Source organism: Lolium perenne, chromosome 4 (genome assembly GCF_019359855.2).
Source record: "Lolium perenne isolate Kyuss_39 chromosome 4, Kyuss_2.0, whole genome shotgun sequence".
Lineage (NCBI taxonomy): Eukaryota > Viridiplantae > Streptophyta > Magnoliopsida > Poales > Poaceae > Lolium > Lolium perenne.
Window position 1 is genome coordinate 145,470,707 of NC_067247.2, and position 121,896 is coordinate 145,592,602.

Here is a 121,896-nt window from a genome sequence, read left to right on the forward strand (position 1 = left end):
AATTTGCTCCCACTACAACTAATGAAATTGATTATGCTTATGTGGAGAGTAATGATACTTTTATGCATGTGAATAAGAATGCTTTATGTGATACTTATATTGTTGAGTTTGTTCATGATGCCACTGAAAGTTATTATGAGAGAGGGAAACATGGTTATATGCATCTTAATAATATTAAGTTTCCCCTCTTTATGTTGAGAATTTTGAAGTTACTCGTGTTTTATCTTCCTACGCTTGTCACTTTGTTCTTCATGAATTTATTTGTGTACAAGATTCCTTTTCATAGGAAGTGGGTTAGGCTTAAATTTGTTTTGAATTTGCTTCTTGATGCTCTCTTTTGCTTCAACTCTTATTTCTTGCGAGTGCATCATTAAAATTGCTGAGCCCATCTTAATTACTTCTATAAATGTTCCTAGACTACCCGCCCAGCCAGATGGTCCTGAGGGGGCACTCTTCGTTGGCCGTTCGATCCTCCCGAACAGTAGAAAAATAGATCCCACTTTCACCCACAGCCATCCGATCCGGTTATTACTTTTGTTACCTGCTGCTTGCTGCTGGGTACATGACCGCTGGGCCATCTTGCGCGTGGGGCCTCCTGCCAGAGACACGGAACGGGGCTGGCTCAGGTCGCCTTCTTTCACCTTGTTTTCGACCGGGAGGGCAGCCAGAGGCAGCAGCGGGCGCTCCCTCGCGTCGCTCGTTTCATTGGTTGTTCGGTGGAGCGGTGAAAACCCTAGATCGGGATTGGCCTCTCCTCCAATCCCCGCCTCCTCTCCCCTCCCCAATCAGACCCTTCTCACTTTCCGCGGGAGCCCGACGGTGGTGGCGGCTGGAATGAAACGGGGCGGACCTCACCGCTCCTCTTCCTGCGCTGAGAAGCAGCGTGTGCGGCTCCGCCTCGTGCCTTGCATCAGGAGACGGCACGGACAAGGGCGCCGCCGCTGGTATAGCGCCAGGAGGTCACAGTCGCTGCCGGTCGTGGACGCCGCCGTGCCAAAAGCAGGAGAGCGCACGAAGGCGGGCGGCGGCGCGGAGAGTGGTGGCGGCGCGTGGCCTTGAGAAGCTCATCCACAGCCGGTGGGGCTTGCGATCTCCGGTCAAGGACGCCTCCCCCGCCTCGTCCTCCCCTGCCTCCGCACCCGGCGAGGACGACCCAACCACGATGTAAGCCTTCGACCCTTCTTCCATGGAGGCACCTCGATCTAACGGCGCTAGATCCACCCAGCCGCGGCTCAGGCTATATATGATTCGGTCGGGAAGGCCAGCCTATCGCCGGTTCTGCCGCCGCTGATGCCCAGGCCGCCTCGTGTATTTTTCTTCTCCGGCGGTGGTTCCTCATCTTGCTTCTCCCTCCTCTCTTTCTCTTCCTATTCCTCTCTGTCTATCTCACTCTTATCTCCCACTCTCGTTGATTTTAGGTACGGTTCTACTGTTAGAATTTGTTATCTTTCATCTTCGAGAGAGATTGGAGCCACCTCTTGCTCATGTGCTCTAGATCTCATATATATTTTGATTCTGAATCGATTTGGCATGTCTGTTGATGCCGATGATGATTTGATGCTCGTTTTGCATATCTGACATGGATTTGAGCTCTCGCTGCAAACTATGTCAGCTGGTCGGTGGCTGTTACTTGCCATTGAGGTGTAAGAAATGCTTACTGATATCATCTCCCTTTGCATGATTAAGTGACCTAATTTTGTCATGCCCTGGAGTAATTTCTCCTTTTCCTTATAGCCACATGATAGTGGAGTGAGAAGCAAGGTATTATGTGGAACCGTTGCTTAATGAAAATGGTAAAGATTGGAGTTTGCTGCATCTGTTTTGGTAAGTTCTTTAGCACTTTCTTGTCCTCATTGTATTTATTTTATCCATCTCATGAAATCATTAATAAATCGTACACTTGTTTATATTGGTGATACAATGATGTGTCAACCAGTTGGTTACATAATATGTTGGTTACACATATAAAGTATAAATGAACTACTCAGGTTTAGAATTGAATCCATGTAGTTGTTTTTCACGTGAGAGAATCAGACAACACATTGAAATTCAGATAGTTCCGTTGCAAAAAAGGAAATTCAGATAGCTCAGCCAATTATTGGTAGGGTATTCTAAGAGGAATTTGCTAATATGAAATTCTTATGAATTTTGTATGTTGGGTTTGTGGATGAGTTTCTTATCAAGTTCTGATTTGAACTTTTATGGCGGAGTACTAAAGCCTGATGATATTTAAAATGTTAAATCAATATTTTTGATTGCCTGACTTACTTTATATATCGAGGATAAACTAAAGTTTATCTTCCTCATATGCGGTTAAAAGTTGTTCTTTTGGAAATGGACTCTGCAAATCAGTTAGATCTCAGGGAGGTGGAAGATATAGGAGAGGAGGTCTGACCAGACAAATTATTTGAGGTTGAAGAGATGTTCAGTACCATTATATGGGGTGAATAAGTTGACTCAATCATCTCAGAACCATTTAGTTCGTGGACCGCTGCTCCAGGTATGTTTATCCTCTTCCTTCCCCTTGCATATTTCCCTAACTCCATATGCAGATTGCCCTATTTCTCAAATCAATATAGGAAGAAAAATAGTCTGATGTGACAGTAACTTAACTGTATGTGATAAGGAAGCCGTTTTACAAAATTAGCATTGCTTTTTTACATTCTTGGATTCTATGAATGAGATAGTGAACTTGATGTTCCATTATCCATCACATATCTAAAAGTAGGCTTTGCCACGCCTTCAGTTGGTATTGTATGTTACAGATCGTGAAATATCACTTTATTTATGTTTGTCTAATGTCTGACGGGTCAGGAATTGTGTATATATGTTTATGCTTACTTGGTGTGGTTTTATTGTGCAGCATTGAGTTAACAAAATCCATGGTGTGTGCACCTATCTTGTGATGTTGTCAGCGGCAGGGGTTGGTGTCTCCAGGCAAGAATGGTTCATTTTCTCCGACTCACGAAGAATGTGACAATGCTATCAACAATATTCTTCTGTTATACACTCATAGTCTCTTGTTACCTACTGCATTTCCAGTGAGCCATGCTGCTGAAGCTTTATGGACATGCAAGCCTTCAGCTTTGTGCTATTGATCATAAGCCACTGCATTTCCATTGGGCCATGCTGCTGAAGCTTTAGCCTTCCAAAGAAGAATTAAAGAGGCTGCGCATGTTCAGTGTCAGGTATACATATCTCAAATCTTCACTATAGTTTCTACACTTCTATGCTTTGAATATGCCATTGGCTTAATGTTTCTGGTCGAGCGTCAAGCGATAGAAACAACCAGTTTCTGGGAGAGACAACATACCAATGGATGGGTTGCAATACTTTTCAGGTGAATCTGCGGTAGAACCATAATCCTTTTTTTAGATTGTGAATCATGGTTATTCATGGCTTCCTAATCAATGGAATAGCCATTTCATGTTCCTTACAGAATGAATCTATGGGCGTTTTCATATTCTGAATCTAGGGAATGTAAAAATCCTATCACTTGCTATCATTGTCTTAGTTGAGGATATTGTGTCTGACTATTTTTGTTGACTGATTCGTGGTTGGCTATTTCTGCGTACAGTGCCATGAGGTGGGATCTCAAGATGAAGAGAGACAAGGAGCGTCAGCTCAGGGCGGCTGAAGCCACAGCCTGTGGAGCGGCCGATGGCGAGGACGTGGATCCCACTTTATGTATGACATCTCTTTCCTTTGTTATTATCTGAATGATGTGTTGGACACAATTAATGTAGAGGTTATGTATGCTCAACTACAATTTAGGCTCTGATTTCTCTTATGTGACCATAGTAATAGGTGCTCCTCTGTTTAAAATCATTTGACTTGGTTGTTTGCCATTACATTTGTTTTGAGAAGTTCTTCAATCTCTATTATTGCAGTGATAAATAACCGGAGGGCATACATTGTCAGTCTATCATTGACTAGGCTTATGCATTGTTTCTTTGTATGGATCGTGTGTTCGTTTTGTTTACATATAATCAACATCATATGTATGACACATAGTAGAAAAATAAATATTTTACATTGTGAACTTAACTGAGATAGATCTGCTCATTGTTTCGTGATGTATGTGTTCGCGATCCCTGCATCCGTTTTCGGTACATGGCGTAGTTGCTTCTTTTTGATTTACTCTAGCAATGTATAAGTAGTCGAGACAAGTTAATAATTTCAATGTTGGGCTGTGTCTTTCGGTGGAGCTTCAGTTGCTACATCAAGTGGTATTCTATTAAAAAAATACAACCTACAAATCTTTAATGAATGGTAGAAGTGATTTTGCAGAATAGCTTAGGTATCCAAATAATAAGACTTGCTACTTAGTTATTACTAATGGAAAGTTGCATAACAAAAAATATAGCTTAGTTGCAGTTTTATGCGATTCATTGCATCGCTGCATATTCCCGGTCCTAGACCCGTACTATGTCTTAAAGAGGATAATATAGATAATGTTAGAAGAAATTGAGTTGTTTCATCTTAACCTTGGACTGTCTGAACTAAATGGGTATGATAAAAAGATAGAAAGTTTGGCCCTTCTGTTGTTTGAATATTCTAAGCACTTCGCATAAATGCGTTGTCTATTTTCTGACGTGCTGGCTATTAAACTAAGCAACAATATATCTACTACACATGTTGATGGCAAAGTGTGATGTCGTATTTTTTTGAAAGAATAGTCCTGCTACTTTTTATGAATTGTAAGCATTGGGGCATGCTGAGATAATTTCCTGCGTGTTTTGTGTTTTGCTGACCTATTCTTGAATCCAAACAAGTTGTCTATTGTTCTGACCTTTGCACATTATTTTCTATTATTATTGAATGAATGTTCTGACGGTGTCGTCTCCCTGCGTGTCCACATTAAACTTCAGCAGTGATTAAATGTGATGCTTGGGATGTATATTATGCAGCTTTTGTATTTATCAAAAAAGAAGAACAATGTATTAGTTTCTATGCATGAAGGGACTCCCAATCAACTACTTTTTTGCTTGCTATAACAGGAATCATCCCTACATCTCCAAAGAGTGGCCATAATCACTACCAGGAAGGATATGCAGTATTGGAGAATTAAACCTATACAACTGAGAAACTAAATAATTGGGTCTCGGATTCTGGAGACGAACAAATGTTCTACCATGCATCATAAAGTGGAATTCAGAGTTTCAAGTGACCGAGAGTCGGAGTTTCAGAAGCTTGAAAACCTTATTAGCGTGCCATGCCTACTCTAATCAATCATAAGAGTTACATATATGCTTACTGAGTTATTTATATGTGTTCATAAAATCGATTGCTTAGGCTTCTTATGCATTGAAAAAAATAGTGAACTTCTTGCTGCATGATACTGCCATCCAGAGTTTCTTTGTAATGTTATCTATTGGTATGCACTGGCAGTGATATGTTCATTGGCTATTCTGTTCTGATGGTGAAATCCTATGAGTGGATATTGCTGGTTTCCCAAAATAAATTTGGCTTAGGAAGGAACATCATGGAGACCGCTTGCCGCATAAGAAGCTGGAGCGGCAAGTTTGGTGTGGCTGCTCCTCCATGCAAAGGTCTTCAGTTCATAAATTATTGCTCCTTACTTTTATCCCTTAAGGAGCAGCCACATGCTTTGTTTCGGTTGTCCTATAATGTGTATTTAGGCTTTCGCCACATCACCAATTCTTGATTTTTCTATCTTCCACTTTTAGCAAACGAAAGTAGAGAATAAATCAATGAATGTTTTATTTAAAAAATTATTATACCATTTCATCGGATGTAATAAACTTAAAATAGTTATTTGTGGATTTAGTTTGCTGCTTAAATTTCATTTTCTATTGTGCAGATGTTTGCTAGGTTTAGGTTCAGATTTAGGTTTAAATCTGATTAGGAATAATGTAGTAGACACCTTTTAGCTTTAGATTTTGTTATGCCTACTTCAGTATGAACAATATGAGGGTTAGGATGAAAAAAATATGCCTAGCAAAAAAACACTGCTTTATTTTCATGTTCTCCTCGGTAAGAAGAATATAATATGATGTGAGTCCAATATCGCAGGCTGAGGTCCAACACTGACCGCATGCAAGCCCCATGGCATTCACCGCTTCTCTACGTGTTGCTGGAGGATGGCTCACAGCATGCGAAGCATTTAGCTTAGGTGAGATCTTCTCTTTTCCACTTAGGTTCTTTTTTCTTATGTCTCTATATTTATGAATTTCTATCGCTGTTTTGCACATTTCTTACTGGGAATAAACAGAGGGGGAAGCTTGAAGGCATTTTATCTAGGAAAATGTGCATGCTCCAATGTATGATCAGAGTTTTTAATTAATTATGTTTGCTTCATCTGATCCTATGTGAGAGTTCCTCTCTCTGTTTTTAGTTGATCTTCTTGCATCCTTTTTTTAGAGTTTGCTTGCTCAAACGAAACTAATAGATGACTTCTTTGTTTAACATTAATATTGTTTGCATTTATGTTCTTTCACTTTGATATATATTAGCATTCAGGTTACCGCCTGGTGGACCTCGGTATTTTATTTCAGTTAACAGTGTTGCAGATCTCTTGTTTATTTCTTTTTAATTGTATGTTTTATTAGAATTGGCCTTTTAAAGGATGTGTTCTGCCAATGGTATTACTGATGGTTTAAAATGCATCCTTCATAGTTATGGTTCAACAATTATTTTAGGTCACCTCTAAAAAATAAACAGGAAGCAGACCATCGCAACATTCAGTTCGACCATTCAAAATCACGTCCTGAAAGTATCCCTAAGCACTTCTCTGTTTCATGTATATATTGATAACTTTTTAGTTCGTGCACTTTCAGTTTTAAACCATTGTATACATTAAAGCACCGAAATATATTTTAAATTATTATCTTGTTTATACTACGTAGCTTCCAGTACAACTTCTTGCAAGGCTTCCACACTGTAATGTATGCAAGCTATCAATCTATAACTTGAAAATGGAAAAGCTTTTCATTAATATAGCATGCAACATTCACGAAAGTCTTCATGTATTTTATCAAATGTTGCTTTCTTACCCGGTGGCCTGTGGTCTTTCTTCTTCAGTTTGAATGTAAAGAAAAGATCTACTAATATGGTTTGCATATATATAATTTATAATGTTTTTTCAGTCTCATTTCATAAGGCAACATGGTAAGATCTCTAGCGAATTTACTCTCAGCGTCTATTGCAATATTTTAATTCAGTACTAGAGTTATCTTTCACTGTGAAAATTTATTATGTTACCTTTTATATTTTAAATATCCCTCTTATCATGTTTATAGGAACATAAATAACTCGATTGCCGTTGCTGGTTGGGTAAATTGCGGACAACTGTCATATCAGACAACAGGGAGATTGTTCCGCTTTTCAGCATTCTACCGGGAACATTTTTACCGCGTGAGGTTACATCGAAGTTACAGGTTCCATTCTTCATTATCTCTTCTCTTTTTATTCTGGATGCTCCATATTTCTACAATGTGTTCTCACATTGTGATTTATTTTTTGTTTGAACTAAATTTTCTCTTAAACGAGAAGAACTATTCTATCAGACTGAAAAATAATTAGATTGCCTCTTCGTTATACAATCTAAGATTTACTAACAAGTCTTATTTGAACGGTCCACACACTAATTGAGATGTCATTATTTTAACTGGTTGTTTTGATGGATCTGTTTCGTTGCATTTCCAGTAGTGTTTGTGAAGGGAGTTAGCATACATATGGTCTAACCCAAAAGGTTTCTTTGTAGTCTGGTGCCCCATCAGCCTAGGTTACCAGCTGGCAGTCAGTTAAATTGTGTTCCTTTGCCAGGTAATTTTACTATAGATAAATGCAGTATGCCAGATATATCTTTACTATGTATTGTTGTTTCATATTCATCGTTTTCGGTTCCTAATTCACCAGTACTTCTATCTTTGTTACTATGATTGGCAAATTCATACATTCCATATATTTAGTATTTCTTTTCTGCAATGTTGAATAATTGTGTCCTTGAATGAATCTGATATCCTTTTGTTTACTATGGTTATATTTTTGCAGGTCCAGATAACCCAATGATATTTAATATCACACTTGATAGTTCCAGATTTTGGAAGATCAACTGGGTTCATATGCCTCCTCAATGTTTTCGATTAACAAACATATTTTTACAAGTACAGTAACTGTTGAGGTAGTGATTACGGATGATTTGCATGATCATGCTATCAATTAACACTGTAAGATTGTACATAACAAAAGCCAAACACTACTTTATATATGTGATAATTTTTTGTTCCTATCATGCACTTAAAACGCTTTCCACAATTATTGATAACTCTGGTTAAGCATCGACAGCATGAGATCTTTGGAGACTGTTGTTCTGGTGTAGAGAAAAATAGTTAAGTTGTACGAGGCCAAAGTTGCTGGCTATCTGATACATTATAGGCACACAAGCTGCTATTATTTGTTGATTCAATTCCATTATTATTTTTTGCCTTTTGTAGAAATTGGAGTTTATATGCAGCAGCTCCGAATGAATCAAAATAATATCTCTGCTATGCTTTTTGCAAGGATTAGGATTTCTATTCCTCATGTGCATTATTACTCCATAAACAATCTCACTAACAAACGAACTGAATCTGAGCCATCCTACTATTCATTCTTAGTGTTTCATTTCGTTGGTGAACTACCTTAGTTCCTCCAAGTATCAGTACTAATTATTTTCCTAACTCCATTTGGTGTTTCATATTTCATTTACTTATCACACATTATCTTACAGAGAAGGGTGGGACAATATTGCGTAATTAACACAAGCAGTTATTTTCACTAAGTCTAAATAACTCAATAGCCATAATGTAATCACATGCCTTGAGTAATGTCTTGCTTTTGCCATTTGCGCCGGCACACAACCGGTCATTTATGGCATGTATGTTCACTTTTTTTAGTCAGTATGTATGTTCTATTTTCTCAAAGACATAGTGAATTCTTGGAGAACTAAACATGCATTAGCTGAGTAAAACTTATATTATTTTAAAAAAGATTGCCTATATAGGTTTATGGCTCTCAAAGACCTACTGAACTTTTGGACAACTAAATAGACATTAGCAGCATGAAATATATGGTTATAGTATTGTCTTGTTTGCCTGTGCGCCGGGGCGCACCGGGTCATCTAGTGGCTATAAAGAAAGCACTTCTTGGGAGATAACCCATGTGTTTATTTTACTACAGCAATTTTTGTTTTATATTTGAGTCTTGGAAGTTTTTACTACTGTAGCAACCTCTCCTTATCTTTATTTTATTTCATTGTTGTGCCAAGTAAAGTCTTTGCTAGCAAGGTTGATAGTAGATTTGGATTACTGCGTAGAAACAGATTTCTGTCTGTCATGAATTTGGGCAGGGTTCTCTGTAGGTAACTCAGAAAAATCTGCAAATTTACGTGCGTGATCCTCAGATATGTACGCAACTTTCATTCAATTTGAGTATTTTCATCTGAGCAAGTTAAGTGCCTCTGTAAAATTCGTCTTTACGGACTGTTCTGTTTTGACAGATTATGCCTTTTATTTCGCATTGCCTCTTTTGCTATGTTGAATGGATTTCTTTGTTCCATTAACTTTCAGAAGCTTTGGGCAATGTCCAGAAGTGTTAAGAATGATTGTGTCACCTCTGAACATGTGAAATTTTCATTATGCACTAACCCTCTAATGAGTTTGTTTCGAGTTTGGTGTGGAGGAAGTTTTTCAAGGGTCAAGAGAGGAGGATGATATACTATGATCAAGAAGAGTGCAGAGTCTAAGCTTGGGGATGCCCCTGTGGTTCATCCCTGCATATTTCAAGAAGACTCAAGCATCTAAGCTTGGGGATGCCCAAGGCATCCCCTTCTTCATCAACAATTTATCAGGTTTCTTCTCTTGAAACTATATTTTTATTCGGTCACATCTTATGTACTTTACTTGGAGCGTCTGTTTATTTTTGTTTTGTTTGAATAAGTTCATCCTTGTGTGGGAGAGAGACACGCTCCGCTGGTTCATATGAACACATGTGTTCTTAGCTTTTAATGTTCATAGCGAAGGTTGAAACTTCTTCGTTAATTGTTATATGGTTGGAAACAGAAAATGCTTCATGTGGTAAATGGTATAATGTCTTGAATAATTTGATAGTTGGCAATTGTTGTGCTTATATAGATCATGTTTAAGCTCTTGCATCATGTACCTTGCACCTATTAATGAAGAACTACAAAGAGCTTGTTAAAATTTGGTTTGCATGATTGGTCTCTCTAAGTCTAGATATTTTCTGGTTGAGGTGTTTGAACAACAAGGAGACGATGTAAAGTCTTAATGCTTACAATACGTTCATATGTGAGTCTTGCTGTACCATTTTATACTTGAGTTTGCTTCAAACAACCTTGCTAGCCTAGCCTTGTATTGAGAGGAATTCTTCTCGTGCATCCAAATCGTTGAGCCAAAATCCATGCCATTTGTGTCCACCATACCTACCTACCACATGGTATTTCTCAGCCATTCCAAAGTACATTACTTGAGTGCTACCTTTAAACTTCCATTCTTTGCCTTTACAATATATAGCTCATGGGAAAATAGCCTTAAAAACTATTGTGGTGAAGAATATGTACTTATGTATCTTATTTCTTAATAAGTTGCTTGTTGAGCGGTAACCATGTTTCTGGGGACGCCATCAACTTTTACCTTTGTTGAATATCATGTGAGTTGCTATGCATGTTCGTCTTGTCTGAAGTAAGGGAGATTTTCATGATCAAATGGTTTGAGTATGCATATTGTTAGAGAAGAACATTGGGCCGCTAACTAAAGCCATGAATCATGGTGGAAGTTTCAGTTTGAACATAAAACCCCAATCTCTTATGAGAATATTATCTGTTGTTGAATGCTTAAGCATTAAAAGAGGAGTCCATTATCTGTTGTCTATGTTGTCCCGGTTGTAGGATAACGTTGCATAGAAAACAAAAATTTTCCTACCGCGAACACGCAATCCAAGCCAAGATGCAATCTAGAAGACGGTAGCAACGAGGGGGTATCGAGTCTCACCCTTGAAGAGATTCCAAAGCCTACAAGATGAGGCTCTTGTTGCTGCGGTAGACGATCACTTGCCGCTTGCAAAAGCGCGTAGAAGATCTTGATCACGATCGGTTCCGGCGCCACGAACGGGCAGCACCTCCGTACTCGGTCACACGTTCGGTTGTTGATGAAGACGACGTCCACCTCCCCGTTCCAGCGGGCAGCGGAAGTAGTAGCTCCTCTTGAATCCGACAGCACGACGGCGTGGTGTCGGTGGCGGTGTAGAAGTCCGGCGGAGCTTCGCTAAGCTACGCGGGAAATATGAAGTGGAGGAGCAAAGCTAGGGTTTGGGAGGGGGTGGCCGGCCACTCAAGGGGGGCGGCCAAGCTATGGTCTTGGGGTGGCCGGCCCCCTCCCTTGGCCCCTCATTATATAGGTGGATCCCAAGTGTTGGTGTCCAAGTCTTCGAATAAGACCCGAAACCAAAACCTTCCATAGGAGGGGGCAAACCTAGCCAAACTAGGACTCCCACCCAAAGGTGGGATTCCCACCTCCCATGTGGGGGGTGGCCGGCCCCCTATGGTGGAGTCCACTTGGGACTCCACCCCCACTAGGGCTGGCCGGCCATGGAGGTGGAGTCCCTTGTGGACTCCACCTTCCTTGGTGGTTTCTTCCGGACTTTTCTAGAACCTTCTAGAACCTTCCATAGAACCTTCCGCGACATTTTATTTCACATAAAATGACATCCTATATATGAATCTTATTCTCCGGACCATTCCGGAACTCCTCGTGATGTCCGGGATCTCATCCGGGACTCCGAACAAATATTCGAACTCCATTCCATAATTCAAGTGCTACCATTTCAACATCCAACTTTAAGTGTGTCACCCTACGGTTCGAGAACTATGCGGACATGGTTGAGTACTCACTCCGACCAATAACCAATAGCGGGATCTGGAGATCCATAATGGCTCCCACATATTCAACGATGACTTTAGTGATCGAATGAACCATACACATATATTACCAATTTCCTTTGTCTCGCGATATTTTACTTGTCCGAGGTTTGATCTTCGGTATCACTCTATACCTTGTTCAACCTCGTCTCCTGACAAGTACTCTTTACTCGTACCGTGGTATGTGGTCTCTTATGAACTCATTCATATGCTTGCAAGACATTAGACGACATTCCACCGAGAGGGCCCAGAGTATATCTATCCGTCATCGGGATGGACAAATCCCACTGTTGATCCATATGCCTCAACTCATACTTTCCGGATACTTAATCCCACCTTTATAGCCACCCATTTACGCAGTGGTGTTTGGTGTAATCAAAGTACCTTTCCGGTATAAGTGATTTACATGATCTCTGAAGGAGATATGCCCTAGAGGCAATAATAAAGTGGTTATTATTTATATCTTTATGTTTATGATAAATGTTTATATATCATGCTAGAATTGTATTAACCGAAACATTAGTACATGTGTGATATGTAGACAAACAAGAAGTCCCTAGTATGCCTCTTAAACTAGCTTGTTGATTAATGGATGATTAGTTTCATAATCATGAACATTGGATGTTATTAATAACAAGGTTATGTCATTGTGTGAATGATATAATGGACGCACCCAATTAAGCGTAGCATAAGATCTCGTCATTAAGTTATTTGCTATAAGCTTTCGATACATAGTTACCTAGTCCTTATGACCATGAGATCATGTAAATCACTTATACCGGAAAGGTACTTTGATTACACCAAACACCACTGCGTAAATGGGTGGCTATAAAGGTGGGATTAAGTATCCGGAAAGTATGAGTTGAGGCATATGGATCAACAGTGGGATTTGTCCATCCCGATGACGGATAGATATACTCTGGGCCCTCTCGGTGGAATGTCGTCTAATGTCTTGCAAGCATATGAATGAGTTCATAAGAGACCACATACCACGGTACGAGTAAAGAGTACTTGTCAGGAGACGAGGTTGAACAAGGTATAGAGTGATACCGAAGATCAAACCTCGGACAAGTAAAATATCGCGAGACAAAGGGAATTGGTAATGTATGTGAATGGTTCATTCGATCACTAAAGTCATCGTTGAATATGTGGGAGCCATTATGGATCTCCAGATCCCGCTATTGGTTATTGGTCGGAGTGAGTACTCAACCATGTCCGCATAGTTCTCGAACCGTAGGGTGACACACTTAAAGTTGGATGTTGAAATGGTAGCACTTGAATTATGGAATGGAGTTCGAATATTTGTTCGGAGTCCCGGATGAGATCCCGGACATCACGAGGAGTTCCGGAATGGTCCGGAGAATAAGATTCATATATAGGATGTCATTTTATGTGAAATAAAATGTCGCGGAAGGTTCTATGGAAGGTTCTAGAAGGTTCTAGAAAAGTCCGGAAGAAACCACCAAGGAAGGTGGAGTCCACAAGGGACTCCACCTCCATGGCCGGCCAGCCTAGTGGGGGTGGAGTCCCAAGTGGACTCCACCATAGGGGGCCGGCCACCCCCACATGGGAGGTGGGAATCCCACCTTTGGGTGGGAGTCCTAGTTGGGCTAGGTTTGCCCCTCCTATGGAAGGTTTTGGTTTCGGGTCTTATTCGAAGACTTGGACACCAACACTTGGGATCCACCTATATAATGAGGGGCCAAGGGAGGGGGCCGGCCACCCCAAGACCACAAGCTGGCCGCCCCCCATAGAGTGGCCGGCCACCCCTCCCAAACCCTAGCCGCCCCCCTCTCCTCCATATTGTCCGCGTAGCTTAGCGAAGCTCCGCCGGACTTCTACACCGCCACCGACACCACGCCGTCGTGCTGTCGGATTCAAGAGGAGCTACTACTTCCGCTGCCCGCTGGAACGGGGAGGTGGACGTCGTCTTCATCAACAACCGAACGTGTGACCGAGTACGGAGGTGCTGCCCGTTCGTGGCGCCGGAACCGATCGTGATCAAGATCTTCTACGCGCTTTTGCAAGCGGCAAGTGATCGTCTACCGCAGCAACAAGAGCCTCATCTTGTAGGCTTTGGAATCTCTTCAAGGGTGAGACTCGATACCCCCTCGTTGGTACCGTCTTCTAGATTGCATCTTGGCTTGGATTGCGTGTTCGCCGTAGGAAAATTTTTGTTTTCTATGCAACGTTATCCTGGTGGTATCGAGCCGTGTCTATGCATAGATGGTTGCACGAGTAGAACACAATGGTTTGTGGGCGTTGATGCTCTTGTTATCTTTAGTTTGAGTACTTTGCATCTTTATGGCATAGTGGGATGAAGCGGCTCGGACTAACTTTACATGACCGCGTTCATGAGACTTGTTCCTCGTTCGACATGCAACTTGTATTGCATAAGAGGCTTTGCGGGTGTCTGTCTCTCCTACTATAGTAAAGATTCAATTTACTCTTCTATTGAAAACATTAGTATCAACGTTGTGGTTCATGTTCGTAGGTAGATTAGATCTCTCTCGAAAACCCTAAACCACGTAAAATATGCAAACCAAATTAGAGACGTCTAACTTGTTTTTGCAGGGTTTGGTGATGTGATATGGCCATAATGTGATGATGAATATGTATGAGATGATCATTATTGTATTGTGGCAACCGGCAGGAGCCTTATGGTTGTCTTTAAATTTCATGTTGAGTAGTATTTCAAAGTAGTTGTAATAGTTGCTACATGGAGGACAATCATGAAGACGGCGCCATTGACCTTGACGCTACGCCGACGATGATGGAGATCATGCCCGAAGATGATGGAGATCATATCCGTGCTTTGGAGATGAAGATCAAAGGCGCAAGAACAAAAGGGCCATATCATATCACATATGAACTGCATGTGATGTTAATCCTTTTTATGCATCTTATTTTGCTTAGATCGCGACGGTAGCATTATAAGATGATCCCTCACTAAAATCTCAAGATAATAAAGTGTTCATCCTTAGTAGCACCGTTGCCAAGTCTTGTCGTTTGAAGCACCTCGTGATGATCGGGTGTGATAGATTCAATAAGTACATATAACGGGTGCAAGGCAGTTTTGCACATGCGGATACTAAGGTGGCCTTGACGAGCCTAGCATGTACGGACATGGTCTCGGAACACGTGATACCGAAAGGTAGAGCATGAATCATATGGTTGATATGATGAACACTTTGAGTGTTCGCCATTGAAATCACACCTTTTCTCGTGATGATCGGGTTTAGGTGCGGTGGATTTGGTTCGTGTGATCACTAAGACAATGCGAGGGATATTGTTTTGAGTGGGAGTTCACTTAGGTTTTTAATTATGTTGAATTAAAATTTGAACTCAATTTGTCATAAACTTAGTCTAAACTATTGCAAATATATGTTGTAGAGATGGCGTCCCCAATCAATTTTAATCAGTTCCTAGAGAAAGAGAAACTTAAGAGCAACGGTAGCAACTTCACCGACTGGTTCCGTCATGTGAGGATCTTCCTCTCTGGCGGAAATCTGCAATTTGTGCTTGATGCACCGCTAGGTGACCCTCCTGCAGAAGATGAATCCGATGAAGTAAAAGATGTTTACGCGACTCGGAAAACTCGGTACTCTCAAGTTCGGTGTGCCATCTGTGCGATCTGGAATCCGATCTTCAAAAACGTAGTGAGCACCACGATCCTCATGAGTTGATGTATGAGCTGACAGCTATATTCGAGACTCATGCGGCAGTGGAATGCTATGAAGCATCGAAACATTTCTTCGGCTGTATGATGGAAGAAGGCAGCTCCGTTAGTGAGCACATGCTCGCCATGACCGGGCATGCGAAGAAACTCAGTGACTTGGGAATAGTGATTCCTAACAGACTGGGGATTAATCGTGTCCTTCAATCACTGCCACCAAGTTACAAGAACTTTGTGATGAACTACAATATGCAGAACATGAACAAGGAGTTACCTGAACTTTTTGGCATGCTAAAAGCTGCTGAGATTGAGATCAAGAAAGAGCACCAAGTGTTGATGGTCAACAAGACCACCGGTTTCAAGAAACAGGGGCAAGTCTAAGGGAAAATTCAAGAAGGGTGGCAAGAAAGCTGCCACGCCTCCTATGAAACCTAAGAACGGCCCTAAGCACGATCTTGAGTGCTATGTGCAAGGAGAAGGGACACTTTGGAAGCGTAATTGCTCCAAGTATCGGCTGATCTGAAGAAGCGGCCTTGTCAAGAAGAAGAAAGAAGGTATATTTGATATACATGTTATAGATGTTCATTTCACTTGGTTCTCGTTCTAGTACCTGGGTATTTGATCTTGGTTCGGTTGCTCATATTTGTAACTCGAAAGCAGGAACTAAAGAATAAGCGACAAGCTGCTGAAAGATGAAGTGACGATGCGCGTTGGAAACGGATCCAAGGTCAATGTGATCGCGATCGGCACACTTCCTCTACATCTACCTTCGGGATTAGTTTTAAGCCTAAATAATTGCTATTATGTACCTGCGTTGAGCATGAACATTATATCTGGATCTTGTTTAATGCAAGACGGTTATTCATTCAAGTCTGAGAATAATGGTTGTTCTATTTTTATGAATAATATCTTTTATGGTCAAGCACCACAAAAGAATGGCTTATTTCTATTAGATCTCGATAGTAGTGATACGCATATACATAACATTGATGCTAAGCGAATTAAACTTAATGATAATTCTACTTATATGTGGCTTGTCGTCTTGGTCATATTGGAGTGAAACGCATGAAGAAACTCCATCTTGATGGATTACTTGAATCACTTGACTTTGAGTCACTTGATAGATGCGAAGCATGTCTAATGGGTAAAATGACAAAGACTCCATTTTACGGTATGATGGAGCGAGCTCTTGACTTATTGGAAATCATACATACGAGATGTATGTGGACCAATGAGCGTAGCATCGCGCGGTGGTTATCGTTATGTTCTAACCTTCACAGATGATCTGAGTAGATATGGGTATATCTATTTCATGAAACATAAATCCGAAACTTTCGAGAAGTTTAAGGAATTTCAAAGTGAAGTAGAAAATCAACGTAACAAGAAGATCAAATTTCTACGATCTGATCGTGGAGGTGAATATCTGAGTTATGAGTTTGGCATGCATTTAAAGAAATGCGGAATACTTTCACAATTGACACCGCCGGGAACACCTCAACGAAACGGTGTGTCGAACGTCGTAATCGAACTCTCTTAGATATGGTTCGTAGTATGATGTCTCTTCTTGATTTGCCGTTATCATTTTGGAGTTATGCATTAGAGACAGCCGCATTCACTTTAAATAGAGCACCATCAAAATCCGTAGAAACGACACCGTATGAATTATGGTTTAATAAGAAACCTAAGCTGTCGTTCTGAAAGTTTGGGGTTGCGAAGCCTATGTAAAGAAGTTACAACCGGACAAGCTAGAACCCAAAGCGGAGAAATGCGTCTTCATAGGATACCCTAAGGAAACTATAGGGTACACTTTCTATCACAAATCCGAAGGCAAAATCTTTGTTGCTAAGAACGGAACCTTTCTTGAGAAAGAATTTCTAACTAAAGAAGTGACTGGAAGAAAAGTAGAACTCGATGAGATTGATGAATCTATACTCGTTGATCAGAGTAGCGCGATACCGGAAGTTGTACCTGTACCGCCTACACCGGCAACGAGAGGAAGCTAATGATAATGATCATGAAACTTGAACGAGGAAACTGCGAACCTCGCAGATCGACAAGGGAACGTGCCACTCCTGATTGGTATGATCCTTGTCTAAATGTCATGATTGTAGATAACAATGATGAGGACCCTGCGACGTATGAAGAAGCGATGATGAGCCCAGATTCCAACAAATGGCAAGAAGCCATGAAATCCGAAATGGGATCCATGTATGATAACAAAGTATGGACTTTGGTAGACTTACACGATAGCCGAAAGGCTGTCGAGAATAAATGGATCTTCAAGAGAAAAACAGATGCTGATGGTAATATTACTGTCTATAAAGCTCGACTTGTCGCAAAGGGTTTCCGACAAATTCAAGGAGTTGACTACGATGAGACTTTCTCACCTGTAGCGAAGCTAAAATCTGTGAGGATTTTGTTAGCAATAGCTGCATTTTTCGATTATGAGATTTGGCGAGATGGATGTCAAAACGGCGTTCCTTAATGGAGATATTGAGGAAGAGTTGTATATGGTACAACCCAAAGGTTTTGTCGATCCTAAAAATGCTGACAAAGTATGCAAACTTCAGCGTTCAATCTATGGTGAAGCAAGCATCAAGAAGTTGGAACCGACGCTTTGATAAGGTGATCAAAGACTTCGGGTTTATACGGTGTCATGGAGAGGCCTGTATTTACAAGAAAGTGAGTGGGAGCTCGTAGCATTCCCGATATTATATGTAGTTGACATATTATTGATCGGGAATGATATAGAACTATTAAGCAGTGTTAAGGGTTATTTGAATAATAGTTTTTCAATGAAAGACCTTGGTGAAGCATCGTATATATTAGGCATCAAGATTTATAGAGATAGATCAAGACGCCTAATAGGGCTATCACAGAGTACATATCTGGACAAGATTCTAAAGAAGTTTAGAATGGACGAAAGTAAGAAAGGGTTCTTACCTATGTTACCGAGCAAGGTATTGAGTAAAACTCAAGGACCGGCTACAGCGAGAAGAAAGAGAAAGGATGTGTAACATCCCCTATGCCCTCGGCGATAGGATCTATCATGTATGCCATGCTATGTACTAGACCGGATATAGCACATGCTGTTAGTTTGACTAGCGAGATATCAAAGTGATCCGGGAATGGAACAACTTTGGACAGCGGTCAAGAATATCTGAAGTACTTGAAAAGAACTAAGGATATGTTTCTTTGTTATGGAGGTGACCAAGAGCTCGTTGTAAACGGTTACACCGATGCAAGTTGGAACAACGATCCCGATGACTCTAAGTCACAATGCAGGTACGTGTTTATATTGAATGGTGCTGCGATGGCTGGGCAAGCTCGAAGCGATTGCACGGTGGCGAAGTCTTCAACAGAATCAGAGTACATAGCGGCTTCAGAGGCTTCATCAGAAGCGGTATGGATGAAGAGGTTCATTGTAGAGCTCGGTGTGGTTCCTAGTGCATTGGACCCATTAATCATTTACTGTGATAACATGGGTGCCATCGCCAATGCACAAGAGCCAAGGTCACACAAGAGGCTGAAGCATATCAAGCTGCGTTACCACTCGATTCGCGAGTACATCGAAGATGGAGAAGTAAAGATTTGCAAAGTACACACTGATCTGAATGTAGCAGATCCGTTGACTAAAGCTCTCCCTAGGGCAAAGCATGACCAACACCAGAATGCCATGGGTGTTAGGTATATTACAATGTAATCTAGATTATTGACTCTAGTGCAAGTGGGAGACTGAAGGAGATATGCCCTAGAGGCAATAATAAAGTGGTTATTATTTATATCTTTATGTTTATGATAAATGTTTATATATCATGCTAGAATTGTATTAACCGAAACATTAGTACATGTGTGATATGTAGACAAACAAGAAGTCCCTAGTATGCCTCTTAAACTAGCTTGTTGATTAATGGATGATTAGTTTCATAATCATGAACATTGGATGTTATTAATAACAAGGTTATGTCATTGTGTGAATGATATAATGGACGCACCCAATTAAGCGTAGCATAAGATCTCGTCATTAAGTTATTTGCTATAAGCTTTCGATACATAGTTACCTAGTCCTTATGACCATGAGATTGTAGGATAACGTTGCATAGAAAACAAAAATTTTCCTACGGCGAACACGCAATCCAAGCCAAGATGCAATCTAGAAGACGGTAGCAACGAGGGGGTATCGAGTCTCACCCTTGAAGAGATTCCAAAGCCTACAAGATGAGGCTCTTGTTGCTGCGGTAGACGATCACTTGCCGCTTGCAAAGCGCGTAGAAGATCTTGATCACGATCGGTTCCGGCGCCACGAACGGGCGGCACCTCCGTGCTCGGTCACACGTTCGGTTGTTGATGAAGACGACGTCCACCTCCCCGTTCCAGCGGGCAGCGGAAGTAGTAGCTCCTCTTGAATCCGACGGCACGACGGCGTGGTGTCGGTGGCGGTGTAGAAGTCGGCGGAGCTTCGCTAAGCTACGCGGACAATATGGAGGAGAGGGGGCGGCTAGGGTTTGGGAGGGTGGCCGGCCACTCTATGGGGGCGGCCAGCTTGTGGTCTTGGGGTGGCCGGCCCCTCCCTTGGCCCCTCATTATATAGGTGGATCCCAAGTGTTGGTGTCCAAGTCTTCGAATAAGACCCGAAACCAAAACCTTCCATAGGATCGGGCAAACCTAGCACAACAAGGACAACAACCCAAATGTGGGAATCCCACCTCCCATGTGGGGGTGGCCGGCCCCTATGGTGGAGTCCACTTGGGACTCCACCCCCACTAGGGCTGGCCGGCCATGGAGGTGGAGTCCCTTGTGGACTCCACCTTCCTTGGTGGTTTCTTCCGGACTTTTCTAGAACCTTCTAGAACCTTCCATAGAACCTTCCGCGACATTTTATTTCACATAAAATGACATCCTATATATGAATCTTATTCTCCGGACCATTCCGGAACTCCTCGTGATGTCCGGGATCTCATCCGGGACTCCGAACAAATATTCGAACTCCATTCCATAATTCAAGTGCTACCATTTCAACATCCAACTTTAAGTGTGTCACCCTACGGTTCGAGAACTATGCGGACATGGTTGAGTACTCACTCCGACCAATAACCAATAGCGGGATCACGGAGATCCATAATGGCTCCCACATATTCAACGATGACTTTAGTGATCGAATGAACCATACACATATATTACCAATTTCCTTTGTCTCGCGATATTTTACTTGTCCGAGGTTTGATCTTCGGTATCACTCTATACCTTGTTCAACCTCGTCTCCTGACAAGTACTCTTTACTCGTACCGTGGTATGTGGTCTCTTATGAACTCATTCATATGCTTGCAAGACATTAGACGACATTCCACCGAGAGGGCCCAGAGTATATCTATCCGTCATCGGGATGGACAAATCCCACTGTTGATCCATATGCCTCAACTCATACTTTCCGGATACTTAATCCCACCTTTATAGCCACCCATTTACGCAGTGGTGTTTGGTGTAATCAAAGTACCTTTCCGGTATAAGTGATTTACATGATCTCTGAAGGAGATATGCCCTAGAGGCAATAATAAAGTGGTTATTATTTATATCTTTATGTTTATGATAAATGTTTATATATCATGCTAGAATTGTATTAACCGAAACATTAGTACATGTGTGATATGTAGACAAACAAGAAGTCCCTAGTATGCCTCTTAAACTAGCTTGTTGATTAATGGATGATTAGTTTCATAATCATGAACATTGGATGTTATTAATAACAAGGTTATGTCATTGTGTGAATGATATAATGGACGCACCCAATTAAGCGTAGCATAAGATCTCGTCATTAAGTTATTTGCTATAAGCTTTCGATACATAGTTACCTAGTCCTTATGACCATGAGATCATGTAAATCACTTATACCGGAAAGGTACTTTGATTACACCAAACACCACTGCGTAAATGGGTGGCTATAAAGGTGGGATTAAGTATCCGGAAAGTATGAGTTGAGGCATATGGATCAACAGTGGGATTTGTCCATCCCGATGACGGATAGATATACTCTGGGCCCTCTCGGTGGAATGTCGTCTAATGTCTTGCAAGCATATGAATGAGTTCATAAGAGACCACATACCACGGTACGAGTAAAGAGTACTTGTCAGGAGACGAGGTTGAACAAGGTATAGAGTGATACCGAAGATCAAACCTCGGACAAGTAAAATATCGCGAGACAAAGGGAATTGGTAATGTATGTGAATGGTTCATTCGATCACTAAAGTCATCGTTGAATATGTGGGAGCCATTATGGATCTCCAGATCCCGCTATTGGTTATTGGTCGGAGTGAGTACTCAACCATGTCCGCATAGTTCTCGAACCGTAGGGTGACACACTTAAAGTTGGATGTTGAAATGGTAGCACTTGAATTATGGAATGGAGTTCGAATATTTGTTCGGAGTCCCGGATGAGATCCCGGACATCACGAGGAGTTCCGGAATGGTCCGGAGAATAAGATTCATATATAGGATGTCATTTTATGTGAAATAAAATGTCGCGGAAGGTTCTATGGAAGGTTCTAGAAGGTTCTAGAAAAGTCCGGAAGAAACCACCAAGGAAGGTGGAGTCCACAAGGGACTCCACCTCCATGGCCGGCCAGCCCTAGTGGGGGTGGAGTCCCAAGTGGACTCCACCATAGGGGGCCGGCCACCCCCCACATGGGAGGTGGGAATCCCACCTTTGGGTGGGAGTCCTAGTTGGGCTAGGTTTGCCCCCTCCTATGGAAGGTTTTGGTTTCGGGTCTTATTCGAAGACTTGGACACCAACACTTGGGATCCACCTATATAATGAGGGGCCAAGGGAGGGGGCCGGCCACCCCAAGACCACAAGCTGGCCGCCCCCCATAGAGTGGCCGGCCACCCCTCCCAAACCCTAGCCGCCCCCCTCTCCTCCATATTGTCCGCGTAGCTTAGCGAAGCTCCGCCGGACTTCTACACCGCCACCGACACCACGCCGTCGTGCTGTCGGATTCAAGAGGAGCTACTACTTCCGCTGCCCGCTGGAACGGGGAGGTGGACGTCGTCTTCATCAACAACCGAACGTGTGACCGAGTACGGAGGTGCTGCCCGTTCGTGGCGCCGGAACCGATCGTGATCAAGATCTTCTACGCGCTTTTGCAAGCGGCAAGTGATCGTCTACCGCAGCAACAAGAGCCTCATCTTGTAGGCTTTGGAATCTCTTCAAGGGTGAGACTCGATACCCCCTCGTTGCTACCGTCTTCTAGATTGCATCTTGGCTTGGATTGCGTGTTCGCCGTAGGAAAATTTTTGTTTTCTATGCAACGTTATCCTACAATCTCATGGTCATAAGGACTAGGTAACTATGTATCGAAAGCTTATAGCAAATAACTTAATGACGAGATCTTATGCTACGCTTAATTGGGTGCGTCCATTATATCATTCACACAATGACATAACCTTGTTATTAATAACATCCAATGTTCATGATTATGAAACTAATCATCCATTAATCAACAAGCTAGTTTAAGAGGCATACTAGGGACTTCTTGTTTGTCTACATATCACACATGTACTAATGTTTCGGTTAATACAATTCTAGCATGATATATAAACATTTATCATAAACATAAAGATATAAATAATAACCACTTTATTATTGCCTCTAGGGCATATCTCCTTCAGTCTCCCACTTGCACTAGAGTCAATAATCTAGATTACATTGTAATATACCTAACACCCATGGCATTCTGGTGTTGGTCATGCTTTGCCCTAGGGAGAGCTTTAGTCAACGGATCTGCTACATTCAGATCAGTGTGTACTTTGCAAATCTTTACTTCTCCATCTTCGATGTACTCGCGAATCGAGTGGTAACGCAGCTTGATATGCTTCAGCCTCTTGTGTGACCTTGGCTCTTGTGCATTGGCGATGGCACCCATGTTATCACGATAAATGATTAATGGGTCAATGCACTAGGAACCACACCGAGCTCTACAATGAACCTCTTCATCCATACCGCTTTCCACGATGAAGCCTCAGAAGCCGCTATGTACTACGATTACGTTGAAGACTTCGCCACCGTGCTGCCGAGCTTGCCCAGCTTATCGCAGCACCATTCAATATAAACACGTACCCAGATTGTGACTTAGAGTCATCAGGATCAGTGTTCCAACTTGCATCGGTGTAACCGTTTACAACGAGCTCTTGGTCACCTCCATAACAAAGAAACATATCCTTAGTTCTTTTCAAGTACTTCAGGATATTCTTGACCGCTGTCCAGTGTTCCATTCCTGGATCACTTTGATATCTGCTAGTCAAACTAACAGCATGTGCTATATCCGGTCTAGTACATAGCATGGCATACATGATAGATCCTACTGCCGAGGCATAGGGGATGTTACACATCCTTTCTCTTTCTTCTGCCGTAGCCGGTCCTTGAGTTTTACTCAATACCTTGCACGGTAACATAGGTAAGAACCCTTTCTTACTTTCGTCCATTCTAAACTTCTTTAGAATCTTGTCCAGATATGTACTCTCTGTGATAGCCCTATTAGGCGTCTTGATCTATCTCTATAAATCTTGATGCCTAATATATACGATGCTTCACCAAGGTCTTTCATTGAAAAACTATTATTCAAATAACCCTTAACACTGCTTAATAGTTCTATATCATTCCCGATCAATAATATGTCATCTACATATAATATCAGGAATGCTCTGAGCTCCCACTCACTTTCTTGTAAATACAGGCCTCTCCATGACACCGTATAAACCCGAAGTCTTTGATCACCTTATCAAAGCGTCGGTTCCAACTTCTTGATGCTTCCTTCAGTCCATAGATTGAACGCTGAAGTTTGCATACTTTGTCGGCATTTTTAGGATCGACAAAACCTTTGGGTTGTACCATATACAACTCTTCCTCAATATCTCCATTAAGGAACGCCGTTTTGACATCCATCTGCCAAATCTCATAATCGAAAAATGCAGCTATTGCTAACAAAATCCTCACAGATTTTAGCTTCGCTGAGTGAGAAAGTCTCATCGTAGTCAACTCCTTGAATTTGTCGGAAACCCTTTGCGACACGTCGAGCTTTCTAGACAGTAATATTACCATCAGCATCTGTTTTCTCTTGAAGATCCATTTATTCTCGACAGCCTTTCGGCTATCAGGTAAGTCTACCAAAGTCCATACTTTGTTATCATACATGGATCCCATTTCGGATTTCATGGCTTCTTGCCATTTGTTGGAATCTGGGCTCATCATCGCTTCTTCATACGTCGCGGGGTCCTCATCATTGTTATCTACAATCATGACATTTAGACAAGGATCATACCAATCAGGAGTGGCACGTTCCTTGTCGATCTGCGAGGTTCAGTAGTTTCCTCGTTCGAAGTTTCATGATCATTATCATTAGCTTCCTCTGTTGCCGGTGTAGGCGATGCAGGTACAACTTCCGATCTTGCGCTACTCTGATCAACGAGTATAGATTCATCAATCTCATCGAGTTCTACTTTTCTTCCAGTCACTTCTTTAGTGAGAAATTCTTTCTCAAGAAAGGTTCCGTTCTTAGCAACAAAGATTTTGCCTTCGGATTTGTGATAGAAAGTGTACCCTATAGTTTCCTTAGGGTATCCTATGAAGACGCATTTCTCCGCTTTGGGTTCTAGCTTGTCCGGTTGTAACTTCTTTACATAGGCTTCGCACCCCCAAACTTTCAGAACGACGACAGGTTTCTTATTAAACCATAATTCATACGGTGTCATTTCTACGGATTTTGATGGTGCTCTATTTAAAGTGAATGCGGCTGTCTCTAATGCATAACTCCAAAATGATAACGGCAAATCAGTAAGAGACATCATACTACGAACCATATCTAAGAGAGTTCGATTACGACGTTCGGACACACCGTTTCGTTGAGGTGTTCCCGGCGTGTGTCAATTGTGAAAGTATTCCGCCTTTCTTTAAATGCATGCCAATCTCATTACTCAGATCTTCACCTCCACGATCAGTGCGTAGAAATTTGATCTTCTTGTTGCGTTGATTTTCTACTTCACTTTGAAATTCCTTAAACTTCTCGAAAGTTTCGGATTTATGTTTCATGAAATAGATATACCCATATCTACTCAGATCATCTGTGAAGGTTAGAACATAACGATAACCACCGCGCGATGCTACGCTCATTGGTCCACATACATCTGTATGTATGATTTCCAATAAGTCGATAGCTCGCTCCATCATACCAGAAAATGGAGTCTTTGTCATTTTACCCATTAGACATGCTTCGCATCTATCAAGTGACTCAAAGTCAAGTGATTCAAGTAATCCATCGATATGGAGTTTCTTCATGCGTTTCACTCCAATATGACCAAGACGACGATTGCCACATATAAGTAGAATTATCATTAAGTTTAATTCGCTTAGCATCAATGTTATGTATATGCGTATCACTACTATCGAGATCTAATAGAAATAAGCCATTCTTTTGTGGTGCTTGACCATAAAAGATATTATTCATAAAAATAGAACAACCATTATTCTCAGACTTGAATGAATAACCGTCTTGCATTAAACAAGATCCGGATATAATGTTCATGCTCAACGCAGTACATAATAGCAATTATTTAGGCTTAAAACTAATCCCGAAGGTAGATGTAGAGGAAGTGTGCCGACTGCGATCACATTGACCTTGGATCCGTTTCCAACGCGCATCGTCACTTCATCTTTCAGCAGTTGTCGTTTATTCTTTAGTTCCTGTTTCGAGTTACAAATATGAGCAACCGAACGATATCAAATACCAGGTACTAGAACGAGAACCCGATGAAATGAACATCTATAACATGTATATCAAATATACCTTCTTTCTTCTTCTTGACAAGGCCGCTCTTGAGATCAGCCGATACTTGGAGCAATTACGCTTCGATGTCCCTTCTCCTTGCGATAATAGCACTTCGATATCAGGCTTAGGGCCGTTCTTAGGTTTCATAGGAGGCGTGGCAGCTTTCTTGCCACCCTTCTTGAATTTTCCCTTAGACTTGCCCCTGTTTCTTGAAATCGGTGGTCTTGTTGACCATCAACACTTGGTGCTCTTTCTTGATCTCAATCTCAGCAGCTTTTAGCATGCCAAAAAGTTCAGGTAACTCCTTGTTCATGTTACGCATATTGTAGTTCATCACAAAGTTCTTGTAACTTGGTGGCGGTGATTGAAGGACACGATTAATCCCGATCTGTTAGGAATCACTATTCCCAAGTCATCGAGTTTCTTCGCATGCCCGGTCATGGCGAGCATGTGCTCACTAACGGAGCTGCCTTCTTCCATCATACAGCTGAAGAAATGTTTCGATGCTTCATAGCATTCCAGCTGCCGCATGAGTCTCGAATATAGCTTTCAGCTCATTCATCAACTCATGAGGATCATGGTGCTCAAAACGTTTTTGAAGATCGGATTCCGTACTGCACAGGATGGCACACCGAACTTGAGAGTACCGAGTTTTCCGAGTCGCGTAAACAGCTTTACTTCATCGGATTCATCTTCTGCAGGAGGGTCACCTAGCGGTGCATCAAGCACAAATTGCAGATTTCCGCCGAGAGGAAGATCCTCACATGACGGAACCGATCGGTGAAGTTGCTACCGTTGCTCTTAAGTTTCTCTTTCTCTAGGAACCGATTAAAATTGATTGGGGACGCCATCTCTACAACATATATTTGCAATAGTTTAGACTAAGTTTATGACAAATTGAGTTCAAATTTTAATTCAACATAATTAAAAACCTAAGTGAACTCCCACTCAAAACAATATCCCTCGCATTGTCTTAGTGATCACACGAACCAAATCCACCGCACCTAAACCCGATCATCACGAGAAAAGGTGTGATTTCAATGGCGAACACTCAAAGTGTTCATCATATCAACCATATGATTCATGCTCTACCTTTCGGTATCACGTGTTCCGAGACCATGTCTGTACATGCTAGGCTCGTCAAGGCCACCTTAGTATCCGCATGTGCAAAAGCTGTCTTGCACCCGTTATATGTACTTATTGAATCTATCACACCCGATCATCACGAGGTGCTTCGAAACGACAAGACTTGGCAACGGTGCTACTAAGGATGAACACTTTATTATCTTGAGATTTTAGTGAGGGATCATCTTATAATGCTACCGTCGCGATCTAAGCAAAATAAGATGCATAAAAAGGATTAACATCACATGCGGTTCATATGTGATATGATATGGCCCTTTTGTTCTTGCGCCTTTGATCTTCATCTCCAAAGCACGGATATGATCTCCATCATCTTCGGGCATGATCTCCATCATCGTCGGCGTAGCGTCAAGGTCAATGGCGCCGTCTTCATGATTGTCCTCCATGTAGCAACTATTACAACTACTTTGAAATACTACTCAACATGAAATTTAAAGACAACCATAAGGCTCTGCCGGTTGCCACAATACAATAATGATCATCTCATACATATTCATCATCACATTATGGCCATATCACATCACCAAACCCTGCAAAAACAAGTTAGACGTCTCTAATTTGGTTTGCATATTTTACGTGGTTTAGGGTTTTCGAGAGAGATCTAATCTACCTACGAACATGAACCACAACGTTGATACTAATGTTTTCAATAGAAGAGTAAATTGAATCTTTACTATAGTAGGAGAGACAGGACACCATAAAGCCTCTTATGCAATACAAGTAGCATGTCGAACGAGGAACAAGTCTCATGAACGCGGTCATGTAAAGTTAGTCCGAGCCGCTTCATCCCACTATGCCATAAAGATGCAAAGTACTCAAACTAAAGATAACAAGAGCATCAACGCCCACAAACCATTGTGTTCTACTCGTGAAACCATCTATTCATAGACACGGCTCTGATACCACTTTGTAGGATAACGTTGCATAGAAAACAAAAATTTTCCTACATGAACACGCAATCCAAGCCAAGATGCAATCTAGAAGACGGTAGCAACGAGGGGGTATCGAGTCTCACCCTTGAAGAGATTCCAAAGCCTACAAGATGAGGCTCTTGTTGCTGCGGTAGACGATCACTTGCCGCTTGCAAAAGCGCGTAGAAGATCTTGATCACGATCGGTTCCGGCGCCACGAACGGGCAGCACCTCCGTACTCGGTCACACGGTCGGTTGTTGATGAAGACGACGTCCTCCTCCCCGTTCCGGCGGGCTGCGGAAGTAGTAGCTCCTCTTGAATCCGACAGCACGACGGCGTGGTGTCGGTGGCGGTGTAGAAGTCCGGCGGAGCTTCGCTAAGCTACGCGGGAAATATGAAGTGGAGGAGCAAAGCTAGGGTTTGGGAGGGTGGCCGGCCACTCAAGGGGCGGCCAAGCTATGGTCTTGGGGTGGCCGGCCCCCTCCCTTGGCCCCTCATTATATAGGTGGATCCCAAGTGTTGGTGTCCAAGTCTTCGAATAAGACCCGAAACCAAAACCTTCCATAGGAGGGCAAACCTAGCCCAACTAGGACTCCCACCCAAAGGTGGGATTCCCACCTCCCATGTGGGGGTGGCCGGCCCCCTATGGTGGAGTCCACTTGGGACTCCACCCCCACTAGGGCTGGCCGGCCATGGAGGTGGAGTCCCTTGTGGACTCCACCTTCCTTGGTGGTTTCTTCCGGACTTTTCTAGAACCTTCTAGAACCTTCCATAGAACCTTCCGCGACATTTTATTTCACATAAAATGACATCCTATATATGAATCTTATTCTCCGGACCATTCCGGAACTCCTCGTGATGTCCGGGATCTCATCCGGGACTCCGAACAAAAAATCCAACAACATACCATAATTCAAGTGCTACCATTTCAACATCCAACTTTAAGTGTGTCACCCTACGGTTCGAGAACTATGCGGACATGGTTGAGTACTCACTCCGACCAATAACCAATAGCGGGATCTGGAGATCCATAATGGCTCCCACATATTCAACGATGACTTTAGTGATCGAATGAACCATACACATATATTACCAATTTCCTTTGTCTCGCGATATTTTACTTGTCCGAGGTTTGATCTTCGGTATCACTCTATACCTTGTTCAACCTCGTCTCCTGACAAGTACTCTTTACTCGTACCGTGGTATGTGGTCTCTTATGAACTCATTCATATGCTTGCAAGACATTAGACGACATTCCACCGAGAGGGCCCAGAGTATATCTATCCGTCATCGGGATGGACAAATCCCACTGTTGATCCATATGCCTCAACTCATACTTTCCGGATACTTAATCCCACCTTTATAGCCACCCATTTACGCAGTGGTGTTTGGTGTAATCAAAGTACCTTTCCGGTATAAGTGATTTACATGATCTCATGGTCATAAGGACTAGGTAACTATGTATCGAAAGCTTATAGCAAATAACTTAATGACGAGATCTTATGCTACGCTTAATTGGGTGCGTCCATTATATCATTCACACAATGACATAACCTTGTTATTAATAACATCCAATGTTCATGATTATGAAACTAATCATCCATTAATCAACAAGCTAGTTTAAGAGGCATACTAGGGACTTCTTGTTTGTCTACATATCACACATGTACTAATGTTTCGGTTAATACAATTCTAGCATGATATATAAACATTTATCATAAACATAAAGATATAAATAATAACCACTTTATTATTGCCTCTAGGGCATATCTCCTTCACCGGTATGGGTGTCTAAGTTGAGAATGATCAAAAGCGAGAAATCCAATGCGAACTTTCTCCTTGGACCCTTGTACAGGTGGCATAGAGGTACCCCTTTGTGACACTTGGTTGAAACAGATGTTATGCAATGATAATCCGTGTTAATCCAAGCTAATTAGGACAAGGTGCGGGCACTATTAGTATACTATGCATGAGGCTTGCAACTTATAAGATATCTTATACATAACTCATATGATTTATTACTACCGTTGACAAAATTGTTTCTTATTTTCAAAATGAAAAGCTCTAGGACAAAAATAGTAATCCATGCTTCCCTCTGCGAAGGGCCATTCTTTTACTTTATGTTGAGTCAGTTTACCTACTTCTTTCTATCTTAGAAGCAAACACTTGTGTCAACTGTGTGCATTGATTCTTACATGTTTACCTATTGCACTTGTTATATTACTTTATGTTGACAACTATCCATGAGATATACATGTTGAAGTTGAAAGCAACCGCTGAAACATATATCATCCTTTGTGTTGCTTCAATGCCTTCTACTAAGAATTTATTGCTTATGAGTTAACTGTTATGCAAGTCTTATTGATGTTTGTCTTGAAAGTACTATTCATGAAAAGTCTTTGCTATATGATTCAGTTGTTTACTCATTGTCTTCATCATTGCTTCGAATCGCTGCATTCATCTCATATGCTTTACAATAATGTTGATCAAGATTATGTTGGTAGCATGTCACTTAAGAAATTATCATTGTTATCGTTTACCTACTCGAGGGCGAGTAGGAACTAAGCTTGGGGATGCTTGATACGTCTCAAACGTATCTATAATTTCTTATGTTCCATGCTTGTTTTATGACAATACCTACATGTTTTGTTCACACTTTATATCGTTTTTATGCGTTTTCCGGAACTAACCTATTAACAAGATGCCAAAGTGCCAGTTCCTGTTTTCTGCTGTTTTTGGTTCCAGAAAGGCTGTTCGGGCAATATTCTCGGAATTCGACGAAACAAAGACCAAACATCTTAATTCACCGAGACGGACCAGAACACCGAAGGGGAGACGGAGAGGAGGCCCAGGGCCCCCACAGAACACGGCCGCGCGGGCAGGCCCCTGGCCACGCCAGCCTATGGGGAGGGTGCCCTGGTGCCCCTCTGACGCCGCCTCTTCGCCTATAAGACCCCTCGTGACCTAAAACTTCGATACCGATTGACGGAAAAGCCACAGTACAAGAAACCTTCCAGAGCCGCCGCCATCGCGAAGCCAAGATCTGGGGGACAGGAGTCTCTGTTCCGGCACGCCGCCGGGACGGGGAAGTGCCCCCGGAAGGCTCCTCCATCGACACCACCGCCATCTTCATCGCCGCTGCTGTCTCCCATGATGAGGAGGGAGTAGTTCTCCCCCGGGGCTGAGGGCTCTACCGGTAGCTATGTGGTTAATCTCTCTCTCTGTACCCCAATACAATGATCTCATGAATTCCTTTGCATGATTGAGATCCATATGATGAGCTTTGTATCACTATTAGTCTATGTGCTACTCTTGTGATGTTATTAAAGTAGTCTATTCCTCCTTCACGGTGTAATGGTGACAGTGTGTGCATCGTGTTGTTCTTGGCGTAGGTTATGATCATAATCTCTTGTAGGTTATGGAGTTAATTATTACTATGATAGTATTGATGTGATCTATTCCCCCTTCATAGTGTAAAGGTGACAGTGTGTATGCTATGTTAGTACTCGGTTTAGATTGCAAAGATCTATTATGCTCTAAGGTTACTTAAACATGAATATCGAATGTTGTGGAGCTTGTTAACTCCGGCATTGAGGTGCTCTTGTAGCCCTACGCAACGAATGGTGTTCATTATTAAACAAGAGTATATGTAGCACAAAGGAAGAGAACTTATTTATTTATGTGATCAATATTGAGAGTGTCCACTAGTGAAAGTATGATCCCTAGACCTTGTTTCCAAATACTGCAATCATCGCTTGTTTACTGTTCTACTGCATGTTTACTTCCTGTAATATTACTACCATCAACTGCAAGCTGGCAAGAACTTTTCTGGCGCCGTTACTACTGCTCATATTCATTCATACCACTTGTATTTCACTATCTCTTCGCCGAACTAGTGCACCTATACATCTGACAAGTGTATTAGGTGTGTTGGGGACACAAGAGACTTCTTGTATCGTGATTGCAGGGTTGCTTGAGAGGGATATCTTTGACCTCTTCCTCCCTGAGTTCGATAAACCTTGGGTGATCCACTTAAGGGAAACTTGCTGCTGTTCTACAAACATCTGCTCTTGGAGGCCCAACACTGTCTACAGGAATAGAAGCACACGTAGACATCATACCTCATTTAATAAAAGTTTTTATTGGTTCTCATTTTTGAAAAAAGGGAAATTCCTTTTCTCTTTGTTTTAAAATTTGGGATGTTACACACCATAGCCTCCTGCGTAGGCAACGGCCTGGCCGCAGTTGTCGCAGCCTGCCCTACGTTCTCCACCGCCGGCGTACCAGCTTCCATGGCCGACGCCGGAGTTCATCGACCTCGTCAGCGATGACGACCAGTAGACAGTACCTAGGTTTTTTATGGATTTTTTATGTTTTTTTAATGTAAACTATGACTTTATGAATGGAAAAAAAATTATGCGTCGTTCCGCTGGAGCCACTCCCGCCGCAAACGGACGCGCGGACGATTTCCACCATTTCAGCCGACGCGTCCGTTTGGCCATCCGAAATGCATCGCCCCGTTGGAGATGCCCTTAGAAAAAGTCAAGTTTGAAAATTAAATGGCCACCTGAATGTCCAAAGAGCTCAAATATTTTGTACAGACAATTGATTCCAGATATAATCTAGAAGTAGCATACTCCGTCTTTTCTAAAATAATTTGCTCAATTTTTTCTAGATACGAAGGTATCTACACACCAAAACATGCATGTAATCTAGACACTTGGGCAACTTATTTTTTAACCAGAGGAAGTATGAAACATGAAAAAAACGTGAAGAAGTACTCGGCAGCCAAATCTCGAGGAGTGGAGGCACCTGTCCACGGGAGCAGCTAACCATCACCCCTTAGGGATGGTTGGGGAAACCGTTAATGGGTCTGGCCCATTAGTTCGGTTGTTTCAAAATTTCTTTAGATTTGAAATTTGCTCAGAATTAAAATTTTCTCATATTCGAAAATTGCTTAGATTGAAAAATTGCCTAGATTCGAAATGTGCTCAGATTAAAAATTAGCTTACTTCGAAATTAGGTCAACTTCAAAATTTGTTAAAACATAAAAAAGAAAATCGAAAGAAAACCAAAAACCAAGAAAAACCAGAAAAACTCGACAAAAACAAAAAAAAAAACCAAGGCCTACTGGCTCCCTACCTGTTGATGGGCCGCGGCCGAAAACTCCCCGTTGGCTGAAACCACGCGGGCGATGGTTTGTACCCATCACCCGCGGGTGATGAATAGGATTCGCCCCTGTCCACTGCATGGGCTATGCCTGGATGGCAGCTTAATCTTAAACTGGCCCACGAATGGTGAATTTCAGCCCAGACTAATGCAGAAGGTAAAACAGCAGAAACCAGAAGTATTAACAAAGAGCCGAATCATCTTGTTGTATGTCAACTGGAGCTCTATAGAAAATGCTCCCTCCAACAAACCAGCTGCTAACTGAGATTATTTGTGTGACTTGTTCCTATGGCCGCCGTGAACTCCGACGCCATGTTGGTGAGTCGACTAGCCGATGGCCACAAAGGTGGCAATGTTGGAGTGCTAAGTGCGTTGGTTCACGTTGCCACAACTACTGGATATCAGGATTCTGGTTTAACGGCAGAGGATACGCTTGAACAGTTGAACATAACAACAGCCAACAGGAAGGAACGTAAATTTCAAAAAGGAAAGAACATAATCTCCCCGAAATCATACCGGATACCCCGCTCTTGACCGTTCCGATTTCGGATCGGTTTCCTTTCCAGCAGATCCTCCTGGCCTAGTGCTATACTTCATCGCAGCCTCCATCGCTCCACCAAGCCAGCATCCATCTGCAAGGCATGAGGGGCGCCGACCTCATCGGCACGCTGCCGGACGAGGTCCTCCAGCACGTCCTCTCCTTCCTTCCGTCGCGCGATGCCGTCCACTCCTCCTTGCTCTCCCGGCGCTGGCGCGACATCTGGAGATCCGCCCCCGCCGTGCGCGTCAGCGGCAAGGGAGACGCCTTCCGCCTCTTCGTGGACAGCCTGCTTCTCCACCGGAACGACGCCTCGCAGCTGCGCTCCTTCGAGATCGACGACTACGCCGCCACCACGTCACTCCTTGACGTCTACGAAGATGAAGACGACGACGACGAAGATGACGAAGATGGCTACCTCCAGCTCCCCCGAATGGAGATCGATCCCAGCGTCGACCGCTGGATCGCGCACGCCCTGTCGACCTGCCGCGCCGCCTCCCTCACGGCGCGCTTCGACGAGGAAATCGCCGTGCCGTGGCGGCCGCGGTCCCCCGACGCCTTCGCGTCCCAGCACCTGACCACGATGCACCTCGAGCTTGTGGAGCTCGCCGACGGCCTCCTCGACTTCTCTCCCTGCCCGGCGCTGCTGACCCTCACCCTCAGCGGCTGCCGCCTCAACGGCGACGCCCTCGTGTCGCCCTCGCTGGAGCGCCTCAGCATCATCCACTGCGACATCCCGATCGGTCGGTACACCAACGGTGGGACGACGACGATGAGGATCTCTACGCCGAGCCTCCGTCATCTGAATATAATCGATAGTTATGACGAGGAACAGACAGCTCCATCCCTCGACAGCATGCCTCGGTTGACGACGGCCAGCATCCGGCTTACCGGCGCCACCAAGTTGTACCCTGGCAATGGCAGCTTGCTCCTACATGGCTTGTCAGAGGCCACCACCTTGGAGCTTATAGCTTCCACTCCGGACGGAATGGTTTGTCAACTGAAACTTCATAAATTTTCGTTTTCATCATTCATTAGATAGTAATGGATAATTTAGAATGAGTAGGTGTAGATAAAATGCACTTTGTACTACACTTATGTAGATTGCTAGTCGTTTCGTTTTCTACTAAGTTTTGCAATTGTTTTCAGATTGACTTATCAAGGACTATATGATTGCACTTGTCAGTAGATAGTCCATGTATATTTAATATGCTCAAGCAAAAACTGATGCTTGATTAGGTTAAATATGCTAATAGTATTTCATATAATTTATTTATACGTACATTTTTATTGTATTTTTCATTCTTAAAACCCGTCTTATAACATATTCCGGGGTCTCTATCAAGGGTACGGAACTTGATCGCAAAAGAATACCATGAACTATATAGCTTTTAACTTGGAAAACAATGTGATTTATAAGGATGAGTAGGATAACACAAATTATTTGAATGATGCTAGTTGAGATTTTGCATACATATATATTGTTAGTATGCTATACATCACACGGTGTTCTCAACCTTTCATGTGCACTTTATCCAGGAAATCCTACAAAGGGACTTGACTTGGTGCCCTACGTTCACAAAATTAAAGACTTTGATACTTAACAATTGGTGTGTATGCGGCGACGTAACTGCGCTTGCGTGCCTTCTGAGGCACACGCCAACACTAGAGAGGCTAATCTTGCGACTTGATTTCGAGGTGCGTACTATATATATTCATGTATTCAGATGAATTACTTTGTGCTATTGTGTTCACCGTGCAAGTTTTTAAGTTATATAATATAATCCTCATATGCACTTGCATGAAAATAATTAATGTCTTCTTCTTTCTTGTTCTGCAGAACCATGGACTCGAGAAGAAAGCAGAAGGTAGTTGTATACCATCGCCACAATTACATCCTACACTTGAAAGCCTGAAAACAGTGGAGATCAAGAGTCGATGTCCATCTTCTGACACAAAGGATCAAGAGATTTTGAAGCTGTTCAGTGAGTGGGGCACATGCCCGGTAAAGTTAGAACGTATCAGCTGATTAACAACAACCCAGCTGAACTCTGAAGGTAAGCCATCCATATTTGTTTTTTTTTTTTTTGCATATATTTTAGGCATATATAAATTATACATAAAAGGAAGCCCATATTGAACAATATTGAAAAACGAATTGCTAGAGAAAAAATATGTAAATTAAGTACACATCGAAAACTTCATAATCATTCATCTATTGTGCTATTAACGAGTCACAGCCTCATTAGATGATTTTTTTGCATTGCTCATCAGCCCATTGTTGGTTAAGCTAGATGTATTTTTCCAAACCTTTTAGATATATATCTTAATTAATATGGGTGTTTTACCAGTACCGGTGCATCGGTGGTATAGAGTTGTATGTAGAATAGCAAATATATGTTGCTTGTTGCAACGGATTTTTCTACACTTGATTGATTGTGTGCTTGTTAATTTGCAGCAAGAAGAAACGTATACCAAGTGCTTCTGTTGGGTTCAATAGCTAAGTGAAGTAAATGTTGAGCGCAGGTGGAGCTTGTCGATGAGCAACAAGCCAAAATAATGCTATGGAGGAGATGTAAGTTGTTATCAACTGGGTGGTTTTTTTGTTAGTTTGTCCTTGAAATTTTCCTTTTCTATAAAGAGCTTTGTGGTGAGGATGTTCAATCACCGAGTGTCTGTGGTGTGTGTGCGCTTGCTTGCTGCATGATACTACTAAGCACATTTTATTGCTCAAATGCGTTATTACAAACCTCGTTGTTAAACGTGCTTGCCTGGAAGTAAGCACGAAGCTCGTTGAGAGAAAGGAATGTACCTATTTTATATATTACTAGATGGCACGCGCGCTTCGCCGCGCCGCCTGCTTGGCGTTGTCATATGTGGTGACTGGTACTGTATATCTCTGGTCTGGTCTAGTTTATGCATTCTCCAAGTTTTGCAGCAGTATTATCTCCCATACAAATTATTCTGACCAGCCACTCAAGGAGTACATTTACCCACAACAATATACCAGCTATAAAATAGGAAGTTCGTCTCAATGTTTTTGATAAGCGGGTGCAATGAATCACTCATATGACCTGACAATTTTAGAAGAAATGCCAACAGCCATCGGAGTCAGCCCCAGAGAGTAGTGCAATATATTATGAAATTCAGCTTATCTGATACAAGTTTTTCCACCAAGTGATTGGTCCAACATCAAAGAGTTGCTGCTAGCTTGACACTGCAGTGCAGAAGCTTGACACTGTCAGCCAAACCAGTCTTAGAACGTGTACCTGACTTTTTTAACCAACAAATTGTACATGAAATTAGTATCAGAGGCCCGAAAATGGAGCAATTATATAATTATGCTCATATGAAAAAATTTGACCTTATGTTTAAAAAACAGTTTGATATTTGTTAAAGATAGTAGCCTACATACATCTTTGGAAATCTTGTTGTAAGATCACGCTTTGATATAGTATCATAGACCCAAAAAAGAGAAGAAACGAAGTACTTCTAGAATTATGCTGATATGACCAATTTGACATTTATGTTAACAAAGCAGTTTAACATTCATGATGTGCAAGTGGATATTTGGAAAGCTTAATGTATGACACATTGTGATCCTAAAAAGAATTCAAAATTTGTCTCTCTCTAGCAAATCTAGACCAATTTCAAAATCTGGTGTAATTAGTAGTGACTTGGTATCAGTGCATCCTTCGATGCATACTGGGGAGACTAAAGATCAAAAAAATGAATTAGGACAAAAGATGGGTATGCAACTCATGTAACGATTTGGACCCTAAGGTCTGAAAGAGATAGACATCATTCTTCCCCAATTCTTCGGCATCCAACATTTTATTGAAATGCCTAGGAAAGATATTATCCTTTATGTGAGATCTGAGAGCAGAACAAAGAAGAGAACCTAGAAAGCGACACCCTTTGAGTGAAATATAAAGTTCAAACTACATTATCAGAATTGCAAAGAAGAACAGAAGGCATTCAGGGGTTATATAGGTTAATTCTTACCATGCAAATACACTCGATAACTCTAAATAACTAACCTAGCAATTCAAGTGTCCTAATTAACTGGCTATATTAAGCATCTTACATGTGGATGGCAGAAGAAAATCCCATTGGTAATGTTAATATTGTGTATAAAATTTAAATGGACTGCTATCATGAAGAAATTGCACTAACTACATACATGTGCACTATCGAAATGGAACTTGGCTGGGATAAGAATGTATAAGATGTCAGCAGCTACTACATGAATGATATTCTTTATCCTGTCAAATACATTCAGGAATATAAGATCATAATTTATGCCAGATACAAATACTCAATGACCCTATACACATAATCAAACCAATAAAATGGCATATTCTTGTTAACTTTAGTACAGTAAGCAAGATACATGCCGAAGTAACAAAAGATTTGATTACAACAGTGCAGCAAAGGTGCTACGTGCAGGAATATGAGAATTTAGACCGAAAGATGTGTCACCATGAACCTGAGCAGAACACATAGCTCTATACTCTTTATTTGCTCCTTTGCAATATGGATAGTCGAGACCCCGAGAACAAAAAGTAAGAGAGAAATCCTAGAGAGAGAAAAAAACTAAGATTCATGGAAAACCGTTCAGAACAATGGCTAACACCAAACATACATTCAAGTAAGAAATCTTCTCCAAGATATTCACTCACTCGCTGGACCAGTGTAAGAAAGAAACATTCATGGAAGGAAGAGAATGGACCTATTGCTGAATTTCTTGGAGAAGTCTAGACAACGAACATAATTTTTATAGAAAAAAGCGGAACAAAACAAATTATGTTGTTCCTTGGATAGAAAAATACCTGAACATATGCATCTGATAAAAAGGTAAAACATGTAGGTCGCATATATGTGTCAACAGTAAGAAAAAATAGCATCCTACTACCTAGCAACCATCTGAGTTTTTTACTTGTCCGCGTTGTCAACCTACACCATTTAAAAAAAACCTCACTATATTCAGTAACCAACCAAACAATATATATAATTATACACTAAAAGACTTGTTCACTTGGCAGGTAGCCAGGTACCTACATGATCAACTATGGCAATTGCATATGATGTGCTGTAAATCATGATTCTGAATTACAAAATGTGTACCACACTGTTAGCAATTGGTACTATTTCTATACAAATGACTTTGCAGTATTAATATTGACATGTCTCGAGGAAATGGTGGCACCTTGGAGGGTTCATCTTCTAGATAAATTTCTGGTACTCATTACACGAAGAAGAACTTGCCTCTCCATATGCTAATTCTGCTCCATCGAGAAATAAATATTCGAAATTCCTGAATTCCAACGCCATGAAAAGCGCCACATAAATCCAAATTAAACCAACATGTGAGGAAACAGTGTGTTGTACACATAATTAACGAACACAAAATCAGGTTCCTTTTCTGATTTCCACTCGCAAGCATCAGACTTAAAGTTGTGCCCGTGAAAAACCAAAAACTCAATGCAAAAAGAAGTCAGTTATGCAAGAACCGTCCACAAATTGTTATCTTTATTTCAAGAAAGATAGAAAAAATATAAAGAAGGCGCCATTATGAATTTTCTAGCTTAACAGAGCCTACTGCGAATCCAAAAAAATTGTTTTGTGAGGATAAGATCATAAGCAACATATTCGTAAACCCTATTCTAGTTTCCACCAAAATACATAGCTTTTAGAATTCACTCGCAACCTTTAATTCCTTTCCTAATTATGAGAGAGGATCTGAACGAACCAGGACATTGTTGCAAGACTCGAAATATTTGTTGTTGAAATACAATTGAATTTCTCAAACCCAGCAAAGAGAGGGTAACATGACTCAAAAATACTAAGTGGGCAGCATTTCTAAGTAGGGCTACATAATTTAAAATTGAATAGAACTATGTACTGAAAACTAACCGAATGATTAGAAACTCTCGTTACATGGAACAAAAATCGGTTAGGATGGTTAAAGTGATGCTGAAATTAGAAGGATCCCTCACATATACCTATGTCACTATGTGTGCAAAATTTATAAACTCAACAATTATTCTATAGATGTGAAATGAAGAAATTGCATACATTAGAACTTGGTTTCGTACAAAATGACTGATGTATGTATATACCAGCTCCACTCTCACCTTGGAGCGCCAGATCTGTTCTACCCGCGCAGCCCCATCGAGCCGCAGCCCGAGCCACGGCATGCTAGCCAGGGGCTCCCTGCTTAGACCCGGCAGTGGAGGAGCCGAAAATACCAGCCAGTCCACCATGGGAGAGGCTCGGCTCTCCGACTTCCCCACCTTCGTTGTCCCAAGGAGCAAACACCACCAGCACCTTCAAGCAGCAGTGGCGGCAGACAACAACACACCAAGACGCCCCGGTGGAATAGCGACCAGCCCCCGCTCAAAACGGGAGCGACCCAGGATGCCGCCGAAGAAAAAAGGAGCCAAAAGCAGGAAGAACCTCACCCCCCTACCTAAGATCAATTCACCCCGCGGTCACCCAGGGGCCGCAAGCCATCGGAGACACAGTTCTTTCAGGCGCTGCAACTAACCGGAGAGCTGCCACAAATAACCTGGCTTACAGTTTATCAGGCCTGATGAGAATGCAATGAACTTAAAACCAATTGTGCATCTTACAAATCATCCTAGACCAAGACAACCACACTGAATTTATCAGGTGTACTCCACATTAAGACACGCGCCAACTCTTCAAACAGAACGTAGAGGCTCATCAGCTCACGTTGCAATCTGCTGAATAGCAAACTAATGTACCTTGCGGAGATTTTGTGTAGCTCTAGACAAATGCTGTGCAAAAATACTGGGGCTAAATACAGAACAGGAACAACACCAGGAACCAAGAAATCGACACTGTATATTGATGTCTACGTGTGCTTCTATTCTTGTAGACAGTGTTGGACCTCCAAGAGCAGAGGTTTGTAGAATAGCAGCAAGTTTCCCTTAAGTGAATCACCCAAGATTTATCGAACTCAGGGAGGTAGAGGTCAAAGATATTCCTCTCAAGCAATCCTGCAATTAAAATACAAGAAGTCTCTTGTGTCCCCAACACACCTAATACACTTGTCAGATGTATAGGTGCACTAGTTCGGCGAAGAGATAGTGAAATACAAGTAATATGGATGATTGTAGGTAGTAATTGCAATCTGAAATAAAAATGGCAGCAAGCAAACATGTAGCAGAACTTGTTGGAAACGGTGTTTCAATGCTTAGAAACAAGGCCTAGGGATCATACTTTCACTAGTGGACACTCTCAACAATGATCACATAATTGAATAAATAAATGCTACTCTTAAACACTCTCGTTGGATAACAAACACCATTCATTGTGTAGGGCTACAAGAGCACCCTCAAGCCGGAGTAAACAAGCTCCACAACTTCATAAAGGAATCACACACGATGCGCACACTGTCACCGTCACACCGTGGAGAGTGAATCCGGAGTTCATATTAAAGTAACCTCTAGAGTGCATAATAGACCGTTGCAATTTAGACCGAGTACTAACATAGCATACACACTGTCAACGATAGCTATGAAAGGGGGAATAGATCGCATCAATACTATCATAGTAATAGTTAACTTCATAATCTACAAGAGATTACAATCATAACCTACGCCAAGTACTACATGATGCGCACACTATCAACTTTACATCATGGAGGAGGAATAGACTACTTTAATAACATCACTAGAGTAGCACATAGATTAATAGTGATACAAATCTCATGATCACATGAAGATCACACCATGGAAGAGAGAGATGAACCACAAAGCTACCGGTAGAGCCCTCAGCCTCGGGGGAGAACTACTCCCTCCTCATCATGGGAGACAGCAACGGCGATGAAGATGGCGGTGGTGTCGATGGAGATGACTCCGGGGGCAATTCCACGTCCCAGCGGCGTGCCGGAACAGAGATTCTGTCCCCCGAAACTTGTCTTCGCGATGGCGGTGGCTACGGAACTCTTCGTGGAATATGACTTGACTTTTTTAGGATTTTTGCGACGGGGAGAATATACAGGCGAAGGGGCGATGTCGGTGGAGTCCCGAGGTGGGGTCCCCACCTGGCGGCGCGGCCAGGGCTGGGCCCGCGCCCCCTAGGGTGTGGGCACCTCGTGGCCCCCCTTTGTCTCTCCTTCGGACTCCGTGAAGCCCCTGGAAAAATAAGAACGTGGCCTTTTGTTTCGTCCAATTCCGAGAATATTTCTGTAGGATAACGTTGCATAGAAAACAAAAAATTTCCTACCACGAGAACGCAATCCAAGCCAAGATGCAATCTAGAAGATGGGAGCAACGAGGGGATGAACGAGACTAACCCTTGAAGATTTCCAAAGCCTACAAGAGGAGGCTCTCGTTGCTGCGGTAGACGATCACTTGCCGCTTTCAAAAGCGCGTAGAAGATCTTGACGGTGCCACAATCGGGCAGCACCTCCGTACTCGGTCACACGTTCGGTTGTTGATGAAGACGACGTCCACCTCCCCGTTCCAGCGGGCAGCGGAAGTAGCTCCTCTTGAATCCGACAGCACGACGGCGTGGTGTCGGTGGCGGTGGAGAATCCCGGCGGAGCTTCGCTAAGCGTGCGGGGAAGAAGGAGGAGTGGGGCGGCTAGGGTTTGGGGAGAGGGGGGCGCCGGCCATCTAGGTGGTGCGGCCACCTTGTTGTGTTGGGGTGGCCGGCCCCCTCCCCTTGGTCCTCATTATATAGGTGGAACACCCAAGAGTTGGTCTACAAGTCTTCGAATAAGACCCCAAACCAAAACCTTCCATATGACATGAAACCTACCCAAGCTAGGACTCCCACTAGAGGTGGGATTCCCACCTTCCCTTGGGAGGGGGTGGCCGGCCACCTTAGGTGGAGTCCACCTGGGACTCCACCCCTTAGGGTTGGCCGGCCATGGTGGTGGAGTCCCTTCGGGACTCCGCCTTCCAAAGTGACTTTCTTCCGGAATATTCTAGAACCTTCCATAAATGCACCGGATCATTTTCAAACACATAAAATGACTTCCTATATATGAATCTTATTCTCCGGACCATTCCGGAACTCCTCGTGATGTCCGGGATCTCATCCGGGACTTCGAACAAATCTTCGAACTCCATTCCATATTCAAATACTACCATTTCAACATCAAACCTTAAGTGTGTCACCCTACGGTTCGTGAACTATGTGGACATGGTTGAGTACTCTATCCGACCAATAACCAATAGCGGGATCTGGAGATCCATAATGGCTCCCACATATTCAACGATGACTTAGTGATCGAATGAACCATTCACATACGATACCAATTCCCTTTGTCACGCGATATTTTACTTGTCCGAGGTTTGATCATCGGTATCACTCTATACCTTGTTCAACCTCGTCTCCTGACAAGTACTCTTTACTTGTACCGTGGTATGTCGTCTCTTATGAACTTATTCATATGCTTGCAAGACATTAGACGACATTCCACCGAGAGGGCCCAAAGTATATCTATCCGTCATCGGGATGGACAAATCCCACTGTTGATCCATATGCCTCAACTCATACTTTCCGGATACTTAATCCCACCTTTATAACCACCCATTTACGCAGTGGCGTTTGATGTAATCAAAGTACCTTTCCGGTATAAGTGATTTACATGATCTCATGGTCGAAAGGACTAGGTAACTATGTATCGAAAGCTTATAGCAAATAACTTAATGACGTGATCTTATGCTACGCTTAATTGGGTGTGTCCATTACATCATTCATATAATGATAAAATCTTGTTTATTAATAACATCCAATGTTCATGATTATGAAACTAATCATCTATTAATCAACAAGCTAGTTAAGAGGCTTACTAGGGACTCTTTGTTGTTTACATATCACACATGTATCAATGTTTCGGTTAATACAATTATAGCATGGTATATAAACATTTATCATAAACATAAAGATATATAATAACCACTTTTATTATTGCCTCTTGGGCATATCTCCAACAGTCTCCCACTTGCACTAGAGTCAATAATCTAGATTACATTGTAAGGTACCTAATACCCATGGCATTCTGGTGTTGGTCATACTTTGCCCTAGGGAGAGCTTTAGTCAACGGTTCTGACACACTCAGAAACGTATGTATTTTGCAATTCATTTGCGTCTTCACGCATCACTCATTTTCCAAATGAGTCGACATTAAATATGTTTGGTCTTATGGTGGAACCTTAATTCCGCGGTCTGAAATATGTCACTAATATTGTCATACACAATACAGCTTCAAAGTTCTGACACTATCAGAACTACACCAAGTTCTCAAAGAACCTCTTGACTTAACATCCTCAGTCATTGTCAAAACAATGACATATTCTGCCTTCGTTTGTAGAATCCGTCACAACATTTAGAACTCATCTAAATCTAGCATAGACAAATTCTAGCTCATTATGCTACCTTTTAAACAACACTTAGCCTAATTTGAGATTGAAATTTTATTTTTATATGTGACCAAACTAATATCGGTGCAACACCTTACAGCGATTTGTTTGTCATTACTCATACAAAACTATATATCCTTGGTTCTTCTAAAGTACTCAGGGATATTCTTACTGTTTATCCAATGAACATCACATGAATCATTCTGGTATATGCTCCTAACCATTTAGAGCATAGGACATCTGATATTGTACATATTATTCGTGATCTAAAATCACTCATGTGTTTTTACTCATTGAGTGTCAAATACACTCAAGTCTTGTAAAACCTTCACATGAAAAGAACACATTCTTTATATTGAACTACTTCAATATTCATTCTATGTACTTTTTAACTTAAACTTTTATGTGTTTCAATCCATCTTCATAGATCTTGACACTAAATATGTTTCAGTTCATATCCTTTCATTGAAGTTTAATTCTCAGTGAAACCTTTTTAATCAATTATATAATTACATTATTTATAATCAACGATATGTCACCTACATAAAGTATTACAAATATGTCTCAGCGCTCCCACTTAATTTCTTGCAAATGCAAGCCTCTTCATCGTCTCTGATGAAATCATAACTCTTTGATCATTTCATCCGGTGAAGATTCCAACTCCGCAATACTCACTTCATCCAATTGAAGTTTGTATTCCTATCTAGTATTCTATGGACTAGCAAAACTCTTGGTTGTATCTTGTATACACCTTTAATACACACTTCTGTTAAGTAATATATTTTGCCATCCTACTAACATATCTCATAAAAGAAATATGTAGTGATTACTAGAATAATCCACATAGACTATAAGCATTGCTACGGAAGATCTAATCTTATCGTAGTCAACTCTTTGAACTTTGTCGTAAACAACTTTTCAACAAGCTTAGCTTCTTTAAGGACATTTCATCCAAGTCTATCAATTTCATAGATTTATTTACTTTCAAAAAGTATTTATCTATCTTGGATTTCATGGCGTATAGCCATTTTAACGGAGTCAGGGCCCATCATAACTTCTTTGTTTGTAGTTGGTTTATCATTGTTCAAAAAACAATCATTTGTTTCACAAATCATTTATTTGATCACAAAGTAAACCATACCTACAAGGTTCAATATGTACTTCGATCTCCATGACTAAAACACTTTGAAGTCATGAGAGCTATGATCATCGTGGCCGCTTCCGGAACCAATTCCGATGTTGCGCTACTCTGATCATTATGCTCAGGTTCATAAACCTTATCAAGTTCTATTGTCCTCCCACTCAAATACTTCGCTAGAAAACAATTTCTTGGAAATAAGCAAGTAACATTAACAAACACTTTTGTATTTTACTTCATAGTGAAAAGAATTCCCAATTAATTCTTTGGGATAACCAACAAAGACATTCATCCGATTTTGGTTGTAAACTCTTAGACCAAAATATAAAGAAAGGACTATTATGGTTTTATACCCATGCCATAACTCGTATGGTGTCATTTCAACGGATCATGATGACGCTCTATTCAGTGTAAAAGCGGATAGTCACTAAAGCATAATCCACAAAATATAATGGCGTCATATTATTTTATCTCGTCTTTAATCCAACAAGGTTTGGATACATCTCTTGGATACTACATCATCACTATGATACTCCAAGAAATATGAGTTGTAGAACAATTTCATAACTCTCTTAGATGTTCGCTAACACTCGTAATTCAAATATTTCCACCATGATCCAATCATAGATATTTGATTTTTCTATTACGATGATTTCCACTTCATGCTGAAATTTATTTGAATCCATTCAAATGTTTCAAACTTCTTCCTTATCGAATATATCCACATATATATACTCAATTCATTGTTGGAAGTTTTCATGAAGTAGAAGAATCTCCCGCACACAACTATGCCTAGTGAACCACATATATCATCATGTATGTTTCCACTAAGTTAGTTGCCCGTTCAACTCTTGGCCTATAAACGGTACTTCAGTCATTCTTTTTAGAAGAGATTTGCAAGCGCCAAATGATTCAAAAATCAAATGACTCCAATAATCCATTTGCATGGAGTTTCTTCATGCGTTCCTTTCCAACATGACCTAAATGGCGGTTCCACAAATAAGTGGAATTCAAATCATTTGCCTTATGGCATTTTAGCGTCAGTATTATGTGTGTGTGTGTTTCACCATTAAGATTTATAATAACTTATCCATCGTACATGGAGTAATGCCATAATTTGAACAACTCATTGTTTTCATTTGACCAGAGCAAAATAACAATTATTAAGTTCTTTATTATAAATTCTAAGGGCTAGATAGAATGCCAACGATGAACATAATAACACTTTATTTTTGTTCCGGACGTGCATTTCATATTCCTTGTCAGTCACTTAGGCCATTGTATTCTTGTATTGTGTTGTTTTGTATGACACTTCATACCAATCAATATGGTACAAATACCCAAGAATTTCATTGTGTGACCAAACAAGGAATACATCCATAACATGTATATCATTTATATACACCTGAGCTAGACTTTCTAGACTTTTCTTTCTTTGTGCCAATAATCTTTTGTAGTTTCTCTTTTAGCTTTCCTCATTATTCAGAAAAACACTTCAACATCAATAACTTCTAGGTTTGTTGGTCAAATACCAATAACCTTGAGGTTCTTACTTTGAAGTTGATCATCATATGACAAGTGTTCCGGATTTCACTATTAGTAACCTTTTAATATGATGAACAATTTCACTCATAATTTTATCATATCATGAAGACTTTTCGAGACCATGTCTGTACATGCTAGGCTCGTAAAGTATAACCTCAGTATTCGCATGTGCAAATCTGGCTTGCACCCGTTGTATGCACACGTAGAATCTAAAACACCCGATCATCACGTGATGCTTCGAAACGATGAGTCTTAGCAACGGTGCATACTAAGGACGATCACTTCATGGATATGCGAATATTGTTAGTGCCCCAATAGTTGGAGGATTGGGACGTCTTGCGTCTTCAACTTTCGTACATTCCCATAAAACTTATGAGTTTATGTAGTCTCACCAAATTATATTCTATCATCTTGCAATAAGGTCTTAGATATCATATATATCTCATACCTTGATTATTTCTGAAAACTAAATTTTCAGCTCCTTACTTTTCAAAGTTTCACGGAGACAAGATAACTTTAGGTACTAATTGAAACCATAGCTCTCTGAATCAACAATGTGAGGTTTACTAAAAGTTTGCAATAGGACTTAATCATTTCTTGATTCTTTAACAATTCGGTACCAGTCCGTAAAGTTTCTTGTCAGATTTTAACAGTATTTCTATCTCAATTACAAGACTAGAGCTTGGTAGAAAAACGGACGCCAATACTACAAATTAATTCAAAATACTACTCAGACTATGTTTATGATAATTAGTTCATGTTTTAATCTAATTACTAATGAACTCCCACTTAATACAACATCCCTCATAGTTGTTAAGTGGTACACGATCCAGATCCACTACACCAAAACCGATCATCACGTGAGATGATGTAGCTTCAATGGTGAACATCGACATGTTGATCATATCATCCATATGACTCGTGTTCAACCTTTCGGTTTCCGTTGTCCCGAGGCCATGTCTGTACATGCTAGGCTCGTCAAGCAAACCCAAGTATTCCGCGTGTGCAACATGGCTTACACCCGTTGTATGTGAACGTTGAGTCTATCACATCCGATCATCACGAGATGCTTCGAAACAACGAACTATATCAACGGTGCATACGAGGGGAGAACACTTTATTATGTTGATATTAATGTGAGGGATCATCTTATAATGCTACCGTCACGTTCTAAGCAAAATAAGACGCATAAAGGATTAACATCACATGCAATTCATATGTGATATGATATGGCCCTTTAGTCTTTGCGCCTTCGATCTTCATCTCCAAAGCACGGACATGATCTCCATCATCAACGGGCATGATCTCCATCATCGTCGGCGTAGCGTTAAGGTCCATGGCGCCGTCTTCATGGTTGTTCACCTCATGTAGCAACTATTACAACTACTTTGAAATAATACTCAACATGAAATATAAAGACAACCATAAGGCTCCTGCCGGTTGCCACAATACAATAATGATCATCTCATACATAGTCATCATCACATTATGGCCATATCACATCACCAAACCCTGCAAAAACAAGTTAGACGTTCTCTAATTTGGTTTGCATATTTTACGTGGTTTAGGGTTTTCGAGTGAGATCCAATCTACCTACGAACATGAACCACAACGGTGATACAAGTGTTGTCAATAGAAGAGTAAATTGAATCTTCACTATAGTAGGAGAGACAGAAACCCGCAAAGCCACTTATGCAATACAAGTTGCATGTCGAGCGTGGAGCAAATCTCATGAACGCGGTCATGTAAAGTTAGCCCGAGCCGCTTCATCCCACTATGCCACAAAGATGCAAAGTACTCAAACTAAAGATAACAAAAGCATCAACGCCCACAAAACCATTGTGTTCTACTCGTGCAACCATCTATGCATAGACACGGCTCTGATACTACTGTAGGATAACGTTGCATAGAAAACAAAAATTTTACTACCGCGAGAACGCAATCCAAGCCAAGATGCAATCTAGAAGATGGGAGCAACGAGGGGATGAACGAGACTAACCCTTGAAGATTTCCAAAGCCTACAAGAGGAGGCTCTCGTTGCTGCGGTAGACGATCACTTGCCGCTTTCAAAAGCGCGTAGAAGATCTTGACGGTGCCACAATCGGGCAGCACCTCCATACTCGGTCACACGTTCGGTTGTTGATGAAGACAACGTCCACCTCCCCGTTCCAGCGGGCAGCGGAAGTAGTAGCTCCTCTTGAATCTGACAGCACGACGGCGTGGTGTCGGTGGCGGTGGAGAATCCCGGCGGAGCTTCGCTAAGCGTGTGGGGAAGAAGGAGGAGTGGGGCGGCTAGGGTTTGGGGAGAGGGGGGCGCCGGCCATCTAGGTGGTGCGGCGACCTTGTTGTGTTGGGGTGGCCGGCCCCCTCCCCTTGGTCCTCATTATATAGGTGGAACACCCAAGAGTTGGTCTACAAGTCTTCGAATAAGACCCCAAACCAAAATCTTCCATACGACATGAAACCTACCCAAGCTAGGACTCCCACTAGAGGTGGGATTCCCACCTTCCCTTGGGAGGGGGTGGCCGGCCACCTTAGGTGGAGTCCACTGATGGCGTGTATTTCACACGTTCGTTGGGCAACCCCAAGAGGAAGGTATGATGCGCACAGCAGCAAGTTTTCCCTCAGAAAGAAACCAAGGTTTATCGAACCAGGAGGAGCCAAGAAGCATGTTGAAGGTTGATAGCGGCGGGATGTAGTGCGGCGCAACACCAGGGATTCCGGCGCCAACGTGGAACCTGCACAACACAACCAAAGTACTTTGCCCCAACGAAACAGTGAGGTTGTCAATCTCACCGGCTTGCTGTAACAAAGGATTAACCGTATTGTGTGGAAGATGATTGTTTGCAGAAAACAGTAGAACAAGTATTGGCAAAAGAGATTGTATTTCAGTAAAGAGAATTGGACCGGGGTCCACAGTTCACTAGAGGTGTCTCTCCCATAAGACAAACAGCATGTTGGGTGAACAAATTACAGTTGGGCAATTGACAAATAAAGAGAGCATGACAATGCACATACATATCATGATGAGTATAGTGAGATTTAATTGGGCATTACGACAAAGTACATAGACCGCCATCCAACTGCATCTATGCCTAAAAAGTCCACCTTCAGGTTATCATCCGAACCCCCTCCAGTATTAAGTTGCTAACAACAGACAATTGCATTAAGTATGGTGCGTAATGTAACTAGTGACTACATCCTTGAACATAGCACTAATGTTTTATCCCTAGTGGCAACAGCACAACACAACCTTAGAACTTTCTGTCCTTGTCCCGGTGTCAATGCAGGCATGAACCCACTATCGAGCATAAGTACTCCCTCTTGGAGTTACAAGCATCTACTTGGCCAGAGCATCTACTAGTAACGGAGAGCATGCAAGATCATAAACAACACATAAGCATAACTTTGATAATCAACATAACAAGTATTCTCTATTCATCGGATCCCAACAAACGCAACATATAGAATTACAGATAGATGATCTTGATCATGTTAGGCAGCTCACAAGATCCGACAGTGAAGCACAATGGGGAGAAGACAACCATCTAGCTACTGCTATGGACCCATAGTCCAGGGGTAGACTACTCACACATCACACCGGAGGCGACCATGGCGGCGTAGAGTCCTCCGGGAGATGATTCCCCTCTCCGGCAGGGTGCCGGAGGCGATCTCCTGGATCCCCCGAGATGGGATCGGCGGCGGCGGCGTCTCTGGAAGGTTTTCCGTATCGTGGCTCTCGGTACTGGGGGTTTCGTCACGGAGGCTATTTGTAGGCGGAAGGGCAGGTCAAGAGGCGGCACGGGGTCCCCACACCACAGGGCCGCGCGGCCAAGGGGGGGGCCGCGCCGCCCTAGGGTTTGGCTCCCCTGTGGCCCCTCTTCGTCTCTCCTTCGGACTTCTGGAAGCTTCGTGGAAAAATAGGCCCCTGGGCGTTGATTTCATCCAATTCCGAGAATATTTCCTTACTAGGATTTCTGAAACCAAAAACAGCAGAAAACAGCAACTGGCACTTCGGCATCTTGTTAATAGGTTAGTTCCAGAAAATGCACAAATATGACATAAAGTGTGCATAAAACATGTAGATAACATCAATAATGTGGCATGGAACATAAGAAATTATCGATACGTCGGAGACGTATCAGCATCCCCAAGCTTAGTTCTGCTCGTCCCGAGCAGGTAAAACGATAACACAGATAATTTCTGGAGTGACATGCCATCATAATCTTGATCATACTATTTGTAAAGCATATGTAGTGAATGCAGCGATCAAAACAATGTATATGACATGAGTAAACAAGTGAATCATATAGCAAAGACTTTTCATGAATAGCACTTCAAGACAAGCATCAATAAGTCTTGCATAAGAGTTAACTCATAAAGCAATAATTCAAAGTAAAGGCATTGAAGCAACACAAAAGAAGATTAAGTTTCAGCGGTTGCTTTCAACTCGTAACATGTATATCTCATGGATATTGTCAACATAGAGTAATATAATAAGTGCAATAGGCAAGTATGTAGGAATCAATGCACAGTTCACACAAGTGTTTGCTTCTTGAGGTGGAGAGAAATAGGTGAACTGACTCAACATTGAAAGTAAAAGAATGGTCCTCCATAGAGGAAAAGCATCGATTGCTATATTTGTGCTAGAGCTTTGATTTTGAAAACATGAAACAATTTTGTCAACGGTAGTAATAAAGCATATGCATCATGTAAATTATATCTTATAAGTTGCAAGCCTCATGCATAGTGTACTAATAGTGCCCGCACCTTGTCCTAATTAGCTTGGACTACCGGATCATCACAATGCATTGTTTTTACCAAGTGTCACAAAGGGGTACCTCTATGCCGCCTGTACAAAGGTCTAAGGAGAAAGCTCGCATTGGATTTCTCGCTATTGATTATTCTTCAACTTAGACATCCATACCGGGACAACATAGACAACAGATAATGGACTCCTCTTTTATGCATAAGCATATAACAACAATTAATAATTTTCCCATTTGAGATTTGAGGATTGTTGTCCAAAACTGAAACTTCCACCATGGAGCATGGCTTTAGTTAGCGGCCCAATGTTCTTCTCTAACATATGCATGCTTAACCATAAGGTGGTAGATCTCTCTTACTTCAGACAAGACGGACATGCATAGCAACTCACATGAAATTCAACAATGAATAGTTGATGGCGTCCCCAGTGAACATGGTTATCGCACAACAAGCAACTTAATAAGAGATAAAGTGCATAATTACATATTCAATACCACAATAGTTTTTAAGTTATTTGTCCCATGAGCTATATATTGCAAAGGTGAATGATGGAATTTTAAAGGTAGCACTCAAGCAATTTACTTTGGAATGGCGGAAAATACCATGTAGTATAGGTAGGTATGGTGGACACAAATGGCATAGTGGTTGGCTCAAGTATTTTGGATGCATGAGAAGTATTCCCTCTCGATACAAGGTTTAGGCTAGCAAGGCTTATTTGAAACAAACACAAGGATGAACCGGTGCAGCAAAACTCACATAAAAGACATATTGAAAACATTATAAGACTCTACACCGTCTTCCTTGTTGTTCAAACTCAATACTAGAAATTATCTAGACCTTAGAGAAACCAAATATGCAAACCAAATTTTAGCATGCTCTATGCACTTCTTCATTAATGGGTACAAAGCATATGATGCAAGAGCTTAAACATGAGCACAACAATTGCCAAGTATCACATTACCCAAGACATTTATAGCAATTACTACATGTATCATTTTCCAATTCCAACCATATAACAATTTAACGAAGGAGAAACTTCGCCATGAATACTATGAGTAGAAACCAAGGACATACTTGTCCATATGCTACAGCGGAGCGTGTCTCTCTCCCATAAAGTGAATGCTAGGATCCATTTTATTCAAACAAAACAAAAAACAAAAACAAACCGACGCTCCAAGAAAAAGCACATAAGATGTGATGGAATAAAAATATAGTTTCAGGGGAGGAACCTGATAATGTTGTCGATGAAGAAGGGGATGCCTTGGGCATCCCCAAGCTTAGACGCTTGAGTCTTCTTGATATATGCAGGGGTGAACCACCGGGGCATCCCCAAGCTTAGAGCTTTCACTCTCCTTGATCATGTTGCATCATACTCCTCTCTTGATCCTTGAAAACTTCCTCCACACCAAACTCGAAACAACTCATTAGAGGGTTAGTGCACAATATAAATTGACATATTCAGAGGTGACACAATCATTCTTAACACTTCTGGACATTGCATAATGCTACTGGACATTAGTGGATCAAAGAAATTCATCCAACATAGCAAAAGAGGCAATGCGAAATAAAAGGCAGAATCTGTCAAAACAGAACAGTTCGTATTGACGAATTTTAAAATGGCACCAGACTTGCTCAAATGAAAATGCTCAAATTGAATGAAAGTTGCGTACATATCTGAGGATCATGCACGTAATTTGGCTTAATTTTCTGAGCTACCTACAGGGAGGTGGACCCAGATTCGTGACAGCAAAGAAATCTGGAACTGTGCAGTAATCCAAATCTAGTACTTACTTTTCTATCAACGGCTTAACTTGGCACAACAAAACACAAAACTAAGATAAGGAGAGGTTGCTACAGTAGTAAACAACTTCCAAGACACAAAATAAAAACAAAGTACTGTAGGTAAAAACATGGGTTGTCTCCCATAAGCGCTTTTCTTTAACGCCTTTCAGCTAGGCGCAGAAAGTGTGTATCAAGTATTATCAAGAGACGAAGTGTCAACATCATAATTTGTTCTCATAATAGAGTCAAAAGGTACCTTCATTCTCTTTCTAGGGAAGTGTTCCATACCTTTCTTGAGAGGAAATTGATATTTTATATTACCTTCCTTCATATCAATAAAAGCACCAACAGTTCGAAGAAAAGGTCTTCCCAATATAATGGGACAAGATGCATTGCATTCAATATCCAAGACAACAAAATCAACGGGGACAAGGTTATTGTTAACGGTAATGCGAACATTATCAACCTTACCCAAAGGTTTCTTTGTAGAATGATCAGCAAGATTAACATCCAAAAAACAATTTTTCAGTGGTGGCAAGTCAAGCATATTATAGATTTTCTTAGGCATAACAGAAATACTTGCACCAAGATCACATAAAGCATTACAATCAAAATCTTTAACCTTCATCTTAATGATGGGCTCCCAACCATCCTCAAGCTTTTTAGGAATAGAGGCTTCACGCTCTAGTTTCTCTTCTCTAGCTTTTATGAGAGCATTTGTAATATGATGCGTGAAAGCCAAATTTATAGCACTAGCATTAGGACTTTTAGCAAGTTTTTGCAAGAACTTTATAACTTCAGAGATGTGGCAATCATCAAAATTCAAACCATTATAATCTAAAGCAATGGGATCATCATCCCCAATGTTGGAAAAAATTTCAGCAGCTTTATCACAGGCAGTTTCAGCAGTTTTAGCAGTTTCAGGCAGTTTTTCGCGCTTTGCATTAGAAGTGGAAACATTGCTAACACCAATTCTTTTATTAGTATTAGTAGGGGGTGCAGCAACATGTGTAGCATTAACATTACTAGTGGTGGTAATAGTCCAAACTTTAGCTATATTCTTCTCTTTAGCTAGTTTTTCATTTTCTTCTCTATCCCACCTAGCACGCAGTTCAGCCATTAATCTTATATTCTCATTAATTCTAACTTGAATGGCATTTGCTGTAGTGGTAATTTTATTATGATGATTCTCATTAGGCAAAACTTTTGATTTCAAAAGATCAACATCAGCAACAAGACTATCGACTTTAGAAGCAAGTATATCAATTTTCCCAAGCTTTTCTTCAATAGATTTGTTAAAAGCAGTTTGTGTACTAATAAATTCCTTAAGCATGGCTTCAAGTCCAGGGGGTGAACTCCTATTATTGTTGTAAGAATTCCCATAAGAATTACCATAGCCGTTGCCATTATTATAAGGATATGGCCTATAGTTGTTACTAGAATTGTTCCGGTAAGCATTGTTGTTGAAATTATTATTTTTAATGAAGTTTACATCAACATGTTCTTCTTGTGCAACTAATGACGCTAACGGAACATTATTAGGATCAATATTAGTCCTATCATTCACAAGCATAGACATAATAGCATCAATCTTATCACTCAAGGAAGAGGTTTCTTCGACAGAATTTACCTTCTTACCTTGTGGAGCTCTTTCCGTGTGCCATTCAGAGTAATTGATCATCATATTATCAAGAAGCTTTGTTGCTTCACCAAGAGTGATGGACATAAAGGTACCTCCAGCAGCTGAATCCAATAAATTCCGTGAAGAAAAATTTAGTCCTGCATAGAAGGTTTGGATGATCATCCAAGTAGTCAGTCCATGGGTTGGGCAATTTTTAACCAAAGATTTCATTCTTTCCCAAGCTTGAGCAACATGTTCAGTACCTAATTGTTTAAAATTCATTATGCTACTCCTCAAAGATATAATTTTAGCAGGGGGATAATATCTACCAATAAAAGCATCCTTGCATTTAGTCCATGAATCAATACTATTCTTTGGCAGAGATAGCAACCAATCTTTAGCTCTTCCTCTTAATGAGAAAGGGAACAATTTTAGTTTAATAATATCACCATCTACATCTTTATATTTTTGCATTTCACATAATTCAACAAAATTATTAAGATGGGCAGCAGCATCATCAGAACTAACACCAGAAAATTGCTCTCGCATAACAAGATTCAGTAAAGCAGGTTTAATTTCAAAGAATTCTGCTGTAGTAGCAGGTGGAGCAATAGGTGTGCATAAGAAATCATTATTATTTGTGGTTGTGAAGTCACACAACTTAGTGTTTTCAGCGTTGGCCATTTTAGCAACAGTAAATAAAGCAAACTAGATAAAGTAAATGCAAGTAAACTAATTTTTTTGTGTTTTTGATATAGTAAACAAGATAGAAAGTAAAGTAAAACTAGCAACTAATTTTTTTGTATTTTGATTTAGTGCAGCAAACAAAGTAGTAAATAAAACTAAGCAAGACAAAAACAAAGTAAAGAGATTGAGAAGTGGAGACTCCCCTTGCAGCGTGTCTTGATCTCCCCGGCAACGGCGCCAGAAATTTGTGCTTGATGGCGTGTATTTCACACGTTCGTTGGGCAACCCCAAGAGGAAGGTATGATGCGCACAGCAGCAAGTTTTCCCTCAGAAAGAAACCAAGGTTTATCGAACCAGGAGGAGCCAAGAAGCACGTTGAAGGTTGATAGCGGCGGGATGTAGTGCGGCGCAACACCAGGGATTCCGGCGCCAACGTGGAACCTGCACAACACAACCAAAGTACTTTGCCCCAACGAAACAGTGAGGTTGTCAATCTCACCGGCTTGCTGTAACAAAGGATTAACCGTATTGTGTGGAAGATGATTGTTTGCAGAAAACAGTAGAACAAGTATTGCAGTAGATTGTATTTCAGTAAAGAGAATTGGACCGGGGTCCACAGTTCACTAGAGGTGTCTCTCCCATAAGACAAACAGCATGTTGGGTGAACAAATTACAGTTGGGCAATTGACAAATAAAGAGAGCATGACAATGCACATACATATCATGATGAGTATAGTGAGATTTAATTGGGCATTACGACAAAGTACATAGACCGCCATCCAACTGCATCTATGCCTAAAAAGTCCACCTTCAGGTTATCATCCGAACCCCCTCCAGTATTAAGTTGCTAACAACAGACAATTGCATTAAGTATGGTGCGTAATGTAACTAGTGACTACATCCTTGAACATAGCACTAATGTTTTATCCCTAGTGGCAACAGCACAACACAACCTTAGAACTTTCGTCATCTTTGTCCCAGTGTCAATGCAGGCATGAACCCACTATCGAGCATAAGTACTCCCTCTTGGAGTTACAAGCATCTACTTGGCCAGAGCATCTACTAGTAACGGAGAGCATGCAAGATCATAAACAACACATAAGCATAACTTTGATAATCAACATAACAAGTATTCTCTATTCATCGGATCCCAACAAACGCAACATATAGAATTACAGATAGATGATCTTGATCATGTTAGGCAGCTCACAAGATCCGACAATGAAGCACAATGGGGAGAAGACAACCATCTAGCTACTGCTATGGACCCATAGTCCAGGGGTAGACTACTCACACATCACACCGGAGGCGACCATGGCGGCGTAGAGTCCTCCGGGAGATGATTCCCCTCTCCGGCAGGGTGCCGGAGGCGATCTCCTGGATCCCCCGAGATGGGATCGGCGGCGGCGTCTCTGGAAGGTTTTCCGTATCGTGGCTCTCGGTACTGGGGGTTTTGTCACGGAGGCTATTTGTAGGCGGAAGGGCAGGTCAAGAGGCGGCACGGGGGCCCCACACCACAGGGCCGCGCGGCCAAGGGGGGGGCCGCGCCGCCTAGGGTTTGGCTCCCCGTGGCCCCTCTTCGTCTCTCCTTCGGACTTACGGAAGCTTCGTGGAAAAAAGGCCCCTGGGCTTTGATTTCGGCCAATTCCGGGAAATTTTCCTTACTCGGATTTCTGAAACCAAAAACAGCGAGAAAACAAAGAATCGGCACTTCGGCATCTTGTTAATAGGTTAGTTCTAGAAAATGCACAAATATGACATAAAGTGTGCATAAAACATGTAGATAACATCAATAATGTGGCATGGAACATAAGAAATTATCGATACGTCGGAGACGTATCATCCACCTGGGACTCCACCCCTTAGGGTTGGCCGGCCATGGTGGTGGAGTCCCTTCGGGACTCCGCCTTCCAAAGTGACTTTCTTCCGGAATATTCTAGAACCTTCTAGAATCTTCCATAAATGCACCGGATCATTTTCAAACACATAAAATGACTTCCTATATATGAATCTTATTCTCCGGACCATTCCGGAACTCCTCGTGATGTCCGGGATCTCATCCGGGACTTCGAACAAATCTTCGAACTCCATTCCATATTCAAATACTACTATTTCAACATCAAACCTTAAGTGTGTCACCCTACGGTTCGTGAACTATGTGGACATGGTTGAGTACTCTATCCGACCAATAACCAATAGCGGGATCTGGAGATCCATAATGGCTCCCACATATTCAGCGATGACTTAGTGATCGAATGAACCATTCACATACGATACCAATTCCCTTTGTCACGCGATATTTTACTTGTCCGAGGTTTGATCATCGGTATCACTCTATACCTTGTTCAACCTCGTCTCCTGACAAGTACTCTTTACTCGTACCGTGGTATGTGGTCTCTTATGAACTTATTCATATGCTTGCAAGACATTAGATGACATTCCACCGAGAGGGCCCAGAGTATATCTATCCGTCATCGGGATGGACAAATCCCACTGTTGATCCATATGCCTCAACTCATACTTTCCGGATACTTAATCCCACCTTTATAACCACCCATTTACGCAGTGGCATTTGATGTAATCAAAGTACCTTTCCGGTATAAGTGATTTACATGATCTCATGGTCGAAAGGACTAGGTAACTATGTATCGAAAGCTTATAGCAAATAACTTAATGACGTGATCTTATGCTACGCTTAATTGGGTGTGTCCATTACGTCATTCATATAATGATATAATCTTGTTTATTAATAACATCCAATGTTCATGATTATGAAACTAATCATCTATTAATCAACAAGCTAGTTAAGAGGCTTACTAGGGACTCTTTGTTGTTTACATATCACACATGTATCAATGTTTTGGTTAATACAATTATAGCATGGTATATAAACATTTATCATAAACATAAAGATATATAATAACCACTTTTATTATTGCCTCTTGGGCATATCTCCAATAATTTCCTGTGTAAGATTTCTGAAACCAAAAACAGCAGAAAACAGGAACTGGCGCTTCGGCATCTTGTTAATAGGTTAGTACCGGAAAATGCATCAAAATGATATAAAGTATGAATAAATCATGTAGGTATTGTCATAAAACTAGCATGGAACATAAGAAATTATAGATACGTTTGAGACGTATCAAGCATCCCCAAGCTTAGTTCCTACTCGCCCTCGAGTAGGTAAACGATAACAAGGATAATTTCTGAAGTGACATGCTACTATCATAATCTTGATCAATACTATTGTAAAGCATATGAGATGAATGAAGTGATTCAAAGAAATGATAAAGATGATGATTAAATAACTGAATCATATAGCAAAGACTTTTCATGAATAGTACTTTCAAGACAAGTATCAAAAAGTTTTGCATAAGAGTTAACTCATAAAGTAATAGATTCTTAATAAGAGGTTTTGAAGAAACACAAAGGATGATTATGTTTCAGCAATTGCTTTCAACTTGTAACATGTATATCTCATGGATAGTTGTCAACATAAAGTAATATAACAAGTGCAATAAGTAAACATATAAGAATCAATGCACACAGTTGACACAAGTGTTTGCTTCTAAGATAGAAAGAAGTAGGTAAACTGACTCAACATAAAGTAAAAGAAAGGCCCTTCGCAGAGGGAAGCAGGGATTAAATCATGTGCTAGAGCTTTTTAAGTTTTGAAATCATATAGAGAGCATAAAAATAAAGTTTTGAGAGGTGTTTGTTGTTGTCAACGAATGGTAGTGGGTACTCTAACTACCTTATCAACCAGACTTTCAAGAGCGGCTCCCATGAAGGACGTTATCTCTACCAGCAAGGTAGATCATCCCTCTTCTCTTTTGTTTACACATGTATTTTAGTTTCATTATTGATGACACTCCTCCCAACCTTTTGCTTACACAAGCCATGGCTAACCGAATCCTCGGGTGCCTTCCAACATTCACATACCATGGAGGAGTGTCTATTTGCAAAATTAAGTTGCTTACTGATAGATCAGGGCAAAACATGTGAAGAGAATTATTAATGAAAGTTAATTAATTGGGGCTGGGCACCCCGTTGCCAGCTCTTTTTGCAAAATTATTGGATAAGCGGATGTATATGCCACTAGTCCATTGGTAAAAGTCTGCCCAACAAGATTGAAAGATAAAACACCACATACTTCCTCATGAGCTATAAAACATTGACACAAATAAGAGATAATAGCTTTTGAATTGTTTAAAGGTAGCACATGAAGTATTTACTTGGAATGGCAGGAAATACCACATAGTAGGTAGATATGGTGGACACAAATGGCATAGGTTTTGGCTCAAGGTTTTGGATGCACGAGAAGCATTCCCTCTCAGTACAAGGCTTTGGCTAGCAAGGTTGTTTGAAGCAAACACAAATATGAACCGGTACAGCAAAACTTACATAAGAACATATTGCAAGCATTATAAGACTCTACACTGTCTTCCTTGTTGCTCAAACACTTTTACCAGAAAATATCTAGATTTTAGAGAGACCAATCATGCAAACCAAATTTCAACAAGCTCTACGGTAGTTCTCCACTAATAGATTTAAACTACATGATGCAAGAGCTTAAACATTATCTACTCGAGAGCTCAAAACAATTGCCAAGTATCAAATTATTCAAGATAATATACCAATTACCACATGAAGAATTTCCTGTTTCCAACCAAATAACAATAAGTGAAGCGATCAACTTTCGCCATTGAACATTAAAAGTAAAAGCGAAGAACACTAGTGTTCATATGAAAAAGCGGAGCGTGTCTCTCTCCCACACAAGGATGTTTAGGATCCGATTTTATTCAGAGAATGAAAATAACAAAACGAAAATAAAAGCACACAGACGCTCCAAGTAAAGTACATAAGATGTGACGGAATAAAAATATAGTTTCACTAGAGGTGACCTGATAAGTTGTTGATGAAGAAGGGGATGCCTTGGGCATCCCCAAGCTTAGATGCTTGAGTCTTCTTGAAATATGCAGGGATGAACCACGGGGGCATCCCCAAGCTTAGACTTTTCACTCTTCTTGATCATATCATATCATCCTCCTCTCTTGACCCTTGAAAACTTCCTTCACACCAAACTCAAAACAATCTCATTAGAGGGTTAGTGCATAATCAAAAATTCACATGTTCAGCGAGGACACAATCATTCCCAACACTTCTGGACATTACCCAAGGCTACTGAAAGTTAGTGGAACAAAGGAATCCACTCAACACAGTAAAAGAGGCAATGCGAAATAAAAGGCAGAATATGTAAAAACAGAACAGTCCGTAAAGACGAATTTTTTCGAGGCACTTAACAGGCTCAGATGAAAAAGCTCAAATTGAACGAAAGTTGCGTACATATCTGAGGATCACGCATGAATGTTTTCAACATTTTACGTGTTTCCTACAGAGAGATCTACTCAAATTCGTGATAGGTAAAAATCTGTTTCTGCGCAGGAATCCAAATCTAGTATCAACTTTACTATCAAAGACTTTACTTGGCACAACAACGAAATAAACATGATAAGGAGAGGTTGCTACAGTAGTAACAACTTCCAAGACACAACAAAACAGTAGCAAAATAAAAACATGGGTTATCTCCCAAGAAGTGCTTTCTTTATAGCCATTAAGATGGGCTCAGTAATTTCAATGATGCTCGCGCAAGAAATAAGAGTTGAAGCAAAAGAGAGCATCAAAAGCAAATAAGAAACACTTTTAAGTCTAACCCACTTCCTATGAAAAGGAATCTTGTAAATAAACAAGTCATGTAAGCATAATGCAATAAGCATAGGAAAACAAGACAAGCGCAACTTCAAGATTTTAAGCAAAAAGAGAGATGTTTTAGTAACATGAAAATCCCTACAACCATATTGTCCTCTCTCATAAAGATTTTCAGTAGCATCATGAACAAACTCAACAATATAACTATCACATAAAACATTCTTATCATGAGCTACATGCATAAAATTATTACTCTCCACATAAGCATAGTCATTACTATTAATTGTAGTGGGAGCAAATTTAATAAGATAGCTATCATTATTATTCTCATCACCATAATCATCACATATAGGAGGCATATTGTAATCATAATTAATTTTCTCCTCAATAGTAGGTGGACTGAAAATATGATAGTCATCATTGTAATCATCATATATAGGAGGTAAAGTATCATCAAAGTAAATTTTCTCCTCCATGCTTGGGGGACTAAAAATATCATGCTCCTCAAAACCAGCTTCCCCAAGCTTAGAATTTTCCATAGCATTAGAAACAATGGTGTTCAAAGCATTCATACTAATAACATTGACATTAGCATGCATATAAAGTTCCATAGGTTTTTTAATTTTCTCTTCAAACACCTCATGTCCTAACTCAAGATAAATACTATAAAGATCTCTAATATTTTTGTTGTTTTCCATTAAGCCTAACTAGTGAAATAAAAACAAGAAACAAAAAGATATAATTGCCGAATCTAAAGGAGATACCTTCGAGCACTCACACACCGGCAACAGTGCTAGGAAATAGCTTAGTAGTCGGAGGATGTGAATACCTTTTACCTTACCTCCCCGGCAACGGCGCCAGAAAATAGCTTGATGTCTACGTGTGCTTCTATTCTTGTAGACAGTGTTGGGCCTCCAAGAGCAGAGGTTTGTAGAATAGCAGCAAGTTTCCCTTAAGTGAATCACCCAAGGTTTATCGAACTCAGGGAGGTAGAGGTCAAAGATATTCCTCTCAAGCAATCCTGCAATTAAAATGCAAGAAGTCTCTTGTGTCCCCAACACACCTAATACACTTGTCAGATGTATAGGTGCACTAGTTCGGCGAAGAGATAGTGAAATACAAGTAATATGGATGATTGTAGGTAGTAATTGCAATCTGAAATAAAAATGGCAGCAAGCAAACATGTAGCAGAACTTGTTGGAAACGGTGTTTCAATGCTTAGAAACAAGGCCTAGTGATCATACTTTCACTAGTGGACACTCTCAACAATGATCACATAATTGAATAAATAAATGCTACTCTTAAACACTCTCTTGTTGGATAACAAACACCATTCATTGTGTAGGGCTACAAGAGCACCCTCAAGCCAGAGTAAACAAGCTCCACAACTTCATAAAGGAATCACACACGATGCGCACACTGTCACCGTCACACCGTGGAGAGTGAATCCGGAGTTCATATTAAAGTAACCTCTAGAGTGCATAATAGACCGTTGCAATTTAGACCGAGTACTAACATAGCATACACACTGTCAACGATAGCTATGAAAGGGGGAATAGATCGCATCAATACTATCATAGTAATAGTTAACTTCATAATCTACAAGAGATTACAATCATAACCTACGCCAAGTACTACATGATGCACACACTGTCAAGTTTACATCATGGAGGAGGAATAGACTACTTTAATAACATCACTAGAGTAGCACATAGATTAATAGTGATACAAAGCTCATGATCACATAAAGATCACACCATGGAAGAGAGAGATGAACCACATAGCTACCGGTAGAGCCCTCAGCCTCGGGGGAGAACTACTCCCTCCTCATCATGGGAGACAGCAACGGCGATGAAGATGGCGGTGGTGTCGATGGAGATGACTCCGGGGGCAATTCCCCGTCCCAACGGCGTGCCGGAACAGAGATTCTGTCCCCCGAAACTTGTCTTCGTGATGGCGGCGGCTACGGAACATTGAACATGACTTGACTTTTTTAGGGTTTTCGCGACGGGGAGAATATATAGGCGAAGGGGCGATGTCGGTGGAGTCCCGAGGTGGGATCCCCACCTGGCGGCGCGGCCAGGGCTAGGCCCGCACCCCCCTAGGGTGTGGGCACCTCGTGGCCCCCCTTCGTCTCTCCTTTGCACTACTAGGAATAAGCTTATAGCCGGATTTATTACCGCCGGCGAACTCGGGCCAAAGTTGCCGGCGGTAAGATCTTTTAGGCCTTCCTCGCGTTACCGCTGGCGAGTTGAAATGGGGTCGCCGGGGGTACTGCAGTTACCGCCGGCGAATCGGAAAAGAAAATGCCGGCGGTAAGGTGGGCCGAGACCACCCGAACAGGCCTCCAATTACCGCCGGCGATTGAACTCGGAAACGCCAGAGGTAGTATAATTATCGCCGGCCAAATAGTGTTGCATATGCCGGGGGTAAGTTAGGCTGTTTTGGGCCATTTTGGGCCAAAATTAACGCCGGCATCAACCCTTTCTTTTCGCCAGGGATAGATTGCCTATACCAACCCTTCTCCCCGTTCCGGTCAATCCTCCAGTTCCCCATCTGGCCTCTCCTCTCCTTTCCCTAGCTAGCGCGCTCCCCTTTCTCCCTCCGTCCCCACTCCGGCGCCGCCTCCTCCCCGACGAACTTGCCGGCCACGACGTCGTAGTCCTCTACCACACCACCTTCCCTGCTCCCACAGACCCGCACCGCCCCGTGCCTCCGCGAAACCCTAGCGGAGCTAGCGGCTGCTGGTCCGGCATCGAAGACCACCCGCCGGGTGCTGGCCCTCGCCGGACGCCGCCGTCGGCCGGGGCAATGAGAGGCCTTCGTCCCAATCGGCGGAGGCGCCAGCGCGGCCGCGGCGCAGGAACCCAATGACAGGAAGTTGGAGTCGGCGGAGCAGCTGGTGCTCGACCTCTGCGACTGCGACCTGCGCAAGAACGCCCTCCTCGAGCTATCTAAGGTCCGCCCTGCTCTTCTAGGGTTCTAGCCCTTCCCCTCGAGGAACGATTGTGTGGGTTTTTTTTTTCAACGAGAATCTAACTTAATGTACTGTACTCATTTCAGAAACGGGAGATATTTCAAGACCTGGCCCCTCTTCTATGGCACTCCTTTGGCACAATCGCTGCCCTGCTTCAGGTATGCGTAATTCATATGTCCCCTATCATTAGGATGTGCATGCTTGGACATTGAAGTAGAAATACTGGGAGCTTTTGGCCCTGATTTCTTACCTTATGCTCTGTTTATGTTGTCAAACTATTGAGATCAGTCACCGTTTGTTTTTCAAGTCGGCACTTGCTGTTCCGAATGCAATTTGTCAAAGGTTAAGCCTGCCTTCCTCACTTGGTGTATTTGGGAATTTGGAAACACTCGCAGGAAATTGTGTCAATCTACCCTGCACTTTCACCCCCAACTTTGTCGCCAGGTGCATCAAACCGAGTCTGCAACGCACTTGCACTTCTTCAGGTACAGTTTGGGAGGAAACTACATTCACGAAATTTCTTGAAGTTTGCTATGCCAGATCCATTTCATGTTTCTATTCTCTAGTTACTTATCAGTCGTAACAAAGTGACAGTTAGAACTGCTATAGCAGCGCTCTTTTGTTTATGATCATCTTGTTATATGCTTGTCTAAATAAGAGGTTAACTTGTTCAATACCAAGTGCAGATCTGTACATATAGCAGTCCGAGAGTGAAGTGCGGTAAATAGTTTCATATTTATTTAAACTTCACTGCAAGAGAGCGGACGTCGGAGATGCGGAGGGTATCGGCACACTCGCGTAAGTTACTTTGGTACATGAATCATCATAAGCCACTTTTGTTTATCTGCATTCTGTTAATTTGAATGGACTGGAAATAGTGGCGTAGCCAAATGCTGATAATTTTCAAGTCTCAGTTTCATTTTGTTTAGTAACGTTATTAATGTTTGTCATCTTTTCATTATAAGTATGTATCTGCATATTTCAATATAAATATTTGTATCTGATTATGTGTACATTAAAGATCTGTGGAGATTCCTTTGCTACCTATTATAAGTAGGCCTCCATATTTTCATTCTAAGTTGTGTATTTACAAATCACAACTGGTAGTAGTATTGAAGGCTATCAACTGGTTGTGTATTCCTTTGCAAGAAGTCAGTCTAGCTATTCAGAATTTTGCAATTCATGTAATGAAGGCTATCAATATGGTTCTATTTATATTGTCACAAATTCTCATTTGTCTCTCTAAAATTCCATGGAAAGCTACGTTCTATTTATATTTTGTGGTTTGATCTAGTGTAAAAAGATGCATTTTGGTCTAGTACATCTCACTAAACGTGTCCAAAGTATGATATCGTTTTCTCTGAATTTAGCCATCATGCCGTAGCAAACTATGTCGATGTTTGAGGTAAAAATATAAGTGCTACAATCATTTTCAGCAATTTCTACTTTCTGATTTTTTTAAGAGTGCAAATAACTGGAACATGACTGCGTTATGTTGATATTTACAGTGCCTTTCAAGTTTGATACCAATCCGGGGTCTCTTTGGGGTGAGATCAATGCTATCATGGCCCTGGACTTTGGGCATGAAGGGCGGGACCAAGGTGAAGATGGACTGTTCTGATGGCATTATGATGAGTTTTTGTTCTCAAGATGTATATGTAAAACATGGCTTTAGCTGGCCCCACCCTTGCAATATTGGTTTATTAATGTAGTAGCAACTATATGGCAAAGGTCAGTTAAAAAAAACTATATGGCAAAGGTGGACGTTCTGGTGGCTACCTTTTTTTTTAATCCTGTACACACATAGCGCCGGCGTACATGACATGTGCCAGGGGTAAACCTCACTAGTGCTGGCGCTTTGGCATGTGCCGGGGGTAAGCAATACCGCTGGCAAATATGAGAAAGCGCCGGGGGTAACGGCATGTTACTGCTGGCGAAATGGAAGGCGCCGGCGGTAAGGCATTACCACCGGCGAGGTTATCACCGGCGAATCCGAAAGTGCCGGCGGTAAGCCTTTTCAGGTCGCCGGCGGTAAGCCTTTTTCTAGTAGTGTTGGACTCCGTGAAGCCCCTGGAAAAATAAGAACGTGGACTTTTGTTTCGTCCAATTCCGAGAATATTTCCTGTGTAAGATTTCTGAAACCAAAAACAGCAGAAAAACAGGAATTGGCGCTTCGGCATCTTGTTAATAGGTTAGTACCGGAAAATGCATCAAAATGATATAAAGTATAAATAAATCATGTAGGTATTGTCATAAAACTAGCATGGAACATAAGAAATTATAGATACGTTTGAGACGTATCATATATTCTCAGAGACACACCACGCTCATTCACACCCTCATGGCACAAAAATCTAGAAGTTCATTGAAGTCTGCCGAAAACTCTGGAAAATGGAAGAACAGACTTCCAAGGGAGAAATTGTTCAAAATCCATCAGAACTCTTGCAAAATCTGTAGCTGAGCTTGGGGAATTGGGGGATTGGCGAGACGAGGGCCTCCTGCTTGAAATTGCCGGGCCTTGTCATCGTCGGTCATGAGGGTCCGCATCAGGTCGATCATCTCCTGCTCATGGAGACATGCAACACCACCAGGCCAGAGACCTAGAAGAGGAAAAAGGCAGAGGGGAATCACGGTTTCCGGAGGGGATCTGAGTTGATTAACCTAACTCAAGGTCGAGGCGGTGCTGGATGATACGTCCCAAACGTATCTATAATTTCTTATGTTCCATGCTACTTTTATGATGATACTCACATGTTTTATACACATTATATGTCGTTATTATGCATTTTCCGGCACTAACCTATTGACGAGATGCCGAAGAGCCAGTTGCTGTTTTCTGCTGTTTTTGGTTTCAGAAATCCTAGTAAGGAAATATTCTCGGAATTGAACGAAATCAACGCCCAGTGTCCTATTTTCACACGAAGCTTCCAGAAGACCGAAGAGGATAAGAAGTGGGGCCACGAGGCGGCCACACAACAGGGCGGCGCAGCCCAGCCCTTGGCCGCGCGGCCCTAGCGTGTGGGCCCCTCGTTACGCCCCCTGACCTACCCTTCCGCCTACTTAAAGCCTTCGTCGCGAAACCCCCAGTACCGAGAGCCACGATACGGAAAACCTTCCAGAGAGGCAGCCGCCGCCAATCCCATCTCGGGGGATTCAGGAGATCACCTCCGGCACCCTGCCGGAGAGGGGAATCATCTCCCGGAGGACTCTTCATCGCCATGATCGCCTCCGGATTGATGTGTGAGTAGTTCACCCCTGGACCATGGGTCCATAGCAGTAGCTAGATGGTCGTCTTCTCCTAATTGTGCTATCATGCTCGATCTTGTGAGCTGCCTATCATGATCAAGATCGTTTCTTTGTAATCCTACATGTTGTGTTTGTTGGGATCCGATGGATATTGAATACTATGTCAAGTTGATTATCAATCTATCATATATGTTCTTTATGTTCTTGCATGCTCTCCGTTGCTAGTAGAGGCTCTGGCCAAGTTGATACTTGTGACTCCAAGAGGGAGTATTTATGCTCGATAGTGGGTTCATGCCTCCATTAAATCTGGGACAGTGACAGAAAGTTCTAAGGTTGTGGATGTGCTGTTGCCACTAGGGATAAAACATCGATGCTTTGTCTAAGGATATTTGTGTTGATTACATTACGCACCATACTTAATGCAATTGTCTGTTGCTTGCAACTTAATACCGGAAGGGGTTCGGATGATAACCTGAAAGTGGACTTTTTAGGCATAGATGCATGCTGGATGGCGGTCTATGTACTTTGTCGTAATGCCCTGATTAAATCTCATAGTAATCATCATGATATGTATATGTATCTCTATTTTTCAATTGCCCAACTGTAATTTGTTTACCCAACATGCTATTTATCTTATGGGAGAGACACCTCTAGTGAACTGTGGACCCCGGTCTATTCTTTACATCTGAAATACAATCTACTGCAATACTTGTTCTTTACTGTTCTTTGCAAACAATCATCTTCCACACAATACGGTTAATCCTTTGTTCACAGCAAGCCGGTGAGATTGATAACCTCACTGTTACATTGGGGCAAAGTACTTTGGTTGTGTTGTGCAGGTTCCACGTTGGCGCCGAAATCCCTGGTGTTGCGCCGCACTATACTTCGCCGCCATCAACCTTCAACGTGCTTCTTGGCTCCTCCTGGTTCGATAAACCTTGGTTTCTTTCTGAGGGAAAACTTGCTACTGTCTGCATCACACCTTCCTCTTGGGGTTCCCAACGGACGTGTGTTAATTGCACGCATCAAGCTCTTTTTCTGGCGCCGTTGCCGGGGAGATCAAGACACGCTGCAAGGGGAGTCTCCACTTCCAATCTCTTTACTTTGTTTTTGTCTTGCTTTACTTTATTTACTACTTTGTTTGCTGCACTTAAACAAAACACAAAAAAAATTAGTTGCTAGCTTAACTTTATTTACTGTCTTGTTCTCTATATCAAAAACACAAAAAAATTAGTTACTTGCATTTAGTTTATTTGTTATCATGTCTAGCTCTGAACCTGTTACTTCTTCACCTCATGAATTAATCTTTACTTTTAAACAAGGGGATGAGGAGAGTTTTAAAGATGCTTGGTCTAGAATTTTTGATTCTTATCGTAAAGCTGAAACGCAAATGACTCTAAGCCTGCTCCTTAGTAATTTTTATTTTGGGCTTATGATTCGCTATAGATATGCCTTAGATGCTGTAGTGGGAGGAGATTTCCTTCATTGCAATGGGGATCAAGCTTTTAATGCCATAAAGAAATTGGTTGCATCACATAGTTCAGCTAATAATTTTGATTCAGCTCTTATTAGCATTTATAATAGATTAAACACTCTTGAGATAAGTGCATCTCGCTTGAAAGAAAATTATAGTTATGTTCGTAACCGTCTTGATCAAGTTTTAGTGAACTCTGAACCTTCAATGTGGGACCCTACTATTAAAGTTATTATTGGTGGTGAAACTTTTCATGCCTATTGTGATATTATGTCTGAATTTTGCCTTATGCCTAAGAGTATTTATGAATCTTTGACACTCTGGGGACTTGTTGAAGGAGGAGAAGGAATAACTCTTGTTGATAACTCTGTTATAATCCCTAAGGGAATAGCCGAGGGTGTGCATACAACCATTCTTGGAAGAACGGTATCCACTGATTATCTTGTTATTGAATGTGTAGGAGCAGGACAAATCACGCTTGGAAGATCTCTGCTGAAACTATTGGGAGCAATCATAGATGTGGGAGAAGGCACCCTAAAATTCACCTCTACACCGGGAGGTAGACATGTATTCCCTAAACCAAAGAGTAAGAAAAAGAGTAAGAAGGGTAGGCGTAAAGCCCGAGGTAATGTCGATGCTTCATCTCTCGATAACACTTGATAAACATTTTCTGCGCCTAGCTGAAAGGCGTTAAAGAAAAGCGCTTATGGGAGACAACCCATGTTTTTACTACAGTACTTTGTTTTATATTTGAGTCTTGGAAGTTGTTACTACTGTAGCAACCTCTCCTTATCTTTATTTTATTGCATTGTTGTGCCAAGTAAAGTCTTTGATAGTAAAGTCAATACTAGATTTGGATTACTGCGCAGAAACAGATTTCTTGCTGTCACGAATCTGGGCAGAATTCTCTGTAGGTAACTCATAAAAATCTGCAAATTTACGTGCGTGATCCTCAGATATGTACGCAACTTTCATTCAATTTGAGCATTTTCATATGAGCAAGTTAAGTGCCCCTGTAAAATTCGTCTTTACGGACTGTTCTGTTTTGACAGATTCTGCCGTTTATTTCGCATTGCCTGTTTTGCTATGTTCGATGGATTTCTTTGTTCCATTAACTTTCAGTAGCTTTGTGCAATGTCCAGAAGTATTAAAAATGATTATGTCACCTCTGAATATATGAATTATGCACTAACCCTCTAATGAGTTTGTTTCGAGTTTGGTGTGGAGGAAGTTTTCAAGGGTCAAGAGAGGAGGATGATACAATATGATCAAGAAGAGTGAAAAGTCTAAGCTTGGGGATGCCCCCGTGGTTCATCCCTGCATATTTCAAGAAGACTCAAGCATCTAAGTTTGGGGATGCCCAAGGCATCCCCTTCTTCATCGACAACATTATCAGGTTCCTCTAGTGAAACTATATTTTTATTCAGTCACATCTTATGTGCTTTGCTTGGAGCGTCTGTTTGCTTTAGTTTTTGTTTTGTTTGAATAAAGTCGGATCCTAGCATTCTTTATATTGGAGATATTACGCTCCGCTGTTTCGTATGAACACATGTGTTCTTAGCTTTATCTTTAATGTTCATTGCGAAAGTTGAACTACCTCATTCATTGATATATGGTTGGAAACGAAAAATGCCGCATGTGGTAATTGGTATAATGTCTTGAATAATGTGATACTTGGCAATTGTGGTGCTCATATAGATCATGTTTAAGCTCTTGCATCATGTACTTTGCACCTATTAATGAATAACTACATAGAGCTTGTTAAAATTTGGTTTGCATGATTGGTCTCTCTAAGTCTAGATATTTTCTGGTTGAGGTGTTTGAACAACAAGGAGACGATGTAAAGTCTTATAATGCTTACAATATGTTTATATGTGAGTCTTGCTGCACCATTTTATACTTGAGTTTGCTTCAAACAACCTTGCTAGCCTAGCCTTGTATTGAGAGGGATTCTTCTCGTGCATCCAAATCCTTGAGCCAAAATCCATGCCATTTGTGTCCACCATACCTACCTACCACATGGTATTTCTCCACCATTCCAAAGTACATTACTTGAGTGCTATCTTTAAAAATCTATTCTTTACCTTTACAATACATAGCTCATGGGACAAATAGCCTTAAAAACTATTGTGGTGAAGAATATGTACTTATGTGTCTTATTTCTTAGTAAGTTGCTTGTTGAGCGGTAACCATGTTTTCTGGGGACGCCATCAACTTTTTACCTTTGTTGAATATCATGTGAGTTGCTATGCATGTTCGTCTTGTCTGAAGTAAGGGCGGTTTTCACAATCAAATGGTTTGAGTATGCATATTGTTAGAGAAGAACATTGGGCCGCTAACTAAAGCCATGAATCATGGTGGAAGTTTCAGTTTAGACATAAAACCTCAATCTCTTATGAGAATATTAACTGTTGTTGAATGCTTAAGCATTAAAAGAGGAGTCCATTATCTGTTGTCTATGTTGTCCCGGTATGGGTGTCTAAGTTGAGAATGATCAAAAGTGAGAAATCCAATGCGAACCTTCTCCTTAGACCCTTGTACAGGCGGCATAGAGGTACCCCTTTGTGACACTTGGTTGAAACATATGTTATGCAATGATAATCCGTGTTAACCCAAGCTAATTAGGACAAGGTGCGAGCACTATTAGTACACTATGCATGAGGCTTGCAACTTATAAGATGTCTTATACATAACTCATATGCTTTATTACTACCGTTGACAAAATTGTTTCTTGTTTTCAAAATAAAAAGCTCTAGCACAAAAATAGTAATCAATGCTTCCCTCTACGAAGGGCCTATCTTTTACTTTATTGTTGAGTCAGTTTACCTACTCTTTCTATCTTAGAAGCAAACACTTGTATCAACTGTGTGCATTGATTCTTACATGTTTACCTATTGCACTTGTTATATTACTTTGTGTTGACAATTATCCATGAGATATACATGTTAAAGTTGAAAGCAACCGCTGAAACTTATATCTTCATTTGTGTTGTTTCAAAGCTTTCTACTAAGAATTTATTGCTTATGAGTTAACTCTTATGCAAGACTTATTGATGCTTGTCTTGAAAGTATTATTCATGAAAAGTCTTTGCTATATGATTCATTTGTTTACTCATTATCTTCATCATTGCTTCGCATCGCTGCATTCATCTCATGTGCTTTACAATAGTATTGATCAAGATTACGATAGCATGTCACTTCAGAAATTATCTTTGTTATCGTTTACCTACTCGAGGGCGAGTAGGAACTAAGCTTGGGGATGCTTGATACGTCCCAAACGTATCTATAATTTCTTATGTTCCATGCTACTTTTATGATGATACTCACATGTTTTATACACATTATATGTCGTTATTATGCATTTTCCGGCACTAACCTATTGACGAGATGCCGAAGAGCCGATTCTTGTTTCTGCTGTTTTTGGTTTCAGAAATCCTAGTAAGGAAATATTCTCGGAATTGGACGAAATCAACGCCCAGGGTCCTATTTTCACACGAAGCTTCCAGAAGACCGAAGAGGATAAGAAGTGGGGCCACGAGGTGGCCACACAACAGGGCGGCGCGGCCCAGCCCCTGGCCACGCGGCCCTAGCGTGTGGGCCCCTCGTGACGCCCCCTGACCTACCCTTCCGCCTACTTAAAGCCTTCGTCGCGAAACCCCCAGTACCGAGAGCCACGATACGGAAAACCTTCCGGAGACGCAGCCGCCGCCAATCCCATCTCGGGGGATTCAGGAGATCGCCTCCGGCACCCTGTCGGAGAGGGGAATCATCTCCCGGAGGACTCTTCATCGCCATGATCGCCTCCGGATTGATGTGTGAGTAGTTCACCCCTGGACCATGGGTCCATAGCAGTAGCTAGATGGTCGTCTTCTCCTAATTGTGCTATCATGCTCGATCTTGTGAGCTTCCTATCATGATCAAGATCGTTTCTTTGTAATCCTACATGTTGTGTTTGTTGGGATCCGATGGATATTGAATACTATGTCAAGTTGATTATCAATCTATCATATATGTTATTTATGTTCTTGCATGCTCTCCGTTGCTAGTAGAGGCTCTGGCCAAGTTGATACTTGTGACTCCAAGAGGGAGTATTTATGCTCGATAGTGGGTTCATGCCTCCATTAAATGCAGGACGGTGTGAGAAAGTTCTAAGGTTGTGGATGTGCTGTTGCCACTAGGGATAAAACATCGATGCTTTGTCTAAGGATATTTGTGTTGATTACATTACGCACCATACTTAATGCAATTGTCTGTTGCTTGCAACTTAATACCGGAAGGGGTTCGGATGATAACCTGAAAGTGGACTTTTTAGGCATAGATGCATGCTGGATGGCGGTCTATGTACTTTGTCGTAATGCCCTGATTAAATCTCATAGTAATCATCATGATATGTATATGTATCTCTATTTGTCAATTGCCCAACTGTAATTTGTTTACCCAACATGCTATTTATCTTATGGGAGAGACACCTCTAGTGAACTGTGGACCCCGGTCTATTCTTTACATCTGAAATACAATCTACTGCAATACTTGTTCTTTACTGTTCTTTGCAAACAATCATCTTCCACACAATACGGTTAATCCTTTGTTCACAGCAAGCCGGTGAGATTGACAACCTCACTGTTACGTTGGGGCAAAGTACTTTGGTTGTGTTGTGCAGGTTCCACGTTGGCGCCGGAATCCCTGGTGTTGCGCCGCACTATACTTCGCCGCCATCAACCTTCAACGTGCTTCTTGGCTCCTCCTGGTTCGATAAACCTTGGTTTCTTTCTGAGGGAAAACTTGCTACTGTCTGCATCACACCTTCCTCTTGGGGTTCCCAACGGACGTGTGTTAATTGCACGCATCACTGGATGTCGGCAAGGGCGTTTCTGGCGGCAAGAAGCGCCACGAACACGCCGTTCACTGTTGCTCTCCATGGCCACTTCCCCGATCTGGCGCAAGTTGGTTTGAAACGCCATTGACGCGACCTCGAGCTTGCGCCACCGTCATGGTCACGACTGCCTCTCTTGATTTTTCCGGGCGGCGTGGATCTTCACTTCAGGTCGGCGCTGCACCAAATCATACTACGAAACCTGCCTTGTCTAAGGGTGCGCGTGGCGGTGACGGGGTGAAGCCGGCCACGCCGCTCCTTGGGGCGCTGTCGCCAACGGGCGGAGAGGAGCTGGCGGTTGGGGCAGCTGCGTCGGAGAAGGGGAAGCTGGCGGCGACAGTACTCTAGGGCGCACAAGAAGAAGGACAACCCGCTGTCCGTGAGGAAGAGCTCAAGGCACACCAAGGCGTCGGCCAACCTTTCGGTGCTCGAGAAGGCCAAGAAGCTCACTGCTAACAAGAACTTGGACTCAGGTACGCCTCTTCCCACCTCTCTTGTCTCTCTCCCCGATGATAGGCTTTCTAATGTCTTAGTGGATAGTTGCATTATTTTCAACCCGAGTCGGGGCTCGCCGAGTGGGATTTTGGACCTGGTGCGAGCTAGGGAGCTGGCCCAGGCCTCTATTGCGGATGCTGCCCTTAAGAGGGAGAAGGAAGAACGGCTTGCGGCTGCCAGGGAGGTAGCATCGCAAGAGGCGGCGCTGACGGTGGATGACCCCGGGTTGGGGGGCCCGGGCGGGGTAGCAACTGGTGATCGAAGCAAGCCCAAGCGTGCGTGTGCGAAGCGGCCAATGCTGTCAACCCGTAAGGGAAGGGGGAAACGTGTTGGTTAGCGATGAAAGGTCTCATCTATAACATTCGCGGCTTTGGGGCTAGCGGTTGCCGGACCCAAATTTTAGATTATCTGCGGTCTGAAAAGGTGGATTTCGTTGGCCTTCAAGAGACTATTAGACATGATTTCTCGGCTTCTAAGCTCAGGAGGCTAGAAGTCGGCGGCCAATTCAACTGGAACTGGCTGCCAGCGATAGGACACTCGGGAGGCCTATTGCTGGGTTTCCGCGATGAGGTGTTTGAGGTTGGGGTATGGAGGAAGGGAACTTTCTACCTTAGCGCCCATCTTCTTCAGAGAAGAACCAAACATAAATGGTGGTTTATGTTGGTCTATGGACCTGCGGATCACCAGCGTACCGGGGAGTTCCTGAGCGAGCTGGTTAGGGAAGTCAGCTCCTATCAGGACCCGGTGGTGTTGGGCGGTGACTTCAATCTTATCCGACGGGCCGGGGATAAGAATAATGCCAATGTTAATTGGCCACGGGTTCATAGGTTCAATGACGCGATTGCCAACTTGTCACTTAGGGAGGTGGCGAGGGTCGGGGCGCGTTATACATGGACTAACAAACAGTTGTCTCCGGTGAGATGTGTGTTGGACAGAGTTTTTGTGTCCCCTGCCTGGGAGGCCTGGTTCCCGCTCTGCTCCCTAACCGCGATCACTCGGATTGGCTCGGACCACACTCCGCTACTCCTTAAGAGTGGAGCGGATGAGCGTTGTGGACCCTCCAGGTTCATCTTTCAAACCTGGTGGTTCGGGGTGCCGGGGTTTTTGGACCTAGTTAAGGGGAAACTAGGCTCCTTCTTGTCAGACTTTGGGCCTCATAGGGGTTCGATTGACCTCTGGATGTGTGTGGCCAGGTTGACGCGCCAGTTTCTCAAGGGCTGGGGGATGAATCTTGGGAAGGAAAAGAGGGACCGCAAAGCTGGGCTGCTGGCTCAAGTAGAGGCGCTTGATGCGGTGCCGGATTCGTCAGGGTTAGACGAGGAAGGATGGGCCTTCCGCTACCACCTGGAAGATCAGGTGGTTTTGCTAGACTCTTTAGAGGAAGAGTATTGCGCTAACATAGTCGTGTGCAGTGGCTCCTTAAAGGGGACGCTTGCACGGCTTACTTCCATGCGATTGCCAATGGGCGGCGACGGAAGTGTGGGATTCCTCGTCTGATTTTGGACCAGGGGGAACTTACGGATCAGGTGGCTATTATGGGACAAGTTTACGACTTTTACCGCCAATTGATGGGTTCAGCTGGCGAGGCTCGGGCTTTCACGCTAGCTCAAAACCTGTGGCCGGCCTCGAAATGTATCTCCGACTCGGAAAACACTGAGCTAGAAAGGTCGTTTACGCTCGAGGAGCTAGATGGGATTCTTCATGACATGAAAGTGGACTCGGCACCTGGACCGGATGGTCTGCCTGTGGCGTTCTTTCAAAGGTTTTGGGGAACCTTGAGACTCCTTGTTTTTCAGATTCTTAACGACTTTGCCCTAGGGAGGGTGGATATCTCCCGGATGAATTTTGGGATCCTATCTTTGATTCCTAAAGTAAAAGGTGCAGACTCTATCAAGCAGTATCGTCCTATCGCGCTTATCAATGTGATCTTTAAATTTGTTACGAAGGCGTATGCGACTCGACTTGCCCCGTTAGCTCATAGAACGATAGACCGCTCCCAGACTGCTTTTATTAAGGGTAGGGCCCTTCACGAGGGCGTTTTGGCCCTACATGAGATTGCCCATGAGCTTCGGACTAAAAGGCTAGGGGGCCTTTTCCTGAAGCTAGATTTTGAGAAGGCCTATGATCGGGTCGACTGGGATTTTTTGCGAGAAGTGCTTCACCAGAAAGGCTTCTCGGCCACTATGGTCCATCGCCTAATGCAATTGGTCTCGGGGGCCAAACGGCGGTGAATGTCAACGGGGAGATTGGCCCCTTCTTCCGGAATGCGAGGGGGGTCAGACAGGGAGACCCTCTGTCCCCCATTCTCTTTGACTTCATGGTAGACGCCTTGGCGGCCATGCTGGCAAGAGCTAAGGAGGCATGCCATATTCCGGGCTTGGTGAGACACTTGATTCCAGGGGGAGTCACTGATACGTCCAATTTGCATCACTATTTTATATCATAATTTGCTGTTATTCATTGATATATTTCATATTGGGACACAATACTTATGTTATTTCATCTATTTTGCATGTTTCATCATTATTGGAGGATCAAGCACCGGAGCCAGGATTCTGCTGGAAAAAGCACCGTCAGAACGCAATATTTCGGAAGATCAACTCTGGAAGGAAATTATACCAAAAATCCTATTTTTCAAGATGACGAAGGAAGTCAGAAGGAGGAGCCAGGAGGAGCCAGGGTGGGCCCACACCCTAGGGCGGCGCGGCCCAGGCCCTGGCCGCGCCGCCATGTGGTCTGGGGGGCCCACGACCCTTTTCGCCTCCTTTTCTTCGCCAAACCCTTCGCCCCGAAGACCTAAGCCAGAAGGGGTACCTCGCGAAGAGTTACAGCCGCCTCTGCGGGGCGGAGAACACCAGAGAGAAAAGAGCTCTCCGGCGGGCAGGAATCCGCCGGGGAAATTCCCGTCGGGAGGGGGAAATCGACGCCATCGTCACCGTCATCGAGCTGGACATCATCGCCATCACCATCATCATCATCTCCACCATCATCACCGCCGTCATCACCGCTGGACACCACCATCGCCGTAGCAATTTGGGTTTGATCTTGATTGTTTGATAGGGGAAACTCTCCCGGTATCGATCTCTACTTGTTGTTGATGCTATTGAGTGAAACCATTGAACCAAGTTTATGTTCAGATTGTTATTCATCATCATATCACCTCTGATCATGTTCCGTATGATGTCTCGTGAGTAGTTCGTTTAGTTCTTGAGGACATGGGTGAAGTCTAAATGTTAGTAGTGAATTATGGTTGAGTAATATTCAATGGTGTGATATTTAAGTTGTGGTGTTATTCTTCTAGTGGTGTCATGTGAACGTCGACTACATGACACTTCACCATTTATGGGCCTAGGGGAATGCATCTTGTACTCGTTTGCCAATTGCGGGGTTGCCGGAGTGACAGAAACCTAAACCCCCGTTGGTATATCGATGCGGGGAGGGATCGCGAGGATCTCAGAGTTTAAGGCTGTGGTTAGATTTAATTCTTAATTACTTTCTTGTAGTTGCGGATGCTTGCAAGGGGTATAATCACAAGTATGTATTAGTCCTAGGAAGGGCGGTACATTAGCATAGGTTCACCCACACAACACTTATCATAACAATGAAGATTATTTAGCCGTATGTAGCGAAAGCACTAGACTAAAATCCCGTGTGTCCTCGAGAACGTTTGGTCATTATAAGTAAACAAACCGGCTTGTCCTTTGTGCTAAAAAGGATTGGGCCACTCGCTGCAATTATTACTCTCGCACTTTACATACTCGTACTTTATTCAACTGTTACATCAAAACCCCCTGAATACTTGTCTGTGAGCATTTACAGTGAATCCTTCATCGAAACTGCTTGTCAACACCTTCTGCTCCTCGTTGGGATCGACATTCTTACTTATCGAAGATACTACGATACACCCGCTATACTTGTGGGTCATCAAGACTATTTTCTGGCGCCGTTGCCGGGGAGTGAAGCGCTATTGGTAAGTGGAATTGGTAAGGAAAACCTTTACTGTTGTGCTGATTTTATTTCTGCCTGCTGCTATAAGTCATTATGGAGAGATCTTCTCTTCAATTTCTATTTGGGAAATCTACTACTACTGCAACGGTAGTGGATGAGGCGCAGGTGAGGAAGTAATACCATATAAAATACCTATGAAAATTATTGAACGTGTTATGGATAACCGCTATGAAGGGGATGGAACTGTCCACCCCGGTGATCATTTACTGTTTTTGCATGAATTATGCGGGTTATTCAAATGTGCAGGTATTGCTATGGATGAAGTGAGGAAGAAACTATTCTCTTTATCGCTGTCCGGTAAGGCGGCGCATTGGTATAAATTCTTGGATAATGGGGATTCTCTTGAATGGAATGATATTGTGCCCGGTTTTATTCTAAGTTCTATCCTCCAAGTGAAATTCATAAGGATCGGAATCGCATATATAATTTTTGGCCTCATGATGGAGAGAGTATTGCCCAAGCTTGGGGGAGATTGAAGTCTTTAATGCTCAAATGCCCCATTCATGAGCTTCCTGGTAATGTTATTATTGATAATTTCTATGCAAGACTTTCTTTTCAAGACAAGACCTTGCTGGATACTTCTTGTTACGGATCATTTACACGCAACAAAGAAGAGTTTAAAAGGGACCTTCTTGATCGGATCCAAGAAAATACCGAAGGATGGGAGAACGACAAGGATAGAGAATCAGGTATAATTTATGATTATAAATGCATTGAAGCTTTTATGGATACTGATAAATTTCGTAATATGAGTGCTACATATGGTCTTGATTCTCAAGTTGCCGTAAATCTTTATAAAGCTTTTGCCTCTCATTATGAATTGCCAAAGAAGAATTTTGATAAGTATCATGAACCGTATAAAGATAAAATTGATTCATCTATTAATAAATGCGTTGTAGTTGAAACTGCTGATCATGTTATTCCTGAAGCTTATATTGAAAAAACTCCTTTCCCTGCTAAAATGAAAGAGTACTCTGTTATAAATAGTGCGGTTCATAAAAGTGAAAAGAAACCTGTAGAACTGAAGAACAAATAAAAGTTGAACCTGCTTTGTTGCAATAGTTAAAGATCTTGTGACTGAAAATGTGGAGGATGGTCATATTATTTTCTGTGAAGATGCTTCTAATATTGTTTCACATCCTAATAAACCCAAACAAGCTAGTGTTCCTATGCTATCTGTTAGAATTGGTGATCATTGCTATTATGGATTATGTGATATTGGTGCAAGTGTTAGTGCTATTCCGTATGAGCTTTACACGGAGATTATGCACGAAATTGATTCTTGTGAACTTGAAGATATTGATGTGGTTATTCAGCTGGCTAATAGAGAAACTATTTCTCCAATTGGTATTGTTCGAGATGTGGAAGTTTTATGCGGTAAGATTAAATATCCTCGCTGACTTTTTGGTACTTGGTTACTGCTGCTAGTGATTATTGTCCTATTATTTTTGGTAGACCTTTTCTAAATACTTGTGGAGCTATTATAGATTGCAAGAAAGAGAAAATTTTGACTAAATTTGCTGGTGAATCTTATGAGTTTAACTTCTCTAAATTTACTAAAACTCCTTATAAAGCTGATTTGCCTAGTAATGATTTTAAAATGGAGCAATGTGCATCTATTGTTCTTGTTCCTAATAATCCTTTGCAGCAACATTTGGAGGATAGCGAGAGTGAAATTTTTAGGAAAGAAAGAGATGAGCTTGAGGAAATTTTTCTTCGCCAACCTATTCTCAAGCATGATTTACCGGTGGAAGATTTGGGTACAACACCGCCACCAAAGGAAGATCCTGTTTTTGATTTAAAGCCTTTACGATAATCTTAAATATGCTCATATTGATGATAAGAAAATATATCCTGTTATTATTAGTTCTAAGCTTTCAGAGATTGAGGAAGAAAGGTTATTGGAAATATTGAAGAAGCACCGAGGCGCTATTGGCTACACTCTTGATGATTTGAAAGGGATTTCTCCTTCTATTTGCCAACATGCTATTAATATGGAAGATGATGCAAAGCCTGTTGTTGAACATCAGCGTCGTCTAATTCCGAAGATGAAGGAAGTGGTAAGGAATGAGGTATTACGACTTCTTGAAGCTGGTATTATATATCCTATTGCCGATAGTAGATGGGTTAGTCCTGTGCATTGCGTTCCCAAGAAAGGAGGTATTTGTTGTGCCTAATGATAATGATGAGCTCATCCCTCAAAGAGTAGTTGTAGGGTATAGAATGTGCATTGATTTTCGAAAAGTTAATAAAGTTACTAAGAAAGATCATTACCCTTTACCATTTATTGATCAAATGCTAGAAAGATTGTCTAAAAATACTCATTTTTTGCTTTCTTGATGGTTATTACAGGTTTTCACAAATTGCTGTTAAAGCTAAAGATCAAGAGAAAACCACTTTTACTTGTCCTTATGGAACTTATGCTTATAGACGCATGCCTTTTGGTTTATGTAATGCTCCTGCTACTTTTCAAAGATGCATGTCTGCTATTTTTCATGGTTTTTGTGAAAGTATTGTAGAGGTATTCATGGATGATTTTTCCGTCTATGGGAATTCTTTTGATAGTTGCTTGCGAAACCTTGATAAAGTTTTGCAGAGATGTGAAGAAACTAACCTTGTTCTTAATTGGGAGAAATGCCACTTTATGGTTAATGAAGTAATTGTATTGGGACATAAAATTTCTGAGAGAGGTATTGAAGTTGATAGAGCTAAAGTTGAAGCAATTGAGAAGATGCCCTATCCGAGGGACGTTAAAGGTATTCGTAGTGTTCTTGGTCATGCTGGGTTTTATAGGAGATTTATTAAAGATTTCTCCAAGATTTCAAAGCCTCTTACTAATCTTCTTCAAAAAGATTTACCATTTGTTTGTGATGATGATTGTAAGGAAGCTTTTGAAACTCTTAAGAAAGCCTTAACAACTGCTCCTATAGTTGAACCTCCTGATTGGAACTTACCCTTTGAAATTATGTGTGATGCTAGTGATTTTGCTGTAGGCGTTGTTCTTGGACAGCGAGTAGATAAAAAACTGAATGTTATTCATTATGCTAGTAAAACTCTTGATGCTGCTCAAAGAAATTATGCTACAACTGAAAAGGAATTATTAGCTGTAGTTTTTGCTTGTGATAAATTTAGATCTTATATTGTTGATTCAAAAGTTACTATTCATACTGATCATGCTGCAATTAGATACCTTATGACAAAGAAAGATGCTAAGCCGAGGCTTATTAGATGGGTACTTCTTTTGCAAGAATTTGATTTACATATTGTAGATAGGAAAGGTGCTGATAATCCTGTTGCTGATAATTTGTCTAGATTGGAAAATATTGCTTATGATCCTGTTCCTGTTAATGATAGTTTTCCAAATGAACAATTGGCTGTAATAAAGGTGAGCTCGCGAGACAGGTCCTTGGTATCTTGATTATGCTAACTTTATTGTTTCCAAGTACTTGCCTCCAACCTTTTCAGCTCAGCAAAGGAGGAAATTCTTTTATGACTTGAGGCATTATTTCTGGGATGACCCACACTTATATAAAGAAGGAGTGGATGGTATTATGCGAAGATGTGTCCCCGAATATGAACAACAGGAGATATTGAGTAAATGTCATGGTAGTGCTTATGGAGGACATCACGCCAGAGAAAGAACCGCGCAAAAGGTCCTACAATCAGGTTTTTATTGGCCAACTCTCTTCAAGGATGCGAGAAAGTTTATTTTATCTTGTGATGAATGCCAAAGGGTAGGTAATATCTCCAGACGCAATGAAATGCCCATGAATTATACTCTTGTTATTGAACCGTTTGATTGTTGGGGATTTGACTTCATGGGACCTTTTCCGTCTTCGGAAGGTAACACTCATATACTTGTTGCTGTTGATTATGTTACTAAATGGGTGGAAGCTATACCTACAAAAAGTGCTGATGGTGAGACCTCTTTAAGAATGCTTTTAGATATTATTTTTCCTAGATTTGGAGTACCTAGATATATTATGACTGATGGAGGTTCTCACTTTATTCATGGAGGTTTTAGAAAAACTCTTGCTAAGTATGGTATTAATCATAGAATTGCTTCTGCTTATCATCCTCAAACTAGTGGTCAAGTAGAATTATCAAATAGAGAGATTAAATCTATTTTGGGAAAGACTGTTAATAAAACTAGAAAGAATTGGGCTAGTAAATTGAAGGATGCACTTTGGGCTTATAGAACTGCTTATAAAAATCCCATGGGAATGTCACCTTATAAAATGGTTTATGGGAAAGCTTGTCATTTACCTTTAGAACTAGAGCACAAAGCTTATTGGGCTGTTAGAGAATTAAATAAAGATCCTAAACTTGCCGGTGATAAGAGGTTGTTGCAATTGAGTTCTCTAGATGAATGGAGAAGTGAAGCTTATGAAAATGCTAAACTCTTTAAAGAGAAAGTTAAAAAATGGCATGATAGGAGGATTATCAAAAGAGAATTTAATATTGGGGATAAAGTCCTATTGTATCGGTCTCGTCTCAGATTCTTTGCAGGGAAATTACTCTCGAAATGGGAAGGACCATATGTTGTCGAGGAGGTGTATCGTTCAGGAGCAATCAAAATTAGCTCTCTCCAAGGCAATGCTACGCAAGTGGTGAATGGACAAAGACTCAAGCATATAACTCGGGTGATTCTTATAATGTTGATGTTGATATTATTCAAGTGGAAACACCGGAGGCTTTCATCAAAGGGCAAATTGACAGTCCGCCAGAACTCGACTTTGAATAGGTAACAGTACTGGTAATGAAAAGTACGCAATTTACTTTCCGAACAATATTTTTGCTGTTTTTAGAAAATATGAGAAATTACGAGTTCGAAACGGAGTGGAAAGGACGCACGAGGGCGTGGCACCATAGGCCGGCGCGGCCTGACCAGGGCCCGCGCCGCCCTATGGTCTGGCCGCCCCGTCGCCCCTTTCCGACTCTGGTTCGATCTGGTGCTTTCCTTTTGACGAGAAATTTTTTGCTATATAATCCCCCGGACCCCTGGAGGTCCGTATATCGTGTTTTCGACGTGTTTTGTTTCGAGCTGTTTCTGCCAGGATCTGTTTTCAGTCTAGAAGCACCATGGCCTCCAACAACAAGGGCAAGGAGCTTTCGGAGGAAGAAGTGAAGGAGGTGCCATCAAGACAAGAGCAGCAAGCCGGAGGGAGCAAGCAAATCTTGGTGGGATTTGTTGACACTCGACGTTCTTTTTCTCATAACCTGCAGGGACCTTTACCACCCGCTCTTAGCCTCGACTCCTTCCCCATGATGGAAGAAGTTCTACGGATTACCGATGAGTTTTGTGATCAATATCGGGCTCTAAGAAGAGAAGTGGAGATACTCCAGGAGGAGAATTGCCGTCTCCGAAGAATGATTGAATACCACTCGATTCACGTCACAAGGTCGTCATCGCCAACTTCGGATAACAATGAATCTCTTCGAATCTTAGTGCAGAATTGTCAAGCTGAGAAACTGAAGTTGAAGGAGCTTATTAAGAAGCACGGGAGGAGTTCATCACCATCATCGCCGAAGGAGTAATTCATCATCGGTATTGGCATCCCCTTGGTTTGTTCCAAGCTTGGGGGAGTGCCGCGGTATCACATTATCACTACCTTTTACTTTTATTGTCAAGTAGTGTCATATCATGAGTAGGGAAGTTATCATATAAGATGGGTTGCGTTTGGAAGTATCTCTCCTTTAGTTGGTTATCTATGTATCCCTTGGTGTGAGTTATCGTTATGGAATATTAATGAGAAGTCTTATCATTTACATATTGCACATCTTATTTTAGTTTGCAATCTCTACTATATAATTCACCTTGTTGTTAGTATTGGTATCACTTTGGGAGCATTGAATAAATCTATTTGGTTTTGGCAAACTTAGCATTGGTCAATAGCAACAACACTTTGAGGTTTAAATAGAAAAGAGAAATACATGAAGATGTTTCATTGTCTTTCTTGTTAGCTCATAGCTTATTATTCTGAAGTTAAAATTGTTTGTGCTTGCAAGGAAGATGCATGATTGTTTCTATCATATGTATATTTGTTTGTTTCCCTCGACTCTTATGCTTGCTAATTAACCTTGCTAGCCAAAGACCTGTACTGAGAGGGAATACTTCTCGTGCATCCAAACTTTAGCTCAAACCTATGTCATTTGTGTCCACCATACCTACCTACTACATGGTATTTTCTGCCATTCCAAGTAAATACTTCATGTGCTACCTTTAAACAATTCAAAACTTAGTATCTCTTATTTGTGCCAATGTTTCATAGCTCATGAGGAAGTATGTGGTGTTTTATCTTTCAATCTTGTTGGGCAGCTTCCACCAATGGACTAGTGGCTTCATCCGCTTATCCAATAATTTTGCAAAAAGAGCTGGCAATGGGATTCCCAGTCCCAAATTAATTAAACTAATTAGACACTCCTCCATGGTATGTGATTGATGGACGGCACCCGAAGGATTCGGTTAGCCATGGCTTGTGTAAGCAAAGGTTGGGGGGAGTGTCATCATCATAATAAAGCTAAAATAAAAAGGCATTCCTTCATGGTATGAGATTGTTGGCAGGCACCCGAGGATTCGGTTAGCCATGGGTTGTGAAAGAAAGGTTGGAAGGAGTGCCACACAAAATGAAAATAATATGGGAGCCGCTCTTAGGAGGTTGTCTGGCAAGGGGGTTAGAGTACCCGCTACCAGTCGTTGACAACAACAAACACCTCTCAAAATGTTACTTTTATTCTCTTTATATGATTGCAAAACTGAAAAAAGCTCTAGCACATGATTTAATCCCTGCTTCCCTCTGCGAAGGGCCTGTCTTTTACTTTATGTTGAGTCAGTAAACCTATTTCTCTCCATCTCAAGCAAGCATTTGAGTAGTTGTGATCAAACCATTATATTGTGATTTGCTACATCATGTCTTTTATTCTTCCTTGTTTAGTACAAGTTTTATCTGAATGAATATAGCTTTGCAAGTTATCAATGATCATGAGAAGACCATCATGATTGAGTATGCAAGTTGTGCCTTATAAACTTTAACATGAGAGCGCTGCTCAATGAGATAAATATAATCTGTTAATTGTTCTCTGACCAAGAACGAAGTTTGCCATCACCAATTATGATTTCTTATGCACCTTTATTTGTGATTACCTTATACTTGTTTCAAGTTGAGTTATAAGAGGAAGTTGTCCACTATAATGTCTTGTGCGAATGAATATGATGCTTCTTGTCCGTATTTTATTTATCGACTCTTCACTCCATAAACATGTGGTCCTGTTTATCGAGCTCAGTTTCGCTTGGGGACAAGCGAAGTCTAAGCTTGGGGGGAGTTGATACGTCCAATTTGCATCACTATTTTATATCATAATTTGCTGTTATTCATTGATATATTTCATATTGGGACACAATACTTATGTTATTTCATCTATTTTGCATGTTTCATCATTATTGGAGGATCAAGCACCGGAGCCAGGATTCTGCTGGAAAAAGCACCGTCAGAACGCAATATTTCGGAAGATCAACTCTGGAAGGAAATTATGCCAAAAATCCTATTTTTCAAGATGACGAAGGAAGTCAGAAGGAGGAGCCAGGAGGAGCCAGGGTGGGCCCACACCCTAGGGCGGCGCGGCCCAGGCCCTGGCCGCGCCGCCATGTGGTCTGGGGGGCCCACGACCCTTTTCGCCTCCTTTTCTTCACCAAACCCTTCGCCCCGAAGACCTAAGCCAGAAGGGGTACCTCGCGAAGAGTTACAGCCGCCTCTGCGGGGCGGAGAACACCAGAGAGAAAAGAGCTCTCCGGCGGGCAGGAATCCGCCGGGGAAATTCCCTCCGGGAGGGGGAAATCGACGCCATCGTCACCGTCATCGAGCTGGACATCATCGCCATCACCATCATCATCATCTCCACCATCATCACCGCCGTCATCACCGCTGGACACCGCCATCGCCGTAGCAATTTGGGTTTGATCTTGATTGTTTGATAGGGGAAACTCTCCCGGTATCGATCTCTACTTGTTGTTGATGCTATTGAGTGAAACCATTGAACCAAGTTTATGTTCAGATTGTTATTCATCATCATATCACCTCTGATCATGTTCCGTATGATGTCTCGTGAGTAGTTCGTTTAGTTCTTGAGGACATGGGTGAAGTCTAAATGTTAGTAGTGAATTATGGTTGAGTAATATTCAATGGTGTGATATTTAAGTTGTGGTGTTATTCTTCTAGTGGTGTCATGTGAACGTCGACTACATGACACTTCACCATTTATGGGCCTAGGGGAATGCATCTTGTACTCGTTTGCCAATTGCGGGGTTGCCGGAGTGACAGAAACCTAAACCCCCGTTGGTATATCGATGCAGGAGGGATCGCAGGATCTCAGAGTTTAAGGCTGTGGTTAGATTTAATTCTTAATTACTTTCTTGTAGTTGCGGATGCTTGCAAGGGGTATAATCACAAGTATGTATTAGTCCTAGGAAGGGCGGTACATTAGCATAGGTTCACCCTGAAGGAGATATGCCCTAGAGGCAATAATAAAGTGGTTATTATTTATATCTTTATGTTTATGATAAATGTTTATATATCATGCTAGAATTGTATTAACTGAAACATTAGTACATGTGTGATATGTAGACAAACAAGAAGTCCCTAGTATGCCTCTTAAACTAGCTTGTTGATTAATGGATGATTAGTTTCATAATCATGAACATTGGATGTTATTAATAACAAGGTTATGTCATTGTGTGAATGATATAATGGACACACCCAATTAAGCGTAGCATAAGATCTCGTCATTAAGTTATTTGCTATAAGCTTTCGATACATAGTTACCTAGTCCTTATGACCATGAGATCATGTAAATCACTTATACCGGAAAGGTACTTTGATTACACCAAACACCACTGCGTAAATGGGTGGCTATAAAGGTGGGATTAAGTATCCGGAAAGTATGAGTTGAGGCATATGGATCAACAGTGGGATTTGTCCATCCCGATGATGGATAGATATACTCTGGGCCCTCTCGGTGGAATGTCGTCTAATGTCTTGCAAGCATATGAATGAGTTCATAAGAGACCACATACCACAGTACGAGTAAAGAGTACTTGTCAGGAGACGAGGTTGAACAAGGTATAGAGTGATACCGAAGATCAAACCTCGGACAAGTAAAATATCGCGAGACAAAGGGAATTGGTAATATATGTGAATGGTTCATTCGATCACTTAAGTCATCGTTGAATATGTGGGAGCCATTATGGATCTCCAGATCCCGCTATTGGTTATTGGTCGGAGTGAATACTCAACCATGTCCACATAGTTCTCGAACCGTAGGGTGACACACTTAAAGTTGGATGTTGAAATGGTAGCACTTGAAATATGGAATGGAGTTCGAATATTTGTTCGGAGTCCCGGATGAGATCCCGGACATCACGAGGAGTTCCGGAATGGTCCGGAGAATAAGATTCATATATAGGATGTCATTTTATGTGAAATAAAATGTCGCGGAAGGTTCTATGGAAGGTTCTAGAAGGTTCTAGAAAAGTCCGGAAGAAACCACCAAGGAAGGTGGAGTCCACATGGGACTCCACCTCCATGGCCGGCCAGCCCTAGATGGGGTGGAGTCCCAAGTGGACTCCACCATAGGGGGGCCGGCCACCCCCACATGGGAGGTGGAAATCCCACCCTTTGGGTGGGAGTCCTAGTTGGGCTAGGTTTCCCCTCTTATGGAAGGTTTTGGTTTCGGGTCTTATTCGAAGACTTGGACACCAACACTTGGGATCCACCTATATAATGAGGGGCCAAGGGAGGGGGCCGGCCAACCCAAGACCACAAGCTGGCCGCCCCCCATAGAGTGGCCGGCCACCCCTCCCAAACCCTAGCCAAGCTCCTCTCCTCCATATTGCCCGCATAGCTTAGCGAAGCTCCGCCGGACTTCTTCACCGCCACCGACACCACGCCATCGTGCTGTCGGATTCAAGAGGAGCTACTACTTCCGCTGCCCCCTGGAACGGGGAGGTGGACGTCGTCTTCATCAACAACCGAACGTGTGACCGAGTACGGAGGTGCTGCCCGTTCGTGGCGCCGGAACCGATCGTGATCAAGATCTTCTACGCACTTTTGCAAGCGGCAAGTGAACGTCTACCGCAGCAACAAGAGCCTCCTCTTGTAGGCTTTGGAATCTCTTCAAGGGTGAGACTCGATACCTCCTCGTTGCTACCGTCTTCTAGATTGCATCTTGGCTTGGATTGCGTGTTCGCGGTAGGAAAATTTTTGTTTTCTATGCAACGTTATCCTACAGTGGTATCAGAGCCGTGTCTATGCATAGATGGTTGCACGAGTAGAACACAATGGTTTGTGGGCGTTGATGCTCTTGTTATCTTTAGTTTGAGTACTTTGCATCTTTGTGGCATAGTGGGATGAAGCGGCTCGGACTAACTTTACATGACCGCGTTCATGAGACTTGTTCCTCGTTCGACATGCAACTTGTATTGCATAAGAGGCTTTGCGGGTGTCTGTCTCTCCTACTATAGTGAAGATTCAATTTACTCTTCTATTGAAAACATTAGTATCAACGTTGTGGTTCATGTTCGTAGGTAGATTAGATCTCTCTCGAAAACCCTAAACCACGTAAAATATGCAAACCAAATTAGAGACGTCTAACTTGTTTTTGCAGGGTTTGGTGATGTGATATGGCCATTATATGATGATGAATATGTATGAGATGATCATTATTGTATTGTGGCAACCGGCAGGAGCCTTATGGTTGTCTTTAAATTTCATGTTGAGTAGTATTTCAAAGTAGTTGTAATAGTTGCTACATGGAGGACAATCATGAAGACGGCACCATTGACCTTGACGCTACGCCGACGATGATGGAGATCATGCCCGAAGATGATGGAGATCATGTCCGTGCTTTGGAGATGAAGATCAAAGGCGCAAAGACAAAAGGGCCATATCATATCACATATGAACTGCATGTGATGTTAATCCTTTTTATGCATCTTATTTTGCTTAGATCGCGACGGTAGCATTATAAGATGATCCCTCACTAAAATCTCAAGATAATAAAGTGTTCATCCTTAGTAGCACCGTTGCCAAGACTTGTCGTTTCGAAGCATCTCGTGATGATCGGGTGTGATAGAATCAACAAGTGCATACAACGGGTGCAAGACAGTTTTGCACATGCGGATACTAAGGTGGCCTTGACGAGCCTAGCATGTATGAGACATGGTCTCGGAACACGTGATACCGAAAGGTAGAGCATGAATCATATGGTTGATATGATGAACACTTTGAGTGTTCGCCATTGAAATCACACCTTGTCTCGTGATGATCGGACATAGGTGCGGTGGATTTGGTTCGTGTGATCACTAAGACAATGCGAGGGATATTGTTTTGAGTGGGAGTTCACCTAGGTTTTTAATTATGTTGAATTAAAATTTGAACTCAATTTGTCATAAACTTAGTCTAAACTATTGCAAATATGTGTTGTAGAGATGGCGTCCCCAATCAATTTTAATCAGTTCCTAGAGAAAGAGAAACTTAAGAGCAACGGTAGCAACTTCACCGTTGGTTCCGTCATGTGAGGATCTTCCTCTCGGCGGAAATCTGCAATATGTGCTTGATGCACCGCTAGGTGACCCTCCTGCAGAAACCGAAACCGATGAAGTAAAAGCTGTTTACGAGACTCGGAAAATTCGGTACTCTCAAGTTCGGTGTGCCATCTGTGCGATCTGGAATCCGATCTTCAAAAACGTTTTGAGCACCATGATCCTCATGAGTTGATGAAAGAGCTGAAAGCTATTTTTGAGACTCATGCGGCCGTGGAATGCTATGAAGCATCGAAACAATTCTTCAGCTGCATGATGGAAGAAGGCAGCTCCGTTAGTGAGCACATGCTCGCCATGACCGGGCATGCGAAGAAACTCAGTGACTTGGGAATAGTGATTCCTAACAGACTAGGGATTAATCGTGTCCTTCAATCACTGCCACCAAGTTACAAGAACTTTGTGATGAACTACAATATGCAGAACATGAACAAGGAGTTACCTGAACTCTTTGGCATGCTAAAAGCTGCTGAGATTGAGATCAAGAAAGAGCACCAAGTGTTGATGGTCAACAAAACCACCTGTTTCAAGAAACAGGGCAAGTCTAAGGGAAAATTCAAGAAGGGTGGCAAGAAAGCTGCCACGCCTCCTATGAAACCTAAGAACGGCCCTAAGCCTGATGCTGAGTGCTATTCTTGCAAGGAGAAGGGACACCGGAAGCGTAATTGCTCCAAGTATCCGGCTGATACTGAAGAAGCGGCCTTGTCAAGAAGAAGAAAGAAGGTATATCTGATATACATGTTATAGATGTTTATCTCACTGGTTCTCGTTCTAGTACCTGGGTATTTGATCTGGTTCGGTTGCTCATATCTGTAACTCAAAGCAGGGAACTAAAGAATAAACGAAGACTACTTGAAAGATGAAGTGACGATGCGCGTTGGAAATGGATCCAAAGTCGATGTGATCGCTGTCGGCACACTTCCTCTACATCTACCTTCGGGATTAGTTTTAAGCCTAAATAATTGTTATTTTGTACCCGCGTTGAGCATGAACATTATATCTGGATCTTGTTTAATGCAAGACGGTTATTCATTCAAGTCTGAGAATAATGGTTGTTCTATTTTTATGAATAATATCTTTTATGGTCGAGCACCACAAAAGAATGGCTTATTTCTGTTAGATCTCGATAGTAGTGATACGCATATACAAAACATTGATGCTAACCGAATTAAACTTAATGATAATGCTACTTATATGTGGCACTTGTCGTCTTGGTCATATTGGAGTGAAACGCATGAAGAAACTCCATATCGATGGATTACTTGAATCACTTGACTTTGAGTCACTTGATAGATGCGAAGCATGTCTAATGGGAAAAATGACAAAGACTCCATTTTTTGGTATGATGGAGCGAGCTACTGACTTATTGGAAATCATACATACCGATGTATGTGGACCAATGAGCGTAGCATCGCGCGGTGGTTATCGTTATGTTCTAACCTTCACAGATGATCTGAGTAGATATGGGTATATCTATTTCATGAAACATAAATCCGAAACTTTCGAGAAGTTTAAGGAATTTCAAAGTGAAGTAGAAAATCAACGTAACAAGAAGATCAAATTTCTATGATCTGATCGTGGAGGTGAATATCTGAGTTATGAGTTTGGCATGCATTTAAAGAAATGCGGAATACTTTCACAATTGACACCGCCGGGAACACCTCAACGAAACGGTGTGTCCGAACGTCGTAATCGAACTCTCTTAGATATGGTTCGTAGTATGATGTCTCTTACTGATTTGCCGTTATCATTTTGGAGTTATGCATTAGAGACAGCCGCATTCACTTTAAATAGAGCACCATCAAAATCCGTAGAAACGACACCGTATGAATTATGGTTTAATAAGAAACCTAAGGCATCGTTCCTGAAAGTTTGGGGTTGCGAAGCCCTATGTAAAAGTTACAACCGGACAAGCTAGAACCCAAAGCGGAGAAATGCGTCTTCATAGGATACCCTAAGGAAACTATAGGGTACACTTTCTATCACAGATCCGAAGGCAAAATCTTTGTTGCTAAGAACGGAACCTTTCTTGAGAAAGAATTTCTCACTAAAGAAGTATTTGGAAGAAAAGTAGAACTCGATGAGATTGATGAATCTATACTCGTTGATCGAGTAGCGCGATACGGGAAGTTGTACTGTACCGCCTACACCGGCAACAGAGGAAGCTAATGATAATGATCATGAAACTTCGAACGAGGAAACTCGAACCTCGCAGATCGACAAGGGAACGTGCCACTCCTGATTGGTATGATCCTTGTCTAAATGTCATGATTGTGGATAACAATGATGAGGACCCTGCGACGTATGAAGAAGCGATGATGAGCCCAGATTCCAACAAATGGCAAAAAGCCATGAAATCCGAAATGGGATCCATGTATGATAACAAAGTATGGACTTTGGTAGACTTACCTGGTAGCCGAAAGGCTGTCGAGAATAAATGGATCTTCAAGAGAAAAACAGATGCGATGGTAATATTCTCGTCTATAAAGCTCGACTTGTCGCAAAGGTTTCCGACAAATTCAAGGAGTTGACTACGATGAGACTTTCTCACCTGTAGCGAAGCTGAAATCTGTGAGGATTTTGTTAGCAATAGCTGCATTTTTCGATTATGAGATTTGGCAGATGGATGTCAAAACAGCGTTCCTTAATGGAGACATTGAGGAAGAGTTGTATATGGTACAACCCAAAGGTTTTGTCGATCCTAAAAATGCTGACAAAGTATGCAAACTTCAGCGTTCAATCTATGGACTGAAGCAAGCATCAAGAAGTTGGAACCGACGCTTTGATAAGGTGATCAAAGACTTCGGGTTTATACAGTGTCATGGAGAGGCCTGTATTTACAAGAAAGTGAGTGGGAGCTCTGTAGCATTCCTGATATTATATGTAGATGACATATTATTGATCGGGAATGATATAGAACTATTAAGCAGTGTTAAGGGTTATTTGAATAATAGTTTTTCAATGAAAGACCTTGGTGAAGCATCGTATATATTAGGCATCAAGATTTATAGAGATAGATCAAGACGCCTAATAGGGCTATCACAGTACATATCTGGACAAGATTCTAAAGAAGTTTAGAATGGACGAAAGTAAGAAAGGGTTCTTACCTATGTTACCAGGCAAGGTATTGAGTAAAACTCAAGGACCGGCTACGGCAGAAGAAAGAGAAAGGATGAGTAACATCCCCTATGCCTCGGCAGTAGGATCTATCATGCCATGCTATGTACTAGACCGGATATAGCACATGCTGTTAGTTTGACTAGCAGATATCAAAGTGATCCGGGAATGGAACAACTGGACAGCGGTCAAGAATATCCTGAAGTACTTAAAAAGAACTAAGGATATGTTTCTTTGTTATGGAGGTGACCAAGAGCTCGTTGTAAACGGTTACACCGATGCAAGTTGGAACAACGATCACGATGACTCTAAGTCACAATGCGGGTACGTGTTTATATTGAATGGTGCTGCGATGGCTGGGCAAGCTCGAAGCGGTGCACGGTGGCGAAGTCTTCAACGAGAATCAGTACATAGCGGCTTGAGAGGCTTCATCGAAGCGGTATGGATGAAGAGGTTCATTGTAGAGCTCGGTGTGGTTCCTAGTGCATTGGACCCATTAATCATTTCTTGTGATAACATGGGTGCCATCGCCAATGCACAAGAGCCAAGGTCACACAAGAGGCTGAAGCATATCAAGCTGCGTTACCACTCGATTCGCGAGTACATCGAAGATGGAGAAGTAAAGATTTGCAAAGTACACACTGATCTGAATGTAGCAGATCCGTTGACTAAAGCTCTCCCTAGGGCAAAGCATGACCAACACCAGAATGCCATGGGTGTTAGGTATATTACAATGTAATCTAGATTATTGACTCTAGTGCAACTGGGAGACTGAAGGAGATATGCCCTAGAGGCAATAATAAAGTGGTTAATATTTATATCTTTATGTTTATGATAAATGTTTATATATCATGCTAGAATTGTATTAACCGAAACATTAGTACATGTGTGATATGTAGACAAACAAGAAGTCCCTAGTATGCCTCTTAAACTAGCTTGTTGATTAATGGATGATTAGTTTCATAATCATGAACATTGGATGTTATTAATAACAAGGTTATGTCATTGTGTGAATGATATAATGGACACACCCAATTAAGCGTAGCATAAGATCTCGTCATTAAGTTATTTGCTATAAGCTTTCGATACATAGTTACCTAGTCCTTATGACCATGAGATCATGTAAATCACTTATACCGGAAAGGTACTTTGATTACACCAAACACCACTGCGTAAATGGGTGGCTATAAATGTGGGATTAAGTATCCGGAAAGTATGAGTTGAGGCATATGGATCAACAGTGGGATTTGTCCATCCCGATGACGGATAGATATACTCTGGGCCCTCTTGGTGGAATGTCGTCTAATGTCTTGCAAGCATATGAATGAGTTCATAAGAGACCACATACCACAGTACGAGTAAAGAGTACTTGTCAGGAGACGAGGTTGAACAAGGTATAGAGTGATACCGAAGATCAAACCTCGGACAAGTAAAATATCGCGAGACAAAGGGAATTGGTAATATATGTGAATGGTTCATTCGATCACTTAAGTCATCGTTGAATATGTGGGAGCCATTATGGATCTCCAGATCCCGCTATTGGTTATTGGTCGGAGTGAATACTCAACCATGTCCACATAGTTCTCGAACCGTAGGGTGACACACTTAAAGTTGGATGTTGAAATGGTAGCACTTGAAATATGGAATGGAGTTCGAATATTTGTTCGGAGTCCCGGATGAGATCCCGGACATCACGAGGAGTTCCGGAATGGTCCGGAGAATAAGATTCATATATAGGATGTCATTTTATGTGAAATAAAATGTCGCGGAAGGTTCTATGGAAGGTTCTAGAAGGTTCTAGAAAAGTCCGGAAGAAACCACCAAGGAAGGTGGAGTCCACATGGGACTCCACCTCCATGGCCGGCCAGCCCTAGATGGGGTGGAGTCCCAAGTGGACTCCACCATAGGGGGCCGGCCACCCCCCCACATGGGAGGTGGAAATCCCACCCTTTGGGTGGGAGTCCTAGTTGGGCTAGGTTTCCCCTCTTATGGAAGGTTTTGGTTTCGGGTCTTATTCGAAGACTTGGACACCAACACTTGGGATCCACCTATATAATGAGGGGCCAAGGGAGGGGGCCGGCCAACCCAAGACCACAAGCTGGCCGCCCCCCATAGAGTGGCCGGCCACCCCTCCCAAACCCTAGCCAAGCTCCTCTCCTCCATATTGCCCGCATAGCTTAGCGAAGCTCCGCCGAACTTCTTCACCGCCACCGACACCACGCCGTCGTGCTGTCGGATTCAAGAGGAGCTACTACTTCCGCTGCCCGCTGGAACGGGGAGGTGGACGTCGTCTTCATCAACAACCGAACGTGTGACCGAGTACGGAGGTGCTGCCCGTTCGTGGCGCCGGAACCGATCGTGATCAAGATCTTCTACGCGCTTTTGCAAGCGGCAAGTGAACGTCTACCGCAGCAACAAGAGCCTCCTCTTGTAGGCTTTGGAATCTCTTCAAGGGTGAGACTCGATACCTCCTCGTTGCTACCGTCTTCTAGATTGCATCTTGGCTTGGATTGCGTGTTCGCGGTAGGAAAATTTTTGTTTTCTATGCAACGTTATCCTACACACCCACACAACACTTATCATAACAATGAAGATTATTTAGCCGTATGTAGCGAAAGCACTAGACTAAAATCCCGTGTGTCCTCGAGAACGTTTGGTCATTATAAGTAAACAAACCGGCTTGTCCTTTGTGCTAAAAAGGATTGGGCCACTCGCTGCAATTATTACTCTCGCACTTTACATACTCGTACTTTATTCAACGGTTACATCAAAACCCCCTGAATACTTGTCTGTGAGCATTTACAGTGAATCCTTCATCGAAACTGCTTGTCAACACCTTCTGCTCCTCGTTGGGATCGACATTCTTACTTATCGAAGATACTACGATACACCCCCTATACTTGTGGGTCATCAGTCACTCACTTGCAGTATGTTGACGACACTATGGTGATGATCGAGCCGACGGACGAATGGATTGCCAACCTGAAGCTCGTTTTGCTTAGCTTCGAGTTGATGTCCGGTCTGAAGCTTAATCTGGCCAAAAGTGAGGTTGTGGTGGTTGGGACCATGTCTTTGGAGCAGGAGCGGGTGGCTCGACTCCTCAATTGCCGGTTGGGAAAATTTCCCATTAAGTACCTGGGTCTGCCTCTTAGCGATAAAACGCTTCGGGCCTCGGACTGGGAGTTTCTTACAACCAAAGTGGCCAAACGGGTCGACCCATGGCAGGGTACCTTTTTGGCCTCTTCAGGGCGCTTGGAGCTGACTAACTCCTGCCTGTCGAGCCTACCGTTGTTTGTTATGAGCTTGTTTATGCTCTTTGATTCAACGCACGCGGTTTTCGACAAGGTCCGCTCCCGCTTCTTTTGGGAAAGGGTGGGAGATAAACGTAAGTACCACATGGTTGACTGGGCAACGGTATGTCGCCCTAAGGCGTTTGGGGGTCTGGGGATCCTCAACACTAGGCATATGAACATTGCTCTTATGCTTAAATTGGTGTGGAAGCTCTATCACAACGCAGAAGGGCTCTGGGCGGACTTGATTAGGGCGAAATACCTTCGGGAACATGATCTCTTCTTGCCACTAGTACCTACTAAGGGGTCGCAATTCTGGAATTCTATCCAGAAAGTCAAATGGTACTTCAAGTTTGGCGCGAAGCATTGTGTCCGGAATGGGAGACGGACTTTCTTTTGGCTGGATTGGTGGTTGGGCACCTCTCCTCTCAGGGACAGATACCCGGTGCTTTTCAGCAGCTGTGACTCACCGTTTATTACGGTGTCTGGGGCCAGGGATGGCCTGGGGTGGCGCTTGAGGTTTCGTCGACCCTTCTCCCTAGCTGAGTCGGTTGAATGGGAGAATCTTACTAGGGAGCTTGACTTCACTCAGGCAAGTGCGGAAGACGACTCGGTCTCCTGGCGCTTGGAACCTTCTGGGGATTTCTCTGCCAAGTCCCTCTATTGTAGGCTGTCGCAGGGAGCGGCAGTCACGCATTTTAGGGAAGTCTAGCGGACAAGGGTGCCTCCTAGGATAAGAGTGTTCCTGTGGCAACTCCTCTGGGGAAAACTTCCTTGCTCGTTGCAGGTGGCCAAACGGAGAGGGCCGTCGAACGGGCTTTGTTCCTTATGTGGCGAGCCTGAGGACTGTGATCATATTTTCTTTAAATGCTCATTGGCTAGGTTTATGTGGGCGGGAGTTAGGGAACTCTTGCATTGCTCTTGGAACCCTGCCGGGGCAGGGGATTTCCTCGCTATTTCTCATGGGTTATCCGGGGCGTATAGGAGAGTTGTTTGGTTCTCCTTCGCGGCGTTAGCTTGGGCGTTATGGAATATCCAAAATAAGCTAACTATGGAAGGTGTACTTATTGGCAAACCGGCTGACGTCTTGTATAAAATGATCATATATCTGCAGCAATGGAGGATGCTGGTGAAGTGGAAGGATAGAGGACTCGTGGACGCGGCGATGGAGACCCTGCGGAGGCTTCATGCGGAGCTGGCGGCGACGACGGTGCACTGACACCGCCATGTATCTGGGTTCAGAGTGTGGGTCTAGCTATGAACTGTTGCTATGTGCTGCTGTAATCTTATTTGTGGATTGTGTCTTGGTCTGGGGACCTGGTAGTCTTCGTGATGTGTTTGAGCGGTTGCTCGCTGTGACGGACGTGTGATGTGGGAGCGGTGGCTCGTTTTGTATCATGACTCTGTATGTATCGTTGCTTTATTAATTTAAAGCAGGGCTAAGGCCTTAAGTTTAAAAAGTCGACAATGCGTTGCGTCTGTAGATAGGACATGGCCTTCGGTTAGAGAGATTACCATATTTTTTTATCTTTCTTGTTTTCACCGTTTTGCTTCCTAGTACATGATAATATCTATGATAAAGCTGATGTAGGCACTCTTAAAATTGTTAGGTAACGCATGTGCGTTGGATGTCACTATTATACTTTAACACATTTAGTTGGGAATTGATAAAATTTAGAGGAAGGTGCAGCTTTGCGCGGTATCATGACACGACAACGGCGTGCATCGTTGTGTTCTTCTAGGCTCATTATGTATGGTGGACCCTTGTATTATGAGCAAATTAATTAAGGAGGGAGACCGCGCGAACGCTCAGAATTTCGCAGTGCCGCGCGACGCTGGTGATGAATGAGATTAATATAATGAGGAGCAACGTAGGGATAGTACTCCCTGCAAGTTAAATTGTATAAATTTTTGACTAAAAATATGGATAATAATACAAAGATCTACTATGACAAATGCATATAATATAAAAATATATTTCATGAAAATTCTAAAAATATTTTTTTGTCGTATATGTTTACATTTTTATTAATATAGATCTTTGACAAAACCTTATATGCAACATATTTTGGGCAGGAGGGAGTAATACATACATTTTACTAATTTAATACTCTACTATATTTACAGATGTTGTAATATAGAAAACCACATTTATTATTTTGTACACTCATTCTTACTTAGTACCCTAATTACTACTATTTTGGCATTGCATGTTATGTTATTAAAGTACTTAATTGGCATTGCATGTTACTAGCTATGTACTTTCCCTATAAAAAGTAGCTTGAAAAAATAAGTCACCATGGCCCACACTTAAAGCCCCGACAACACTTATTTTAGCCGTCGCGTATAAGTCCTTTTGCGGGCACGTTTTGCCTTTAGAGCATCTCTAACAAATACCCTATAATTATCTAAAAAAAGGATACCCTATAATAGGGCAGCAATTTTTTATTATAGGATAGGTGTTTTAGTGTTTTATAGGGCACCATTTTTTTTCTTTTGAGATGCCCTATTAATTTTAGGGTGCGGTCGCTCCAACATATGTCTCAAAATAGGGCAGATAGAAATGTTTCGACAGGCCAGGTAGAAGTTATTTTGGTAGTTCATAAACTTCAAAATTAAACATATATTCGACTCACATTTGAAACGATTTGACCTTAATATGAATGATTTGAATGCAATTCAAGTTATTTGACCTTAATTCAAAGCCCTAGTTCTACCAATCCCATTGATACATGTCGTACCCTGAATCAGACTCCAGCGTTATCACCATCGGCGGTCCGGCCTCCTCCTTCACCGTCATCGACGGTCTGGCCTCCACCTTCTTCATCGCCACAGCCATGCCGGCGAGGAAATCGAGCTCTGCCCTGTACGATCTCAGGGTGCCCATCGCGGAAGCGGGCCATGTCGGCCTCGTCGGCTTGTGCGTTGCAGAGCTGCTTCTCCGCCCAGCGGCTCTCCTTCTCTTCCTCCATGGATAGGAAGCAGATGTTCCCAGCGCGACGAACTTTGCCTCTGCCTCGTCCCGCGTGTCCGGGAAGTTTAGGTGGTGGTGGGGGACGCCGAAGCGGAAGCCAGCAAAGTCGTAGGCGTGTGTGGCTTCTTCGGCGCGATCGAAGATACCCATCCACCAGTGGTCATCGTCGCGGGTGATGTCGGCCGCATACCGGCTGGACCGCCGCTGGTAGATGTCGCGGAAGTCGGTTGCGCTTGCGGGCTGCGGCGCAAAGGTATGGCGAGGAAGCAGCGCGAGGAAGGCCGGTGGGTCTCCCCGGCTGACGTTTTTGGCTAGAATCGGCGGCGCGACGGAATAAGCTCGCGGAATGGGGCGGGTTGCGGAAGCGGCGAGGCGGTGGGTGGGGGAAAATGATATCCGCGACGGTTGGGTTGCGCGGGTTTTAACGCGATAATAAGGCAGATTCCTCGGGCGGACCTCTATGCCCCAAATATGAGGCAGAGTGGCAAAATTTGAGGCAGCCTTTAGATAGGGCACAATTTAGGGTATCTGTTGAATTTCGTTTTTCGGCCTCTTATGCCCTAAAAACTGGTTTTAGGGCACCATTGGGCATTTGTAAGAGATTCTCTTAGAATTTCGTTAATTAGATCAATCTATTTTCAATTCTGTCATCCTAGCTAATCCTACCTATAAATACTGAGGTGGGACTGGATCCACACCACACATGCAAGCAACGATCATTTACCTAGCCACTCTTTGAAGTAGCTAGCTAGCCACATTAATATGGATGCGAGCAATGGCAGCTCCTCAGCAGCGGCACCTCAAAGCCGGCCTCTCTCGATACGCACGAAACCAAGGGCACCAGCCGCCGGCACCGACGAATGGACGACGAACGATTCCACGGCGGAGAAGGAGCCCGTGAGCCCTACTGCAAGGCTCATGGAACCTGTATACATCGTCGTAACCATTGGCCTCGGCTCACCCTTAGACCTACCCGTCTTCACCACCCACATGGCCAGCGGGCTTCCCCGATATTCACGCTTCCAAAGTATTCAGGTACTCCTTCCAGGGAGGGCTATATTACCACCGCTATATATTATATACTCCGATTCAGATTGTTAGCCATTTTGCCGCAATCCATGGTTGCACGCACAGGTGACAGAGGATGGCAACCCGCGGTGGGCACGCGTAAAGGTGAAGGTGGAGGATCACATCGTCGTCCCGACGCTGGATCCCGTGGCCGTGGCCGCTAACCCAGACCAGTCCGTGGAGGATTACGTGGCCTCGCTGTTCACGCTCCCCATGGACCGCTCCCGCCCGCTCTGGGAGTTCCACTTCCTCAACTTCCCGACTTCGGAGGCCACCTCCACCGCCATCATCCGCGTGCACCACTCCCTTGGCGACGGGATGTCGCTCATGACGCTCCTCATGTCGTCTGCAAGCAGCGCCGCTGACCCGACGAGACTGCCGGCCATGCCGAAGCAGCCCGAGCGCACTGGCGCCATCTACGCGCCGCGGCGGCCGCGCTCTTCTGGCGCCATGCCTTTTCTCGGCTGGGTCTGCTCGTATTTTGTCTTAGCCTGGAACACCATGGTGGACGTTGCCGCCTTCATCGCCACAATGATGTTCCTGAGAGACCCGCACACGCTCTTCAAGCGCTCCGACGACACAGTGTTCAACCCACCGAGGCGCTTCGTACACAGGAGTCTTAGCTTGGACGACGTCAAGTTCATCAAGAATGCCATCAACTGCGTAAGTATGGGCAGCTAGGATATTTATACTTTATCTCCCATGTATCTTTACTATCTTTATCTTTACTTACTAGTATTATATTGCAATAGGACGTGATGGTGATTTTAGGTTTCATACGTAAACAAAACCGGTGCCTTCGTCCGCTGGATCCGTAATTCCAGAAATTGGTAGTACTAAAATAAGGGTGTGTCTATGTCTAAGTTGATTGAAATTTTCTTAAGTCTCAGTCACTTCAGAAAAGTGCAACTGCAGTTTAAAGAAAAGTACAACTCGGTTCAGTTGCACATTTCTGACAGAAAAGTGCAATTGCACTTATTTAACAGAAAAGTGCAACTCAAATACTTTTTTTTAAGTGACTTAGACTTAAGAAAATCTCAGTTAACTGAGACATAACAAAACAGCTAAAATAAACCAAGCGACGGATTCCTTCGTTCGTGCCAGAAAAAGTGAGCGGTTCTGAAAGGAAACTGGACAACGTCTACGAGTAGGATTTATGTGCGGATGACTTTCCAAATTAGATGATTTATTTAGATACTGTATATAATCCAATCAAGAGAAGAATCAAAGCCATTTGGCTGAGGAGCGAAACATACTGGTTGTTCGATGCACTGTCGCACGTGATGTCGTCAACTCCTCATCCCAACACCCAACGTGCCTTCCGCGCATAGATATCGAGATCGAGATCCTTGCCTGTTATGGCTGCCGCTGCAGCTTAATTAGTTGTGTTTCCATGTCTACGTGCGTGCGAGATGGCGTTCATCAAAACATGGGATCGTGGCCATCGAGTTATCCTAGCTCGGCTCCTGGTGGCGTTGGCCGTATACGCGCGTCTCTATGAGTCTATGCTCGACGCGACCGGCATCACAATCCTCACGTTCACGCTCCAATCCACTCCGGCCGAGTTCTCAGTGACCTCCTCCGGCTGCGAGGGCCTCAGCCGGAGTGCCGGCGCGCCTTCCGCTTCACCATCCTCGATTCCTCGTCAAGATTCAAGGTCGGAAACGTGCCCACCATGATTTCTTTTTTGAAGATGAAGATCAGGAGGCGAGAACCCAGGCTGTGCCGGCGGCCCGACGCAGATGGGAATAGTCATGGCAGCGCATCATGGGTTCTCTGACCATGGCCATGGAAATGGCGTCAACTTCCTGGCCATGGGCGACAGGCCACAGCTGCGCCGAAAATATGATGGGGCTGCAACAAAAGCGTGACGCGCCTGCTGCTGCCGAACGGTACCATCACGTCCTACAAGCCAACCATGTCGCACAGCATCGCCACGAAGGTGCTCCACGGTCCACACGCCCACACCACCGTTGGTGAGGGCGCCGGCCAAGTGACGGTGTCTCCATTGACTCAATGCGAGCACGGCGTTACCGGTCACGCACTGTCTGTCGTCATTGACACCCAGCGAGGCGTGGTTGCTACCCGACATCATGGGAGGCCCCACGGCTCCATCGAGGTTTGAGTGTTGGTACCGCCTTCGGCGACACATGCTGAGCAGCCCTCCCGGCGACAAATGCCATTGCCCTCTGGCGGCACATGCCGGGCAGCTCTCCGGCGACACGAACGCCGGAACGGAAGAACACGAAGGAGACACCACAAAGTTTTTACGGAGACGAACGCCACGGCCACGGCGCAGCACTACCAGAGGAGCTCTCCGGCCGGTCAGGCACACACCACGGTCGCGGCGGAGACTACACCCCTGACTCCTCTCCACACACGCTCATACGCGGGAGACTACACAGGAGACTCTCTCATATGCTAGCTACTCAACTCAACTCCCAATACTGCCAGATTAAATAAGCACACAACAACTTATGCAGTTATGAAAAAAAGTTCGGAAAGTCTCCTCCCGGGTCGCTCTCGTGCGGGGCGATTCCGGAGACACCCCAAACCCTAGCAGAGCCGCCCCAGATCCCGACCACCCCTGGCCGCTGCTGCCGCCGGCGCCTGGCCGCTGAAGGCGGAGGGCTTGGCGGGCGCCCCCGACACCTCTCCTGCGCGCGTTCAGGCGGCGGTTGTGGGGGTCGCATGGTGCGGCACGGCGACCCGTCGGCAGGTGCTGTGGCACGACACCGGTGGGGCGAGGGTGCGGCGGAGGTCCAGGAGGCGTCGGCGCGGGCTCGGGAGCATCGGCTTCGGCTGCGGCCGCGGCACCGCTGCGCGGGCCGCGAGGGCCTGGTACGAGCCGGCCTGGGCCTTCTCTGGGCTGCGGCGCGGCGGCGCGCTCTCCCGGTGGCGGGGTGGCTGCCAGGAAGGGTGGTGGGGAGGCAGGTCGCGGCGGCGGCGCCTGGGCCGTGGGGCTCTGCCCGGCGTGCGCGGTGTCTCTACCGCCCGTGGTCCTGTTTCTGGTCGTGCCGGGGCACCAGCGGTGCTGGGCGGCTGCTCCGGGATCTCGACGGTGGCTCCTTTGCGGCGGTGGCGCTGCTGCCGCGTTGGAGGTGTGTTTTCAGCGGGGTGCGGGCTGGCGGCGATGTGCTCCGTCTTGTTGTCCGGATGCGTGAGAAGGTGAAGGTTTCGGTTGCTCCGGGCGAAAGCCTGATCGCGCGGCGTCCGCGGATGTCGCCATCCTCCTTGGGGGGCGGTCGTGGAGCTCTCCGACCTTCGCTGCCCTCGGGTTCACTTCTTCGAGTGAAAGCCTAGATCCTAAGGGATCGGACGACGGCGTCGTTTCTTCGTCGTTTCCCCTCTTGAGGGCCTCGTCTTGAAGTTGGTGATCCCCTTCACGCACTCCGGCGAGCTGTACACACAAGGCATCTAGGTTGGCAGGAGATCAACCGGAGATGCGGGTGTTCCGGGTGGAGGCTTGTGAGGCAACGACGATGTGGTGGCCAAGATCTGGTTGCGGCAAGGTCATGTTAGTCGGCTCCGTTCCGGCGTGTCCGGATGTCTTCGTGCTGGTCTCCTCTTGCTGTGAAGTCGAAGCTGCCTTTGAGCGGTGTACGATGACCTTCGAGGGGCGGTCCAGTGAAGGTCCTATTCGGCGCTTGTCTTGCTCATCTCCTCCCCGGGGCTCGTCTTCAGAATCGGAGCTACCGGTCTCTTCTCGAAGGGTCATCGGTTTGGCATAGGCCAACTGAGCTTCTTGTGTAGCTTTTGTTGGTAGCCAGGATGGCTAGGTGTGTCCCTCGCGGGAGTGTGGGTAGTTGTGGGTGTGCCTTGGCGCTGTTGTGTTGTTATTGGTTTTCCCCCGGCTTTCTCCTAAAAACCGGACACCTTCTGCTTAATGAATGAAGAGGCAAAGCTTTTGCCTCCGTTTCGAAAAAAATAACAACTTATGCAGTTGATTGTTGCCAGCTTCGTGCGGACGACTCGGCTAACACCAACCAGCCATGATCAAGATTAGTGCTGACAATTTCCCCCTAATCTTGATATGGCTCGTAGTCGATTGACCTGAGCTGTTCGCCCGATGCCACCGCACGCCTCTACATGCAATCGCGCCTCCATGGTCGTCGTTCCATGGCCGTTGCACCCGCTGCAGACTTCGCTGCCGGACGGCACCTCCATGCCGGCACGCCGCCGTGTGCACGTTGCACCATGTTGCGCCATACGGGCGCGCCTCCGTGGCCTCTGCGCCACGACACATCGCATTCGCGGCTTCGACGCTTGCCGCAGACTAACCGTGTGCCACGGCCTCCGTCACCTTGAGGCTTTGATACCAATTGTTGAGGCTGCCTCCGGCTACACAAGCCGAGCAGCCCTCCCGGCGACAAACGTCGTTTCCCTCTGGCGACACTGGCCGTGCAGCTCTCCGGTGACACGAATCCCGGAATGGAAGAACTCGAAAGAGACACCACAAAGTTTTCCCGGTGACGAATGTCGCGCGCACGAACGCCTGTATCTTGGCTTTATTTCTAACAACGACTGAGATAAATACATGGAGGTACACACGCAAACACGCAACACTACCCAGAGGAGCTCTCCTGCCGGCCCGACACACACCACGGCCGCGACGGAGACTACACCTCTGGCTCCTCCGCACACACGCTCATACGCGGAAGACTACACAGGAGACTCTCCCATTTGCTACCTACTCAACTCAACACCCAGCACTACCGGATCAAATAAGCACACAACAACTCACGTCGACCTGGCCGCGCATGTCCGCACAAGCTGTGCCATGATCCGCATGCTGCGCCCACTGATAAGGGAATCTCCAGCGGCGCAACGCATTTCGGACGTTTAAATTGTCCGTGGGCGTCCGTTTGCGTCGCCTGGCGGACGCGGAAATGGTCGTGCGTCCGTTTGCGTCTGGGGTTGGCTCCAGCGGGACGATGCATTTTCGGCGCTGGCCAGATTTCAAAAAAGATGAACTAGCGTCAACTTTGCACGAAATTACAACCACAAATTGAGGGCTGAAACAAGTTCATCACACTTTGCAGCTGGTACGGCGCAAAGTGGAGTCCAAAAGGGCACAACAAGGCCTGAAACAGCAATAATAAAAAGTCCAAAAGGAGGCCAAGGTGCTGGGCGCATGGCGCCGGCGATCAGGCGTCTCGCGCGCGGATTTCGGCGCGCCTCTTGATGAACCATGCCCTGGTGTCGTTGTCGACAGCGCTCAAGTCGGCAAGCATGATCCTTGTGTCTTCTGCACGCAATTTCTCTTCAGCGTCAGCCTTTTTGGCCACGATGTCCAGCCTTTGGACATCGAGGACCTCCTTCGCGAGGTTCTGGTAGATGGCAGCTGCGGCCTCTTTTTCCAGACGCCTCTTCTCGTCCCTAGCAGCCATGGTGGCACGATTGTCGGCCATTATCTTCTCCATGCTCTGCGTGAACGCAATGGCCTGCGCCTCCCGGACAAGATCGGCCTTGGTAGCCTTATGGCCTCGTGAACGAGGTGGAAGGACTGGACGGTCTTGATCGTCGTCTTCGCCGTCGAGGGTGACCGCTGTCCCATTCTTCACAGCTTCTTGGTAGGCCGCAAAGCTTATCATCTACTTGTTGTTGTCTTTGAGCACCTGCCAACAATGGACCATATGGAAGCTCTACTTATGCGTCGCCCTGAACTTCTCCAAGGCGCGAATAATATCGGCCTCCAGCCACTGACGCGCGGGTCCTACGTCATTTTCGGCGGACACTCGGCGCGACCGCCGAGCGTCCGCGGAGACGCAAACCTGGCGCATATTTGGGCCAGGTTTGCGTCTCCGCGGACGGCCCGATCACTCTGCGTCGCCCCGCTGGAGCAGGCCCCAGACGCATTTCCGGTCACGACGCGACCGTTTCCGTCGTGCCGCTGGAGATGCCCTAAGCCCACACTGCATGCAGTTTAATCGTTGACAGCTCCGTGCGGACAACGCGGCTAAGACTAGTCACAGTGAGAAGTATTATACACTAGTATTATGCACATGATACTAGTTTATGATACTACTCCACAATGCATAGTATCATACGAAAGTATCATAATATCATCATATTTAATGTTTTGTACAATCTTAATGCAAATTTGTGTACATGATGTATTTGTCATTAAGTTTTCTAGTTTTATGTGCTATGATACAGTATCATATTATGATACCACACTCATCTCTCACCTTATTAATCGGTGCGTCACATCAGATTTTTGCAACATAGCATGTATGATACTACTTATGATACTTGTAGCTAGTCTAACACCAACCGGCCGTGATCAAAAATTAGTGCTGCCATTGAGCTCGTGTTGGTGGAGCCACCGCGGAGCAGGGCGGCGTAGGCGCTAGCGTAGGATCTCACGACAACTAACGCCGTGTCGTCCTCGTCTTCCATGGCGTTGTTGGGCTTCATGTCCAACAACCTCCACGCTCCAAACGCCACGTACGTTGTGGGAATCTAGGATTTGAAGTGCCATATCAGGGAGTCCATGCTATCAGAATTCAACATCCTAACCATAGAAACACCCTAATAGCGCGCAACCCCAGTCGCTCAGCAGGGTCAACACTCAATAAGGGGCTAGGTAAGGTAGTAAGATGTATAGTCCCACACTCCCACCAATAGAGCGGATACGAAGTAGAAGGCCAGACTTTATCTCTGCAAGGTTGATTTTGTTATTTTGAATCCACTTGCTATTATTTTTATTTCCATTGAGAATCGCCACTTGATCCTGTTGTGTCTTGGCTTGGACATGCCATGCTTGAAGCCTCTTGGTAAACATGCTTATATGTTAATTTTTACTATGTTTAAGTCATCATTCTTTGCTCTTTTCAAGTTCCCCCTAAATTCGTCAGTGTTGATGTTTTATGTATAATCATTAAGGTGCATAGCTTATTTTCATGGGATTTGCTATTTCTCGGCTAAGTTCGTGCTCAGTTAAGTCTTACACCGTTTGATTACATCGTGATTCGTGCATATGAGTTGCAAGTTAGGTTGCAACTGGGTTTTTTCAGTTGCAAGGCCATCAGCGTCAAGGGCCATCTATTTTCGAGATCTAGCGATTTTGCCCGAATGATACTATTTGGGTCGTATGTTCCTAGCGGCACCTCTCTGGAGAACAAATCGATTTTACATGGTTGATTTGGGCTCGTACAAAGCCCGCAACCCAAATAACCAAACCTTTTCGGTCTATCCTTTTTTATCCCACATAGTTTTTCTTAGATAGAAGGCTTAAAGAGCCTGATATAAAATTAATAATGCCATAAATAACAGGTATATAGAGCTTACAAGACCGAGAAAACATGCAAACAAAGAAAGGAAAAGTAATCCGGAAAGTGTCTTCGGCACATGACGACTAGTGCTCATGAGTTTTAAAAATCATATTTTTTGGATTCTAAAAAATTTAAAATTGAATACACACATACATATAGGTACAGTAGAAATTTTGGAGAAAAATATATTGTATTTTGAGTTGTACAAAAAAGACAAATTTTTTAGCCTATACACATCCATAAATTTGTTTTTTCCTGTAACTCAAAATACAACGCAATTTCTACCGAAACTTCGCACAAGTATTCAGGACATGTGCATGTATTCATGGAATAAATTTGCATATTTTTTTTGGTACATAGAAATACAATTTTCAAATACTTTAGAAACCGGGAGCAGTAGTGCTCATGTGCACCAAATTTGCTTCCAAATAAACCCCACTTGAAACTAATATGAGGTTATCGTCTTCCACAACAACCAAGGGTAGAAGAGAGGCAAGCATCAATGTAAGAGGCACCATTAGCGGAAGAGTGTGCTCTCTTCTCTCCTGAATGTCCAATTGGTGTCCAACCCTCCATCTGTATCTCTAAAGACTAAAGAGGGGTCCTTTCCCCCTCTCCCTGGTTTGAAGAGCGACAACTGTTGGCAGGCAAAGAAGTTCACCCAAGAGCCCGTAGGAGCAAGGTCGGAAAAATACTTTGAAAGGGGGGCATACAAGCAATTTGTGACAAATTAGGGCTCAATCTGGCATAGTTCCCAGCCCGCACCCCTAGCTATCCTAGAAGTATATATTGGAATCACCCACCCAATCCATTAGTTAGGTCGTCGGTCAAGCTGAACCATGTATGACACTAGCCTCTTCCTTCACAACTTGTTACTTCTCCCACAACATGGATGACACTAGCTCCTTCCCGAGTTGGCTCTCTCCTCACGCAATCATTCCTCTGGAGTGCTCCCTCCTGCTAAGAACCATGGATGACTTCTTGGTGGATCACGATTTTGCACCATCCATCTCGGGGAAAAGGTGGCCCAAAAGGAAATGGTCCGGGATCACCCAATCTGAAATGTTGGGCGGTGAGCACCCAATGGTGAAGTCGGTGCCTCCATTATTCACTTTTTGTTTTATATAGATAAACTATGAGGAGAGACATATTGAACTCACATGGGTACATATTATTATACTGCTTATAAAAACAATGTATCAAATATGTATTTTTTATAAATATTAGGTCATTGACTCGTTGATCCAGTTATTCGGTCACTTGCATCAGCTTGACACGTTAGTTCTAGTTAGTTTGCACTGTAGTTGTTGATGTTTAAGACTGCTTCTTTGGTTTTAAAAGATACTTCGTGTTGTGTAATTTTGTTTCTCTGTACTTTTGTGCTTCCGTAGACTGTCAATGATGTCTTAGTTGGTGCGACTTCTGCTGCTCTGTCACGGTATTACTTCCGCAAGTCAGGTAAGTGGTAGCTGCTGTGATTGTGCATTTTATCCTACCGGAAGGATATTAAACATTCGTGTAGCTTACCTTCAATTAACGTCAGGTAACAGCAACTCGGATAAAATCCGTCTGCGCTCGGTCCTCCCTGTCAATTTAAGGTCAACCACTAGCTTACAAGTAAGGTTTTCTTCATGGAGATACGGTGAAATACTAAATGCATGCCCCTACTACTGATTTTCATTTATATGTTGCTTCATGGATATTTTGGGCATTCACACAATTTTTAAGTGCAAGTTTGACCACTGCTTTTCATACCATTATGTTAGTAAAGGAATGCAAATCATGGTTTTATTAAAATCTATTGCATGAAAAGCTAATACGATTATGTTAGTAAATATTTCATGGTTTTCTGAACATATGTTGCATGAAAAGCGAATGAGATATATTATGTTGACCTGACCAATCTAAATAATGTGTGTATATTACTAGTCAGTATCGGAGTAGCTAGTTTATTTCATTGTCCTTTTTTAAACGTGTTTTTATCTGAGATGCAACTTTAACCAATACTTTCCACGTGATTATGTTAGTAAAAGAATATAAATCATGATCTTATAAAAACATGATGCATGAGTGCATGGCAAGCTAATGAGATGTATTATGCTCACCTGACCAATCTGAATAATGTGAGTGTATATTACCAGTCAGTATTGGAGAATCTAGTTTCATCACCCATATTTTTGGAATGTGTTTTTATCCTAATGAAGGTTTTACATCATTTTAGTACCAACTTGTAGCATGTATACTATTATTTTAATTTAGTCTGATGTTCTCTTACAACTGTGAACAGACAAATGTTAATATGATAGAATCTGGTAAGAGTGACGATGTGGCATGGGGAAATCAACTAGGCTACATCATCCTTCCATTTCATCTAGCAATGCACGATGATCCACTTGCATATATTCGCAAAGCAAAGAAGACTCTGGATAGAAAAAAGAGCTCACTTGAAGTGGTTTTCACCTGTAAGATGAGTGAACTTTTTCTTAAAATGTTTGGCGTAAAGGTATATATTTGCTTCCCATTTGTAGTTATGTTGATTCTCAAAACTAAATTACTCCCTCCGGTCACATTTAATTGATGCTGAAATTAGTTGCTCCACATGTAACTTTGTACTATGGTGGCTCCAATTAATTCACACCAGAGTAGTAAAACAAAGTGTTCAACTTGATAGACTAAGACTGCATTTATTTAGATATTGTTCATGTTTGTAATTGTTCAACTTGCACAATCCAAGCAGGCAGGCGCCTTTATCTTCCGCCGTATGTTCGCAAATACAACTATATCTTTCACAAGCATGATTGGACCGGCTGAACAAACAAATTGGTGTGGGCACCCAGTTGTCTTCATTGCGCCTAGTGTTTATGGAGTTCCCCAAGTAAGTCAACCACGACCTTACATCGAAACATTCTATCATAAACCACATTAATTGTACTTACTTTTGACAATCCAAAACTGCGAAAGAACCATCAACAATGATAATCTCAAGATTATAGACATATGAGATTGAGGGGATCTATTAGAGATCTAGTTAGATAATTGAATAAAGAGTCGTAATGTATAGCTTTTCTTGAAAACATAGTGACATGTTATTGTAGTTAGTTAATTAGCAACCATTCGCCAAAAAAGTTAATTAGCAACCACATCATATAATTAAATATGTACTTAGAAGTTAAGGGCTTGTCTGGTTTAGAGTAAGAATGAATAACATGTGGATAAAGCTTTTCCTAGCGTGACATCATTAATCTGTTTGGTACAAAGGAATAGAGAAAAGGAAAATCATAAGAAAAACTCCACCTATTTCAGCTTCAAAGGAAAAACACGGGGATTTTATGATATAGTAAAATAGTAACATACTAACTGTACTCTCTCATGTGGTTTGATATAATAGCATACTAACTCTACTTTCTCGTGTGCTTTGATTTTGATTTGACCATGTTCATTAGGATTTGTGTGTGTGTGCATATCCTTGTGAACCAACCACTCAATTTAAATAATGTGTTTTCAGTCACTTGTTTTGTATACATATTCCCATCATGTTTCGGTGAGTTCATATTTCTTTGTTTAGAATCATGTGTACCAAACATGTCCTCAATGCAGAAGACTTGAAGATACCCTAACTTGTAACTACGTGGATAAGGTGTACTATGAGTCTCAAACACCTCCCACCAATAGAGGATTTTGAATAATAAGAACACCTAGTAAAATGTGCGTGTTGATGAGTTTCCTCTTTTTTTTAGAGTAAATTTGAAATCAAGACCCACAAAGTGGATATTTTCGGTGTCTCTGGGAATAGTTCATCACTAAGAACATATCCAGTTGCGCCCCCATGCACCATCCTACGCCGGATTGGTCGCATGGAGAGCGCCAGCATAGGAATAAGTTTATAGCCGGACTTATTACTGCCAGCGAACTCAGGCCAAAGTGGCCGGCGGTAAGGCCTTCCAGGGTGGCCTCACGTTAACGTCGGCGAGTTCGTTTTGAATGCGCCGGGGCTAGCCAACTTATCGTCAGTGAAGAGAGACAGAAGGCGCCGGCGATATGTTGGGCCGCGAGGCCACGGATGGGCCTCGCATTACCACCGGCGAAAAGGGTTTGAATGCGCCGGGGATAAGTGTAGTTACCACCGGCGAAAAGGTTTTGGATGCGCCGGGGGTAAAGTGGCCACCCGGGCTGAGTTTACCGCCGGCGCCCACTGATAGCTTTCGCCGGGGGTAAAGTGGACAGCCGGGCTGAATTTTTCCTCCCATGCCCCCCCCCCCCCCCCAAATACGTCTAAAAAATTAAACAAAAATGATAAAAACTTCAAATTTCAAAATCCTTTGACATGCATGTACCTGACGCAACCAACTTATAGGGTTTACCCGATTAGCCAATTTTTAGATTTTTAAAATTCCAAATAGAAATATGAAAGCAGGAAGATTTTAGATTTTGTCCAAAAAATAAGAAAATTGTTTTCTTTCTTGAAATTTTAGAATTTCTTTTGTTGTCAGTTTTAATTATTTTGAATGTTCCACATTATTTTGGAATTTTTGAATTTTTTAAGTATTTTGAACTTTTGAATTTTACTAATTTTTTTATTTTTTTAATTAATAATTGAATTATGCATAAAGATTATTTGAAATTCATTGTTGCTTAATATTACTTAATCATTGTTGCTTATTTTTAAAATTATTTGAAATTTAAAAAATAAAATCATGTGTTATCAAAGTCTAAGGGTTAATACAATTCATAGCATACTATTATCAAGGAGTTGCGAGCGCAGTCTTGGAAGCGTGTAGGGAAGGAATGAAGAAGTTAAACGTGCTAAATGTGGTGAGGATGGGTGACCGACCGGGAAGTTTTACCATGAGTATACTTTGACATGAGAATAGAGGTGTGATTAGATATTAGAGTGGAATCTGTCAAACAATTGAAATATCCTAGAATAGAGAAATTAAAAAAATCAAAAAATTTATTTTCGAAATACCTTGCGTTACCCCCGGAGAATAGGCTTGGCGTCGGTGGTAACAAAAAATCACCGGCGGTAACAAATACCGCTGGCGAATTGGAGAAGGCGCCGGCGATAAGTTGCAGTTACCACCGACGAAATAGTAGGCGCCGGGGATAAGCCCTTACCATCGGCAAGGTGGTCGCCAGCGAATGCGAATGCGCCTGCGGTAGGCCTTTCTGGTGCGCCGGCGGTAAGCAACTTCCTAGTAGTGGGTAGCCGTTGTATCGGGGGCTTCTCTACCTAGCCAGCCTCCGAATAAAGCACCCCAAATTTTATTTCCCATTTACATATATATATTTTCGAAATGGGGAACCCATTTACATATATGAAGACACCCTTGGATAAAGGCCATCAGACAAACTTCCATTTTTCGTAAGTTTGGATTATTTTGAAGACATGCATCATGTTTAATTTCTTCACTTTGTTTTGCTCTTGAAACATCCTTAGTGCATCAGTCAACTAACAAAAAAGAGACACATCAATACATGATAAAATTTTAGTATGACAACAGAACAAGTTTTAGAGCATTTACTTGATCCTCCATGTTTTTTCCACTCTTGGGTCTTCCGCGAATTTGCTCAAGGTTTCCATAGAAATTGTTGCAAGCCTTTTGTATAATACCCCACCTATGTGACAAACCCAACTCATTGCGTATCATGTGAGTGTGCTTGAACTCATTGAAGAGTTTATGCTCGTCAAATTGGTCTTTTATCATGTTCCAATATTTTTCAGACATTTGTTGGGCACGGGTAATTGGTTGAAGGCTTAAGGCCTTCCAATATTCGGTGGGGCACTCCCCCTCCAAGGCCTTCCATCTTGAGCCTCGGCTCCCACTTTTTGCTCTTGATTTTCCTTCTAGTCTCAACATCGATGGTCTCACCGTTTCCTCTTCCTTCTCTTATTTTTCGTCATCACTTTGTGTATCGGCAGCGGCGGCCTCCATTCCACCATGGATCATTTGACTCAAGATGGTGTCCTCATTCTATGAATGCAAACACAAGAATAGGCCTATTATCATGCTATGGACATAAAACACAATGTGCCTCGGTTCTGATACCACATAGGCACCGGGTGTCATTCTGTGGAACATGTTGCTAGTGTCCTAGCTGGCATCACCAAAGAGGTTGCGGACAGCTGCCAGGGTTCACAATGCGACCTCGTCAAACAGAAGTGTCCCATGTTGCATTGTCCGTGATCCAAAGTAGGGGTGGTTGACGTTTATGACAATACCGCCATCTGAACAATGGTGGCAGTCATGGACAACTTGGGAAGGTAAACCTTGATAACTATGTTGTACTGTCGACTTCCTAAAAGTAGGCCAAGGAAGATAGTGACATGCTCCTTGAATGGCGTGGTGGTCCCTTCACTACCACCGGTGACATGGCCGTTTTTGTTGGTGCTACAGTTGAACCATTGTTGAAGGCAGCAATGATTGTTGCTACCTCGATCACCATGTTCTTCATACTGGTGATTCCACAATACTCCTTGCAATCGGTGGTAAGCATAACCCTCCTTTTATAGTCCCCCTCTCACGCCTCCAGTGGCATCCCCTCCGGCCGTTTCATGGGCTTGAGCTTTTTCCAAGGTTTAACAAAGGGCGTCCTCGGTGGCATGGCGATGAGATCAAGCGAATTACGTTGGTGGCGGTTGAGGTGGAAATAGGAGGGAATAGAAATGGTGGGAGCCAGAGGGGAATGAATTGGTGTGAAGGGAGAATTTAAATTGGGTTTTGGTTGTGTCTATGACAACACTAGCCCACCATTTCTTTATGGTTGTGTTCGGCGCTCCTAGGCGACTTACTATGGGACGGGGCTTGGTTGGGAATGCCCGACACTATATTGGGTCGCGCTAGTGCGAAGGAGGTTATTAGGGCTACAACTTGATGCCAAATTTGTGTTTTGCACCCAAATATCCCTTTAGCGGGCTACAGAGAGGCTGAGAAGCTTTAAGTAAATCCACAAAAGGACTTACCAGCTTATCTCGGGTGCGCATACGCAAATGACCGACAAGCTAAACTAAGATCATTTCCTTGGAACAATATAAGTAAAACTTGATCGCAGAAAGCAAAAGAAAATGGAAGTAACCCTATAAAACTATAATAACAAATATGCCGCCATATTGTATATTTCAGAATTGCAAATTCTTCACTACCTGAGAATTAACTTAGTGCTCAACCAAGTCCTACATTGTCGGATTTGCTTTGCCTTTGATTCATCTAGAGTTGCAGGTTGGGTTGCAACTAAGATTCTATTCTTTTGTGGCTAAAATAGTAAATTTATTCAACAAGATGGGTTACAAGTCGATCATGGTCTAGATCCGAAAAAAGAGCTTCAATCCTAGAGCCTAACCAAGTAGCACTGTGGTGTTATAGTCTTGCAAAGTTTGCAATACTATGGCTAACCCTAACCTACGATTGTTCTGCTTTTACAAAAACACACTCATACCCTTGACTAGTTAACAACTTAATCTGATGAACCCCCACAGACTTCACAACATCCACCCACTTTGAACAACCAGTCTCATTGATAATAAGAAACCCACTTCTTATTAGAGGCACCTCCACACATGCGCGGAGTTCAACTTCAAAAGGTGAATCACAATGTGCCAAAAAACTGCAGGATGTGAAGATGGGGAAATCTCGGTCATCACATAGAGCCATGCAAATACGAGCTGATTTATCGTCAATATGAAAAGATATGTCGATGGTGAATTTCACCCAGCCCAATGGTGGACTAGACCAGGGCATATCAGGGCCCTTTTTCGCCTCGTATAGAGCAGGTGAAGGACCAACTGTTGCTTTCCCTTAATCAACAACTCAATGGAGGTGTACTTGGAATTTTGAATAAACTTTAGGTAATTAGATAGGAACCTCTTAGAGATTTCGATCGGAGGGATGGATTTATCATGTGTCACCTCTTTCCGAATGAACCATGCACGTCATGCCACCAACAGCATCGTGTAAACCATCTGATTTGGTATATGTTTAAGCAATGATTGGAAACAATGGTATGGATAGTCATGAAGTACATAATATGTTGGTAGGTTCCAGATTGTTCTCATATCATTCCACAATGCACATATGTGGGGGGAAGATGTCGAGATAATGGGCGACCTCCTCCGATGTTGCACGAAGATAATACAAGTGACAAGTAATCTGCATATTGCGGTGCAGTTTGTTTGTCTCTGTAGCTAGAGCATTCGATGCCCCCTTCCACGCAAGAACATTCACCTTCCGTGGTATAGAGGCCCGCCGCATTCTTGCCCAACCAGGGTCAGCTTTAGCACTGGAATCCGGAATAGCACACTAGTCAGGATGGAGTGCAAGACCCAACTTATATGCAATGCAGACTGAATGGACACCAGATGGCTCCAGCTGCTATGCAAGCACCATCAAAATCAATTGGTAGAAATAACATGCGGACCAAATCTAATTTCCAGCTGCCATCCTCATCAATCAAGACCTTGTGCTTCATGGCCTGGGCTTATCGTGAGTTTTAATATAGGTTATAACTAAGATTCGATGACTCTCCGTAACCGAAAAACTAAGTTAATTATCATTCGTCGAAAAAATAGTCACACTCTTTGTATTTATCGATAAGATTTTTCTTTTGCAGGCTCTGATTATGCACTACCAGAGTTATGGTAGCACTATCAAGGTGATTCTATCTGTCGACAAGGAAATATTTCCGGATTATAGTCAACTTCTAGATGACTTTGCTGTCTCCTTCAGGTGCATCAAGGATGCAGCCTCCAAGCTTTAATATTCATCAAGAAAGAGTAATTCCTGAATAATTTTATAATTTTACTTACTCAAGCTGTATAATGCTACCAGTATATATTCCTATGTATTCGATGAATGTATAGTGAAGCGCTACATGGTAATTACAACCATAAACACTACAAAATTAAGGTTGGAATTCAAATACATTGAGCGCATTGTTGGATAATGATGTATCCAAAGGGAATTTGAAATGCAATTTCTATATCAGGACCATGCAGAAGCTTTTTTTCTTTTACGGAACGGGTGAACCTTATCACAGTAATTAAGGAGGAATGTGCTTACAAATTACAATCTTGCATGCTTAGTCTGTAGCTGGACCATATTTTTGAAGCAAGAGGCAAAAACTTTGCCTTTTATATTGATATAGAAGGAGCAAACATAACACGGCCTAAGCCAAAACAGAAACAAAGGTACGAAAAATCAAAGCCAGGGCTAAGAAGTGATTTCCGCTAAGTGTTTTGCGCCGGCAACGATCCAGTTTATGCCCTCGTCCTTAATCCTCTGCATAAGCGCCAAAGGTGTGGATGCCTTGTTGTTGAAGAACCTAGCGTTCCGCTCCTTCCAAAGCTCCCACCTGATAAGAATGACCGCGGTCTGTAGGCCTTTAGGATAAGCCGATGATGAGGCCGTGATGGCATGCCAGTACTGGAGAACTGTGTCCCTTCTGGTGCCCAGGTCATTAAGCAGAGAGGGGCAGGAAAGCCAGGAAGGGCCTGCTGCCAGATTCTTCTGGAGTAACGGCATTCGAAGAGGATGTGCCTGGTGGTCTCCGGCTGACATCTGCAGAGCTGACAGGTCGGCTAATGCGGCCAACCACGGATAGCCAGGCGGTTAGAGGTCCACAACCGATTCTGAACCGCAAGCCAGGCGAAGAAGCAACATTTGGGGGTGCCCAAGTCTTCCAGACAATCTGCTTGAAGAAGCAAGACGTGGACCCCTAAAACTGAGCTTTGTAGGCCGACCCCGCGAAATAGACACCGTCAGCAGTGAGGTTCCAGGAGATCGCGTCCATGGTCCTCGGAAGGAGGGCAATGTCCTGCAGCATGCCCCAAAGGGTGATGAACAGGGACATGTGCTTGACGGTGAAAGTGGAAACGGCAACATCCGCAATCCATCTGTTATTGGCCAAAGCGTCGTGGACAGTGCGGTTTTTCCTTTCGGACACCTCGTGGATGAGCGGGGCGACGAGCTTCGATGTTCTGGCGTCCAGCCAGGATGAGTGCCAGAAAGAAGTCTTGTGGCCGTCGCCCAAAGTGACTCTGGTGGCCGCACAGAAAAGGCTCCGGTCCATCTCGCGGTATATGTGCCAAAGGGTCCCAATCTTGGTTCTCCATGTGTATATGTCCTAAACAAACCTAAAATATGAAAAAGTACATTGGTGCACCCTGGCACGGAGAAATCTAGGGGGTAGACCCGCCAGGGCACACATACCGCTGTTCTTGGGGGAGGGGGGAGAACAACCGCCGGAGCACCGAAATCCCACCAAATCTTGCATGTGGACCTATGATATGTGTGAAAATGTGGTGCAAGGTGTAATGGTGCAAAAGTAGCTCCCCAGAACCCTAAACCCTAAACTGGGGAGGCTTCGAGCCCTTAAACCCCTGGACCCTAAACCATTAACTACACGTGCTGACACCGGAGCTGCAAAACCATGCATCATAAACCCTAACCCTAAACCCTAAACCTATACCTAACCATAAATCCTTACGTTGAACCTAAACCCTAGCCCTAACCCTACACCTAACCCTAACCAGTTGATCAGGCACACCCTCGATCGTGTGATAATGGCTCTAGCTGCGGGGTATATGTGTCAAAGGGTCCCAATCTTGGTTCTCCATGTGTATATGTCCTAAACAAACCTAAAAGAATGAAAAAGTACATTGGTGCACCCTCCCGCGGAGAAATCTAGGGGGTAGACCCGCCGGGGCACACATACCGTTGTTTTTTGGGGGAGGAGGGGGAGAACGGCCGCCGTAGCACCGGAACCCCACCAAATCTTGCATGTGGACCTATGATATGTGTGGAAGTGTGGTGCAAGATGTAATGGTGCAAAAGTAGCTCCCCGGTGTGACCTTCCTCACATTTGGGCGATAACACTTAGCAGATTTTCCGAAGCGCGTATTAATTGCTCCGAAACTCTGATATATGTGGGGGATGAACATGGAGAGTAATTTTGTATCGCACATTGTCTTAAGTAACACTAATAAATAGTCATCAAAAAGTAAAACTAATTAAAATAAATAAATATAAGTATTATATGAAATAAAATAGAAAGGAAAACAAATAAAATGAATGATGGCGCACGGCAAAGAAAGAACCGCACGGCAAAGGAGCCTTTGTCGTGCACCTTGTCTGGCCGCACGGCAACGGGGGCTCCACGACAACGTCCAGACCCTTTGACGTGCAGTATTTCTTTGCTGTGCGGCGTTTATTGTCTTTGCCGTCGTACCTTCTTTGTCGTGCGCATGTGTTGGTCTTCGCCGTGCGCAGGATCTTTGCCGTGCGCCACTACTGACTTTGCCGTGGGGATATTCTTTGCCGTGCATCACCCTGAGAATTTGTCGTGTTCTTCGTCTTTGCCATGCTTCTTGCTGCTTCTTCCCCGGGCCATCCTCTTTTTCCCCGAGAAACGCCGCTTGGGAACCACACGACTGGAAATGTACTGCCCCCCATGCCAAAAATTGATCCAATCCGGACGAAAATTTCGCCGGATTTGAGCGTGGGGAGCGCCAACGAGTGGGGATGCTCTAACCTGCAGGAAGCATCGGAACCACACAAGTCTTGCCACAGCACAACCTATGAGGTTGTATCACGCTACTATGTAGAACGCTCATACATGAGCACGCGTTAGCAGCATCCATTTTCGCGTTCCCGATTCCTCGCATGTCCAAACTAGTACCAAATCCTGATGTAAAATATCGGCCCTTCTATCCCCATAACCGGTGTATATTAATTGGTGTAACTTTCCTATCCGTGTGTTCCTTGGCGTGGTTGACATATATATAGGGGTGGAGCTTTGGTGGTAGAAATATATAATGATGTACAACTAACTCGCATATTCCCAATGTGCGAAGTCCAAATTTCACTTTCTTAAACTCTTCTCCCGAGATGTAGATCATTGTAGTTATGTTACGCTCTCTCCGCTACAGATCTTAATTTGAGTAAGCACAAAAAAAATCAATTAGGTTGGAAACAAAAATTACCTGGCATCTTAGTTAACATATTTACCTTGGAAACAAAAACTACAGTAAAACAGGAGGATGCGGTACATGCAATGCATCCTATACTGCTATACATCTGGAAATATGTAAAAGAGATGATGCGATATAGTACAATGTTCTTGATGACATTCATGTTTTTTTCTTTCGAGCAGATGGAGTATGCTCAAGGCACAAGCTAGAATTAAAAATCACGAGTTTTGACTATCTATGGAAAACATAATCATCATGTACAATAACAAATCAATGTCACTATATCCATCATGAAATGTATTTTTATATCGTATTTATTCCGACCGTTTGGTTCAGGAGGGAGCGCCACGAAGCTATATTCTGTGTTGACATCAGGTGACTTTTTGGTCCATGGTGAAGTCAGAAGAATGAATATCATGAAGGCCGGAATGATGGACTGACTAAAGGAGATTCGAGTCAACGTGATGCTGAGGGATCTGCTTGGCGTTCCGGGCTTGCAGCAGTGGTATGCATATGGGGACGGCAGCACAGGGGAAGTTCAGAGTCTTACCTCTCAGGGTGAAAATCCAAGGTCTGGCCTTAGCTGGTTGTGTCTGGCAATGTTCTTGTTGGAGGCATTGTTTTGAGAGTGGGGACTATCTTTAGGGTGAAAACCTAAGACCTTTGGAGGCGTCGCTTTTGGAGAGTCTGTACTTCAGGTGTTATCACGGTGGTGGTTGTATTGTTGTTGCTAGGTCTAGAAGGCTGTATCGGGACTTCTTAGTTTTCTTTACTCTTTTTTGGTTGTGTGCATCCGTACTGCCATTAGGGTGGGGCGTTGTTGCAGAGGCTGGGTGTAATTGATATTGTTCGATATTAATATATTCCCTTTATCGAAAAAAAAATCGTATTTATTATGTATTGTAGATGTTTGTATGTTTTTATAACTAGCTAGGTAAGATATTATATTTATTTGGTATTGTAGATGTTCACTGGTTCCATAAACTTGGCGCGTGCTTGGTAAATTAAAGGGGTTGTGGACTGTAGAGGGGCCACGTGACGATTCACTCCTCCACCATCCGCACATCGCACGCACATGAAAAAGTTTCCTTGCTTTCACCGAAATTAACATAGCAACAGTGTAGAAACTATTCTTTTCCTCCCGTGGTCTCTCCTCTCAGCCGCCGCCCTAACCCTAGCCGCCTCCAGTTCATCCTCCTCCATAGATTGGTTCCCCCTCCTCCGGTCGGCTTCGCCGGCGTCAGGAGGAGTGGGGAACCCGATCTATGCGTGGAGTTTTGAATAAAAGTATTGTTTTCATTAGATTATGTTAGGATTTTGGTAGCCGCCTTCTTGTTGGTTTCCCCTCAATGGAGATGGCATCGTATGCAATAATTGATCTTCGGCCTTTCGTTCGGCGACGAGATCTTCTTCCCGGCGTCAATGGTGGTGTTGAACAATCACAATTTTCTAGGTATGGGTCTTCGGATCTTGCTTCGCCAGATCGAATTTGGATCTTTTGTCGTTGTTGCCGCGAGGAGGATTATCCTCGCAGTTTTTGTCCCGGCTGGTACGTCCTCGACAATGGTGATTCGTACTCTCGGCTCTCCATCGACGACGACAAAGCTAGTTGGTTATTATTCCCTGATATACTGGTGTTGGTACTCTTGCCGATGTTGTATGACTGCTTTAATGGTTGCGTGCGTGCACGCAGTCTTAGCA

The 121,896-nt window shown here is 43.0% G+C and overlaps 3 protein-coding genes and 3 long non-coding RNA genes across 8 annotated transcripts; 4 read left to right on the forward strand and 2 right to left on the reverse strand.

Moving 5' to 3' along the window:
- The first annotated feature begins 1,541 nt into the window (after positions 1-1,541).
- On the forward strand, positions 1,542-7,690 carry LOC127294880 (uncharacterized). 2 transcript variants are annotated; one of them, XR_011742875.1, is made up of 8 exons: positions 1,542-1,643; positions 1,735-1,824; positions 2,353-2,500; positions 2,864-2,937; positions 3,043-3,340; positions 3,578-3,687; positions 6,037-6,136; positions 7,263-7,690. It is a non-coding gene; the product is annotated as an uncharacterized lncRNA (long non-coding RNA). The 2 variants fall into 2 exon arrangements; XR_011742876.1 differs by having other exon boundaries at positions 2,357-2,500.
- Positions 7,691-64,526: 56,836 nt separating this feature from the next.
- LOC139830929 (uncharacterized) lies at positions 64,527-65,476 on the forward strand. The gene is made up of 3 exons (XR_011744455.1): positions 64,527-64,801; positions 64,906-64,977; positions 65,215-65,476. It is a non-coding gene; the product is annotated as an uncharacterized lncRNA (long non-coding RNA).
- A 1,673-nt stretch (positions 65,477-67,149) lies between these two features.
- Positions 67,150-67,510, reverse strand: LOC127348818 (uncharacterized). Its single transcript, XR_007879960.1, has 2 exons — positions 67,481-67,510; positions 67,150-67,381 (listed from the first exon to the last, which is right to left on the reverse strand). It is a non-coding gene; the product is annotated as an uncharacterized lncRNA (long non-coding RNA).
- A 7,735-nt stretch (positions 67,511-75,245) lies between these two features.
- Positions 75,246-76,403, forward strand: LOC139839158 (uncharacterized). The gene has a single exon (XM_071829202.1). It carries the CDS (start codon positions 75,246-75,248, stop codon positions 76,401-76,403), a length of 1,158 nt encoding a protein of 385 aa, XP_071685303.1.
- Positions 76,404-100,600: 24,197 nt separating this feature from the next.
- Positions 100,601-117,217, forward strand: LOC127294878 (wax ester synthase/diacylglycerol acyltransferase 11). 2 transcript variants are annotated; one of them, XM_051324785.2, is made up of 7 exons: positions 100,601-100,923; positions 101,023-101,619; positions 109,625-109,691; positions 109,777-109,850; positions 110,521-110,736; positions 110,971-111,108; positions 116,838-117,217. In XM_051324785.2, exons 1-7 carry the CDS (start codon positions 100,651-100,653, stop codon positions 116,982-116,984), a joined length of 1,512 nt encoding a protein of 503 aa, XP_051180745.1. In that variant the 5' UTR covers positions 100,601-100,650; the 3' UTR covers positions 116,985-117,217. The 2 variants fall into 2 exon arrangements, with proteins under 2 accessions (XP_051180745.1, XP_051180746.1); XM_051324786.2 differs by lacking the exon at positions 110,521-110,736.
- Positions 117,218-117,941: 724 nt separating this feature from the next.
- LOC127347488 (uncharacterized) lies at positions 117,942-118,295 on the reverse strand. The gene has a single exon (XM_051373668.1). The coding sequence runs from the start codon at positions 118,293-118,295 to the stop codon at positions 117,942-117,944; it is 354 nt and encodes a 117-aa protein (XP_051229628.1).
- Positions 118,296-121,896: the final 3,601 nt, after the last annotated feature.

Bases quoted from the DNA above. Each gene is read 5' to 3' on its own strand.
- LOC127347488 (XM_051373668.1), bottom strand. From the start codon at position 118,295: ATGGACCGGAGCCTTTTCTGTGCGGCCACCAGAGTCACTTTGGGCGAC.
- LOC139839158 (XM_071829202.1), top strand. From the start codon at position 75,246: ATGAAAGGTCTCATCTATAACATTCGCGGCTTTGGGGCTAGCGGTTGC.
- LOC127294878 (XM_051324785.2), top strand. From the start codon at position 100,651: ATGGATGCGAGCAATGGCAGCTCCTCAGCAGCGGCACCTCAAAGCCGG. The intron at 100,924-101,022 runs GTACTCCTTCCA...TTGCACGCACAG, and splicing joins CACGCTTCCAAAGTATTCAG to GTGACAGAGGATGGCAACCC. The intron at 109,851-110,520 runs GTAAGGTTTTCT...AACTGTGAACAG, and splicing joins GGTCAACCACTAGCTTACAA to ACAAATGTTAATATGATAGA.